At 49.6% G+C, this 139,124-nt stretch overlaps 6 protein-coding genes, 1 non-coding gene and 1 pseudogene across 13 annotated transcripts; 6 read left to right on the top strand and 2 right to left on the bottom strand.

Moving 5' to 3' along the window:
• Positions 1–9,936: 9,936 nt before the first annotated feature.
• Positions 9,937–10,422, bottom strand: LOC118642679 (annotated as a pseudogene).
• A 22,357-nt stretch (positions 10,423–32,779) lies between these two features.
• Positions 32,780–54,669, top strand: FBXL19 (F-box and leucine rich repeat protein 19). Of its 2 annotated transcripts, none has more exons than XM_036280679.1 (11): positions 32,780–33,668; positions 34,939–35,139; positions 36,466–36,609; positions 36,731–36,817; positions 36,909–37,127; positions 37,630–37,662; positions 38,908–39,419; positions 47,637–47,800; positions 47,891–48,052; positions 52,662–52,880; positions 52,989–54,669. In XM_036280679.1, the coding sequence occupies exons 2-11, from the start codon at positions 34,963–34,965 to the stop codon at positions 53,165–53,167; spliced, it is 1,896 nt and encodes a 631-aa protein (XP_036136572.1). In that variant the 5' UTR covers positions 32,780–33,668; positions 34,939–34,962; the 3' UTR covers positions 53,168–54,669. The 2 variants fall into 2 exon arrangements, with proteins under 2 accessions (XP_036136572.1, XP_036136571.1); XM_036280678.1 differs by having other exon boundaries at positions 37,630–37,791; positions 52,989–54,663.
• Positions 54,670–54,740: 71 nt separating this feature from the next.
• ORAI3 (ORAI calcium release-activated calcium modulator 3) lies at positions 54,741–61,069 on the top strand. Of its 2 annotated transcripts, XM_036280680.1 has the most exons (3): positions 54,741–55,556; positions 57,850–57,906; positions 59,029–61,069. In XM_036280680.1, exons 1-3 carry the CDS (start codon positions 54,990–54,992, stop codon positions 59,686–59,688), a joined length of 1,284 nt encoding a protein of 427 aa, XP_036136573.1. In that variant the 5' UTR covers positions 54,741–54,989; the 3' UTR covers positions 59,689–61,069. The 2 variants fall into 2 exon arrangements, with proteins under 2 accessions (XP_036136573.1, XP_036136574.1); XM_036280681.1 differs by lacking the exon at positions 57,850–57,906.
• Positions 61,070–63,021: 1,952 nt separating this feature from the next.
• On the top strand, positions 63,022–83,174 carry SETD1A (SET domain containing 1A, histone lysine methyltransferase). 2 transcript variants are annotated; one of them, XM_036280683.1, is made up of 19 exons: positions 63,022–63,037; positions 63,612–63,776; positions 63,999–64,094; positions 65,820–66,090; positions 67,152–67,273; positions 67,500–67,729; positions 68,016–68,856; positions 69,013–69,798; positions 70,281–70,457; positions 70,584–70,671; positions 71,394–71,551; positions 71,679–71,766; positions 73,696–74,028; positions 78,156–79,187; positions 79,618–79,790; positions 79,881–79,991; positions 80,172–80,291; positions 82,133–82,270; positions 82,350–83,174. In XM_036280683.1, exons 2-19 carry the CDS (start codon positions 63,627–63,629, stop codon positions 82,521–82,523), a joined length of 5,088 nt encoding a protein of 1,695 aa, XP_036136576.1. In that variant the 5' UTR covers positions 63,022–63,037; positions 63,612–63,626; the 3' UTR covers positions 82,524–83,174. The 2 variants fall into 2 exon arrangements, with proteins under 2 accessions (XP_036136576.1, XP_036136575.1); XM_036280682.1 differs by lacking the exon at positions 63,022–63,037 and having other exon boundaries at positions 63,472–63,776.
• Positions 83,175–83,695: 521 nt separating this feature from the next.
• On the top strand, positions 83,696–86,783 carry HSD3B7 (hydroxy-delta-5-steroid dehydrogenase, 3 beta- and steroid delta-isomerase 7). 4 transcript variants are annotated; one of them, XM_036280684.1, is made up of 7 exons: positions 83,696–83,764; positions 84,110–84,281; positions 84,481–84,636; positions 84,931–85,039; positions 85,117–85,216; positions 85,307–85,469; positions 85,802–86,783. In XM_036280684.1, the coding sequence occupies exons 2-7, from the start codon at positions 84,116–84,118 to the stop codon at positions 86,215–86,217; spliced, it is 1,110 nt and encodes a 369-aa protein (XP_036136577.1). In that variant the 5' UTR covers positions 83,696–83,764; positions 84,110–84,115; the 3' UTR covers positions 86,218–86,783. The 4 variants fall into 4 exon arrangements, with proteins under 4 accessions (XP_036136577.1, XP_036136581.1, XP_036136579.1 ...); XM_036280688.1 differs by having other exon boundaries at positions 85,171–85,216; XM_036280686.1 differs by having other exon boundaries at positions 83,697–83,764; positions 84,113–84,281.
• Positions 86,784–89,677: 2,894 nt separating this feature from the next.
• STX1B (syntaxin 1B) lies at positions 89,678–108,052 on the bottom strand. The gene is made up of 10 exons (XM_036280689.1): positions 107,794–108,052; positions 96,806–96,880; positions 96,507–96,606; positions 96,353–96,427; positions 93,563–93,636; positions 93,115–93,223; positions 92,857–92,930; positions 90,745–90,882; positions 90,530–90,640; positions 89,678–90,276 (listed from the first exon to the last, which is right to left on the bottom strand). Exons 1-10 carry the CDS (start codon positions 107,821–107,823, stop codon positions 90,196–90,198), a joined length of 867 nt encoding a protein of 288 aa, XP_036136582.1. The 5' UTR covers positions 107,824–108,052; the 3' UTR covers positions 89,678–90,195.
• Positions 108,053–123,445: 15,393 nt separating this feature from the next.
• STX4 (syntaxin 4) lies at positions 123,446–129,689 on the top strand. The gene is made up of 11 exons (XM_036279551.1): positions 123,446–123,745; positions 123,932–124,033; positions 124,145–124,244; positions 124,361–124,435; positions 124,894–124,964; positions 126,886–126,994; positions 127,067–127,143; positions 127,377–127,514; positions 128,445–128,555; positions 128,637–128,735; positions 128,828–129,689. The coding sequence occupies exons 1-10, from the start codon at positions 123,716–123,718 to the stop codon at positions 128,715–128,717; spliced, it is 894 nt and encodes a 297-aa protein (XP_036135444.1). The 5' UTR covers positions 123,446–123,715; the 3' UTR covers positions 128,718–128,735; positions 128,828–129,689.
• A 7,258-nt stretch (positions 129,690–136,947) lies between these two features.
• On the top strand, positions 136,948–137,054 carry LOC118642967. The gene has a single exon (XR_004961875.1). It is a non-coding gene; the product is annotated as a U6 spliceosomal RNA (small nuclear RNA).
• Positions 137,055–139,124: the final 2,070 nt, after the last annotated feature.

Here is a 139,124-nt window from a genome sequence, read left to right on the forward strand (position 1 = left end):
GCCTTCCCTCTTAGGTCTGCCAGGATCACCCCAAAACTTTCCCAAGGCTGGCTTCTTTGTTGTTGTTAATCCTCACCCAAGGATATTTTTCCATTAATTTTTAGAGAGAGTGGAAGGGAAGGAGGGGAGGAGAGAAAGAAACATCAATGTGAGAGAGGCACATCGATTGATTACCTCCTGCACCCTGACTGGGGCTGGGATCGAACCTGCAACCCAGGTACTTGCCCTTGACTAGGAATCAAACTCAAGACCCTTTGGTCTCGAGCCGATGCTCTAATCTGCAAGTCAATGCTCTAACCTAAGCCAAACTGGCCAAGGCAAGGCTAGCTCCTTCTTGTACTTCAGGCCTCAACTCATATATGAAAAACCTCTCTCTCTCTCTTGGATTTATAGTCTTTACAGACTAATGCTATTTGCAACTACCTCACTTATTTCTTTGTCTATGTGCTTGTTGCTTTCCCTTCCCCTAGAATGTTGGCTCCAGGAAAGAGGAAACCTCACCTGGTTCATTCACTGCTGGTTCCCCAGCACTGAGCATAGAGGTTAATATGTGCTGAATGGTCCTGGCCGGTTTGGCTCAGCGGTTAAAGCGTTGGCCTGTGGTCCAGAGAGACCCAGGTTCGGTTCCCATTAAGGGCATGTACCTCGGTTGCAGTTTGTCCCCGGCCCTAGTTGGTCGTGTGGGTGGCAGCCACTCCATGTGTCCCTTTCACGTTGATGTTTCTCTCTTTCTCTCTTCCTCTCTCTCCCTCCCACTCTATCTGAACAAAAAATGGAGGAGTGTCCTCGGGTGAGGATAAAATATATATATATATATGCTGAATGAATGAAAGCTGCCATAGACATCCTTATCCCAGCCTCTTTGGGCTTTGTTGAAAGTGTGAATGTCTGAATTAGAGGCTCATTTTAAATTTGAGTAAATGCTGCCAAATTGTCCTGTCAAAGATCAGGCCCAGTTTATGTTCCCACCGACAGAGTGAGACTCACAGGTGGGGAGTTACCTAAGGTTGTCCGCACAAAGTAATGGAGATGAGAGGATGGCCCCTTTGTTCTCCTTTCTGCATTCCTGAGTTCCCAGTAGTTCAGGACTTAAGGGAAGGTGGAAAGTGAAGGCTCATTCATTCATTCATTCATTCATTCAACAAACTTGGATCACTGCACTCACCTTCTATCACACTGGCATTCTAATTTACTTATTCATTAAATGTACTGTCTATGTGCAGAATGAAATTTCCATGAGACCATAGCTTTTTATCTGTTCACTGCTCGAACTCCAAATGCTTAGAGTATTACCTAGCATAAAATAGTCACTCAGTAACTATTTCTTGAATGAATGAATGAATGAATGAATGCTTCTCTGTATAAGGATCGGTGATTCTCAGTAGATGCAAAGACAGCCAGGCACAGCTGGGCCAGAGGGCCTGTGGCACTACCCCCTCTCCTGGTCTCTGAGGCCCTGGGGCTCCATCCCCCTCACACACCCAGAGTACAGCTCATGATCTCTCTTTGGCCTCTTCCTCTCTGCAGTCTGGGTTGTTCTAGGACACCTGTCCTCCTGTCCCTCCAAAGACTTTATACCTGGGGCTGAGTCCTAGGGCAGCCCAAGAGGGAAGGAAGGAGACACTAGGGACAGGGAGGAGGAGCAGAAGCTCCAGCGGCAGGGAACAGGCTGAGATGACATCCTAGTTCCCTACAGTCCCCAAACTCAACCTTAAAACCTGGTTGCACCCAGCCAGTGTGGCTCAGTGGTTGAGCATCAACCCCTGCACCAAGAGGCCACTGGTTCGATTCCTGGTCAGGGCGCATGCCCAGGTTGTGGGCCAAATCCCCAGTGGGGGGCATGCAGGAGGCAGCCAATCAATGTTTGCTCTCATCGATGTTTGTCTCTCTCTCTCTCCCTCTCCCTTCCTCTCTCTCTAAAAATCAATAAAGAAAAAAATAATAATAAAAAATAAAACCTGCCCTGGCCGGTTTGGCTCAGTGGTTGGAGCGTCGGCCTGCGGTACAGAGAGACCCGGGTTCGGTTCCCGCTAAGGGCACGTACCTCGGTTGCAGTTTGTCCCCGGCCCTGGTTGGTTGTGCGGGTGGCAGCCACTCGATGTGTCCCTTCACATCGATGTTTCTCTCTCTCTCTCTTCCTCTCTCTCCCTCCCGCTCTATCTGAACAAAAAATGGAAAAATGTCCTCGGTTGAGGATTAAAAAATAAAAATTAAAAAAATTAAAAAATAAAACCTGCTTGCTGGGGGAGGGGGGCAAGAGTGGGGAAGGGTTATAGAGGACAAAGGAGCCACCTAGTTTCCTGCAGCTTCGAATGTCCTGGGATCCAGTTTTCCGTGAGGAGGCCACCCCCTGCTCTGCCCCACAGGTACCCAGGCATTGGGCCCTGGCTCCTGAGGAGTTTGGAGAAGGGACAGGAGGGGTGGCCTGTGAGCAACATCACCTACACCCAGGTGCACCCACAGACATAGGAGCGTACATACATCTATACACACATTGGTACACACCAGACATGTACTCACACTTCCATCTGTTCATTCATTCAAGTTTGTACTGACACCTACCGTGTGCTAGTCCCTGTTCAGGGTGCTGAATAGAGCAGAGAATAAATCGGACAAAAATCCTTGTCCTTGTGGAGTTGATCCTTCATGCCTACACACATGTTGTATCACGTACACCCAGAAAGGCCTGTACACATTATACAGGGAGAGCCTGTGTACAGACAAGTACACACGTGTCCACATAGATGCACAGATATGTGAATGCAAAGCCACAACTGGAGACCTCGCCAGAGGTGCATTCACAGAACAGACATGTACATACATGGGTATATACACACCATGGCCACATGTGTGCACACAGACACATGTGCAGCTTGGGATCAGGAGTCCTGAGATCTAGCCACATGTCAGTCTTTGCTATCCTGGGAGATCTTGGGCCAGTGGCTAGCCTCTGCCCAGGCATAGCACACTCAGACAAGCATCTGAGGCCCTCCTCGCTCCAAGCCTTGGGGCAGAGGAGTAGGTAGAGTGACAGGTGCTGGGTCTGGTCCCTCTTTAGAGCTTTCCCATTCTCTTCATAAGGGATCATTGTTCAGTTCTCAGCCTCTGCCCACCTGCTGAGTCAGAGAGTGGCTAGTCAGACCCCTACCCTGCTTCCATCCACTTGGGGGCTGAAATACTGCTCTACCCTTCCCCAGTGTTTGGGGCTTGTGTGGAGGGAGAAGGCCCATACCCTTCCTGCTTAGGCAGGAGATACATCTGTTTATTCATTCAGCCATGTATACATGCCATCAGCAAATATCAATGGAGCCCCTACCGTGTGCTGGCTCCAGGGTGAATAATTAGGCAGGCCAAGTTCCTTGCTCACCAGGCACACAGTCCACTGCGGGAGACCAACAACAGACATGTGAACTGATAAAAAAAAAATTCCTAAAGCAACAAGGTGCGGAGGAGAAGCCAAAATAGGTTGATGGGATTAGCTGGAGGTCAAGGAGATATAAATAAGGAGCCTGAGACACAGAAAGGGGTGGCTACTTACCTGGAGTCACAAAGCAAAGCCAGGACAGATCCTAGACTCCTGCCCCTTACCTTGGGCCTGGACCTAGGGTGTCCCCAACCTGCACTGTGAGCTGAAGGAGGAAGGAGACTGAAGGAAAATGGGTTCTGAGGTGAGGGACCCTACACCGAGTCTGCAAGGTGTGTGTGTTGGGGGTGCGGTCAGGGCTGCCTGGCAGAACCTGTACTGGGCAGGTAGTGATGTTGGGGATTAGACTAGGCCCATTAGCTGGGTGCACTGAGGCGTGGGCCAGGTCAGATAGAGGTAGAGAAGGAGGAGGAGGAGAGCAGGAGTGGAGAAGAGGAGGAGGGAGGCAGATACCAAATCTGGTGCTATTCACAGGTGGACAGTGTACATGGGGCTGGGAAGACTCACCCTCATTCAACCACACCCTCTCCCACTTCTTTCCCAGGTGCCTCTCTCTCTCTGCCCAGGTGCACCTTCAGAGCTGGGGGAATTGGCCCTCATCCCAGGCCCAACTCCATTTGTCCACGGTGCCCGGTTTAGCAGAGGTCATTGACTCTACTGCCCTGTCCAGCCCACCTATCTCCATCTCTGTTTTTTTTTTTTTGTTTGTTTGTTTGTTTATCCTCACCTGAGGACATTTTTCCATTTTTTGTTCAGATAGAGTGGGAGGGAGAGAGAGGGGGAGAGAGAGAAAGAGAGAAAAACATCAACGTGAAAGGGACACATCCAGTCGTTGCTACCCACATGACCAACCAGGGCCAGGGACAAACTGCAACCGAGGTACATGCCCTTAGTGGGAACCGAACCCGGGTCTCTCTGGACTGCAGGCCAATGCTCTAACCGCTGAGCCAAACCGGCCAGGGCACCCATTTCTGTTTTGTTCTCATCAAAAGCTGATGCCTGAGAAATCCTAGCAACTTAGGAGTCGGCAGACGAACCCCGTCTTTGTTCGTCACTAGCCTAGGCAAGTTGCTCTACCTCTCTGAGCCTGTTTGTTTCCTCATCTGGAAACCAGGAAAAAGACATCCACCTCCCAGGTTTTCGCTGACTCCATCCACCAGTGGTACATAATGCTTTCTCAATGTCTCACCACTCTGCTTGGAGGCCAATGCCCATCAGCCACACATATGCTCTCAAGAGATCTGTCCCATCCATCTCCCAAGACATTCAAGCATGATCCCAGTGTCATCTGGCAGGCCACAGAATGAAGCCTATTTAGAACAAATAAACATGAACTATAAACCAGATCCTCACTCTAGTCCCAGTATTAAGTCCAACTCCATCCCCACCCATGACTGCAAATCTTCACCATTCCTTCAGGCAAAGAACAGCACGTGCAAAGGCCCTGAGGTGGGAGCATGCCCAGCAGGTTTTAGAACACTAGAGAGCAGAGATTGATGCTTGGTGAGATAAAACAGGATAGGGAAGAACAAGGGTTGCTTGCCCCCTCCTGCCACCTTCATACCTTTCCTTGACTCCCCAGCGCCCACAGGAGAAAGTTCCTACTCTGTAGCCTGGCCTTCCATGTGCATCCTCATGCCTTACGCCTTGCTTTTCCCTACCTTCTACCTCAGCTACACAACTGCTTTTTTTTTATTCTTCACCTGAGGATATGTTTCCACCTATTATCAGAGAGAGTGGGAGAGAGGGAGGGAGAGAGAAGAGACACAGAGAAAAACATCAGTGTGATAGAACCACATTTACTGGCTGCCTCCTGCATGACCCAACCAGGGCCGGGGATGAACCACAACCGAGGTATGTGCCCTTGACCAGAATTGAATCTGTGACTCATTGGTCTGCGGGCTGACTCTCTAACTACTGTGCCAAAGCTGCCAGGGCACACAACCTGCTTTTTAAAAAATCCTCACTTGAGGATATGTTTTTTATGGATTTTAGAGAAAGAGGAAGGAAGAAAGAAACATCGATGTGAGAGAGAAACATTGATCGGTTGCCTCCTGTACGCACCCTGACCAGGGATCAAACCCCCAACTATTTTTTTTATCCTCACCCGAGGACATTTTTACGTTTATCTTCAGATAGAACAGGAGGGAGAGAGGGGTGAAAAGAGAGAGAAACATTGATGTGAGAGAGACACATCGACTGGTTGCCACCCACAGGGCCCCAACCAGGGCCGGGGACAAACTGCAACCGAGGTACATGCCCTTAGCGGGAACTGAACCCGAGTCTCTCTGGTTCGCAGGCTGGCTCTGTAACTGCTGAGCCAAACTGGCCAGGGCAAACCCCCAACTTTTTGATGTACTACTGGTTGAAGCTCCAACCAATTGAGCCACTCGGCCAGGGCTACACAACCTGCTTATAATGCCTGCTCAACACCAGGCCTTCTCATGGAATTCTCCCTGCGTAGAAAGTTCTCCTGCCCCTCCTTTGCCTGACAAAATCCTTGTAATATTTTAAACTTCAACTTGGGTTTTACCTCCTCTGAGAAGTTTTCCCTCCCTCCTCTGCCCACTCTGGGCTCCCACAGTCCCCCGATGCTCCCTCTGTCCATTTACCGATCACCCTGCATTGCAATTTTCAGTTTCCTAATCTCTCTCCCTCACATGACAAGAGGCAGAGACCTGTCACCTCCACACCCCCAGCACACGGCCATGCACCAAGGACACGTGTTGAAGGAAGGAAAGCAGGAGCGTGATGGTTCTGCCTGGGGTCTGGTCTGCTGAGAAGAGCTCCTGGCCTCAGGGAACGCCTGCGTCGGTGCCTCTTCTTGCTGGGGTGGCGGCCGGAGAGGCGCCCAGTGCAGGGGTCATGGGGTGGGCAGCACAGCCCGCTGCGTTCCTCTAGTCCATGAGCCTCTACAGCAGCGTTGCAGAGGCTGGGCTGAGAGAGGGCTCCTGGCCTCCTGGAGCTCACAGCCTCCTTCATCATCATCACCAGCATGTCTTGAGTGCGCACTAGGGGCCCGATACTGTTCTAAGCTGTTTGTACATAATAACTCATGTTTCCTTTACAAAACCCCACAGAATGGACAGAACTGTTTTTCCATTGTACATATGAGGAAATTGAGGCACAGCGAGGTGAAGTGATTACTTCAGGGTCACACAGCTCGTAGGGAGCAGAGCTAGCATTTGAATGCAGGCTCCAGAGCTGGGACTGGTCACCGTTATCACCATCTCTAGTCTCTAGGACTTGGTACTCTCTAGTCTGGAAGCCTTTCCACCGTCCTTCTCGCCCTGGATTCCCCTAGGGTTATCTGTCGAGGGGCTGTCACCCCCATTTCACAGGTGAGATGCAGAGGAAAAGAATCATGTTTGTTTGTTTCATTTCATTTCATTTTATTTTATTTATTGATATTAGAGACAGAGAGGAAGGGAGAGGGAAAGAGAGAGAGAAACATCGATGAGAGAGACCATTGATTGGCCACCTCCTGCATGCCCCCCACTGAGAATCGGGCCTACCACCTGGGCATGTGCCCTGACTGGGAATCAAACCTGCGACCTCTTGGTGCATGGGTCAACACTCAACCACTGAGCCACACTGGCCGGGCAAGAATCATGTTTTTTTAGCCTCTATAAGTTACTTCTCATTTTATACATAAGACATTATCTCACTCAATCCTTATAACAACCCTGGAAAGTAGGTTTATAGTTATTATCTCCTTTTACAAATGGGGTTCAGAGAGGTTCAGTGACTTGCCAAACATCACACAGAGAATGAATTGTAGAGGCTTTGAACTCAGGATTGGCTCCAGTGTCCAAGATGTCCCTGGCCATCCCCAGATGTAGCTCCTTGGCTGTCCCAATATCTGCCCCACCATCAGTCCCCATGCTGGGGACACATAGTTGGACACCACAAGGACCAAGTAGGAGACACAGATCAGCCAGTGTGCTGCCTGTATGTCCTAACCTAGTTCCAGCCTGGCCCTTGGCAATCTCTGAAGCCCCCAAGCTTTGCCTCTGCTTCCCGAGCAGCCCTAGCCTTGATGAGGAAGGCAGAGGAAAAGGGGTAATGAGCCCTGAACCAGGAGCAGTCTACGGGAAGGAGATTATGGGGTTGGTTTTCAAATGGGGAGAAAATGAAGTCAGAACCAGCAGGGCTGTCCTCCACATGCTGAATCCCCACTGTGTAACCTGAACTTCCCAAAGAAGTGACACTTGAAGAGTCTAATCTTAAGAGTAGACATGACCAAATAACAGAAACTCTCCTAAAACTGCACTGAACTAAACCCATGTGACAGAGAGGCAGAACTGGGCAAATTGGTCAATGGCAAAGAATAAAAAGACCAGGAATAGACCCATGTATACATAGGAATTTAGGATGTGCTAAAAGGGACATTTAAGATGAAGGAGCATGAGGATCAACGAAAGGTGTGGAGAGCTGGGAAGTTCCGTGGAACATTAAAGTGAGATCCTGCAATGTATGCAGCTGGTGTCCCACCAGAGCCCCTCTGCTCGCGGTGCACTCTTCTCACTGGTGTGAGTGTTGGCCGCTGCCTCACAGCTGCTTCCTTCTCCCTCAGACGAAGGGACCACTTTATGGCAAAGTGTGGTGCTGGACATACTACCATTTGCTGCACCATCAAGAAGCTACTGGCCTCTTAGGGTGATGAATCAGCCTTTGGAAGCCCAGTAAAAAAAAAACAAAACAGCATGGAGAGAACGCAACACCATCCTTCAGGATGAGGCACACACCTTACATCAATGGCTATTTACAGCGTGGTGCCCCAGACATCAGTGCATGAGTCTGGGAACCAAGAAGTAGAAGCAGGAGCAGCCCTGCTTACTAACACTCCCAGTGACCTCTTTGGGGAACCTGTGCTTCCAGCCGCCCAACTTCAGACTCTGTGGGTCTAGAGATCCTAATTCCCAGAGTGGGGAGGGACATTTCCACTAGGGACATGGCTAGAGTCCCAATGACTTTTGAGCTACACCTGCCACCTGGTCCCTTTGGACCAGCAGGCAAAGAAAGGACTTGCCATCCTGCTAGGGGTAAGAAACCCTGGTCATCACTAGGAGGTAGACCTGCTGCTAGGTAATGGGGCAGGCAGGAGCATGTTTGGCACTCGGGTGATCCATTGGGACATCTCCAGACACCCATGCTGATTTTTATTTGCAAGTGGGCAAGCACTACAACCATGGCCTGGAAGGGCTTGGTAACTAGGGACTACACCCTTAAAGGATGAGAGCCAGGGCCAACCCACCATGTAAGCTATCGACCAGCAGAGAAAAGCCAGTTGTAGAAGAGAAGGGGGAGGGCTAGGTGAATGAATGGCAGAGGAAGAAAATGATGAGTATCAGTTAAGGCTCTAGAACTAATTCTCTTCTAAGTTTAGCCAGAAATTGGAACCAATCAGAATGCTGCAGAAGCTGTACATGGATGGAGTGAACTTCATGGGAAAAGCAGGTGGATCTGAGCAGTGCAAAGGTGAGCTGTAGTGTGCCTTGTTGGTGTTCCTCAGATCCCTTGCCAATAGTATACCCACCAGCAGCTGCCCCCAGTCTGGAAAGCTGCCCAGCACCCTCTCGTGGCAGACCTTACCCAGTGACAGAATGGTATAGATATATAAAGGGCCGATTCCTTGCCTCTGGATGGAACTAAGTTGGTAGTACAATGGGGGCTCCAGAACTTTCTCTAGACCAAAGCTAGTCACCAGCCCAGACCACCTTGTTGCTCAGCTTTTCCTCACTGCCATACCCTGATGATCTCACTCTCCTTCTGAGAACATGTCCACGTCACTCGGTCAAGAATTCCTATTTGGGCTCTATTTCTCAGGAATCTGACTTAAGGCAGATCCCCCCCCCCTTTTTTTTTTAGAATAACAAAAAATATTTTACTAAAACATAAGATTTAGAGAAGTTTCCAGACAAGCCATACAAAATGGTCACATGCTTTTTCTTGAAGGAAGGCTTGATTCTACATTTGACAGCAAAGTCACAATGTTATTAGTGAGGGCTGTGATGTTTGTTTAATGTTCCCATTTTGTTTCAAACAATCAAGCTTGTCCATCTACAGCGTCTAAATAAAGTTAGACTTGGCTAGAGAGCATATTCTAAAGAACTGGTTAGCTGCTTTTAACCAATGCAGTTAGATCACCATAAAAGGGGGCAAAGGAGCCCATAAAATTAAAATTAAACTACTTCCCCCCTCAAAAAAATAAAATAAAAACACCCACACCCCTGCAGCTAACCCTGACTACCTTCATTCACAGTGCTTTATATTTAAACCATGATGGGGGGAAATGAATACAAGCAGAGATGGGTCACTGCTTTTAAACGTTTCATAACAATCCAGATGGTACTTCTAGCCTCTGCTCACGCTCTGTAACAGTGAATCAGGATAAGACATAGATTTGCTAATGTGCATTTAATCACCAAAGAACTGAAGATGTCTGGGCTTTTATTCTGTAATGTTTCTAAGACGGTGTCCATTAAATGCAAACAAAAAAGGAGTAAGTCTTGGCAGAACAGGAGAAGTGATGCACACTTGATGATCAGATCGATTTAAATATTATTCATGGCATATAGCCTAGTCCATGCTCTAGCTGTTTCTATGGCTTGGGCTTCGTTGGTCTTCCACTGCTCCGCTACGTCACGTGCTAATGGATTGTCTGGATTGGGAGCACTTAACAAAGCCTGGATGGATAGCAGAACTGTGCGAATCTGTAGTGCTGGGGACCACTTATCTTTCAAAATATCTAAACATATTCTTCCCAACTTGTCTACATTAGGATGATAAATTTTGGTCATGAAACATACTTTAGGTGCTGCCATCTAGTATAAAAGTTTAAAAGTCCCTCCCACAAAGGGGGAATCCTGGGGGTCAGCAATGACCACATGAAAATATCGGGCATTGCTCTCGTCTGGTTTGGCTTTAATGCCAGGAACTGGTTCTGCCAGCAAACACTGGGTTTCTTTGATAGTCCTGCGGGGCAGCCCAGCCATCTTGTCAGATCCCCAAGGCAGATCCCTTTCTAACACCATTTAAAAAATGTGTTAAATGTCTTGTCCAGTTTGGCTCAGCAGTTGGAGTGTTGGCCTGCGGACCAGAGAGTCCGGGGTTCAGTTCCTGCTAGGAACACGTATTCCCTCCCACGCCCCCGCAAAAGTGTTAAATATGAAAGAGATCTCTAAAATTACTAAGCAGAAACATAGACAATACTTTAAAAGGTTAGGGTAAGAGCCCTGGCCAGTTCTGTTCAGTGATTAGAGCACTGGCCCACGGACTGAAGGGTTGTGGGTTTGTTTTGTTTTATCCTCACCCGAGGACATTTTTTCATTTTTTGTTCAGATAGAGCGGGAGGGAAAGAGGAAGAGAGAGAGAAACATCAACGTGAAAGGGATACATCGAGCGGCTGCCACCCGCACGACCAACTAGGGCTGGGGACAAACTGCAACCGAGGTACGTGCCCTTAGCGGGAACCAAACCCTGGTCTCTCTGGACCGTAGGCTGAAGCTCCAACCGCTGAGCCAAACCGGCCAGGGCGAGGCAGCTCCTCTTAAAGGGCCTGCGCATGGACTTACATGGAGGGGAGGCAGCTTGAAAGGCACCAGAGACATATGGGGAAGAACTGAGGTGTTTGGTATCTGGGAGAGGGCTGGAGAGGGGGCTTTCTCCCGGACAGACCTGCTGGCGGAGGCTGCTGTTCCTTTGGTGAGCCCTTCCCTGGGGCGGCAGACAGCCACCATATCTGGGACTCCAGCAACCTGGCTTACAATGTTTGCCCTGCCCTGGTGATTCCCTGAGGCCCCCGCCCCCCCAACTTTCAGGCCCACCCAAGCTGTTTCCAAAGGCTTCACCTTAGGATTGGCCTGCTTTGGCTCCTGCTTCAGATTTTCCTAAATTCTCTCAAATAAGCAGCATCTGGCCACAGCTAGCCTCATACCTCTCACTAAGTGGCCCCCGGCCCAGCACTAGAAGCAGCCAGCCTTGGTTCACAGCTTGGCTTTACCTGGGCACCTCCAAGCCCAGCACAAGAAGCAGACATCAACCCTGGCCGGTTTTGCTCAGCGGTTAGAGTGTCAGCCTGCGTTCCAGAGAGACCCGGGTTTGGTTCCCGCTAAGGGCACGTACCTCGGTTGCAGTTTGTCCCTGGCCCTGGTTGGGTTGTGTGGGTGGCAGCCACTCGATGTGTCCCTCTCACGTCGATGTTTCTCTCTCTTCCTTCCTCTCTCTCCCTCCCGCTCTATCTAAACAAAAAATAGAAAAATGTCCTCAGGTGAGGATATAAAAAAAAGAAGCAGCCATCAGCAGTTCGCTTTGTAGCTTATGCTGCGTGGCCCCAGTGAGAACACAGGCAGAGGCTGACCTTGCCCCAGAGCCAGCACACCCAGTGGACAGCTTCAGACCACATCGAAACACCACCACCCAACCCACTCCACAAATGACACATTCAAGAAATGGACTCAGGGGTACCAGAGCACTACTGAAGTAAGTCTTGCTCTGTGTGGTGGGCCCCTGCACAGTTGATTATTCAAGGTAGTCAGAGGTCGGTGATTATGGGCACAGCCAGTCCTTGCAGCTGATCAGCCTGAGTAAAACCCTCCCATTGACGTGCCAACAGCAATCAAGACTCAATTACAACTGAAGGGTGTAAAGCCCACACCAGTGGTGCACCTCAAGAGCCCAACTGGGGTGACCAGGGAGGCTGTGCCACTGGACCCTACAGGACACCTACTACAACAGGCCACCCTAGAAAGCCCAGGAGACATAGCAACTCTACCTAATACATAGAAACAAGCACAGGGAGGCAGCCAAAATGAGAAGACAAAGAAACATGTCCCAAATGAAAGAACAAAACAATACTCCAGGAAAAGAACTAAATGAAATGGAGATAAGCAATCTAACAGATGCATAATTCAAAACATTGCTTATAAGGATGCTCAATGAATTTAGTGAGGGCCTCAAGAGCATAATAAAAGACCAGTCAGAAATAAAGGATGCACTAACTGAAATAAAAAATAATTTAGGGAATCAACAGTAGAGTAGGTGAAGCCAAGGAACAAACCATCAATTTGGAATATAAGGAAGCAAAAAACACCCAATCAGAACAGCAAAAAGAGAGAAGAATCCCCCCAAAATGAGAATAGTATAAGGAACCTGTAGGACAACTTCAAGTGTACCAACATTCACATCATGGGAGTGCCAGAAGGAGAAGAGTGAGGGCAAGAAATTGAAAACCTATTTGAAAAAATAATGACAGAAAACTTCCCTGACTTGGTGAAAGAGACATACAAGTCCAGGTAACACAGAGAGTCCCAAACAAGATGAACCCCAAGAGGCCCATACCAAGACACATCATCATCAAAATGCAAAAGGTTCAAGACAAAGAGAATCTTAAAAGCAGCAAGAGAAAAGCAGTTAGTTACCTACAAGGGAGTTCCCATAAGGCTGTCAGCCGTTTTCTCAAAAGAAACTTTGCAGGCCAGAAGGGAGTGGCAAGAAATATTTAAAGTTATGAAAAGCAAGGACCTACAACCAAGATTACTCTATCCTGCAAAGCTATAATTTAGAATCGATGGCCATATAAAGAATTTCCCAGACAAGAAAAAGCTAAAGGAGTTCATCACCACCAAACCAGCATTATATGAAATGTTTATGGGTCTTCTTGAAGAAAAAGATAAAAAAATATGAACAATAAAATGGCAATAAATACGTATCTATCAACAGTTGAATGTGCAAACAAAATGAGCAAGCAGAACAGAAACAGACTCATAGATACAGAGAACTTTTTGTTGGTTGCCAGATGGGAAGGGAGTTGGGTGAAAAATATGAAGGAATTAAAAAGTACAAATTGGTTATTATACTGATAAACCTCAAAGGGAAAGGGGGGTGGGAGTGGGGGGGAAGAAATAAACCAAAAGACTTATATGCATGTATGCATAACAAATGGACACAGATAATAGTGTGGGGAAGACAGGAGGGGGGTGGGATTGGGGAGGAGGGGGTCAAGGAGGGGAAAAAGAGGGACATCCATAGTATATTCAACAATAAAGATACATTTTTAAAAAAAGATATAATAAAAAATCAATGGAAAAATATCCTCAGGTGACAATTAACAAAAAAAGGTTAGGCTAAGAGAAAGTCTTCAAAAGTTAGTCACAAGACACAACACCTATAAAAATAAAAAGTTAAAGGTTGATAAATTTTTCCATTTTTTCACTATAAGTGCTGCTTGTGATTGCTGACACGCCCTCTCTTGCAATACAGAACACAAATGGGTTACGTTTCCATTGATATTGTCGTCAGTGTCATGTTGATTTTTAAATATGTCCACATATCCTTTGACATGCCTCCCTTTGAAAGTAGTCCGATTCTCCTGCCCTTGATTGTGGGCTGGTTTTAGTGACTCAATAGTAACAACACTCAATAGGATGTGGGAGAAGTGATGTGTGACTTCTGAGGCCAGGTCATAAGAAGTGTCTCCCCAGACACTTTCTCTTGGAACCCAGGTCCCATGTTACAAGGAAGCCTAGGCCACATAAAAGGCCACGTGCAGGTGTTTTGGTTGACAGCCACGGACTACGCCCTCAGCCAACAGCCAGTATTAATAGTCACTCCTGTGAGTGAATGAAGCTTTGGATGATTCCAGCCCCCCAGCTTTCAAGACTTCTAGCTGAGACCCAAACATGGTGGACCAGAGACAAGCCATCCCCACTGTGGCCTGACTGAATTCCTAACCCATAGAAACTATGAAGGATCATAAATGATTGTTGTTTCCTAAAGTTAGGAAACGAGGTAAGTAAAACAAAGACAGCGTGAAGTGTGTGGTGTAAAAGTGAAGAGCAATGAAACTGCATAGGCTCAGTAGCAATTTGCAGAAAGAATCCGGACAGTTCGAACACACAGTGAAGCAAAGGAGGTTTCACATTTCAGATTGCCTAGCATTTCTTGAATCTTCAACATTTCATACACAATTGAACTGATTTTTTCATATAGTTTGTCTTAGATATATGAAAATTAATATGCAGAAGAAACTTCTGTTTGGCAAACAGAAAAATCAAGTTGGCTCTGCTGTGCAAGGACTTGAGTTTGTACATGCTTACCAGTAACATTTAGTGTGCAAGAATATATGTGAAACCATCCCTAGGGCCCAATTCCCCCTCACTCTACCTATAATGCAAACTCTTTCTCACAAAAGAGAGAGCAAATAAAGAGACAGAAAGGGAGCAGCTAGGCACAATATCCTATGAAGCAACTACTATGAAAATCATACCTTACAGAGGAGAAAAGTGAGGAGCAAAAAGGCGAGGCCACACAATGCCCCACTGCTAGTGGTACAGCCAGGTCTCTAAGTCTATCTGATTCCAGATTTCAGTGGACAAAAGAATCCTTGGGATGCTCTTAGAAATACACATGCCTGGTCCCTACTCAGAGATTCAATGGGTCCCCAGGAGCCCAGGCATCTGAGTTTTCAATAGGGGTCATCTCCCAGGGGATTCTGGGTCCCACTTTGAGGGCCACTGAACAATACACACAACTCTATCTTCCATACAGAACCAGGCCTAGCCAAAAAAAAAAAAAGTTGGGGAACTGTTGTGTATTAACGAGACATGACAACAGGATTAGTTATCTACTGCTATGTAATAAGTTACCTCGAAACCTAGTGGTTTAAAATAACATTTATTAGCCCTGGCTGGGCAGCTCAGTTGGTTAGAGTGTCATCCCAAAATGCCAAGGTTGCCGATTTGATCCCCAGTAAGGGCACACACAAAAAGAAACAACCGCCCTGGCCGGTTTGGCTCAGCGGTTAGAGCGTCAGCCTGCGGTCCCGAGAGACCCGGGTTCGGTTGCCGCTATGGGCATGTACCTCAGTTGCAGTGTGTCCCCAGCCCTGGTTGGGTTGTGCGGGTGGCAACTACTCGATGTGTGCCTTTCACGTCAATGTTTCTCTCTCTCTCTCTCCCTCCCACTCTATCTGAACAAAATATCAAAAAATGTCCTTGGGTGAGGATAAAAAACAAAACAAAAAGAAACAACCAATAAATACATATAAAGTGGAACAACAGCCTGACTGGTGTGGCTCAGTGGATTGAGCATCATCCCGTGGACTGAGAGGTCCCGGTTTGATTACTGGTCAAGACATATGCCTAGGTTTGGGGCTTGATCTCCCGTCGGGGGGCGTGCAGGAGGCAGCCGATCAATGTTTCTCTCTCACATCGATGTTTCTCTCTCTCTCTCTAAAAATGAAAAAACATATTTTTAAAAAGTGGAACAGCAAATCTCTCCTTTCCTCTCTCTCTCTCAAAAAAAAATCAATAAAAAAATAAAATAACATTTTTTTTTTCCATTTCTGTGGGTCAGGAATCTGGGCTGAGAGGCTCTCAAAAGGCTTCAATCAAGGTCAGGACTGCAGTCACTTCAAGTGGCTGAAGAATCTGTGTCTAAGTGCATTCACGTGGCATTGGCAGGATTCAGTTCCCTAGGGGTTTTGGTCTGAGGGCCTTAGTCCTTGCCTGACTGTTAGTTGGAAGCTGTCCGCAGTTTCTTGCCATGTGGGCCTCTCACAACATGACATCAGAGAGGCCAAGAACAGCCAGAGAGAATGCTAAGATGGAGTCACAGTCTTCTATAGCCCTATCCTAGCAGTGACATCTCATCCCTTTTGCCGACTCTGTTCACTATAAAAACAAGCTACTATGTCCAGCCTACGCTGAAGGGAAGGGAACCCCAAGAGGCAAGGAACATTTGGAGCCAGGTCAGAAGCTGCCCACTCAACCACCGAATGCAGTGTGTGGACCTGGTTTCAATAAACCAGTTGTAAAGAGACATTTATGAGATAATCCAGGAAATTTGAACATGGACTATGTATTAGATTATAGTAAGGAATTACCATTATTTATTTAGATATGACAAATGTCTGTGCTTATGTTAAAATAAGGTTCCTCATATCTTAGAGATATATCTGAAGAATATTACAAATGAAATATTCTAATGTGTGGGATTTGCTTTATTTATTTATTTATTTTAAAATATACTGTTATTTCATGCAATTTATTTATTTATTTTTTTTATCCTCACCCGAGGACATTTTTTCATTTTTGTTCAGATAGAGTGGGAGGAAGAGGGAGAGAGAGAGAGAGAGAAACATCAATGTGAAAGGGACACATCGAGTGGTTGCCACCCACACAACCCAACCAGGGTGGGGGACAAACTGCAACCGAGGTACGTGCCCTTATCCGGAACTGAACCCGGGTCTCTCTGGACCACAGGCCGACACTCTAACCGCTGAGCCAAACCGGCCAGGGCTGGAATTTGCTTTAAAATCATACAATGGGGGTAGGGGAGGGGGACGATTGGGTGTATACTTGAAACTGGGTTAGTCATGTTGATGTGTTGAAGTGTGGATAATGGGGTTCATTATACTGTTCTACTTTTATGTTTTCAAAATTTTCCATGATAAAGAGTCAAAAATCAAAACGAACTGAAACTAAAAATTGTACACTGAAGTTGAAATTATATGCAAATTATAAAGTTGTTGCATATTGACTGTATTTTATTTATTTTTCTTTTTTTTTATCCTCACCGGAGGACATTTTTGCATTATCCTCAGAGCAGGAGGGAGAGAGGAGGGAAGAGAGAGAGAGAAACATCAATGTGAGAGAGACACATCGAGTGGTTGCCACCCACACGACCCCAACGAGGGCCGGGGACAAACTACAACCGTACGTATACTTAGTGGGAACTGAACCCGGGACTCCCCAGTCCGCGGGCTGACGCTCTAATTGCTGAGCCAAACTGGCCAGGGCCGAACAGGCAACCTCTTGGTGCATGGGTCCACTCTCTACCACTGAGACACACTGGCTGGGTGGGCTTTGCCTTTTTAAAACAAACAGTAGCAAACCACACACACTGTTCTGCACCTTGCTTTTTCATTTACCAGTGTTGCTCAAAATCTTTCCCTACCAGTTGTTTGTTTTTACACAATTAACTTAAATCTAGGTATCCACTTTTACAAGCAAATGAAAAGTGATTGAAATACAAGTTTGAAAAGTTTTCGGGTAATATTCTAAGTTCATTCCATAATTACTTGTATCTTCTATATCCATTCAACCCATATATATGCTGTCTACAAGAGACCCACCTCACAACAAAAGACTCACACAGGATGAAAGTGAAGGGATAGAAAAAAATTTTCCAAGCAAATGGAAATGAAAAAAAGCTGGCATAGCAATACTCATATATGACAAAATAGACTTCAAAACAAGGGCCATAATAAGAGACAGAGAAGACCACTACATAATATTAAAAGGAGCAATCCCACAGAGGATATAACCCTGATAAACATATATGCACCAAAAATGGGAGCACCAAAATATATTAAAAAACTTCTGGTGGACTTCAAGGGGGAGATCAATAGCAACATGATCATAGTGAGTGACTTTAACACGCCACTGACACCACTGGATAGATCTTCTAGACAAAAAAGTAACAAGGACATAGAGTTCTTACAAGACAAACTAGATCAGTTGGACTTAATTGATATTTACAGAACATTTCACCCCAAAGCTGCAGAATATACATTCTTCTCAAGTGCACATGGGTCATTCTCAAAGATAGACCACATGATAGGACACAAAGCAAGTCTCTACAAATTCAAGAAAACTGAAATGATATCAAGCATCTTCTCAGATCACAGTGGCATGAAACTAGAACTCAATTACAATAAAAAAAAAACACAAAAACATTCAAACACTTGGAGGCTAAATAGCATGTTATTAAACAACAAATGGGTTATTCAGGAGATCAAGGAAGAAATTAACAACTTCCAGGAAACCAATGAAAATGAACACACAACAACACAAAATCTATGGGATATGGTGAAAGCAGTTATGAGAGGGAAGTTCATAGCACTACAGGCCTACCTCAAGAAACAAGAAAAATTCCAAATTGACTTTCTAATACTACAACTCAAGAACTAGAAAGTAAACAAAAAGAAAAACCCAGAGCAAGTAGAATGAAAAAAATTGTGAAGGTCAGAGCAGAAATAAAAGACACAGAAACTAAAACAAAAAACAAACAAAAAAACAATTCAAAAGATCAATGAAACAAAGAGCTGGTTCTTTGAAAAGGTAAACAAGATTGATGGACCCTCAGCCAGACTCACCAAGAAACAAAATGAGAAGACCTAAATAAACAAAATCAGAAATGAAAGAGGAGCAGTAACAACTGACACCACAGAAATACAAAGGATTATTAAAATAGACTATGAACAATTATACGCCAACAAATTGGACAATCTAGGCGAAATAGACAAATTTCTAGAAACACACCGTTTCCCAAAACTGAACTGGGAAGAGACAGAAAACTTGAATAGACCAGTAACAACTAAGGAAATTGAAAATGTAATCAAGAAACTCCTGGTAAACATAAGCCCAGGCCTGGATGGCTTCATGGGGGAGTTTTACCAAATATTCAAAGAAGATCTAACACCTATTCTTCTCAAACTATTCCAAAAAATCCAAGAAGACAAAGACTTCCAAACTCATTTTATGAGGCCAACATAATTCTAATTCACAAACCAAATAAAGACACAACAAAGAAAGAAAACTACAGGCCAATATGTCTGATGAACAAAGATGCCAAAATCCTTAACAAAATATTAGCAAATTGGATCCAGCAATACATCAAAAAAAGTATTTATCATGACCAAGTGGGATTCATCCCAGGGATACAAGGATTCAAGGATGGTACAATATCTCCAAATCAATAAATGTGATACACCACATAAACAAAATGAAGGATAAAAACCATATGATCGCCCTGGCCGGTTTTGCTCAGTGGTTAGAGCATCAGCCCACGAACCAATGAGTCTTGGGTTCTATTCCAGTTAAGGGCAATTCGTCCCCGGCCCTAGTTGGGGTGAGGGAGGCAGCAACTCGATATATCCCTTTCATGTCGATGTTTCTTTCTCTCTCTCTCTCTCCCTCTCTCTCCCTCCCACTCTATCTGAACAAAAATGGAAAAATGTCCTCCGGTGAGGATTAAAAAAAAAACCATATGATCATATGAATAGTTGCTGGAAAAGCATTCGACAAAATCCAGCATCCATTTTTATAAAAACGCTCAGCAATGAGGGAATAAAAGGATCATATCTTGACATAAAAAAGGCAATATATGAGCCCTGGCTGGTTTGGCTCAGTGGTTAGAGCGTCGGCCTGCGGTCCGGAGAGACCCGGGTTCGGTTCCCGCTAAGGGCACGTACCTTGGTTGCAGTTTGTCCCCAGCCCTGGTTGGGTCGTGTGGGTGGCAACCACTCGATGTGTCGCTTTCACGTCGATGTTTCTCTCTCTCTCTCTCCCTCTCACTCTATCTGAACAAAATATCGAAAAATGTCCTCGGGTGAGGATAAAAAAAAAAAAAAAAGGGCAATATATGAAAAACTGCCCTGGCTGGTTTGACTCAGCAGTTATAGCTTCAGCCTGTGGACCAGAGAGCCCCAGGTTCGGTTCCCACTAAGGGCATGTACCTCCGTTACAGTTTATACCTGGCCCCGGCTGGGGTCATGTGGGTGGCAACCACTCGATGTGTCTCTCTCACATCGGTGTTTCTCTCTCTTCCTCCCTTTCTCCCTCTTGCTCTATCTGAAGATGAATGCAAAAATGTCCTTGGGTGAGGATAAAAGAAAAAAATCTACTAGATTTACTAAATGAATTTGGCAAAGTAGCAGGATACAAAATTAACGTCAGGAAATCGACGGCATTCTTGTACACCAACAACTAACTCAATGAAAGAGAAACTAAAAAAGCAGCAAGAGAAAAGCAGTTAGTTACCTACAAGGGAGCCCCCATAAGAGTGTCAGCTGATTTCTCAAAAGTAACTTTGCAGGCCAGAAGAGAGTGGCAAGAAATATTCAGAATGATGAAAAGCAAGAACCTACAACCAAGATTGTTCTATCCTGCAAAGCTGTCATTTAGAATCAATGGCCATATAGTTTCCCAGTCAAGGAAAAGCTAAAGGAGTTCATCACCACCAAACCATTATTATATGAAATGTTGAAGGGTCTTCTTGAAGAAAAAGATAAAAAATATGAACAAACAAAATGGCAATGAATACATATCTATCAACAATTGAATCTACAAACAAAATCAACAAGCAGAACGGAAGCATTCACATAGATACAGAGAACTTTTTGTTAGTTGCCAGATGGGAGGGGGGTTGGGAAATGGGTGAAAAAGTTGAAGGGATTAAGAAGCACAAATTGGCCCTGGCCAGTTTTGCTCAGCGGTTAGAGCATCAGCCTGGGGTCCAGAGAGACCTGGGTTCGATTCCTGCTAAGGGTGTATACCTCGGTTGCAGTTTGTTCCCGGCCCTGGTTGGTCGTGCGGGTGGCAGCCACTGGACGTGTCCCTTTCATGTCAATGTTTCTCTCTCTCTCTCTCTTCCTCCCACTCTATCTGAACAAAAAAATGGAAAAATGTCCTCGGGTGAGGATTTAAAAACAAGTAAAGAATTACAAATTGGTTCCTAGACTAACAAACCTCAAAGGGAAGGGGGATTGTGGGGTGGGAAGAAATAAACCAAAGAACTTATATGCATAACCAATGGACATAGATAACAGTGTGGGGAAAGGCAGGAGGGGGGCGGAAGTGGGGAGGAGGAGGTCAATGGGGGAAAAATGAGAAACATCTGTAATACATTCAACAATAAAAATAAGTTTAAAAAAAAAAAAAGAAAGAGAAACTAAAAAAGCAACCCCATTTACCATTGCGGCAAAAAAATTAAAATACTTAGGAATAAACTTAACCAAAGTAAAGAACCTATTCTCAGAAAACTACAGGTCACTGAAAAAAGAAATAGAGGAAGATATAAAAAAGTGGAAGCATATACCTTGTTCATGGATCAGAAGAATTACCATCATTAAAATGTCCATACTACCCAAAGCAATCTATAGATTCAATGCAATCCACATCAAAATACCAACGACATATTTCACAGAACAAGAACAAATACTCCAAAAGTTTATATGGAACAAAAAAAGACCCCAAATAGCTACAGCAATCTTGAAAAAGAAGAACAAAGTAGGAGGGATCACAATACCAGATATCAGGTTAGACTACAAAGCCATTGTAATCAAAACAGCCTGGTGGTACTGGCACAAGAACAGGCATATAGATCAATAGAACAGAACAGAGAACCCAGAAATTGACCCAAGTCTTTATGCTCAATTAATATTTGAAAAAAATGGCAAAAACATACAGTGGAGTAAAGACAGTCTCTTCAATTAATAGTGTAGCGAGGAACTAAATAGACACCTCTCCAAACAGGACATACAAATGGCTAGGAGACATATGAAGAAATGCTCAACATCACTATTCATCAGAGAGATGCAAATTAAAACAACAATGAGATATCACCTCACACCTGTCAGAATGGCCGCCATCAACAAATCATCAAACAAGTGTTGGTGAGGGTGTGGAGAAAAGGGGACTCTAGCATACTGCTAGTGGGAATGCAGACTGGTGCAGCCACTATGGAAAACAATATGGTGTTACCTCAAAAAATTAAAAATTGAACTGTCATTTGACCCAGTGATCCCACTTCTAGGAATATACCCTAAGAAGCCTGAAACACCAATCAGAAAGAATATATGTACCCTCATGTTCATAGCAGCAGTATTTACAACCGCTAAGATCTGGAAACAGCCCAAGTGTCCATTAGTAGACGAATGGATAAAAAAGCAGTGGTACATATACACAATGGAGTATTATGCAGCTGTAAGAAAGAAAGATCTCTTATCCTTTGAGATGACATGGAGGGACCTGGAAAGTATTATCCTAAGCAAAACAAGCCAAATAGAGAAAAACAAGTATCATATGATCTCACTTATTTGTGGAATATAATGAACATAACAGTCTGAGGAATGGGGTAGTCCCAGAGATGTGGAAGTGGGGTACAGACTGACAATCCCCAAAAGAGGAGGTGGTGGGGGAGAGATAAACCACAGAACTTATATGCATGTATGCATGAACAATGGACATGGACAACAAAGCTAGGGATAGGACGGGGAGGAGGGAATCAGTGGGGGTAAAAGGAGAAACATCCATAACAAAAATAAATTAATTATTTAAAAAAATAAATAAATAGTGTTGGGAAAATTGGACAGCTACATGAAAAAATTAAGCTGGAACACCAACTTACACCATTCACAAGAATAAATTCAAAATGAATAAAAGATGTAAATGTGACCAATGAATCCATAAAATTCTAGAAGAAAATGTAGGCAACAAAATTTCAGACATCACACGCAGCAGAATTTTCACTGACAAGAGAAACAAGCAAAAAATTAATACATGGGACTACATCAAACTAAAAAGCTTCTGCACAGCAAAAGAAACAACCATCAAAATGGAAAGGGAGAGACTTCCAGTCAAGATGGCGGCGTAGGTAAATGCGGTATCGAGTCCTCCCACAACCACATCAAACTTACAACTAAACTACAGAACAACCATCATTCAAAACTGCCTGAAATCAAGTTGAATGGAAGTCCTACAACTACGGAAATAAAGCAGCAGCCACATCCACACTGGTAGGAGGGCTGGTCCCACACCCAAGTGTGGCGGATAAAAATAAGGAGGACACCTCGGCTTGGAAGATCCTTCCTGAGGACTGAGGGGTCCCTGTCCCACACCAGGTGCCCCGCTCAGGGTTCCAGTGCCAGGAAGAGAAGTCCCATAACTTCTGGCTGGAAAAACCAGCGGGAACTGAGGCTCAGGGAAGCTGACATGGCTGGAGTCCCAGGCAGCTCCTTAAAGGGCCCACGCATAGACTTATCAGACTCTCTCCCTCTAAGCTTGGGAGGGGAGGCAGCTCGAGGGGCACCAGAGACATACAGGGAAGAACTGAGTTGTTTGGCACTGGAGCGAGGGCTGGAGAGGGGGCTTTCTCCGGGACAAACGTGCTGTCAGAGGCCTTTGTTCCTTTGGTGAGCCCTTCCCTGGGGCGGCAGACAGCTGCCATATCTGGGACTCCAGCAACCTGGCTCACACTGGTAGCCCTGCCCTGGTGATTCCCTGAGGCCCCGCCCCACCCCACTTTCAGCCCCACCCAAGCTGTTGCCAGTTGCTTAACCATAGGATTGGCCTGTCTTGGATCCTGCTTCAGGTTTTTCCTAAATTCTTTCAAACAAGCAGCATCTGGTCTCAGCTAGCCCCATACCGCTCGTTACGTAATACACAGAAACAAACACAGGGAGGCAGCCAAAATGAGGAGACCAAGAAACAGGTCCCAAATGAAAGAACAGAACAAAACCCCCAAAAAGAACTAAGAGAAATGGAGATAAGCAACCTAACAGATGCTGAGTTCAAAATACTGCTTCTAAGGATGCTCAATGAACTTAGTGAGAACCTCAGTGAACTTAGTGAGGGCCTCAAGAGCATAAAAAAGGACCAGTCAGAAATGATGGATGCACAGTCAGAAATGAAGGAGGCATTAACTGAAATAAAGAATAATTTACACAGCTTCAATAATAGAGTATGTAAATCCAAGGAGCAAACCATCGATTTGGAATATAAGGAAGCAAAAAATGCCCAATCAGAACAGCAAAAAGAAAAAAGAATCCAAAACATGAGGATAGTGTAAGGAGCCTCTGGGACAACTTCAAGCGTGCCAACATTCGCATCTTGGGGGTGCCAGAAGGAGGAGAGAGGGAACAAGAAACTGAAAACATGTTTGAAACAATAATGGCAGAAAACTCTCCTAACTTGGTGAAGGAAACAGACATACAAGTCCTGGAAGCACAGAGAGTCCCAAATAAGATGAACCCCAAGAGGCCCACACCAAGACACATCATCATCAAAATGCAAAAGGTTCAAGACAAAGAAAGAATCTTAAAAGCAGCAAGAGAAAGGCAGCTAGTTACCTACAAGGGAGTTCCCATAAGGCTGTCAGCTGATTTCTCAAAAGAAACTTTGCAGGCCAGAAGGGAGTGGCAAGAAATATTCAGAATGATGAAAAGCAAGAACCTACAACCAAGATTACTCTATCCTGCAAAGCTGTCATTTAGAATCAATGGCCATATAGAGAGTTTCCCAGACAAGAAAAAATTAAATGAGTTCATCACCACCAAACCGTTATTATATGAAAAGTTGAAGGGTCTTTTTGAATAAAAAGATAAAATATATGAACAAACAAAATGGCAATGAATATATATCTATCAACAATGGAATCTACAAACAAAATGAACAGGCAGAACAGAAACATTCTCATAGATACAGAGAACATTTTGTTAGTTGCCAGATGGGAGGGGTTTGGGGGAATGGGTGAAAAAGGTGACAGGATTAAGAAGTACAAATTCATTGCTAGACTGACAAACCTCAAAGGGAAAGGGGTTGGATAGTGGGAAGAAATAAACCAAAGAACTTATATGCATAACCAATGGACACAGACAATAGTGTGGGAAAAGGCGGGAGGGGGGCGGGAGTGGGGAGAGGGTCAATGGGGGAAAAATGAGGAACATCTGTAATACATTCTACAATAAAAATTTTTTTAAAAAAAATGGAAAGGGAACCCACTGTATGGGAGAGCATCATTCAATGATACGTGAAATAAGGGGTTAATTTCCAAAATATATAGAGTGCTCATACAGCTCAACAAAAGGAAGACAAAGATCCCAATTAAAAAATGGGCAGAGGCCCTGGCCGGTTTGGCTCAGCGGTTGGAGCGTTGGCCTGTGGTCCAGAGAAACCCGGGTTCGGTTCCCACTAAGGGCATGTACCTCGGTTGCAGTTTTTCCCCGGCCCTGGTTGGGTTGTGCAGTTGACAACCACTCGACGTGTCCCTTTCATGTCGATGTTTCTCTCTCTCTCTCTCTCCCCCTCCCACTCTATCTGAACAAAAAATGGATAAATGTCTTCGGGTGAGGATAAAAATAAAAAAAAATGGGCAGAGGACCTCAATAGACATCTCTCCAAACAGGACATACAAATGGCCAAGAGACATATGAAAAAATGCTAAACATCTGAACATCACTAATCATCAGAGATGCAAATTAAAACAAGTATGAGGTATCGCCTCACACCTGTCAGAATGGCTGCCATCAACAAAACCTCAAACAACAAGCGCTGGTGAGGGTGTGGAGAAAAGGGGACTCTAGTACACTGCTGGTGGGAATGCAGACTGGTGCAGTCACTACAGAAAACAATATGGTGTTACCTCAGAAAATTAAAAATTGAACTGCCACTTGATCTAGTGATCCCACTTCTAGGAATATATTCTAAAAAGCCTGAAACACCAATCAGAAAGGATATATGTACTCCTATGTTCATAGCAGCAGTATTTACAACCGCTAAGATCTGGAAACAGCCCAAGTGTCCATCAATAGATGTGTGGATAAAAAAGCCGTGGTACATTTATACAATGGAATACTATGCAGCTGAAAGAAAGGAAGATTTCTAAGCCTTTGAGACGACAGGGAAGGACCTGGAGAGTATTACCCTAAGTGAAACAAGCCAATCAGAGAAAGACAAATATCACGTGATCTCACTTATTTGTAGAATATAATGAACAAAACAAGCTGAGAAACAAAATAGACCCAGAGACATGGAAGTGGGGTGCAGACTGACAAACCTCAGAAGAGGTAGATGTGGGAGGAGGGAAGAGATAAACCACAGAACTTATACGCATGTATTCATAAACAAGGACATAGACAATAATGCTGGAGTGGGGGCAGGATTGGGAGGCTGGTGTCAATGGGGGGAAAAAAGAGAAACGTCTGTAACAAAAATAAATAAATAAAATAATAAATAGAAGAAAAAATCGACAGCCATATTTCACCACCCAGAAATAGCCATTACTGTATTAGGATTTGGTGAACATCATTCTAGTAATCTCATAGGTAAATAAAGAAAAAGAAAAAAAGTTTAATAATCAGTATATACTATGTATCCTATTTTAAAACAAAGACACAGACTTCCAGTCAAGATGGCGGCGTAGGTAAACGTGGTATCGCGTCCTCCCACAACCACATCAAAGTTACAACTAAACTACAGAACAACCATCATTCAAAATCGCCTGACATCAAGCTGAATGGAAGTCCTACAACTACAGAATTAAAGCAGCAGCCACATCCAGACTGGTAGGAGGGCGGAGGCGCGAGGGGCGGTGGCAGTGGCGGTCCGACGGGCTGGTCCCACACCAAGTGTGGCGGATAAAAATAAGGAGGATACCTCAGCTGGGAAGGTTCTTCCTGAGGACTGAGGGGTCCCCGTCCTACACCAGGTGCCCCGCTCAGGGTTCCAGTGCCAGGAAGAGAAGTCCCCATAACTTCTGGCTGGAAAAACCAGCGGGAACTGAGGCTCAGGGAAGCTGACATGGCTGGAGCCCCAGGCAGCTCCTTAAAGGGCCCGCGCACAGACTTATCAGACTCCCTCCCTCTAAGCTTGGGAGGGGAGGCAGCTCGAGGGGCACCAGAAACAAACAGGGAAGAACTGAGTTGTTTGGCACTGGAGCGAGGGCTGGAGAGGGGGCTTTCTCCGGGACAAACGTGCTGTCAGAGGCCTTTGTTCCTTTGGTGAGCCCTTCCCTGGGGCAGCAGACAGCTGCCATATCTGGGACTCCAGCAACCTGGCTCACACTGGTAGCCCTGCCCTGGTGATTCCCTGAGGCCCCGCCCCACCCCACTTTCAGCCCCACCCAAGCTGTTGCCAGTTGCTTAACCATAGGATTGGCCTGTCTTGGATCCTGCTTCAGGTTTTTCCTAAATTCTTTCAAACAAGCAGCATCTGGTCTCAGCTAGCCCCATACCGCTCGTTACGTAATACACAGAAACAAACACAGGGAGGCAGCCAAAATGAGGAGACCAAGAAACAGGTCCCAAATGAAAGAACAGAACAAAACCCCCAAAAAAGAACTAAGAGAAATGGAGATAAGCAACCTAACAGATGCTGAGTTCAAAATACTGCTTCTAAGGATGCTCAATGAACTTAGTGAGAACCTCAGTGAACTTAGTGAGGGCCTCAAGAGCATAAAAAAGGACCAGTCAGAAATGATGGATGCACAGTCAGAAATGAAGGAGGCATTAACTGAAATAAAGAATAATTTACACAGCTTCAATAATAGAGTATGTAAATCCAAGGAGCAAACCATCGATTTGGAATATAAGGAAGCAAAAAATGCCCAATCAGAACAGCAAAAAGAAAAAAGAATCCAAAAACATGAGGATAGTGTAAGGAGCCTCTGGGACAACTTCAAGCGTGCCAACATTCGCATCTTGGGGGTGCCAGAAGGAGAAGAGCGAGAACAAGAAATCGAAAACCTGTTTGAAACAATAATGGCAGAAAACTTTCCTAACTTGGTGAAGGAAACAGATATGCAAGTCCTGGAAGCACACAGAGTCCCAGATAAGATGAACCCCAAGAGGCCCACACCAAGACACATCATCATCAAAATGCAAAAGGTTCAAGACAAAGAGAGAATCTTAAAAGCAGCAAGAGAAAGGCAGCTAGTTACCTACAAGGGAGTTCCCATAAGGCTGTCAGCTGATTTCTCAAAAGAAACTTTGCAGGCCAGAAGGGAGTGGCAAGAAATATTCAGAGTGATGAAAAGCAAGAACCTACAACCAAGATTACTCTATCCTGCAAAGCTGTCATTTAGAATCAATGGCCATATAGAGAGTTTCCCAGACAAGAAAAAATTAAATGAGTTCATCACCACCAAACCATTATTATATGAAATGATGAAGGGTCTTTTTGAATAAAAAGATAAAATATATGAACAAACAAAATGGCAATGAATACATATCTATCAACATGGAATACAAACAAAATGAACAGGTAGAACAGAAACATTCTCATAGATACAGAGAACATTTTGTTGGTTGCCAGTTGGGAGGGGGCTTGGGGAAATGGGTGAAAAAGGTGATAGGATTAAGAAGTACAAATTCATTGCTAGACTGACAAACCTTGAAGGGAAAGGGGTTGGGGGGGTGGGAAGAGATAAACCAATGAATTTATATGCATAATCAATGGACACAACAGTGTGGGAAAAGGCGGGAGGGGGGCGGGAGTGGGGAGGAGGGGGTCAATGGGGGAAAACTGTGGAACATCTGTAATACATTTTACATTCAACAAAGATTTAAAAAAAAAACAGACCCCCCCCCAAAAAAAAATAATAAAATAAAACAAAGACATTACATTAACCTTTATTTAAATTTAACAGGAGAAAAAGGAATGGAAGTGAAAGTAAGAGAACAGTGGAACTTCAGATAAAACTTTTTTGTTGTTAGTCCTCACCCAAAGATATTTTTCCATTGATTTTTAGAGAGTGGAAGGGAGGGAGAGAGAGAGAGAGAAACATCCATGGGAGAGAGAGACATCAATTGGTTGCCTCCTGCATGACCCCGACCAGGGCTGGAGATCAAACCTGCAACCTAGGTATGTGCCCTTAACTAGGAATCAAACCTGTGACCCTTCGGCCCTCAGGCTGGTGCTCAAAACACTGAACAAACCAGCCAGGGCCATTGGTTGATTCTTTTATGTGCCCTGACCTGGGATCAAATCCAAAACCTTGGTATATCCAGACAATGCTCTAACCAACTGAGCTACCCAGCCTGAGCTAAGTTTTCCTATGTTTTTATATGCAATCTCACTCTGCCTTTCCCTTTACCAACCCAGCTGTGGATGCAGGCACAGCACCTGGCACTGTGGTACTCAATACACAGTGTAAGAAATGGTCTTAACCCTCAATAGGCTTATTCTGGTTGTCTCAGTTAATGGAATGGAGTCAATAATGTTTACATCAGAACTTAAGCAAGCTATGAAGGGAATGTGTTGAACTGGTGAGTACATTTTGTTGTTAATCCTCACCTGAGGGTATTTTTCCAGTGATTTTTATTTATTTATTTTATTAATTTTTTAAAATTTTTTTTTATTGATTAATTTTTGTTACAGATGATTCTCCTTTTTTCCCCCACTGATTCCCCCCTCCCTCTCCCCTTCCTGCCCCTTCCCCAGATTGTTGTCCATGTCCACTGTTCATGCATACATGCGTATAAGTTCTGTGGTTCATCCCTCCCCCACCTCCCCACTCCTTAGGGGATTGTCAGTCTGTACCCCGCTTCCGCGTCTCTGGGACTACCCCATTCCTCAGACTGTTATGTTCATTATATTCCACAAATAAGTGAGATCATATGAAATTTGTCTTTCTCTGTTTGGATTGTTTCACTTAGGATGATACTTTCCAGGTCCCTCCATGTAGTCTCAAAGGATAAGAGATCTTTCTTTCTTACCGCTGCGTAGTACTCCATTGTGTATATGTACCACAGCTTTTTGATCCATTTGTCTACTGATGGGCACTTGGGCTGTTTCCAGATCTTAGCGATTGTAAATAGTGCTGCTACAAAGATGGGGGTACTTTCCAGTGATTTTTAGAGAGACTGGAAAGGAGGGAGAGGAAGAGAGAAATCTTGATGTGAGAGAGACACATAGATTGGTTGACTCCCACACAACCCTGAACGGGGCAGGGATCAAACCTGCAACCCAGGTATGTGCCCTTGACTGGGAATCAAATCTGTGACCCTTCAGTTCTTGGGCCAACACTCTAACTGCTGAGCCAAACAGGCTGGGGCTGGTGAGTACATCTTATCCAAAAGGAGCAACCACTGCTCAGCTCCAGCTGTTTCTCGTTAAGGAAAGCCGACTCAGTGTTGCTAGATTTCAGAATTTCAAATGAAAGTGAAAATCCATTTTTGCATGAGAAATTTGTTGCTGCTATGCCAAACTAAACACACATATGGGCTGGATTTGATAGTTTGTGGATGCTCCAATCATTAGTAGGGGTTCTGGAGTTTCAGTTTGTATCCTAACTCAACCACTCATCTGTTCTAAGCCCCTGTTTCCTCATTTATAAAATGGGATTCTACCTCACAGAAGGATTGTTATGAGGATCAAATGAGATGCTGAAAGCACTTAACATGTGAGATGGATTCCTCATAAAACTTACAATCTAGTGGAAGAGTCAATAAATGAATCTCATCTGGGAATTACAGGGAGGCTTCATTGGGACAGTGGAATTTTAACAGAGACCTGAAGGATGAATAATTAATTGGGTGGAGAAGTGGAACAGGAGGAGGGGAAGGGCATAACAGTCAGAGGGAAGGAGTTCTCAAGCTTACTTGAAGTAATCATGCAAGCCAAAGCTAAAACAGTGAGGAGAGGAGACAATCCTTTGGCAGCCAAGGATTTCCTGACTGATAAGTGTGAGCTAGAAGGAGACTCTCAGTTCAGTCCCTGCAAATTAAGAATTTCACACCATACTGGCCAGCAGTTAACTTCCTCTGACAGAAACACCAGACCCACCAAGTCTTTCACAGGACCCTCTAACTCCTCTACACACAGAAGAGAGGGAAGCCTTGGGGTTAAAAGTCAATAGTTTTCCAGGAAGAGCAAGAAGGCAGGTAAGAAGGCACGGAGGTGGGAAGCAGTTCCATTTGCTTTGCCACCTGAAGTGTGTAGGGGGATGCCTCCAAGGCAGACTGGAGACAAGGCTGGGCAGTATGCAGCGCCTACTACAGACTGAAGTAGGACCTCAGTCAACTGGAGACTGGGCGACCCCTAGGAGCAGTGCTCGGTAGTGGTTGCTGGAGGACCAAGCTGAGCAGGGGCAGGGGGAGGAGAGAGTGCGGCTCAAATGGGGATAGCCTGCCCACCAGTTTTTTTTCTCGAAGGAGGTAACTTCTTCCGGCATGATGGATTCCTGGGATCCCAGGACTGGGCTAGAAGGGACCTCGAAAAAGGGACTACCAATTCGTTTCCCATGTCAGGCCCTGAGCTGGGCACTTTCGTGACCATTGTTTTAATACTCCTAACTCTGCTTCGAGGTAGGTATCATTATCCCCATTTTTCAGATGTGAAAACCGAGGTTTGGTGACTTCCCAAGGAAGGGCCGGGATTTTGCATAACTTCAGAGCCCTTTCTCGGGAGCCCTCACAACTTGAGAAATACTGATTCCCTGAGGTTTGGGGGAACAAGCATCGGGTGTGAGGTGTACAAGCCTTCCTAGGGACAACAGAGTGCCGGTGCTTTGGGTCAGAACCACACCTCCCTTGTCGCGACCATTCCAGAAATATGAAGACCTCGCCGCACGGGAGGCGGGCATTATATATATTAGTGGATCGCCCAGACTTCTTTCTCCCTTGCCCACACTGATCCCCACTAATGACATAAAGTCTCCGCGTCCACTAGCGAGTGAAAGCGTGGGACTACATTTCCCGATAGATCATTGAGAAGAGTTAGCAGGGAAAGGACGACTCTAGGTTTCCGTCAGCTCGCAGTTTGGCGTGTTCGCGCGATGGTGCACATTCCTACAGCCTACGTCCTTTCTCTATAGAAGCTAAAAGGACTGCGTCCCCCAGGAGGCCTTGCGCAGAGGGAGAATGGTAGGCCGCCATCTTTACTGTAGTCCTTTACCCAATTTTCACAGAGATTAGCCTTAGGGCGTGGACTACAAAACCCAGGTTGTCATCTCCCCTTTCCTTAATCCGCCATCTTTGCTGGTAGTCCCCGCCCCTTTTTATTTCCATTGTCTCGACCGAAGAGAATAGAGAGGAGACTAGAAGACTGCAACTCCCGTCAGGCTCTGCGCCACCGGGAGGGGGATTTCGGTATTACAGACGGGCGAGGTGTCCAAGGTGGCGGAATGAAGCGCCGGGGAAAGGCTAGGTAGCCTGCCATCTTTATGGTAGTCTCCTTAACCTTCCGGGTTCGTCATTCTTAAGGAACACTAGCAAACTAGAAAAACTACTATTCCCATCGCACCTCATAAGATCGACTACTAGTCAGGTTGTACGCCCCTTTTCAGCCATCTTGTTTGTAGTCCTCGTTTCTTTTCACCTTTCCATTGTTCCTGACGAGTAGAAATGGCAGCGGGAAGGCAGCAGATGGACTGCGACTCCCGTCAGGTACCACACACGCGGAGGGTTGTGGACAGGAGGGTGTGTGAGTGCCTGGGAAGGAGGTAGGGTCGGGGGAGAAGGCCATCTTGTTTGTAGTCATCGTTCCCGCTCCTTCTGTATGTTCTGCAACGGGGAGCCTTGGGGCAACTGGACTATAACTCCCGGCATCCTCGGCTCCCGATTTGGTACGCCCTCCGCCATCTTCTTTGTAGTCCCCTTAACCCCAGCGCTCTGTTGTTCCCAAGGTAGCACCGGTCCGCAGGACTACGACTCCCGTGGTTCCCTGCGTGCGTTCGTCCTAGCAAGTGCAGTGGTGAGGGAAGGAGGAGGCAGGGGGCGGGGTTCCTCTGGGAGTAGGAGGGAGTAAAGAGAAGGAGGAGGAGGAGGAGGGAAGGAGGAGGGACGGGAGGGGGAAGAGAGGAGGAAGGAGGAAGGAGCTCAGGAGGGATGAGAGAGGCAGCCAGGGCCCCGGGCCGAAGCAGCGCGGGGCCAGGGGACCAGGGGGGCTGAGGCACCCTGATTGTCCCCTCCCCCTTTCCTTACCTCCTTCCATCCTTTTCCTTCCACCCTTCTGCTTGAGGAAGGGGATTTATTCAAATTTTATTTAAATCCCTATCTCTAGAGGGTCGCGTGCTGGGGGGGAAGGGGGAGAGGGCGGGGGCGTACGCAGGCTGGGGGGGCGGGGCCGGAGCAGCTTCCTTCACCCCCCTCGGTTCGCTAGATAGTGGTAGGGCAGGGGGCAGCAGTCTAGGGGAGGGCCCAGGGGAGGGGGGCAGGTTACAGGGACCCCCCCCTCCCCGGGAACCGGCGGTGGGCGGGGCTTGAACCCCGGAAACGGTGTGAGGGGGCCAGGCTTGGCCCTAGACCCCTGGGCAGTGGGGGCCGGGAAGGGGCCAGTTAAAGGGTCGGGGGCGCTGGGGAGAGGCGGGGCGAGGTAGGGGGAGGGGAGCTGGGACTCGGACCCCGGACTGAGTGGGGCCCGGAAAGAAACTGAGCATCCTGCGCCCGAGGAGCCCCCGTTGGCCTGGGGGGGCTGAGGGACTGAGCCCCCCAGAACAGGACCTCCCCCTGGAAGGGCCGCGCCGCAGCCCGTGGGAGGGCCTCGCCCCCGGCGTCCCCCATCTCCACTCGCCGCCGTCCCGGCCTCCGCCGGAGGGAGGGGCCGAGCGCCCTCGGGGGGCCGTGGACCCCGGCGTTCTGAGCGTTCCGCGCCCCGCGCCGCCCGGCCCCCCCGCCGCCGATGGCCGCCGACCCGCCGGGAGCTGCCGAGAAGGGAGAGATGGCTCCCGGGACACGTGTGAGGTGGGTTCATGCGGCTCCTTCTCACCCCCAGACCTGGGCAGCTCCCACTCCCATTCATCCTTAGCCCAGCCTCTCTCTACCTTCCCCGCCCCCAGCCTCACCCTCTCTTTGCTCCAAACTCCTCATCTCCAGTCCTTCATCCTGTTACCTCTCAACCCTGGGGAACTGGCCTTCCTTCCTAGATCCTGCTTCCCCTTGCAGACCCCCATCCCTGCCTGCAGTCACCGCCCTCCAGGCCCCTCCCCTGGAGCGCTGGAGGGCCCCTTCCCCACCCCCATAGATGGGTCTGGAAGTCTCAGGAAAGGGGGAAGCTGGGGTAAGACTCGTGCTATGAAGAGACCCTCCAGGCCTGCTGGGATCCTGGAGGATTTGGTTTCCATGGGAAGGGTAGCCCAAGGGATTCTAGACAATTAGGGATGGAAAGCACCCTGGGAATCTGGGGTTGGGGGATACATGTAGGAGCCCATCCTGTGTTTTGTAAAGATGTCAGGCTGGGTTCTAGAATCCCAGGGAATCTAGGAGGTTGTCCAGATTGACCTGAGAGATACAAAAGGAGGGAGCATGTCTTAGAGCAGAGAGAGCTCTGTGGGGAACAGAGGAATTGAGATGGGGGGGGCTCTGAAGCAGCATTTCAGGGAGGGTCTTAGAGCTCTGGAAATTGCGCAGCAGAGTGAATCTTTAGGGATGGGGTTGGGGCAAGGATCCCATTGGATCTGGTGAAGATAGATCTAGGTTTGGGGTAGAGAGAAATTGGGTGGTAATTGTATGTGAGAGAAAGGAAGGAGAAAGAAAAGTCTGGAGCTTCCGTCCAGGAATTTGTGGGTGTGTTGGAGGTAAATCTGGGGAATTTTAGCTTGGAGAGAGCATGGGTTGTAGTACATTTGAATAATTGGAAGAGTTGGAACTAACACAACTCCGCAGGCAAGGATCCCTTGGCTTTCCAAGGAACTTTGATGTGGGGATGTCAGTGGAGAGTCCCATGTCCCTTCGTCCCCCGTGGGCTAGTCAAGGAGGCGTTTGAAGAGGTGTTAGAAGTGTGAGGTCAGGAAGCCAGTTCTCAGGCTCCTAGAGGAGCCAGGTGAGCTGCTTGGGAGAGATAGGCCTTGAGGGAGTGGTTCCCCCCACCCCCTGCAGGAGGGGTGACCTCCATGTTACTTGTGTCTTTGGGTAGGAGGGGGAGCTCTGGCTGCCTAGAACGGAGGGAGCTGTCAGGAGTTCCCCAGGTCAGGGCCCCAGGGGCCCACCTGACCCTGTCACCATTCACCCACAGCCCTCGGCGTTGCTGACGCCCCCAATGTCGTCGAGCAGCCGGGGGCCGGGGGCCGGAGCGCGCCGACGCCGAACCCGCTGCCGCCGCTGCCGGGCCTGTGTGCGAACTGAGTGCGGGGACTGCCACTTCTGCCGAGACATGAAGAAGTTCGGGGGGCCCGGGCGCATGAAGCAGTCGTGCCTGCTCCGGCAGTGCACTGCCGTGAGTTCTGTCCTGGCTTTGGGGCTCTGGGCGCCCTTCTCTAGCTGGCCTCAGTGCTTTCCTGGGGTGGCTGGTGGCTGCTTCCTAGGGTATACTGTAGAGTTGCTGTTTGTTGAAATGTCCATCGGGCCCATTTTTTTCCCTCAGCTCCAAGCTGAGGGCTATCTTAGGACACACAGAAGAATCCAACCCAGTCTTCCGTCACACTTTTCCCAACTTTCAGAGGCACAGACCAATAGAAAACCTGGCCCTTCTCATCCCACTCCCTAGAGGTATCTATGCACAGGGGCCCAGCCCCAGAGCTAGCCCCTGTGAATAGGTCTTAGCCTTTTTTGGCCTCTTCCTTACCTGCCAGAGTGATCTTAGATTTGAGACTGAGTTTAGCTTTTATGTGACCTTGAGCAAATCACTTTGAATCTCAAGGTACTGTGTCTGCAAAATGTTTATTTTGCCAAGTTGTAAGCAATAGCTTGAATATATGAAAGTGCCTGCTACAAGGCCCAGCCCACAGTAGGTATCTGAGGAACATAGGTTTCTTCTCAGCCATCCTCACTCATCCTTTGAGTTTCCCAGGGTTCCAGAGGGCGGCCCTTCTCCGGCAGCCAAGAGCTGCCAGCAGCGTCCCCACACCACCACCTCCTTTTTTCCCTTCAGCTACTCTTTACTGCTTGGTCTCTTCACTCTACAACCCCGCTCTTCTCAGCCCCTGGCCACTGCCACTTTCCTGTTCCTTCTTCCCCCACCTGCTTCTTCCTCGAGCCTGTCTCACAACGTTCAGCATCCCTAATATGACTCAGTATTACCACTGTTCTCCCCAAAGCCACATTATTTGAAGGTTGCTCCCCTTTCCCTAGGACCAGCTTTCAGTGTTCCATTGTGAGGTCCAGAGCAACCCTTAGGCTGCCCATTGAGCAAACTCAGAATCATTCCAGGCTGCTGTGGCATCCCCCCCAGCCCTCCCTGAGTATTATTATATTTGCCTATGGTCTCTCTTCTCACAAAGCCAGCTACAATTCCAGGGTCACACAGGCCCTGGATCCAGCTGAACGTTCACAACAGTGAGAACAAACAATGTATCAAATACCTTTCTTGAATTATGTCTTTCTTAAAGAGACCTGCACAGGAAAATTACATATGGAAAAGGGGGGGGATTAAATCAGTTGCTTAAGGTCGTACTTAAAAAGAAGAAATAGGAAAGTCAAGATTTGACCCAGCTTGTCCCATAGGTTCTGAACCTCATCCAATAGCTGACCAAGGTTCCCAGAAAGAGGGTCTTTTCCCTGTTGGTTGCTTTCGGGGTCCCTTATGCCCCCTCTCCCCCAACAGCCCGTGCTCCCACACACAGCTGTGTGCCTCTTGTGTGGGGAGGCAGGGAAGGAGGACACAGTGGAGGGAGAGGAAGAGAAATTTGGTTTGAGCCTCATGGAGTGTACAATCTGCAACGAGATCGTCCACCCTGGCTGCCTGAAGGTGATGGCCCTGGGGAACCTGGAGTCTGGGATGGGACAGATTGTCAGGGAGCAAGGAGGTGGGGAACACTGCCTCTGGGTTTACTGATACCCTATATCCATTCCCTGCCCTCTGCCCACAGATGGGGAAGGCTGAGGGTGTCATCAATGCGGAAATTCCTAACTGCTGGGAGTGCCCTCGCTGCACCCAGGAAGGCCGGACCAGCAAGGTAGGGGCAGGACTGGGCTAGGTGCTGGGCTCTCAGTAGGCAGTGGATTGGAGAGCTGTGCAGAATCTCACCCCACCATCCGTCTCCTCAGGATTCAGGTGAGGGACCAGGCCGCCGCAGGGCTGACAACGGCGAGGAGGGTGCCAGCTTGGGGAGTGGATGGAAATTGACGGAGGAGCCGCCGCTCCCACCCCCCCTACCTAGGCGCAAGGGCCCCCTACCTGCCGGGCCCCCCCCAGAGGACGTGCCTGGGCCCCCCAAAAGAAAGGAGAGGGAGGCAGGGAATGAGCCCCCCACCCCAAGGAAAAAGGTGAGCCAGGGAGCATGCTCAGTAGGTTCAACCCAAGGGAATCTGGGAGTGGTAGTACTGTTCCTTTTTGGGAAGGGTGGGCCTGGGAGGCAGTGCTCCATGGGTTCCCTCAGGGGTTGTTGGGAGATGTAGTTCAGGAGGTGTTGGTGGGGAGGGAGGATGGAGCTCTCCCAACTTGGAGAAGAGGTATAGGTAAGAGAGCAGCTGGCACTGGGTAGGGAAGCTTTGGGAGCCTTGGGTACTTAGGGATTAGGGAAAGAGCATAGTCAAAGTTGCTACAGAGGAAGAAGGAGGGGCTGGAAAGGGACTGAGGGGGAAGAAAGGAGATGAGAGCATGCTCACTGAGCCAAGATACTGGTTAGAAGGTGAGCATGCTCAGAGTTTTTGAGGTGGGGGCTTCTGGGAAATGTAGTCCAAGAGGAAGGCATTGCTCTTAATTTTGTGGACAATGAGGGGCTAAAGGGTCTTTCCCTTTCCCTATGTCTTCCTCTTTCCCTGGTAGGTGAAAGGAGGCCGTGAGAGGCACCTGAAGAAGGTGGGTGGAGACGCCTGCCTCCTCCGAGGATCGGACCCAGGCGGCCCAGGCCTTCTGCCCCCCAGGGTTCTGAATCCAAGCCAGGCTTTCTCGTCTTGCCACCCTGGGCTCCCTCCCGAGAACTGGGAGGTGTGCCGGGGACCTCCTCCCTCCCTCTCCCATTTTTCCTTGCCCCACCCTTCTCCCTGGAGACAGATCTGTCCTTTTCTGCTCACCTTGTGCTGCCCCTGTCCCACTTGGCCACAGTGGGCATCTGGACCCCTGGGAAGAGTAGAGGGGCAGAGTGAGTTGGGGCCAGGCCACAGAAGCCCCTGATTTTCCAAGAACCCTCAGGGTATTATCTGACCCTTTTGCGTCATCTTTCCAAACCTTAAATGGGAAAGAACTGAGTCCAGATCCCTGCCTGCTGACTCCCTGTGTGGTCTTGGCAACCTGTCAGCTGCTCTGAGCCTCAGTCTTCTCATCTGGGATGATACTGCTTTCCTTATACACATCCCATAGAACTGTTTAAATTTACTGAAAGTAAATGGGCTTTGTAAATTATAAAACTTAGACCTAGATTCAAGGAAAATGAGGCCCAGAGAGGTTAAAAGACTTGCTTAAGGTCATACAACAAAGCAAGTAATCAGATGTCACTTTGCACAGACACGCTAAATCCAAGGATCTGCCTAATTGCATTCAAATCCTGCCTCTGCCATTTGTCACTTTGGGGCTTAATCCCTCTGAGCGTATTTTCCTCATGTCTAAAAAGAGTGACCAAGGTTGCCACTCTATTCAAGCACTGTGAGGATGTGATGAGTCAGCGAGTATGGGATGCTCTGCCTGGGGCCAGGTGATCTTTGTTATTCTCATATCATTGACTAGACACTTGGAGTTGTCTAGTCCAACATCCCATGTTGTAGATGAAGCAGGGGCTTCCCCAGGTCACACAGAGTTGATAGCCAAGGCAATACTCAAACCTAGATCTTTGTTTTCCGTGGCATGTTGCTAATGGAAATTCATGAGCTACTGGAATCTATAAGGCTTTTAATTTTTGAATCAGTGTTTTCATGTGATAGATAAGGAAGGGGAAGTTCAGAGAGGGTCATGGCTTGGCTGATGCCTCACACAGCTCAGAGCCAGGGCTAGAACTCAGGACTGTTCAGGACTGTCCCTTGGGCTGTTCATCCCTTGGTAACTCCTCAAGGGCAGAGGGGTGGGAACATATGTCGGACCCTAGAACAATTTCCTTCTATCTCCCTGCAGAAACCAAAGCCACCTTTGGCCTCTGCTGAGGGCCCAGCCGTGCCATCCCCATCACCACAGAGGGAGAAGCTAGAGCGTTTCAAGCGGATGTGCCAGCTGCTAGAGCGGGTGCCTGACACTTCCTCGTCCTCCTCGGACTCAGACTCAGACTCCGACTCATCAGGCACATCCCTGAGTGAGGATGAGGCCCCTGGCGAAGCCCGGAATGGGCGACGGCCAGCCCGGGGCAGCTCAGGCGAGAAGGAGAACCGTGGGGGGCGACGGGCTGTACGCCCTGGCAGTGGGGGTCCCCTCCTCAGTTGGCCCTTGGGCCCTGCCCCACCACCCCGGCCCCCACAGCTGGAGCGCCATGTGGTACGGCCCCCACCTCGAAGTCCTGAGCCCGACACTCTGCCTTTGGCTGCTGGATCCGACCACCCTCTGCCCCGTGCCGCCTGGCTTCGTGTCTTCCAGCACCTTGGGCCCCGAGAGCTGTGCATTTGCATGCGAGTCTGCCGGACTTGGAGCCGCTGGTGAGTGGCCCGCACAGGCCAAGGTTCTATTGCTGACACCCTCCTCATTGTCAGTGTAATTTGCAGCCTGTTCCTTATCCTTTCTCCCTGGTCACTGTCCTTATATTGACGATACTTCTATAGTGTGTACATACTATAGCACGGTACTTCTGTATTTACTATGCACAGGCTGCTTTCCATTTTGTGGCTCATTTAACTCTTGTTACAACTTTGTGAGGTAGATACTATTACCTTTACAGATGAAGCTGAGGTCAAGGTCATGTGGAGAGGAAGCAGTAGAACCAGGAATTTGAACTCAGGCCCTCTTTTTCCGGAATCTTTTCTCTTAACAGTATAATTTATGAGTGTTTAGTATGTGCCAAGTATAGTGCTGATTGCTGTACATGCATCATCTCATTTGCTTTTTACACTTCCTCTTCTGAGGACAATCTGACCTGTTCCATTTACACATGAGAAAGCTCTTTGCTGAGGTGGCCCCTGACTTCTCAAAGGCAGTCATTCTTGGGCCTCCTGACTCCAAGTAACTTCTCCATGCCCCAGAGCCACCACCAACTACCTCTGCCTATCCTCCCCGTCTCCCACCTGCTTCCTGAACCTTGTTTATTCAGAAATCTTCCTCATCCTCCCAAATCCCTGGTCTTCCTTTCCCCGATCAAACTCTCGTGGCATTCTGTTCCTCTCACTGCACAGAGAGGCCTTCTGCACGTTGATGAGCCTTAACTCTTACTCATTTTCATGTTCCTTTCAGTTTCTGGGGTGCTGGAGACACTGTGTCTGTTTTATCTTCATGTTCCTAACACAGAACAAAGAGCAGTGTAGACGCTCATTTTATGAAATGGGTAAATTCAGGCTCTTTCTCAGGTACTTACTGTGGACCAAGCATCCTGTTGGCCACTTTGCAAAAATTAGCTGATTTGTTCTTCATAATAGTAGCCCTGTGGGGGAATGAGGACACCTGAAGTCACAGTGCAAGTTTAGTGGCTGAACTCAAACTCCAACCCTTTTCCTTTGGATTCTGGGTGCTAGTTCCTGCCTGCTGGTCTCTGTGGCGGCTCTAGAGCTAAAGAGGATGGGAGTGCAGGCACTGGAGGGAAATGCCTGTGGTTCAGTCTTATTCTTCCTCTCATGAGCTGTATGCCGCTGGGCTAGTTTCTTAACTTTTGGCCTCATTTTCTTCATCTGGTAAACTAGGAGAACCAAAGTATTTAATTCAGTTTTTTTAAATTGAATTTATTGGGGCGACATTGGTTTCTAAAATTATATATGTTTCAAGGGTACAGTTCTATACTACATCATCTGTATACTTCAAAGTGTTTTTGTAAGCTAATATACCTAAAGAACTGAAGACAGTAGCTGGGAAATGGAAACTGTCAATGCCTTAACTGTAATCTTTATTATCTATTCAGTTATATGTAATTACTGAAAGTACAGACTTTCATGTTCTCAGAACATTGATCTGTGTCCTGAAAGAGTTCCCAGTCAACCTGCAACATAGAAGCAAAAGTTATAGCAGTTGCTGGGGATTACCACTCCTGCCTCATGTAATAGTTGAGGAAATGTTTGCTGAGGCCTCTTCATCAAGGCCAGCCTTATGCTTGGTACATGGGATCCAGAACTGAAGAGGACTTCTCTGTCTCAAGGAGACACGTGTGATCAGAAGCAGAGAGTCTGGGACTGTAGTTTCTAGCTTGGACCCTGGAGTCTGATCCTTATGCGTTTCCTCTACTGTAACTGGCGCTTCTTGGATATAAGGCCATAGTTGGACAGCTATACCTTTCTCAGACTTGTACATCTAGTTGTTTTCCTGCTAGCTCCCAAATGGTCCACACCTCAGTGTGCTCATCTGTTATCTGGAATTCATAGTAATACCTTGGGATTAAATGAGATGGTTCTTGCAAAGTACTTAGTGTAGTTTCTGAAGGGTACTAACCACTTAATAAAATGGTGGTTTTCAATAAGAAGAATGAGGGTAGGGCAGAGCAGGGGCTTGTGGGATGGGGTACAGTAAGAACAGTCAGAAAACTGTTAGGCCTGGGGGCAGAAGCAGGGGCAGTGGAGATGGAGAGAGGGGACTCAGATTGAAAACTTTTTAAGAAGCAGAAGAGCTTAGATTTGGTGACTAAGTGGCTATGGGGCAGCAGGGTGACTCTCAACTGAGTTTCTGACCCACAAGCCTGGGTGGGCAACAGTGCCACTCCTCACGCTTGGGAATATCAAAGGGAGAGAAGCAAGTTCTAGGGGAAAGTGAAGTGCACAGATTTGACGTATTGGGTCTGAAAGGTGTGGACCATTTGGGAGCTAGCAGGAAAACAACTAGATGTACAAGTCTGAGGCTCAAGAGAAGGATCTGAGTTTTAAAACTAGGGATACCACATGCCCAGCTGGTGTGGCTCAGTAGTTGGGTGTCAACCCATGCACCAAGAGGTCACCAGTTCAATTCCCAGTCAGGGCACATGCCCAGGTTGTGAGCCAAATCCCCAGTGAGGAACATGCAGGAGGCGGCGAGTTGATGTTCTCTCTCATCGATGTTTCTATCTCTCTCTCCCTCTCCTTTTTTCTCTCTCTAAAATCAATAAAGAAAAAAAAATTTTTTAGATAAATAAATAAAACTAGGGACACCACAGTGGGAGAGCGGGAAGTTGCAGGCTTTCCTCTCTGTGGCTTCTGTTTTCTCTTGGAACCAGAAGAAAACAGAAGGTGAAGTGATCTACCAAGAGAAAGATCCAAGTTTGGGAGTTTTTAAACTATAGGTATCAGCTTCAAGGAGGGGAACAGAAGGACGAATGTCAGTGTTTGTGAGTTAGAGATAGAGCAGCCACAGACTTGGAGGAGATCAAGGGTGGAGGTGTGTTCCAAGGGAGGAAGACTGAGGAAGGAGTGAATGGTGAACAATGTTGGATGTTGGCAAAAGGTCACGGGAGGTCAAGGACCAGTGTAACAGTTGGATTTTGCTACAAGGAGGCGTTGATAACTTTGGCTGTGTTACACGGGGGTGGGGGAACCAAAGCCAGGTCACGTGGGATCAAGGACATCAGCTTCAAGGCAGAGACTTGAGCTGTTTGTTTGCTGCTATACCCTCATTTCTAAGATGGCACCTGGCATACAGGAGGTGCTAAAAACATTTGTTGAATGAATGAATTACAGAGAAGAAGGAAATCAGGGTGGAGTGTAGAAAGAGGTAGTGAGAGAGAAATTTGTAGATGGGAGAGCAGGAAGTTGTAGGCTTTCCTCTCTGGTGGCTTCTGTCTTTTCTTGGAACTGGGAGACAAAGTGATCTACCAGGAGTGAGGAGAAACCCTGGCTGGGTGGCTTAGTTAATTAGAGCATTATCCCTATAATGCCAAGGTTTCAGGTTCGATCTCTGGTCAGGACACATATAAGAAGCAACCAGTGAATGCATAAATAAGTGGGAGCAACAAACTGATTTTTTTCTCTCTCAAATCAATTTTTTAAAAAAGAGGGGAGAGAGGCAGTGAGAAGAATGGAGGGGTTGTTGAGTTGCAGGGAAGAGGGTTGGGACTTTGGTGTACATGGGCAGAGAGGGTAGCAAGGAAGGGACTGGAACACAGGGTCAAGGTCAGTTGGGGTTGGGAGTAAAGGCTTAAAGATGGACAAATTGGAGGATAGCAGTGGCATCAGAGAGCTAAGAGGGAAAAACTGGCTTTGGCTAGAGTCCAGGAAGCTGTTGAGCTCCTTTCAGGTAGCAGTTTGGGGTGCTCCGCCTCTGTGTCCCCAGAGTGCCTCTGCAAGAGGGAGGTTTAGGACTAGAATTTAGGATTTTGCAGGTGGGCTTAGTAAGGGGATGACTCAGTCAGGGGGTGACTGGAGTTAAGGGTAAAGTGAATGGGTTATGGAACTTGAACATCAAGCCCTGACCTCCTGGATGATGGCATGCTGTGGCCTCTTAAGAGTTCTTCCTGCTTTTTGCTTTAGTGTTATTCCCCAGCATAGAAAGAACCTATTTGTGGCTCCCTGTTGTCCTCACAATAAGCTCCCACAGTCTAGTTGGACATTTGGACAAGAATGATGCCCCAGTGACTGCACTAAACACTTCTCCTGTACTGTCTCCCTTCATCTTTGCACTGAACCTTTGAATAAAGTGCTGCATTTAATCCCTTTTATGGTTTGGAGAATGGCCCAGAGAGGGCAGGTGACTTGTCTAAGGTCATTCAAAGCACAGCAATGGGAGAACTGGGATTTAGATACCCACACTCTTCACTTCTGGGCTCTGTGGCCACAGTAGTCTACCCTGACATTCTAGCCCTTCTTTTTTTCTTTTAATTTTAAAATTATATTTATTTATTTATTTTAATCCTCAACCTTTTTTTGACTTAGAGAAGAAGGGATAACGGGAGAGAGAGAAACATCAATCAGTTGCCTCCTGCATTCACTCTAACGGGATCGAACCCGCAACCTGGGTATGTGCCCTGAGCAGGAATCGAAAGCATGACCCTTTGATGCACGGGATGCATGGAACAATGCTCCAACCAACCGAGCCACAACAGCCAGGGACATTCTAACCCTTCTTGACATGTCACCCCTATCCTGGGTCTCCTCTCCAGCCTCACCGCTGCCTCTTCCCCACTCACCAGAGTTCAGGCTCTTGATCCATATCAGCTTGGTTTAAGCCCTGACTCTACTACCATTTAGTAACTCTGGTACCTTGAACAAGTTTTTTAACCTCTCTGAGCCTCAATTTTCTTCACTCTAAAAAGATGACAACAATATTTACTTGCTATGGCTGTTGTGAGGTTAAATGCTTAATGCACAGGATAGTATCTGACACATATAAACTCTTGATACACACTAGTTATTAGTGCTGTAGTCATCATTATCATTGTTCTCATTTGTATGAGATGATGAGTTGCTCTTTGTTCATGCTGCCTTAGCTTCTCTGAGCTCTGTTTTCTCTGTGTCCTGGACCTGAATACTAGTTCTTCCTCATCTGGAATGTACACCCTCTTCCTCCCCTCCACTCTCTGGAATAATGACTGCTGTCTTTTTTTTTTAAATCCTCACCCAAGGATATTTTCCTGTTTATCTTCAGATAGAGTGGGAGGGAGAGGGAGAGAGAAACATTGACGTGAGAGAGACACATTGACTGGTTGCCTCCCGCACAACCCCGACCAGGGCTGAGGGCATACTTGCAACCGAGGTACGAGTTCTTAACTGGAATTGAACCTGAGACTCATTGGTCCATGGGCCAATGCTCTAACTGCTGAGCCAAACCAGCCAGGGCTTGACTGCTGTCCTTAAAGTCTTATTAGGCCTTGTCTCCTTGGGGGGCTCCCCTGTCCCAGTCCTCTCACTGACTTTTATTTTTTTACATATATATTTTTTTAATTGACTTTTTAGAGAGAGAGGAAGGGAGAGAGGGATAGAAACATTGGCGTGAGATACAGGATTGGCTGCCTCCTGCACACACCCCATCAGGGATTGAGCCCGAAACCCAGGCATGTGCTCTGAAAGGGAATTGAACTAGGACCTCTCAGTCCGTGGGGCAACATTCAATCCACTGAGCCACACCAGCCAGGCGTCTCATTCATTCACTCTTACCATGTTTTGTCGCATCAGTTTCTGTGGCCTGGCTGTGCCTCCTCCATTTTCTGTGCCCAGTGAAGACTGGACACTTAGTATCAGTAAGGGCCTCAGTGACTGTTGGCTGACATGGTTTAAACTCCGTGTCCTGGTGCCTGATCGGTGTGGTTCAGTGGGTGAACATCGACCCTTGTACCAAGAGGTTGCTGGTTCGATTCCTGGTCAGGGCACATTCCTAGTTTGTGGGCCTGGTCCCCAGTGGGGGGCATACAGGAAGTGGCCAATTGATGTTCTCTCTCATCGATTTTTCTGTCTCTCTCCCTCTCCCTTCCTCTCTCTCTAAAATCAATAAAAAAAAAAAGAAATAAATAAACTCAGTGTCCTGGTCATGCAAGGGCAAAGGAACCAGATTAGCTTCGGCCAAGAAAAGTCTGGGGAGACGTCCTGGAAGAGGAGGCACTGAAGCTGAGCCTTGAAGGATCTGGGTTGGTTGGCATTTCCAGCACAACATGTACCAAAATGTGTTGGCATCAGATGCCTTGTGTGTCTATAGGCAGGCCGATGGTTTTGTCTGGCTCTTGTGGAATATGATACAGAAACAATTGGGGGCCTGTGTGTACCTCAAGGGGGAAGGGTTCCCTCTACTCACAGAAGATCGAGGAGAAGCTTCAAGGTGGTGGTTGAAGTTGAGCTGGGACTCAGGATTGCATCAGAGTAGGCAAAGAGAAGTTTGGGATAGAGTGGGATTTTACTGAGTTGAAAGAGAAAAGGGGCAGGACCTAGGGATCAGAAGCTGGGTTGAGGGTGGAGTTTTTTTGTTTTTGTTTTGTTTTGTTTTTCCCTTTTAGAATTGGAGAGATTTGCATATGTTAGTGGTTGAGTGGATGGAACCAGGAGAGGGAGAGTCTACAATGCCAGAAGAGGGGGGAAATGGTAGGAGCTGATAGGTGGGACAGAGAGGTGGAGTTGTTGGGATTGAAGCCTTACTGTCTGCCTCCAGCATCTCCTAACATGTCACCCAGGGGCTCTGGAGTATGGCTGACATTGTTAATTCTTTTATTAATTTTGAAAAGGAGGTCTCTCCATTGTGTGCTATTGTATCTTTAACATGTTTCTTATACCTATCTCCCTGTTTAACAAAAATAGTTTTGAGGTGGTAGCCTAAAACCACAGCAACACCTGGCTAGAATTTAATAACTCTGGTCTATTTTATTGTATTTATTTCTATGGTTAACACATTTATATGAGTAAAACAACACTGGTTTTAAGTGCACAGAGGGGATCAATTTAAAGAAAAATTTATGTTCTGCAGATAAGTAGATAGCAAATGATGAGTTGAAGAAAGAACCCTTCAGAATTGGGGGCAGGGGGAGATACAGCTTCCTGGGCCCTCCCCACCTCTGCTGCTTCTGACAGTTCATCTAGCCCAGTGGGGAATTTCTGATATGCCTTCAAGAACTACTGCATTAAGAGTTTTCGCCCTGGCTGGTTTGGCTCAGTGGTTAGAGCGTCGGCCTGCGGTCCAGAGAGACCCAGGTTCGGTTTCTGCTAAGGGCATGTATCTCGGTTGCAGTTTGTCCCTGGCCCTGGTTGGGTCGTGTGGGTGGCAATCACTCGATGTGTCCCTTTCATGTCAATGTTTCTCTCTCTCTCTCCCCCTCCCACTCTATCTGAACCAAAAATGGAAAAATGTCCTCGGGTGAGGATATTAAAAAAAAAAAAGATAAACTTGGGAGAAGTGGGGAAGGGTTCCCTGGTAAAATAAGTTTGGGAAGCCCTTCTCCAGTTCACTTCATGTTGGACTAGTCAACGCTCTCAGAAATTAGGGATCAGGAAACCTGTTTTACTTTTGTTCAGACCTCATTCTTCTTTGTAGTTTCACTACCTTGGAACTGCCAGGCCTTCCATAAACATTGACTAGGTGAATAAATGAAAAGCTGTAAATGAAGTATTTTGGGGGGGGTGCTCAGTGGAAGTGTGGCCCCATTCATTCCAACAGATGTGCAACAGATAACCTACTGTGCACCTGGCACAGTGCTGGGCACTGGGGAAACAAAAGGGAAAAGCCAGATGTGCCCTTGTGGAGTCTACATTGTAGTTCGTAGGACACAATAATCAAATAAAGAGAGCAGATAGGGCTATAAGTCAAGCCTTGGGCAGCTGGCCATCAGGATGGGGAAGATGTGGATCAAGGGCAGAACTTGGTAGAGGAGATGAGAAGTGCCCACAAGCCAACAACATAACTTAGTGAGCAGTCCGAGGTGGGGGTTGGGAGTGCTGATAGATCCTTTTGGTGTTACAGCACACACAGCATATAGTGTTTTTGTGTGTCTTTGGCAGAATGCATTATAAGATGTAAGGTATGAAAACCAGAATGACCTCATCTGATCTTATAGCAGCCCTGTAGGGCAGGCTAGTAAGGATCATTATCTTCATTTTCTAAACCAGGCCTCTGAGGCTCAAGGAGAAGAATGGATTTTTCCAGCATCTTGCTTCTCATGTAGTGATGGGCTTGAGCCCCAAATTCAGTGCTCTTGTTCTGGGTCAAGGAACTTCCTGCAATGCTTCCCTCCCACCTTCTGTATGGATCAGGAGAAAACTGGAATGAACCATTGAATGTGGGGGAGGGTTGTGGGCTCCCTGAGAGCTGAGGGCTGCCTACCCTCTTGTGGCCTACAGGTGCTATGACAAGCGTCTGTGGCCTCGAATGGACCTGAGCCGGCGGAAGTCACTCACTCCACCTATGCTTAGTGGTGTGGTTCGTCGCCAACCTCGAGCCCTGGACCTCAGCTGGACAGGTGTCTCCAAGAAGCAGCTCATGTGGCTTCTGAACCGACTGCAAGGTATGGCAAGGTGGTGAGGTCGGATAGAGTGACTTGTGGGATAGACCTGGCACAGAGCCCTCCTAGTACCAGCTTCCTAACTTCCCCCAGGCCTGCAGGAACTGGTGCTGTCTGGCTGCTCCTGGCTCTCTGTCTCTGCCCTGGGCTCAGCCCCACTGCCTGCCCTGCGGCTCCTGGACCTGCGCTGGATAGAGGATGTTAAAGACTCCCAGCTCCGAGAGCTGCTGCTGCCTCCGCCAGACACCAAACCAGGTGCAGCCTCTGTTGGTTCATTTGTAGAATGGGTTGTGGAAGGTGGGGCTATGAGGCCTCCAGGGTCTCTTCTGACTCATGCTAGGTGTTCAGGATTTGAAGAAAGGATAGAACACTTGAATTTAAATAGGAAGGCCCTGCTTGGCCATTGTTCATTCATTCATTCATCTACTGTGTGCTGCCCTGTGATAGGAGTGGAAGGAACAAACAGTATGAAGAGGACGCAATCCCTGCCCTCCAGGGGGAGAGAATTATGGGATGAAGCATAGTATAGGACAGAAGGATGACACTGAATTCTGGGAGAAACCAGGGGACATGAGTGAAGTTGCTGGGTATGGTGGTCTCTACTGGAGAGCTTCTTCCAAAGGGAGCAGTAGTTATTGCAATGGAAGAATGTGGACTCTCTGTGGCCAGTCAGTTCTGTTTGTCAAGAAGACCCAGAAATAAGTATTTTTCTGTGATGTATCCTGGTTTTTAAATGATGGAAATTAATTCAAATTATTTTAAAATTTATGTGTGGACCCTAGACTCCCTTGTCCTATAGTAAAAAGACAGGATTTTCCTGAGGGAAAAGAGCAGAAAGAGGGAGCCAGTTGACTTGAAAGGTTCTGTGGAGGTGGTGGTATCTCCCCAGTCAGACGAGCCACCTCTCCACTCTAAGTCAGGCCCAGGTACCCTACCGAGTAAAGTCAGCTTTTATTGTTGAACACATTCTGGGCCTGGGCCTATGTAGGACCCTGGAGACCTCAAACAATCAGCTCCCACCCTGGGGGAACCCCAGTCATGCAGGAGAGACTTAGAAATAGATTATATAGCATGATGTATGTTAAGGGCTATGGTGGGGGTGGAGGAGCAGTGCATGGAGCCCTCCTTGAAAGGAGCTATTTGAACTGAAAGGGCTTTCTTAGAGAAGATGAAGCAGAATATGTAGTTTTGTGGGATAGGAGGCCCATATTGACTGAAGGGGATGCTGGGAGCTGAGGCTGGTCAGGTGAGCAGAGGCCTGGTCACATTGGGGGTCATACAGAGGTGTGGGGTGAGGGCACTGAGGCCTCGGGGCTTCAAGAGTTAGGATGCTTATAGTAGCATCCTCTCTGGTCCATACCAGTCTGTTCTCCACACTGAAGTTAGGGGAACCATCCAGAAAGACAAATCTAGCCGTGTCACTCCTGTGCTGTAAAATCTTTTTGTTGCTTCTTGGTGTTCTTCGGATAAAGACCAGTATTTTAATATAGTCACTAAGACCTAGCATGGTCTGTTTCCTGCTCACCTATGCAATTCCTGCATTTTGGCCACCTCAACCTTCTTGCCAAGTTCCCTCCAGCCCCAGTGCCTTTGCCCATTCTTCTTTGCCTAGAATGCTGTATCTTCCTTCATCTGATTAACACCTAATCACCCTTCAGGCTGCAGTGTAAATGCCACTTCCTCCTAGAAGCCCTCCATGATTCTCTCTCTCATTGAGATTAGAATCCCTCTTCAACTCTGAGAGCAGTCCCCTCCCAATATGTCAGTGTACTGTTGTGAAATGATTTGATTAAAATCTGTTTCCTCTCACTAGTTCTCTGTTTATGAAGCTCTGTGAGGGCAAAGACTGTCTGCTTGCCCCAGCACCTTGCTTTCACAGCCCTTCCATGGCTCCTTCCTTCCCACTCTCTCCCATCACACCCTTTCACAGCAGCCTTGGAAAAGGAGTAGAGAAGCACCTAGGATTCTTTGCATTTTCTGGATGAGGTATCAGAAACCCAGAGGGGTTGAGGGCTGCAAGTCACACAGGCAAAGCCAAACCAGAGCACTCGCCCACTGCCCACTCTTACTGGAACTGGACTGAGCCGGGAAGATTTAGGCATGTATAAGGGTGGGCATTGGGAATGGTGCACTCCCTGAGGTGAGAAAGTGCTGGTTGACTGGCAGACTGATCCCATCTCCTTCTGCCTGAATTCACTTCAGTTTAAGCCCCTTTATCAAGAACTTGCAAAGAGGAGCCTTGGGGCCCTCGAGGTCTATTGTGCATGTTGGAACTCTGCAGCTACCTTTCTGATCTTGGTTCCCTAGTTTGTACAGCGTTCCTGGAGCAAGACTTGAAGTTCTATTTCTTGCTTTTGCCCCTGCTGTTTTCTTCCTGGCATATTCTTTTCCCACCTCTCTACAGGGTTAGTCCTTGAAGGCCCAGCTTAAATGCTGCCACCTCAGTGAAACCCTTGCTGATGCCCCCTTTTCCCTGTCCAAGCCAGGGTGCCCTATCTCCTCTACTTTCCTCTAGTGGCTTTTCTTCCCAAAATTGAGATGTATTCCCTCTCCAGGTTCTCAGCTCCTCAAATTTAAAAAAGGGAAGGGGGGAATCAGGTCAGTTTGGCTCAGTGGTTAGAGTATTGGCCCATGGACCAATAAATTGCGGGTTCGATTCCAGTCAGGGGCATGTACCTTGGTTACGGTTTGTCCCCAGCCCTGGTTGGGGTCATGTGGGAGGCAACCAATCAATGTAACATTGACGTTTCTCTCTCTCCCTTCGTTCCTTCTACACTATCTGAAAATCAAAAAATAAATAAATTTTTTTAAAAAGGAGGGGGTACCCTGGCTGGTTTGGCTTAGCAGTTAAAGCATTGGCTCATGGACCATAAGGTTACAGGTTCAACTTCCAGTCAAAGGAGCATACCTGGGTTGCAGGTTCAGTCCCCAACCTGGTTACGCAGGAGGCAACCAATCGATGTGTCTCTCACATCTTTGTTTGTCTTTCTCTCTCCCCCTCCCTCCCTTCCATTCTATCTAAAAATCAATGGAAAAATATCTCCAAGTAAGAATTAACCAAAAATAAAAAAATGAAGGGGGTGGGATTCAGGGCTTGCGAAGTCAGGTATCCACAGAGGCAGGCTGGTAGGTAACAAGTGATGGGTTTATGTAGGACATTAGGAAGTAGCCTCTAGCAACCCAGCTCCAGCCAGTTATCAGGTAAAAGGGGTAGCCCAGTCATACCAGATCTTATGATTTTCAAGGAAAAGTTCAACATCTAAATATTTTTATAAAAATGTCCTTTTGGTAGGCTTAGTAACTAAGAAAATTTTTAGCATTATGCAGTCTCCATAAAACACTTTGTGTGAACTAGGTTCATGAGTTTGTGGCATCTGATTTGGTTTATCTAGGGGCTAGGCTGGTGCCTAGGAGGCATATAGCTTTGTGGTGTTTGGACTTGGAGTCACCAGGCCTGCGGTCCTAGCTTTGTTACTTCATAGTCATGTGACTCTGGACAGATTGCTTAATGATTTGAGCCTCCATTTTCTCATCTGTAAACAGGAATGATAGAGAGCTTGTTTCCCAAGGCTGTGGTTCTTAAAGCATGGTCTCCAGATCAGCAGCTTCATCACTGGAGAACTTGCTAGAAAAATAAACTCTGAGGCCCCAACTTAGAGTGCCTAAATTCTGGGGGCAGGGCCAGCAATCCATTTTAACCAGCCTTCCAGGGGACATAGTTTGAGAGCCATTGGCCTAGGGGCAGATGGCCACTTAGCCTGTGTCTGGCCTATAGTGAGAGCTCAGTTAGTGGCTGCTGGGGTACCATAGGCATTTAGTTCTAAAAAACAGACAGACAGAAACTATAATGCCAGGAATGTGGTAGATTCAATAAAAGGGAAGCAGACTGTGTACTTTGGGTGCAGAGATGAGCAGTGTAAATTCATCTACCCTGGAGATAGGGGAAGAGGAGTCCTCTGAGCTCAGACCTAAAAGCCAGGGATGCTGACCAGGCAGAGGGCTGAGCACAGATGGCCACAGGGAGAGTCTTTCAAGGCAGAGTCACCTGTGTAGTTTGGTCCAAATGTTCGGGGGTGAGGGAGAGGAGTTAAGAGCTGAGAAAGGGATAAGATCTTACAGAAACTAGAATGTTCCACCAAAGAGGTTTAAGTTATTTGATGTGCTGTCAGAGAGTTTTTAGTAGACAAGGGATGTTGTTCCACTTGTATTTGAGAATGGCTGTCTCTGGATTCCAGAAGAGGAGAGACTAGAATGAGTGAAGAGGCTGGGGCAGGAGTTGGGACAAGAGTGGTATTGACTCAGAGTGGTGATGAGGGGGTGGGGGGTGGAGGAAAAGGGATCCAGTTGGTGACTTTACTAAATTAATCATGCTAGGAGAGAGAAGTAGAGCAACCTGGAATGGTAGTCCCGTTAGGATGTCATTTGTTGGATGCGTGACTATGTACTGAGCACCTGTGTTGCAGTTGTTGGGGATACAACAAAAATAAGACAGACAAAAATTCTTACCTCCATGGAACTGACATTCTATTGGAAAGAGAGAGAAATATATCTTAGATGGTGGGAAAGGGGGGAAAAATAATGCAGGGAAGGGTATGACTTTGTGAAATATTGTAGTTTCAAGTGGAGTAATCTTGGCAGGCTTCACTGAGGAGGCTGAGCAATGAACAGAGGAGATGAGGTCAGATGTGTGGGTGTTTAGGAGAAGAGCAGGCCACGCAGAGAGAGAAGGCTGAGCTTCACATATAGTGGGAGCAGATTTAGGTGGTGGTAAGGGATATGAGTATGGAAACAGCTGGTCTGGATGCCTAGATGCAGGGACAGAAGCAGAGGGGTGGGAGTGCTGACTTCTTATCTGCCTACCCAGGGCAAACGGAGAGCCGTGGGCGGCTGCAGGGGGTAGCAGAGCTGCGCTTGGCAGGCCTGGAGCTGACAGATGCCTCCCTGCGGCTCCTTCTGCGACATGCGCCCCAACTGAGCGCACTGGACCTGAGCCACTGCGCCCATGTCGGGGATCCCAGCGTCCATCTCCTCACGGCCCCCACCTCGCCACTCCGAGAGACCCTGGTACACCTCAATCTTGCTGGTAAGCATGGTCCCCTGTCTGTCCATCCTGCCAGCCTGTTGGTTTCCATGACCAGTGCCTACCCCCTACTCACTTTCCTGGTGTTGGCTACCATTGCCCCATCCCCAGGTTGCCACCGCCTCACTGACCATTGCCTTCCGCTGTTCCGCCGCTGCCCTCGCCTACGCCGTCTAGACCTGCGCTCCTGCCGCCAGCTCTCACCTGAAGCTTGTGCCCGGCTAGCAGCTGCCGGGCCTCCTGGCCCCTTCCGCTGCCCAGAGGAGAAGCTGCTTCTCAAAGACAGCTAGTTGGGTGCCCCCCACCCTCCTCCAGGACTCATCAGGAGCCTGAACCTCGGGCCTTCATTTTACCCCTGCCAGGAGGCCAGGTTACCCACCTCATGACTTGGGATTCCTGAGTTTTTTGACTTGGGATTCCTGCCCAGGGACTTGAGCCAGCCTCCCCACTCTCTACCCCCTGCACTGATATTTCTGGGGGTTTCTCCTTCCCATCCCCTCCCCCTTCCACCTGCTTCATTGTCCATCCCCTGGGGGGAGTGGGTCAGAGGTACTGGGGGTTGCTGAGCCAAAGGGATGGTGGGAGGGGGGTAAGGTGCAAGTTTGAGGGAGGGATACTGGGAGCCAGGGGCTGGGGGAGGTGGAGAATGGGCTGGGGGAGGGGGGCAGAAAGCAGACCACCAAGGGTGCAGGGAACAGACCAGATACTTGGAGTTGGGGGGCGGGGCAAAAAGGGAAACCAGAGAAGCAATTGGGAGTCCAGGTGTCAGAGGTGGGGGTACTCGGGGAACCAGGGAAAGCCAGGGCTGAGTGAGGGGTGGGAGGGCAAGAGCAGGTATGGGGGCAGTAGCACTCCCTCAGGGGGTCACTCCTCTCCTTACTCCCTAGTTTCAGTTACTCCCCCCAACCCTGACTCCTTGAAAAGTCACTGACAATGGCAGCTATTGCGAGGAGTGGGGGCCAGCTGGCCTATCTGCTGTTCAGCATGGCCCAGGGGAGTGGTGAGGGGTACCCCAGCCCCCTACCTGCCTCCCCGCTCAATACTTGAACATTCATCTGTACTGAAGTGTTACTTGAACCTGGGGAATCTCGGACCTGGGGGAGCTGGAGTGTGAGGGGCTGGACTGCTTGGACTGAGACTGGACCAGTGGGCGCCCAATTTGGACTGCACCACCACCAGGCTCTTGCTTGCTTTACTGTATTGAGCAGTTGCACCCCTTCTGGCCTGAAGGGGGGTGGGGTGGGGTGCCAGCCCAACGATGGGGAAGATGGGACTCTTCCAGTTTGGCTCTTCCCACTTACCGTCATGGAAACTTGTATCCCATTTGTCCAGGGAACTGCCACTCCTGGTTGCCATGGAAATAGCAGCCAATGGACACGTCCCAAAGCTGGGGCTAAGGCTGGTAATGGCCCCTCTTGGTTGCCATGGGAACTTAGTAACACTCTTGGCCCGGCCCCTGCCCCTTTCTCCTGTGCGGGGGCGGGGTTTGGGGAGCCAGGGCCCGCCCCTCAACCCAGGCCTCCGGGGGTAGCTGGGTTGTACCATTGTAGGGGAGGGGGGAATTTATCCACATACCTCAGGTAACGGGGAGGTGCGCGGGTTGGGGGGAGGGACTGGGCGGACCAAAGGTCGGTGGGAGGGGGTCCTGGGGATCGCGAAAGGCTAGAGGTTGGGGCCGCTTGGGGGAAGGGGAAGAAGCAGCCCGGCGGGTGACAAGTTGGGGGCCCAGCCGGGCTGGGCCCCGGGTCTGTACAATGCAGTTTGCTATAAATCTCAAACTCTTCCAGCTGGGGCCACCGAGTTCCTCTATCTGTCTGCGGCGTTGGAAGCGTGGGGGTGGTCGGGGAGGACCTGAGTGCTTACCCTTTGTGGCTCTCGGAGTCGGGGCTGTTTGGATGTATCTGGGAGCTTAGGACTTTCTCGGCTTCTAGGAACTGAGTTCGCAAAGCCCCTACAACAGATGGGCTCACCTTTCCTGAGTTCACAATTTATATAGGGGGTTGGAGCTCTGGATGTGTGGGTGTGTCTGCGTGCACTTGGAGTGATCCAGGGCCCAGGAACTCCCAGTCACTGGCTGGGACTGGTTAACATCAGTGGAGTTGGGGTTCCTGCATGACATTCCAGGTGGACTGCTATCGCAGGGGTCCTTGGAGATCTCTGAGGACGCCCCCAGGCTCCACCCCATCATGTGGTCGCCCGGGCTCCGCCTCTGTCCCAGTTCCTGTTTCGGCCTCTGCTGTCCCGCTTCGGCCCCTAGTGCTTCCCGCAGACGCCTGTTCTTCCTGCTCAGTCCCGGCTGCCTCTTCCTGGGCGTCTGCTGCCCGCATCTTTGCTCACCCCGCAGGGGGATGGGGCCTCCCCACGGCCTGGACCGACCACCCTCTTGGACACCCCGAGGCTACTCGGCCCCGCCCTGACTACCAGCCCCTCTGGTGCTGCGGCCCCCCCAGGATGAAGGGCGGCCAGGGGGACGCGGGCGAACAGGCCCCGCTGAACCCGGAGGCCGAGTGCCCCACGGGCTCGGCTACGTACCGAGAGTTCGTGCACCGCGGCTACTTGGACCTCATGGGGGCCAGTCAGCACTCGCTGCGGGCGCTCAGCTGGCGCCGCCTCTACCTCAGCCGGGCCAAGCTCAAAGCCTCCAGCCGCACGTCTGCCCTGCTCTCGGGCTTCGCCATGGTGAGGGGAGGGGCGGGGTGCTCAGGCCGGGGGGTGGGGGGGATGGTGGGGGTGTGGAGGCACGGGGGCATGGGCAAAGTAAACGGGTACCCAGGGAAGCAGGGTAAAGAAAAGGGAAAGACGGGTTTTAAGAGGTAAAGGGGGGAAACAAGTTCCCAAGGGATGACACAGATCCCTTTTTAATAGGTATGTGTGTATGTAAACAGACCCCTGGCATAAACGGCCATAGGGAGGATAAACAAGTGCCAAAAATGTCATGGACACAAATCATGTCATGGGGGTGACAAATCCCCAAGGGGGATACATACGCAAGGGTAGGGCAAAGAGGTCCAAAAGCATAGTCCAGGCAGGAGTGATGACTAGACCGCCATGAGAGGTTCAAAGGCAAATCAGAGTTGGGGAGGGGCTGTATCAACTGTGGGGAGGGTCAGAGAAAATAAAACAGATGGGGTGGTCACCCAATTGAAGGCCCATCCCAAGAAGGGCAACTAGTCTCCAGCAGGTACAAAGGGTGCTTGGTGTAGCCCAGGAAGCTTTGAGAAGACAGGATGCCTGTGAGGAAGGCTGTGGGGAAAGAAGTTGACTAGGAAGCTGATACATGATTCCTTAGCTGATAAACTGTGGTGGGGGTGGGGTGGGAAGATGATATCAGCTAACGGTCCCAGCGGAAGCCTCATAGGAAGTGGGAATGAGTGAGGTCCCAGGGTGAGGAGTCAGCATACACAAGTCCTGGCTCTTTCCTGCTTGTAGTCAGCTGTGTGACCCTGGGCAGGCCTCTGTCCCTTTGCAGGTTGGTCAGTGGGAAATAGATGGGGAGGGTGTGCCCTCTGTAGCTTGCCAAGTACCTGCCCTAGGATGAGCTGATTCTTGTCATCAAACTCTATCTAGATCCACGCATGTTTGAACAAGACACACATCAAAGATGGTTCAGGCTGTCAATTGGACGGGCATGGAAACCAAGGCCCAGAATGGGGCAGTGGCTCTGCCAAGAGCATTTAGCAAATGAAGGAAATAGAAAAAACCAGGACCCAGAGTCACAGGCCTGTTAGTCCAGGGTTTCCCCAGCACCATGACAGGAAGAAGGAGAAAGTGACTGGCAGGAGGGGATGAGTCCTTAGAGAATCCCATTCTTGTTTGGGGCAAATTGAGATGGGGATAGAAGGGTCAGAACATTAGGTAATTTGGGTTATTCCCTGCCCCTCTCAGTGCCACAGCCTCTGTATTTGAATGATCAGAGGGAAAATCTATCCCTAAGGGTCATCATAGGTCTATGGTTTTTTATGTGGGGGCCCAGGATCCACAGACCAGCCCACCCTTCCTGATGTGGAGTCATCGAGGAACAGGGAGTTGGCTCTCCTTCACTTATACAGACTAGAGAGAAAAAGGAGCAGTTCCATGGACCTATCTAAGGGGTCCCCTACCTCCATCCACCCCATGATTCAATCTGTCCTGCTGCTGGACTTGGATGTTTCTGGAGTGACAAGTTAAAGGTTCTTCTCTGCAAGATCAAGAGGCCAGCCCTGGCCAGTTTGGCTCAGCGGTAGAGCATTGGCCTGCGTACGAATGAGTCCCAGGTTCAATTCCAGCCAAGGGCACATACCTCAGTTGTGGTTTGTCCCTGGTCGAGGTTGAGGTCGTGCAGGAGGCAACCGGTCGATGTGTCCCTCTCACGTCGATGTTTCTCTCTCCCTTTCTCTCTCTCCCTTTCTCTCCCTCTCTCTCTACTTGAAGATAAATAGAAAAATTCTTGGGTGAGGATTTAAAAAAAAAAAAAAGATGAAGCCAAATGAGTAGGTTCTGGGGGCAGGACTGGCTCCGGTTGTGCCATGGGAAAACAAGGCTGGGTCAAACTATGGGAGAAAGCAGGGGTAGGCCTGGCCCAGATACCTGTCTGGATAATAGCTGCTAACACCCTTCATGGCCCAGTTTCCCAAAATACTCATCTTTGTCCTTCTACTACCACTCTTCAGGTTCTGCACCTTCTTCCTTTCCTCAGCCCCAAAGCAATCTAATGGGTCCTTCAGGAACTATTGGGGGAAGATACAGATTTTAGAATTCAGGTGGCCTGGGTTAAAATAACATACAACAGCCCTGGCCGGTTTGGCTCGGCGGTTGGAGCATCGGCCTGCAGACCAGAGAGTCCCAGGTTCAGTTCCCGCTAAGGGCATATACCAAAAAAAAACAAACAAAACATATTGAACTGTCATTATGTACCAGGCACTGTGCTTACGGCTTTTATGTGAAACATCTATTATCCTATGAATTAGGTACCACTACTATGACCATTTTACAGATGAGAAAACTGAGGATCAGAGATGTTAAAAGACACCTGCCCAGAGTCCCACAGCAAGTAAGTAGCAGGACTTGAACTTTGGCTGTCTGGTTCTAGAGTCCAAATGTAAACAAACCTAAAACAGGGTTATCAACTCAAATGTTTGCAAAGGCCAGACAGGTAATACAGAAGCCAAGTTGGTTTTGTGGGGACTGGCTATAAAGAGACCCCATGACCTGTTCAAAGGCAGCACGCATGAATCAACTATAGCTGATAGTTGTCATGCAAGAATGTATAACAGATCTTCCAAATTTTCAAGAGGATCTGGAAATTGGGGTATTTATATGAATTCTCTTGAGTTTTAAAAGTTGGAAACGTAATTCTTTAAGAAACACTGTTTAAGCCAAGCAAAACATGTCTGCAATCTGACCTTGGGTTTGTGGAATGCCAATTTGCAAACTCTGGCCTTGGACTACAGTGTTAACTCTAACAATAACAGCAAACACTTACTTAGTGCTTACTATGTGCTTTGCACTATTCTTATCACTTGATGTATATTGTCTCATTCAGTTTTCACAACAACTTTATAAAGTAGGTAGGTGCTATTATCAATTCCCATTTTTCTGGTGAGGATATTGAGGCACAGATTAAGTCACTTGCTCAAGACTACACAGTTTATAGACCTGAGAATGAACCCAGGCAACCCAGCTCCAGAATCTTTGTTTTTTAAACCCTATGTTATAACAAGGTAAGATTGTCAGAAACATGTCATCCAGCCATTTTGATAGCTAGGTAGAGAAACTGAATCCCAGAAGAGGCCAGAGCCTTCCCAAAGCTGTCCATTCATGTACTCAACAAAGAGTCTTTTTTTTTTAACCCTTACCCAAGGATATGTTTTTATTGATTTTTAGAGAGAGAGGGATAGAAACATTGATGTGGGAGAAAAACAGCTATTGGTTGTACTCCAACCAGAGATTGAACCTAGGTATGTACCCTGACAGGAATCGAACCCACAACCTTTTGGTGCATGGGGTGATGCTCCAACCAACTGAGCCACCTGGCCAGGGCTAGACTGAGAGTTTTTTTCTGCCAGGCACTGTTTTAGGTCCTAAGGATACATGAGTGATGTATGCCAACATACATCACTGCTACTGTTCAGGAGGTTATGGGCACTCAATCCATCTCCTCTTGTCCCCACAGGTGGCTATGGTGGAAGTACAACTGGAGAATAACCACGAATATCCGCCAGGCCTGCTGGTGGCCTTCAGTGCCTGCACCACCATACTAGTGGCTGTGCATCTCTTTGCACTCATGGTCTCCACGTGTTTGCTGCCCCACATTGAAGCTGTTAGCAACATCCACAACCTCAACTCTGTCCACCAGTCTCCACACCAGCGACTCCACCGCTATGTGGAGCTGGCCTGGGGCTTCTCCACTGCCTTAGGCACCTTCCTTTTCCTTGCTGAAGTTGTCCTGGTTGGCTGGGTCAAGTTTGTGCCCATTGGGGCTCCCTTGGGCACGCCAGCCCCTGTGGTACCTGCCTCCCAGGTGGCTGGAACTCTGCCACCAGTGGCTACCTCCGTGAATCCAGCTTCTAAGCCACCCTTTATTTCTGTGGTCCAGCCACAGGCTGAGCCATCTGAGCCCTGCCCACCCCAGCAAACATGTGGTGGTGGTGGGGCCCATGGACCAGGATGGCAAGCAGCCATGGCCTCCACAGCAATCATGGTACCTGTGGGGCTTGTGTTTGTGGCTTTTGCCCTGCATTTCTACCGCTCCTTGGTGGCACACAAGACAGACCGCCACAAGCAGGAGCTAGAGGAGCTGAGTCGCCTGCAGGGGGAGCTGCAGGCTGTGTGAGGCTGGTGTTACCCACCGTTATAGGTCCTGCCTTCTTCAGTGTTCAGCCAAAGGCCGATGGTCTACAGACCACTGTTTCCTGACCCTGCCTGGAGGCACTTCCTATGGCCACTCTTAAATAGAGACCAGGTTCCTGGCCTCAGGGTTCTTTGGGCTGGGCCTTTGGGCAGCTCCCACATTCCCAGGGATTCTCCCTGTCAGCCTGTACCATGGTTTTTGTAAGTTCTGTTCTTCATCAGGGCTGGGAGGAGCAAAGGAGGAATTAGAAGGTCCTCAGTCCAGGGTTCATACAGTAGGTGGAATGGAGGCAGGGAGACCTTTGGTGCTGACTCTTACAGCCACTTGCCCCTATATAGGATGTGGAGGTCAGGTTACACGCCCGCCCAACTGCCCCAGAAGGCAGCCAACCCTTGCTTTATTTTTGTAGAATCTATTTTATGGTTGGCATATGTTGGGAAGCTTTTCACCATCCCCACATTTCTATCTGTTTCTCACACTTGCTTTAGTTGCTATATAGAGGGATTTGGATGTTTCTGCCCCAGGCATAGGTCCAGACTTTCCTAGAAGGAGCCTCCCTATTTTTGGAGGTTCAAGTGCCTGTCCAACTTCCCTAGACCCACACTTAATGCTTCTGTATCTGATTCCCACTCTTCGGTGCCAGTCTTGGGGGTCTTTGGAGGCTGTGGAGTTGTGCACCCAGTTTGACTCCCTAGCAAGGGGTGGGGTGAGGTTTTAAAGGAGAAGGTCCAGTCCCTAACCCTTGGAGTACAGAGCTATTCTGACACTGAATTTTTGATGCACCTTGTTTGTATAATAAATTGTTTCACAGATGTGCCTGTGACTGTGAATGGGGTGAAGGGGAGGCTTCCTTGGGATCAGGTGACTTGGTCCTAAGAGATCAGTAGAGGCAAGTGTACCTGGGTGCTGGACAAGGGTGTGGGAGAGTAGGTTCCAAGTATGACCTCCTGATGCTAACAGGGCCAGTAGCTTCTGAATGTAGAGACTGAGTTATTCCAAGGCAAAAGGCTTTTGCACTCTTGTTCCTGAGCCTAGGGTCTCTCTCTTTTCCATTGAGTAGCATAACTTTCTTTTACTCTTTAGTTGTTTTTTAATTTTTGAGTGACTATTACATATTAGGGTCTTTCATAGGTTATCTCATTTAATCCTCACAACCACCCAAAGACACAAATCTTTCTCATTTCCATTTCAGAGGTAAGGGACCTGAGGCCCAAGGCTGAAGATTTTGCTCAGAGCCACACAGCTAGTCAGTGAAAGCTTGGATTACCTTTACTATCACATAGGGAATCTCTTAATGTTTGACTTGAGAAAATGTAAGGATCCCAATCCTCTCTCTTTTTCTTATAGTGTGAGATCTTGAACAAGTACCCTTTTTCTCTTTTCCTATTACTTAAAATGGTAAAATTATATGAACCAGGCTTCAAGGGCCTTTCCTGTGTGTGTTTTTTTTAAATCCTCACCCAAGGATATTTTTCCATTTATCTTCAGATAGAGTGAGTGAGAAAGAGAAACATCGATGTGAGAGACACATCGAATGGCTGGCTCCTGCATGACCCGACTAGGTTCGGGGACTGAAATGCAATCAAGGTACATACCCTGGACCAGAATGGAACCCACAACTCTTTGGTCTGCCCGCCAACGCTCTAATTGCCGAGCCAAACCAGCCAGGGCATTTCCTGTGCTTTTCTGATGCCTACAATAATCCTGTGTGACAGGAATTAATAGCCATTACAGTGTAAGAATCTGAAGCTTTGAGAGGTCAATGACTTGCCCAAGGTCATACAGAGAGAGCTGTAGAGGTCCGGAACTTAAGATATCCTCAGCTCAGGCAAAAGGGCCTCTTGGGAATGCCATTACCTGTACACCAGAATACCCCGCGTCCAAGACACAGAAAAAGGGTGCCCAGTCAGGCGGCTTTAATCCCAGGGTTCCAGGTATAAACCTGGGCTGGTGCTGCCCTCCAGCGGTGGGACCGCGTAAGTATAGCATTCCTACCCCCACCCCTGCTAAAAACGGCGGGCACTGGGACCATGATGCGTAGAGAATCGACCAGTCCACCCTAGTTCCTGTGAAACCTAGTTTATTTTCTACATGACCCACTCAGGGGTCTTTTAAGACCCACCAGGTTTATCACAAAACTTTAAGGAAGCCTTTGGATTTAATCATTAAAGATGGCCGAGTACGGGCAAAATGCGAAACCTTCTGGGGGGGTCTCAGTTTCCCTATCTGTCAAGTGGGCATCTTAAGCAGCTAGGGGCCAACGAGGATAACGGGAGGGAAACGCTCCCTGCATTATGTGCAGCGCCAGGCAAACGGCCTGAGTCACCATGGTTGGCTGTAGTTTCCCATCTCATGGGCACCCCTCCCTGTCCGCCGGGGTTTCGATGGGTCCTACAGGAAGCGCCCCAGCGACGCCAGGGTCCGCACGCTCTGACCACGCCCTCTGCGCACGGCGCCTTGGCTCCGCCCACAGGAGAATTCGCAGATTCGCTAGGCCGGCTCCTCAGAATTACTCAGGCCTCGATGTTCAGCCGAGAATTCTCGTCGGACTCTGAGAGGAGCTTTGGGCCATAGCCATTTTCCTCGGGTCGGAACTGGGCCGTTCCCTGAATTGTACTAGTAAGAAAATCCAGAAAAGTGGCTGACTCTGCCAGCAGGGCTTGGCTAACCAGGCATTTTTTTCCTTGACTCCACCAAAGCGGGTGAAGGGAGGCAACAGCTGGGGCCGGGACCTGTGGCGAATCTGCAACCTCTTAGACGTTTGGCCGCGCAAGAAAGGGGAAGGCAAGAGGAGCAAAGGAGCGCGCGTCTCATCCACCCATTCGCCCCGCCCGCCTGACGAATCTGCGCCCGTTCAACGCGTCACTCAAATCTCCCCAGCTCTGGCTGGCCTCCTCCCGTCCGCCCCGCCCCCTTTTCCTCGGGGATTAGTCGCTGCTTTCGTCGCCGCCGATTCGTCAACGGCCCCAGGCCAGAGCAGCTGGATAGTCGTGGTGAAGCCCACTCTCCGGGGGATGCGGCCAATCTCCAGGTTCCCTAGGCCGCAACTCTCGAGCCTCATCGGGCGCTGGCCGAGGCGAAACTGCTATCCTCGGCCCCTTTGGTCCCCCGGTGGCGCCCGTGGCGAAAGTGCGAATGTCGACGCTGTGCCTGCTGGGCCTCGCGCAGGTGGCGGTGGTGTTTGGTGCGCGCGCCGGGGAGGTGGTGGTGGGGGGGCGCCGCCGCCGCCACCGCTGCGGGGCCGGGTCTCGCGCTGCCGCCGCCGCCGCCGCCTCGCGCCACTGAGGTGCCGCGCGGGGTGGGGGGAGGGGGAGCCGCTCGACACGAGCGGGTGAGTGGGGCCGCGCCGCGCGTGCGCGGAGATGGGGGGGGCAGAACGCACCGGGGCGGGAGGAGAGGGCAGCGGCGCGCGTTTCCCCTATCCCCCCGCCCAGATTCAGGGCCGAAGCCGGGTCTCGGGCTCGGTCTCGCGGTGTTTCCAACGCCCCGAATAGGTGCCACCTCTTGGCCGGAGGATCGGGGCGCGGGGACGCGAGCGGGTGTGTGGGAGCGGGAGCCGGGCTTGGCCCGGGCCGCTGGCCGGTGAGGAGGCGGGAGGGGGCGGGGCCTGCAAGGGGGCGGGGGAGGGGTCTTGCTCCGAGGGCTAGTGGGGCGCGCGCTAGGTGTGTGTGTGTGTTGGGGGGGCACGAGATGGGCCTGGTGGTCTGAGGGGAGAGTTGGGAGGTGGAGAGAGAATGTGTTGTTACGTGAAAGAGTGTACTTGGAAAATCTGGGGGAGCCACGGGTCATGGTGAGGTGTGGAAACGGGTGATGAGAGAACCTGGAGTCTGGGCTAGTTGATGAGGGGCAGCAAGGGAGTCAGGCCTAAGACATGAACCCCGTTGCGTATTCCTCTGTTGTAACAGTGTAAATGAGCAAAGATGGATCAGGAAGGTGGGGGAGATGGGCAGAAGGCCCCGAGCTTCCAGTGGCGAAACTACAAGCTCATCGTGGATCCTGCCTTGGACCCTGCCTTGCGCAGGCCTTCTCAAAAGGTGTACCGCTACGATGGAGTCCACTTCAGTGTCAACGTGAGTGTCCCGGGCCTTTCCTTGCCATGTAGGAAACTCCAGGCCCCATTCTCCTGTTGGTTCTGTTCAACACCTGGAATTTCCATATCTATAGTCTGCCTTCTTAAAAAGTGGCTAATCAGAACCCAACTCTTTTGCATATGGGTCTTCAGGTGGGCTTCTTAGAGCTCAACAATGTGGTTTCACCTTGAGCTATCTTTCTGTTCCTGCTTTCCTCCCTAGGACTCAAAGTACATACCAGTCGAAGACCTCCAAGACCCTCGTTGCCATGTCAGGTCCAAAAACAGAGACTTTTCCCTCCCAGTCCCTAAGTTTAAGGTATGTTTCTTCTAGTGTCCTGGTGTGGTGGCCCTTAGAGGGTGTGGAGGATCCATCCTGGCAATCTAGTCTTAATGTAGCTGAATAAAAGGGAGTTTTCTAATGAAAGGATCTTAGCTCTAACAGTGTCTGAGACTGTGAGACTGAGTTGTACTGGACAGAAGGCGTGTTTATTTTCTAGAAAGGTATAGGTGAGGTGTCACAGGCAGGGGTGTTGACTCCTTGAAGGATAACATAAAGACAGGTTTAGCTGCTGCGTTTATCACTATGTATTCCTAGACAGTGTATAGCTTGACAGTGCTCTGGTCTGATACCCCAGTTTCTCGACAGTTAAGGGGAGTGATAAGGCCAGGGGCTCCATTCCTGGAGTCTGTTTCTAACCTCTCATTTGGCCATTTGATCCTCCATCTTGTTCCCTCAGAGGATTCCCATTTTCCTGTCTAGGCAGGATACTCATCAGCCCTTAGGCTGGGCCCAGAAGGTTTTTAGTTTCCCTCACTGATTCTTTTTTCTTCATTTTTAAATAAATTATTCGTGGGGTTCCCTCATCCCTTTTTTCACTTTGTATATTTTCCCTGGACAATCTTTTTCACACCCATGATTTTGACTATTACCAAAATGTTCGTGACTTCCAAATCTCTATTTCTAGCCAAAATCAGTCTAGAACTTCAAAAGTGTATGCCTGGTAGTGGGACAGCCCCATCTGGAAGCCCCACAGACATCTCAGATTAAAGAGATATAAAACAAATTATTTTACCCCTTTAAATCCTGCTCTCCCCTTCATCCACTCAGCTATACAAGCTAGAAACCTGGGAGTCATCCTGTGATTCTCCTCTTCTTTATCACATAATCTGTTACAAAGTCTTGCTGACCCTTTTTCCTAAACACATCTTTATGTCTTAATTATCCTATTTTTATTGTCATATCTTTAGTGCAAACTCTTATAATTCATTTTTTCTGGTTTACTTGCTTCCATTCTTTTCTCCATTTCACGTTCCACCCTGCTGTCATTGTCTTTCTGATTTTACTGTTTTCTTATTGTACTTTTGTTGCCAAGTCCATTTTTATACATTGACATTTATAATTATTGACTTGGTCAAGCTTCATCTGCCTTGATTCTGCTCACCTATGTTCCATCCTGCTATACACTCTGCAATTTCTAGGAAACGCTATTATTCTATAATTTCATGCCCTTTTAAGTTGTTGTCATTTTGGGTAACTCCTGTTTATTCAAAAGGCCCAGTACAAATTATACCATCTGTATGAATACTTCCCTGCCTCTACTCTGAACAAAGGTTTCTTTTTCTGGGTTCCCAGACACCCTCTCTACACCTCTGCTGACACTTAATGTCATGTTATGATTGTATGTGTCTCTCTTTCTTGTCTACTTTTTTGGACAGGAATCTCCTTTTCCCCCCCATCTTTGTATTCCTAGTACCCAGTCCATAGTAATCACTATTAAAAGCTGAGTGAGTGAATTCTTTATAGCTGGTTTCTACCACGAGTGTTTATTTCTCAGTTTGCACTTTTCTTTTCTTGGTTCTTGCCATTATTCTGTGGTGAAAAGAATTCAGGAGAGAGGGGGATAAAGACTGTTGTATCCCTTGTTGGGGCTCCCTTCCTTTGCCTCTCAGTTTTCCAGTCCTATCTCTGTTGATTTCATGGGTCTCTGTAAAGTTTCCCGAAGGAAAAAGCATTAAGACCCCAGTCTTATCCTCTCCACAGCTGGATGAGTTCTATATTGGACAGATCCCACTGAAGGAAGTGACTTTTGCAAGACTGAATGACAACGTGCGGGAGACCTTCCTGAAGGATATGTGCCGAAAGTATGGTGAGGTGGAAGAGGTAGAGATCCTTCTTCACCCCCGAACTCGCAAGCACCTGGGTCTGGCCCGTGTGCTCTTCACCAGCACTCGAGGAGCCAAGGAAACGGTCAAAAACCTCCACCTTACCTCTGTGATGGGCAACATCATCCATGCCCAGCTTGACATCAAAGGTGAGGGTTCCCCTGCCTGCTGCCAAAGTTGGGCTCCAGCGGAGATTGTACATACAAATGCCGGTTGGAGCCAGGCATATGATCAGGTTTATGATTCCTCATCTGAAACTCTTGGGGCCAGATGGGTTTCTGAAATCAGAATTTTACAAAGGGATTATGGTACATAAGTGGTTTTTTGTATGTTATCTTTAGCAGGGTTGGGGCTGCACTAGCATGTGGCTATTTTTGTAAGAAAGTGTATGATGAATAAAAACTAGAGTAAATAACTTCAGCCCAGGATTCCCCAAAATACTGGGTTTTGAAATTTTGGATCGAGAATGAGAGACTTGCATAGGTGAGTGAAGGAAGCAGTCTGGGCTTCTGTGTTAGGAGTAATAGGGAGGGGTGGGGATTGTGGCATACTGTAGTGCAGTGCCATGTAAAGGAGGCAGCTGTTAGTTGGCATTAACCAATTTGCAAGTGGGAATGAGGACTAATATTGCCAAGTAATCTTTTTCTTTTTCTTTTTTTCATTTTTAAGCAAGAAATCCAGGTTTTTGTATCAAAACTCATGGTTTTAAAATGTTGCATCATCCTCCACCCCCCAAAAAAACCAAACAGGCATTTTTTAAGTGATTGTGTAAGGCAAGTAAAACATAACCTTGGGGTGGATTTAGCCCTTAGGCTGCCATTTTGCAACCCTAAGTTTATAGGATGAGGAGCATGATAGCATCTAGCATCAGATGACTTGGATTTGAATTCCAGTTCTACCACTAGCCAACTTAGTGACTTTGTGCAGGTCAATTTTCTTTAAGCCTACAAAGTAGGGGTACTGATACTTTTCCCTTCTGGTGGTCATTCAGTGTAGTAACACATGGAGAAGAAACTGAAGTGATACACTACATGCCATTTGTAGTAGTTGTTTGGTTGAGATGTGTCCCAGAGATAGATACGGAAAAAGAATTGAAATCCCCAAACCCAAGACTCAACTTGAGGCCTGAGGAATAAGTGGAAATACCACATTAGGAAGGAGTTGTCTTTTCTCCGTCTGACTCTGCTAGTTCCTATTTTTCTCTCTCCAGGACAACAACGAATGAAGTACTATGAACTGATTGTCAATGGCTCCTACACCCCTCAGACAGTGCCCACTGGGGGCAAGGCCCTGAGTGAGAAGTTCCAGGGCTCTGGTGTAGCCACTGAGACGGTGAGAAGCTTATGGTTGCCATAGCCCTAGCCTTGTGGTCGTAGTCCTTGAGTGCCAAAACCAGTCTTTGGGAGGTTCTGGACTTCATTATTAAGTATAGAAACAGCCAAGAAAAAGTCTTTAGGTACTTTCAAAAGATAGGGAACGGGGATTCTTGGTTTGGGGAAGGGCGAATTGTTAAACTTGATCTCTTTTCCTTTCTCCCTGTTCCACTCTCCCCCTCCAGACTGAATCCCGCCGCCGCCCCTCTTCTGACACAGCTGCCTACCCAGCAGGCACTGCTGTGGTGGGCACTCCTGGCAATGGTACCCCCTGCTCCCAGGACACAAGCTTCTCTAGCAGCCGACAAGACACCCCATCTTCCTTTGGCCAGTTCACCCCTCAGTCCTCCCAAGGAACCCCTTACACATCTCGGGGCAGCACCCCTTACTCTCAGGACTCTGCCTACTCCAGCAGGTACAGAGTAAACATCCTCTGGGACCCCCAGATTCTGGAGCTGCCACTGGGAAGAAGAAACCCAAAGTCTAAGGGAGAGTTGGGAATAATTTGTCCTAGTTTCTCTGTGGATTCAGCCAACAAATCCCTGTTCTCAGGGAGCTTATTCTGGCTAGGAACCCAGCAGCATTTAGATCTTCCTTTGGGGGCGTCATAGAGGGGCTTTGGGTACTGAGAACTGGGACCAGGATCCTAGGGTTCAGTCGTACAGAGTTGAAGCCAGCTAACTCCTGCATCTTTTCTCTAGCACCACTTCAACCTCCTTCAAGCCCCGGCGGTCAGAGAACAGCTACCAAGATTCCTTTTCCCGCCGCCATTTCTCTGCATCTTCAGCCCCAACAACCACCTCTGCAGCCATCTCTGCCACCACCGCAGCCACCGCCACATCCTCCACCTCTTCCTCCTCGTTGTCCTCGTCATCCTCTTCTTCCTCATCCTCTCATTTTCGTGGTTCTGACTCGAACTACCCAGCATATTACGAAAGCTGGAATCGCTACCAACGCCATCCTTCCTATCCACACCGCCGGGCAACTCGGGAGGAGCCCCCGGGGGCACCTTTTGCTGAAAATACAGCTGAGCGCTTCCCACCTTCCTACACCTCATACTTGCCCCCTGAGCCCAGCCGGCCCACTGACCAGGACTACCGGCCTCCTGCTTCAGAGGCTCCACCCCCAGAGCCTCCAGAACCTGGTGGAGGTGGTGGTGCTGGGGGGCCCAGCCCTGAGAGAGAAGAAGCTCGGACCTCCCCCCGCCCAGCCTCACCTGCTCGTTCTGGCTCCCCAGCCCCAGAGACCACCAATGAGAGTGTGCCCTTTGCTCAACACAGCAGCCTAGATTCCCGCATTGAGATGTTGCTGAAGGAGCAGCGCTCCAAGTTTTCTTTCCTGGCTTCTGACACAGAGGAAGAGGAAGAGAACAGCACCACAGGCCCTGGGGCTAGAGATGCAGGGATTGAGGTGCCTTCTGGTTCAGGTCACGGGCCCTGCACGCCCCCTCCAGCCCCGGCTAATTTTGAGGATGTGGCACCTACAGGGAGTGGGGAACCAGGGGCTACCCGGGAATCTCCTAAGGCCAACGGACAGAACCAGGTGAGGTTGGGGTCAACCAGTGGAGGTAACCTGGGATCAGGGAAGTGGTGTTGGGCCCAGGGGGGGAGGGAAGGGAGCTAGACAAGAGAATGGAATTAAGGAAGAGCTCAGGGAACAGGCAGAAGCTTTGTGTGACCCTCCTCTGCACCCCTACAGGCTTCTCCATGCTCTTCCGGAGAGGACATGGAGATCTCCGACGATGACAGGGGTGGCTCACCCCCTCCAGCCCCAACACCTCCCCAGCAGCCTCCACCCCCTCCTCCCCCACCCCCTCCTCCTCCTCCCTACCTGGCTTCCCTTCCCCTTGGTTATCCTCCTCACCAGCCTGCCTACCTCCTCCCGCCCCGACCTGATGGGCCACCGCCCCCTGAGTACCCCCCACCTCCTCCGCCACCCCCCCACATCTATGACTTTGTGAACTCCCTAGAGCTCATGGATCGACTTGGGGCTCAGTGGGGAGGAATGCCCATGTCCTTCCAGATGCAGACCCAGATGTTAACTCGGCTCCATCAGCTGCGGCAGGGCAAGGGATTGACTGCTGCCTCAGCTGGTCCCCATGGTGGGGCTTTTGGGGAGGCCTTCCTCCCATTCCCACACCCCCAAGAGGCAGCCTATGGCTTACCCTATGCTCTGTACACACAAGGGCAAGAAGGCCGAGGGGCATACTCCCGGGAGGCTTACCACCTGCCTTTGCCCGTGGCAGCCGAGCCCTTGCCCTCCTCTTCAGTGTCAGGAGAGGAGGCTCGGCTGCCTCCAAGGGAGGAAGTAGAGCTGGCAGAGGGCAAAGCCCTGCCATCAGCAGGCACTGTGGGCCGTGTGCTGGCCACCCTCGTCCAAGAGATGAAGAGTATCATGCAGCGAGACCTCAACCGCAAGATGGTGGAAAATGTGGCCTTTGGAGCCTTTGACCAGTGGTGGGAGAGCAAGGAAGAGAAGGCTAAGGTGAGGGTCAATGCCTGGAACTGGGGAAACCTGGGGCTCCTGGGAGGAAATAGACCTCTTGCTTCTCCAGGCTACACAGCTCAAAATAGAGAAGAGGGATGATCAAGGCAAGTGGAGCGAGACTGGGATACTGGTTGGGCAGGGAGTTGGAGCACACAGCACTAGAAAAGCATGAGCCTGAGAGCCCGAAGAGCTCTGCTTGCTCGCAGTGGACAAGGTCCTTCAGTGTCTAGGCTTCAGTCTTCAGTGTCTTCATTTGTAGAGCGGGGAGGATAGTAGCTGCTCTCTAAGGTTGATGGGACTGTAAGCGAGCAGACTTGGGGGAAGTGCCTCTAGAGGGGCTGGTGCAGCAAGATACAGCATAGATGTGCATCAGCTAGAGGAGTGTGTAGATGCGATTCTATGTTCCTGGGGCCTGTGAGTATTTCCCAGGGAGGAGGCAGTGCCTAGGTTCTGTGGCTCAATCCCTCTACTGCCTACAGCCATTCCAGAATGCAGCCAAACAGCAAGCCAAGGAGGAAGATAAAGAGAAGACAAAGCTCAAAGAGCCAGGCCTGCTATCCCTTGTAGACTGGGCAAAGAGTGGGGGTACCACAGGCATCGAGGCCTTCGCCTTTGGGTCAGGACTGCGAGGGGCCCTGCGGCTGCCTTCTTTCAAGGTACCTAGAACTGTGGTCTTGCCTAGTAGGGTGGGAGCAGGGCATCCTTTCTTCCTTGGGGTAACGGTGGTTGGAAACTTGGAGTATTTGGAGTCTAAATGGACTCTGTCTCTTCCCATTCCCCAGGTAAAACGAAAAGAGCCTTCAGAAATTTCAGAGGCCAGTGAGGAAAAGAGGCCCCGGCCTTCCACTCCAGCTGAGGAAGATGAAGATGGTGAGTGGGAAGGTCAGGTGGAAGGAGAAAGGGGAAAGGCTGCTTAGATTCTAATAGGAAAGCAAGAATCAGGGAGAAAAGGACACAGATGTCTTAAAGGCAAGGAGCCAAGTGGAGATTTTGGTACAGGGTTAAAATAAAGCAGTTCTGAGAGATGTGAGAAGCTTCAGATGGGGCAGCCCCTGGATTTTAGTTATGGTTCTTACTCTGATAATGCTGATTTAAGCTTTTTGTGTTTTAGTTTTCCTCTTGTAAAACAGAAGTAATAATTCCCACATGTAAAAATCACAGAATTTCAAGGTTAAATGGATTAAGCTCTCTTAGACTTTCTTACCAATTTGCTTAAGTCTAAGCTATTGGTTGACAGTTGTGTCTGGGAAACTTCCATATTGAGTCTAGTCTGCTCGCTTGGAAACCTATTGGTCTTAGTAGTATTTGGGCGGGGCAGGCATAACAAGTCAGCTGCCTCTTCCACCTAACTGAGAAAACGATGAAAGATAAAATGAATGTGGTATGTTTAAAATTGTAAAATGTTACGTATTGCCAAGTTTTTTTGTGTTTCTCTGCTGAGCTTCAACTTCTTAATCTATAAAACGAGGTCTGTCTTGTGGGACTGTGAGGAAGATCAGCGACAGTGTATGCACAGCTCCTTTCACAGGGTCGAGAAATGGTAACTTACTGCTGATGGTAAATTGTCCTAACTACCACTCACCCGGGCCTAGACCCTGAGCGAGAGAAGGAGGCTGGAGAGTCAGGACGTCCAGGGACCAAGCCCCCAAAGCGAGATGAAGAACGAAGCAAGACCCAGGGCAAGCACCGCAAGTCCTTTGCTCTGGACAGTGAGGGGGAGGAGGCATCACAGGAGTCCTCCTCGGAGAAGGTGAGGAGCCTACTTCCTGAGTACCTGTGCCCATAGCCACTTCCCTTTGGGCTGGAGCCTGGGTAGCTGTGACTTCTAGAGGACCAGTTGTCCTTTCCGTTAGTCCCTATTTGTCCCTTTCTTTAAGGATGAGGAGGATGATGAGGAAGATGAGGAAGATGAAGATCATGAGGAAGCCATGGATACTGCAAAGAAGGAGGCAGAAGCATCAGATGGTAAGCACAGACAAAACAGTAGAGTTCTGCTTAGGGAAGAAGGGGTCAGCCACCTGACTAGTCCTTTTCTGAACCCACATACCTTTCCTGCTGGATTTGTTGGCCACCATTGACCTCCCCAAAAGCAACTTTTTTAGCCCTATCCTTTGGAACCCTTGGCTCATTGTAAACAATAACCCTACTACCCAAATGTTTCTTCGTGCTTACCTCTGCCCCTGAAGACAACCCACTAGAGCCTATTTATTTTCCCAGACCCATGATATAAGGGGCTGTGTTCTCTTGCTACCCTTTGATGCTGTCAGAGCGTGCCTTCCCATCTCTGAGCACTGCTCTTCCTTCGAGGCTCAGCCACTGAGCCGTGCCTGCCTCTTCCCCTCCCTGCTCTGCCATTACCAGACACTTCTTCAGTTGAATACTTGTTCGTTGCTCCATATTCATTGAAGCTTGGTTATGTGGCTTAGTCTTTTTTTTTTTTCATACTTTTGTTTAGAAGTATATATATATATGTATATATATGGGGTAGGAGAAGGGTAGGTTTATAGTTGTTGGTGTGGAAAGTAATATAAAAAAAATAATACAGGAATAAACTGTGTTTCACATTACAACTCTAAACCTACTTTTGCTTCACCCTGTATATTGAGCCCCTGTTCTGTGGCAGGTACTGTTCTAGGTGTTGGGGACACATCAATGACCAGGACAGATGTGGTTCCTGCTTTTGCAGAGCTTGTGATCAGTTGGCAGGGAGGGGGAGACTTGACGAACAAGTGAACAAATAATAGCACTTAGGATACAGATGTATGTTTTACAGAAGATAAAATCGGTTAATGAGGTAGAGAGTAACAGGGTAGGAGAACTGGGGAAAGACTGACTGTTCATATCGAATAGTGAAGGAATGCCGCAGAGAGGTGCCATTTCTGCAGAGGCCAGAATGGGGAGACTGGTGATCTGAGAGTTTCTTTTCAGTAAAGCAAGGGGGAAATCATCTGCTAGGAATGAGTGTGTGTAGACCTCTACACATCCACTTGGTCACCTCCTTTCAGCTTTACCACCTCTGTATTTTCTTGAATTGTCGCCTTTGATCCTGCTAGCCTGCCTTTCTCACTTAGAGGCTGCAACCGTTTTTGACTGATTTTCCTGTCTGTTTTCATTCTTCTCCATTCCCAGCCTTTTTCCAGCCTGCTGATGGAATTATCTTTCCTAAAATGCACACTGGATCCTCTATAAAGTCTTTTCTTGGCTCCTTATTTTCCACAAGGTGACTTCTCAGCCTAACACTTTGGGCCATTTATAGGTCTAGCTCTTGCTTATCTGTTTGGGTCATCTTGTCATTCTCCAGACCCTCCCTGGCCACCACCACCTTCTATTCTAGTTTACATAGTTATGTTCCTCAAAGACTACAAAATTCTTAGTTTCTTAGAACCCTTACAGTGTATTATCATCTCCTAGAGGCACAGAGCATGTAACATTCCTAAGCTTACTTTACCCTGGAATCCATTTTCAGAGTCTGTTGTCCAGGCAGTGCCTACAAGACCCACTGTAGGAAAAGCTTTGGTAGTTAGAGAGGACTGCTTGCCAGTCTCTCATGCCCCATCTTCTCTTAACCTTTGACATCCCCGCTTAACCCCCATGTCTGCTTGGTGAACCCCTCTTTATCTCTCTTGACTTCAACATCTTCACAGGGATATCTTTCTTGACTTGATCCACCAGGCAGAATCCAGGGCTTTCCTTTGCCATGATCTCCCAGTCCTTCACACTAAGATTTACCACACTAGGAACAAATTGTGTGCTTATTCAACTCTTTGAGGCTGGGTCTTCCCAGCACCTAGCACAGAGCCCAACATATCCACAGTGGTGAGTCAGTGAATGAACCCATGCTTGACCAGTGAGGGATCTTCCCGCCTCGCCTGATTGCGCCTTCTGGATTTCCAGGCGAGGATGAGGGAAGCGATTCGTCCTCCAAATGTTCTCTGTATGCTGACTCAGATGGTGAAAATGATAGCACCTCGGACTCCGGAAGTGGTAGCTCGTCCAGCTCCTCATCTTCTTCATCTTCCTCCTCCTCCTCGTCGTCATCATCTGAGTCCTCTGAAGAAGAAGAGGAGGAAGAAGAGCGACCAGCAACCATCCCGTCGGTATCCCCACCCCTTAGAGACGTCCCCCTGCCCCTGCCAGCACCTGTGGAGGAGCCCAAGCCGGAGAGGATTGCAGGCTCACCAGTCACACCGCTCCCTGAACAGGAGAAGTCTCCAGCAAGACCTGTAGGTAGGTGGTGCGGAGCTGCTGCATTCAACAGGCTGTTGGATCAACAGATCTTAAGCTCTGGAAAGAGCATTAGGCTGAAAATGAGGTAGACATTTGAAAGTAATGAAAGTATGGATGTGAATATAGTTGTGTACATTAGAAGGATGTTTGGAATGAGAGAAGGGGGCCAGAGCCTTAAAGTCTTACAAGAAACAGATGAGCAAAGAGGAGCCAGACAAGGCTGAAAAGGAGTGATCAGGCAGGTGGGAAGGAAGGTGGGGAGCTTAGAGTTTCAAAAGGAGGGAGTGGTTTGTATCAGCAGGCCACAAGAGAGGTTGTAAGATAGGAAATGTATCTGTTGGATTTAACGGTTAGGTCACTGGTGACCTTATCAATTTCAGTAGAGTGGATAAGACTGGAGCCAGGTTATGGGGTTTTAGTAGTAAGGACAGGCAACAGAGATAACCAGTCTTTTGGAAGAGTAGGTTACTTTTGTGAAAAAAAGAGAGTTGAGAGTTTGTAATTAATAATAACAGCATTTATTGAGTACCTATGTGCCAGCCTGGCACATTGTAATTTCATTTTTTTAATCTTGACAACATTCCTATTCCCATTTTACAGATGAGGACTTTGAAGTTTAGTGAAATACTCAAGGTTACCCAGCTGGGATTGGAGAAATAGCAAGAAACAGGGTTGATGGAGGGCTAGGTTTTCAAAGTAGGTGAGATTTGAGCATGTTCATACATTGAAGGGAAGAGGGAGCAGGTAGGTGAACCAGGAGAGAGGAATACTTACTTGCTGGATTAGCATGGCGGGAAGGGGCATACTCTAGATCTGATGCAAATCTATCTGTAAATGGGGAGGTAGGGAGATAATGGGGTTTCGTGCCTGATGGCCCCTTTTTGCACTTGGCAGTGGGAAAGTAGGACAGTTTCTGAGCCTGAGAAGGATGGGTGGAGTAGGAGCCTTGGAAAGAGAAGCAAGTGGGAAGTGAGGATGAAAGCTGACTAGGTTTGCCAGCAACTCAGAAGCCCTGCTGAGGCTGTGAGTTGTGGGTCAAGGAGGAGAGAATGCAGGTAGTTGGGTAGATTCAGGGATGGGAGTCTATAGGGTAGAGGTGGTAGAAGGATGTTGAAAGTTCTGTGAAAGGAGGGGACAAAGTGAGGGCCCCTGCAGTCTGGGGATGAGAAAGAAAGAAGTTAATTTAGGAGGAGGGTGATGGACTGGAGAGAGATAGAAGGATGGGAAATCAAAAAGGTTCAGTGGGATGAACTGAAAGAACCTGGGGAATTGTGGTCAGAGGGTAGGGAATCAAAGTGTAAGGGTTCAAGGTGGAGCTATTCTAAAGGGTGACAAAGTCAGGTGTGTGACTGTGGAGGGTCGCTGAGGATGAAGGAGGTCACTGGAGATGTGAAATTGGGTAAACAGGTGGGCTATCAGAGTCCCTGAGATAGATAGCAGAGGTGGGAGAGGAGAGGGCGATTAAGGCAGGTTCCTTGGTTTTTACAGAATGATAGGGAAATGCAAGTTATCAAGGATGCAACTGGATAGAGGACTCTGTGGCCTGATGGCAGGAGCCTGGGACAGGGCTTGTCTGGTGGAACCCAAACACAGGGACCTGGACACTTTTAGGACTTGCTTTTCCTCTATCTTCTGATCTGATTCATTCTTCTCTCCTTCTTCAAATGGGGTTCCTCTGCTTCTCCATTCTAGCAGAGGATGATTGCCCCCACAGACAGACCCACTCCTGTCTTAGATCCTTACTCTCAGGGAAGTTTCTGGTTGGGCTAGCTTGGCTCAGGTTAGCCATCGGTTAACGAGGGTCGGTCATAAAGGAGCAATGGTGACTTCTGGGAGTTGTATAGACTGGGAAGGTACCCCAAAAGTCTCCCTAAATGAAAGGCATGGCCACGGAAATGTGTATGAAGAAGCTGAGCGAGGAGGGGAATTTCTTCTCTGCAAGACCCAGGCTTTCAGAGGGCAAAGTGGGCTAGGTTGGGAGGATGGGTCAGAGGGAGAGGCTGCCCCAAAATGTTGGAGAAAAGTGGTGAGAGGACTCAAACTGGAGAACCTAGGACCAGCACCCCAGAGCCTTGCTAGCTTCAAAGTGGACACCAGATGGTATCCAGATCCTTGAAAAATGCAGGCTGAGGGCCTTGCTCAGATTGTCAGATGAGGGAACATTCCTTTTTTTTGTTGTTAAAATTTAAGTTTCAAGATCGTTAGTGATACCAATTTTTTTTTTTCTTTATTGATTTTACAGAGAGGAAGGGGGAGAGAAAGAGAGAGAAACATTGATGAGAAAGAACATCAATTGGCCGCCTCCTGCATGCCCCCCACTAGGGATTTGGGCCACAACCTGAGCATGTGCGCTGACGGAATTGAACCAGCAACCCCTTGGTGCATGGGTCGATGCTCAGTCACTGAGCCACACCAGCTGGGCAGGGAACATCTCTTAAGGCATTGGACGCTTGTGATGATAACTGCCTGCTTGGGCCAAGCAAGGTGCTGGCTGCCTTTTAGCTCTGAGTAGTAGAGCTAGATATGAAACCACTAAGTCCTGTCAGGTTGTCCAGACCAGTATAGGGCAGTAGGGAAGAGTACGAGCTCAACTCAGACTTCCTGTGGTGCAGATCTTATTCTGTCATTTGCTAGGTGTGTGACCTTGAGCACATTACTAACCTCTCTCTGCCAGTCTTCTGGTTCTGAGAGGAAGATGTTACCAGTGTCTGAGGAAGTCAGAGAAGCCTTCACAAAGGAGGTGGCATTAAGCTGGGTCTGAAACCTCCATGTCAGCTTTCCCAATGGGTAAAGGGAGAGAGGCATTCCAAATGAAGGCAACCCTGTAAGCAAAGGGCCAGAGGCCTGAAAGGCCAGGCATGTTTGGGTGGCCGAAACCTAGGATGAGAGGGCAAAGCGTCGACTGGCCTCATGGGCGCGTTGTCTGATGGGTCAGATCTGTAGGACAGGGTCTGCCCCAGGGAAAGGGCTGTTCGTGTACTGAGCAATATTGAGACCCCTGCACTCAGCAGCAGACTTGGAGCAGGGGGTCCCAACAGAGGGAGGATGTGCTTCTTGTTTTGTGGGTGGTTAGCTGGGGAGAGATGGCATGATCTGCTCTAAGATAATTTTTTCATCTCTCTAATGTACGGGATCTCAGCTCAACCTTCAACTTCTTTAGGGGAGACTTCTTGACTCCCCCTCACTTGGGAAAATCCCCAGCTGTGTCTGGGAGAAGCGGGGAGGAAGGCAAATTTTATAAAATATATTACTACAAAGATTCAGCTTCTGCCTTGGGTAGTTTGGCTCAGCGATTCGAGTGTCGATTAGAGTGTCGGCCTGTGGACCCGAGAGGCCTGGGTTCGGTTCCCGCTAAGGGCACATATCTCTGTTGCAGTGTGTCCCCGGCCCTGGTTGGGGTCATGTCGGTGGCAACCAGTCGATGTGTCTCTCTCACATCAATGCCCCCGCCCCCCGCCCCATCTGAAGATAAATGCAAAAATGTCCTTGGATGAGGATGGAAAAAAAAAGATTCAGCTTAACATTGTATCTTTTTCACCTCCCTGGACAGAGAATATTGTTTGTGGTTGAAATGATGGATACTTTAATTCAGATCTGACTCATTGTATCTTCATAAATGCAGCTGGCAAAAATTGTCTTGGTCTATGTAGTTCTGGATGGATGCAGTTCTGTCACCATCAGTCGGTAAAAAGGCTAGAGTCCGAGTGTTTGTTTCCTTAAGAGCCCCACCTACCCCCACTCTTCACAGTTTGAGCTGTACATTCTTTCATATAATTATTTCCATTGGACTGTAAACTCAGGGTTTTGCAAGTGTCTGCTCCATGTGTTTTCCCATATCTGACACACAGTTGGTGCTCGGTGAATGTGGAATGTATGAATGAACAGGTGCAAAGTCCCATCCTATCAGGGGAACCCATAGTGCTTCGGTCATTGCAGGTGTGAGGCAGACAGTGGGTTCACTGAATGAGCAGGAGTGTCTGTTGGAAGCTGAGTGCAGCCTGTTGAAAGGCAGCTGGGGTCTGGACTCCCTGCCGAGGCTGGCCGGTCTCCTCATAATGAATCTCAGTCTGATGGTGTTGGGCCAAGAAGCTGACCCTCTCCCTTTCCCTGTGTGCTTCTTTCCCCAGGTTCCACTGAGGAGCCAGCTCCCAGCGTGCCCCAGCCTCCCCCAGAGCCACCAGCTGGGCCCCCAGTCCCTGCCCCCTGCCCTGACGAGCGCCCCTCCTCTCCTATCCCCCTCCTGCCCCCACCCAAGAAACGCCGGAAAACCGTCTCCTTCTCTGCTGTGGAGGAGGTACCAGCCCCAGAGCCTTCCTCAGCTGCCCCACAGCAGGTCAAGTCTCCTGGCCCCATCTCCCGCAAAGTCCCCCGGGGTGTGGAGCGGACCATTCGCAATTTGCCCCTGGACCACGCATCTCTGGTCAAGAGTTGGCCTGAGGAGGTGTCCCGAGGAGGTCGGAGCCGGGCTACAGGCCGAGGCCGCTCCACCGAAGAAGAAGAGGCTGAGCCAGGGACGGAAGTAGACCTGGCGGTGCTGGCCAACCTGGCCCTGACCCCAGCCCGGCGCGGGTTGGCTGCCTTGCCTACTGGCGATGACCTAGAGGCCACAGAGACACCGGATGAGGCAGACCGCCTGGGCCCCCTGCTCAGCCACATCCTACTGGAGCACAACTATGCCCTGGCCATCAAGCCCCAACCCTTCACACCATCCCCTCGGCCCCTGGAGCCAGTTCCTGCCCCTGCAGCCCTCTTCAGCTCCCCAGCGGATGAGGTCCTAGAGGCTCCTGAGGTGGTGGTGGCCGAGGCAGAGGAACCAAAGCAGCAGCAGCAGGAGGAGGCTGAGGAGGAGGAGGAAGAGGAGGAGTCCGAGTCATCTGAGAGCAGCAGCAGCAGCAGCAGTAATGGGGAGGGGGCTATCCGGCGGCGCAGCCTCCGTTCCCACACCCGGCGCCGGCGGCCACCGCCGCCACCCCTACCCCCACCGCCTCCCACCTTTGAACCCCGCAGTGAGTTTGAGCAGATGACCATTCTCTATGATATTTGGAACTCGGGCCTGGACTTGGAGGACATGGGCTACCTACGGCTCACATATGAGCAGCTGTTGCAGCAGACAAGCGGGGCTGACTGGCTTAACGACACCCACTGGGTCCATCACACCAATATCCTGAGTCCTAGAGGCTGGCCTTCTCAGGATAGGAAGACAGGCCCAGGGAGTGGGGCGGACTTCCCTGAGGTCACAGAGCCGGGCAGTGTTCTCCTCAGACAACTCCTAGTGTGTACGTTTCTCTCCCGCCCTGTCCAATTCTCTTTGCCACCCACGTTCAGCCTGGGTATTTCTCCTCTGGCTACCTGGGTATTTTTCTCTGCCTCCTGCCTCTTTTCTGCCTCCCAAAGCTTTCCTGGCAGAAAAGGTGGCCTAAGACTTACTTCTCTCCATCTTTCTGTACTCCTCACACCAAGTATGCTCAGGACCTCAAACAAAGGTCAGTCACCCTTTCCTTGGGCTGGGACTGGAGGGACATAGGGGAGTTGGGGCCCCAGGGATCTGGCCAGTGAGGAACCCTTTCTCTTCCTTAACACACCCTGCACTCACCAACCTGAGCACTCCAAAACGCAAGCGGCGGCCCCAGGATGGGCCCAGGGAGCACCAGACAGGCTCAGCGCGCAGCGAAGGCTATTACCCCATCAGCAAGAAGGAAAAGGACAGGTACCTGGATGTGTGCCCTGTTTCAGCCCGGCAGCTGGAAGGGACGGACACTCAGGTGAGGCTCTGCTCTGATATATGGCCCACTGGCATCCTCTTCCCGTTGTTTCTCCTGTCCCTTACCTCCTCTCTGTCCTGCTTCTCACAGGGGACTAACCGTGTACTTTCGGAGCGTCGATCTGAGCAGCGGCGGCTGCTGAGTGCCATTGGCACCTCAGCCATCATGGATAGTGATCTGCTCAAACTAAACCAGCTCAAGGTGAGGAGTGGGGACTTGAGGAGAGAGACTCAGTGGAAGGGCAGCACTGTGGAGGTCCCCTAGGGGTGTGGATGGGGGGTGAGTGGCCAGAGCACCTTCCTGCCTTGGAGATCTGCAGGTAAAGCCAGGAGACAGGTTGAGGGAGGCATCCAGCAGCATAGTCTACCTTCTGCCCTCTAGTTCCGGAAGAAGAAGCTCCGATTCGGCCGCAGCCGAATCCACGAGTGGGGTCTGTTTGCCATGGAACCCATCGCTGCTGATGAGATGGTCATTGAATATGTGGGTCAGAACATCCGCCAGGTGAGGGGGCCCCACACCAAACTCCCAATCTGATGGCACCATGGGGTGCTGACATAAGACCCTTCCAACCCTCTGGATGAGTCCCCACATACCCTCCTGGCTCCAAGGCTTAGTCAATGAAATCTCTTCCTCTCTCCTTCCCTCCTCTCCCTTCCTTCTTTCCTAGTAATGGGTACTAAGATTATCTCTCCCTTTAAGGACCTCAGTTTAGTGGGGAAGACAGACATTGAACAAGTAACTATGATCAAGAATGGTGTTTGGTTGTTACACAAGGGGAAGTTCAGGGAGGCAGGTGGTTCAAGCACAGTGATGTTTACACCAGGAGCTGAAAGAGGATGAGCTCCCCAGGCTCATCATCTGGTTGTGGGACAGCATATGCAGAGGCCTGGAGGCAGGACAGTGTCAAGAGGGCAAGGAGGGCACTGTGGCTAGTTGAAAAATCTTGGGCCAGCAGCAGCGACATACAGCTAGAGAGGCAGGTAGAAGTCAGACTCTCCAGAAGTTAGGAGCCACATTAGTGAGTTTGGACCGATGGGGAGAGAGGAACATTGCTGTGAAGTGTTACACAGGAGAGGACTTAGGAAGTTGTAAGTTCCCTCTGGCTGCAGTGTGAAGAGAGAACTAGAGACAGACCAGTGGAGTAGAGTGGGTTGTTGCAGAGACCCGGACCAAAGGTGGAGTGCCTGGACTGGGCAGTGGCAGCCAAGGTAACAGGAGCCTGTGGGTCCAAGGTAGCTGGCAAGACAGGCCATCACGTTGGCTCTGGAGAGTAAGGGCAAGGAGGGAGGTAAGGCCATTTTCGGGGTGCTACCGTTAGCGGGGAGGAGGAATAGGTAGGGCTGCCAGTGAGATGGGCAGTGAGGAGGAGGAGCACATGTGTGATAAAGATGGTTTCTAACTGGGACATGTGAAGTTGCAGTGCCCAGGGGACATCTAGAGGATGACACCCAGATGCTCCACTGAGGTAGATTTGGGCTGGAGATGGAAGTTTGGGAGGAGTCCCCACAACTTAGCTGCCGTCGAAGCCCTTGGGAAGAGAGATCACCCGAGGGAAGAGCACAGAGGTTTTGTGTTCTATTTTCTGGGAAGTAAGTTATTCCTTCTCATACAAGAATGTGGGTTCAAATGTGGTCAACCTGCAGCAGTCAGTGGGTGTCTTTTTTGGAGAGGGTCCTGGGAGAATAGATGAGTAGAGTTCAGTCTGAAATGGTCACTGTCATCTTGGGAACTGCCACAGCCCCATAGTGAACTGGGGGCTCCGCTGGGGGCCAGGCAGACACTTCAGGAGCAGCCAGTGTCTGCTTCTGCCCGGTAACCAGTGCACACTTCCCTAGGGTCCTCTTTGTTTGTTTTTGTTTTTGTGTTTTTGTTAATTCTCACCTGAGGATATTTTTTCATTGATTTTTAGAGAGTAGGAGGGAGAGAAATGTTAATGTGAGAGAGACACATCAATTGGTTGCTTCCTGCACGCGATTGAACATGCAATGCAGGTACATGCCCTTGACCGAGAATCAAACCCGCAACCCTCTGTGTACTGGCTGGCGCTCTAACCACTGAACATCACAGGCCAGGGCCCCTGGGTCCTCTTTGGGAGATTTGGAATGGCAGTGAAGGTGGAAGGGGCAGGCCATAAGAGGGAGGGCTCTTGGAAGCAAAGTCAGGAGTGTCCATGCATTGGGTAAGTGGGAGCCAGACAGAGCTACAGATCCAGGACAGGTTGTAGCCCCAGGATGGCAGCTGGGAGACTGTGTAGACCCCCAATCACAGAGGCTGGGGGATTGAGCCCGGTCTGGCTAGAAGCTGAGGAGTAGTTCCCTGACCATTGCACCTCATCCTGCCAGATGGTGGCCGACATGAGGGAGAAGCGCTATGTGCAAGAGGGCATTGGCAGCAGCTACCTGTTCCGGGTGGACCATGACACTATCATCGATGCTACCAAGTGTGGCAACCTGGCGAGGTTCATCAACCATTGCTGCACGGTGCGCTGTGGGGGCCTGGCCAGGGCAGTGGGGTCCGAGGGTGTGGCCACACAGCTCACTCTGCCCTCCCCTCCTGCAGCCCAACTGTTATGCCAAGGTGATCACTATCGAATCCCAGAAAAAGATCGTGATTTACTCCAAGCAGCCCATTGGCGTGGACGAGGAGATCACCTATGACTACAAGTTCCCGCTGGAGGACAACAAGATCCCATGTCTGTGCGGCACTGAAAGCTGCCGTGGCTCCCTCAACTGAGGTGGGCAGGACTGGTGCCCACACCCCTATTTATTCCCCTTGGTGCCCTGAGCTCCCAGCCCCCCAGCCTTAGTGGGCTCAGGAGGGCCCACGTGCCCCCCATCTCCAGATAGGGAGTTGGGCCCCTGAGCCCTGCAAGGGAGCCTCAGTCCCTTGAGGCAGCCTCTGCCTCCCGTCACCCCTGCCACCAATCCCGATTTTTTTCTTTGCGGAGAAGAAGCTGTAAATGTTTTGTAGCTGCCAGCAGCTGTTTCCTGTGGAAACCTGGGGTGCCAGCCTGTACAGATCCTGTTCTTGGGGGCTGCACAGCCCTCTTGCTTTGTGTTAATGGGGACTTCCCTTTTGTGCCCTGCGTGCACCCCTCCCCAGTTTAGGGGTCTCTAGGGGGCAGTGGCCATGTTCTCCCCCTGGGGAGGGGGGCCCTGCGCCTCCCAGTCCTGGGGACTCCGTGCCTGGAACCCTGCCTCATCTTCTGTTCCTGCCAGACCCTGTGGGTCACCCTCCTACCCTGGTGTCTGGAAGCTCCGGCTGGGCCAGGCCAGGATGGTGGGGGGGAGCGGGCCCTTCCTGTTGGGCTGGATTGTACATATGTTAATAGCGCAAACCCAATGCCACATTTTTATAATTGTGATTAAACTTTATTGTACAAAAGTGCTTGGTCAGTATCTTTGGGAAAGAGATGGGGGGGGGGGGGGCGTGTTGAGGACAGAGGGTGGGGGCAAATGAAGGGGGGGATATGGGTGGCCTGGAATTTTAGGTGGGCAGAGAGGCTTTGGGCAAGAGCCCAGACCCTCAGACTCAGCCACCATTGCTCTGGGCTACCTGATAGGCTGGAACAGCCATGCAGAAATCCCCCAGTGAGGCCAGGTCAGGCCTCCCTTCCCAGAACCATAGCTGCTGCTGGGCTCTGGCTTCCTGGGAAATCCAGCAAAAGGGAAGGGTTGACATCATGCAGTAGGAGTGAGGTCACCCTTCCTGCTCTATCCCTACCCCCAATCCCCTCAGTGCCCACCTAGCAGGTTTGGCTTCCCCAAGCTCTTTGCTGGAACCAGATGCCAGTGGATTGCAGTGGCCACCAGGGGGTGCCCTGTGGCAAGAGTGGGAGACTGGGTTGGGCTGTTCCTGGAATGGGTAGGAGGGAGGAACAAGCGGAAGGGGACACCAGTGTATTACTGGCCGGAAACTAAAGAAGACCAGCTCCTCCAGTGGCTAGTTTGGGCACCCTGGGACTGTGGCTGCAGGTAGGCAAAGGTGATGCCTGAGGACCCTTCCCCCAGCCCTAGCCCTACCCACCTTCCTCTCTTTCCTTCCCAACTCTGCCTCCCACCCTGTTTTTTATCCCCGAACTTCCCCTCCACCTCAAACACAGCCCTTCCTGCAAGCCCTCACCTGATTTCAGTAAATAGTTGGCAGGGTCACGGCAGGTAGCCTGGTTGCAGCACCCACCAGGCAGTTATAGCCACTGGGTCACTGCTTCAGTCCACCAGGCTACAGGCCCCTTGATGGAATAATGACAGGTGGGCTGCTGGTGCTGGGGCAGGTAGCGCACCTGGCAGGCAACTCAGGTGAGCCAGGTCTCTCTCTAGCAGGACATGGCAGACTCTGCACAGGCCCAGACGCTGGTATACCTGGTCACAGGTGGCTGTGGCTTCCTTGGGGAGCATGTGGTTCGAATGCTGCTGCAGCAGGAACCCCGGCTCCGTGAGCTGCGGATCTTTGACCTGCACCTGGGTCCCTGGCTGGAGGAGCTGAAGACAGGTGATTATGGTGGGGAGTGGGAGGGAGGGTGTGGACTCCACTGTGATGGAAAAGATGATGCCTGTTTATGTTCTCCAGTGCTCATGGATGAATTAGTCACACTGGAAACATGTGGCTCCCAAGGGTGTAGGCTGAACCAAGCAGCTGACTCGTGGTCCCAGCTGTGACATTGCCTCTGGCTGCCCCTACCCCCTTCCAGGGCCAGTGCAGGTGACTACCATCCAGGGGGATGTGACCCAGGCCCAGGAGGTGGCAGCAGCTATGACTGGAGCCCATGTGGTCATCCACACAGCTGGGCTGGTGGATGTGTTTGGGAGGGCCAGTCCTGAGACCATCCATGAAGTCAACGTGCAGGGTGAGATGCCCCCCAACTGCTCCAATAACGCACTTAACAGTTCCTGGCACATGGCCTGATCTTGACTGTTTGTGTCCCTCCCCTGGCTTTGACCCTGACCTCTGTGATTCTCTTGCGTCAATCTGTCCTGTGTGCACTCCTGCCCCTGTAATGGCAGGCTGACCCTCACCAATCTGTGTGGTTTTCCTTGAACACGGGAAAGAAAGCCATGTGCCTTCAACCAGATTTGGGATGGGAAGGGGAAAGATCCAGAGAGGGGGAAACTTCCGTTTGGACACATACCCACCTCCCCAGGCACGAAGAACGTGATTGAGGCTTGTGTGCAGACTGGAACACGGTTCCTGGTCTACACGAGCAGCATGGAAGTTGTGGGGCCCAACGTCAAAGGCCACCCCTTCTATAGGTGAGCTGAGGTTCCCCCCAATACTTTAAGAGCCCCATCTCCCCTCGGCATTAAGAGTCTTCCTTCTCCCCCACTAGGGGCAATGAGGACACCCCATATGAAGCAGTACACAGACACCCCTATCCTTGCAGCAAGGCCCTAGCTGAGCAGCTGGTCCTGGAAGCCAATGGGAGGAAGGTGAGACTGGAGATGCACAGCCACAGCCGGCTGGGCCGAGGGCAGGCCACTGGCTCCTAGGTCTTAGCAGTGCATCCTTTTTGTTGCCAGGTCCGTGGGGGGCTGCCCTTGGTGACATGTGCTCTGCGTCCCACTGGCATCTATGGTGAAGGCCACCAGATCATGAGGGACATCTACAACCAGGGCCTGCGCCTGGGAGGCCGGCTCTTCCGGGCCATCCCAGCCTCTGTGGAGCACGGACGGGTCTATGTAGGTGAGGCCGGGCTAGGCAGTGGGGAGGCTAAGAACCTGCATGGTTCTGGAAGGTGTGCATTGTGTGCCCTGGATAGAAAAGAACAGTCTGTACATGGGCCAGGGTAGACTAGGATATGTGAGCATTGTCTTCACAGGCCACAGAGAAAGCAGTATCCATGTAAGTTGGGAAGGCAGATAAAGAACCAGGTCATAGGCTGAGGCGAGAGGGGCAGCATTTACATGGGCCCAAAGAGAAGGTGGCTTGTATATGGGCTGGCCTGGGAGACAGAAGCTTCTACATGGTCACAAGGACACTCAGGGGCATGTCCAACCCACTTCCCTCACTGGCAGGCAACGTGGCCTGGATGCACGTGCTGGTGGCCCGGGAGCTGGAGCAGCGAGCGGCTGTAATGGGGGGCCAGGTATACTTCTGCTACGACAAATCACCCTATAAGAGCTATGAGGACTTCAACATGGAGTTCCTGGGCCCCTGTGGACTGCGGCTGGTGGGCACTCGCCCGCTGTTGCCCTACTGGCTGCTGATGCTTCTAGCTGCCCTCAATGCCCTGCTGCAGTGGCTGCTGCGGCCGTTGCTGCTCTATGCACCCCTGCTCAACCCATACACACTGGCCATGGCCAATACCACCTTCACCGTCAGCACCAACAAGGCTCAGCGCCATTTTGGCTACAAGCCTCTGTTCTCATGGGAGGAGAGCCGGACCCGCACCATTCGCTGGATGCAGGCCATGGATAGTTCAGCCCAGTGACAGTGGCGCTGAGGCCTAGAGCCCAGTGTAGCACATCCATCTAGGCCCAGAGCACTCAAACCCTGGATAGGGAGGGAAGGCTGCCTTCTAAGCTGGAGGGTCTGGTGCAGACTGGCTGCCCTAGACTCTCATGTTAAATCCACGAGCACTGAGTCTGTGTCCTGATGCCTCAAGGTCAATGGCAGGAGCATCTTCATTCTCAACCCAGGCCTGACCACTGGTTGGCTGGCTGGTTGGCGGGGGGCTCATTTTCTTGATATTCTCAACTGCCATCCCATCATTGGCTTTTCAAGCTGAAAGTGAGTACCACGCAGGGTCCTCAGGCCTGGATTCAGAGGGAAGAGGCTTTCTGGCTCTTCAGGCCTCCTTTGTCCCTCATTTGGGAGGGAGTGTCATATTCCCATTATTTTACATTTATCACCTTTAGATATTTATCTTTTAATTCTCCTCAATGAAAGCTGAAAATCCCTGTATTTTCACTTCTTCCCACTCATGTACCCAAATGTAGTTCCTGCAATACTGTGAGATCTGTACCCCAGGAGGCCCCAGTAATTCTGTACCTGCCCGAGCCCCGATTAAAACTTCTTATCTACACTTGTGTCCAGCCGCCTGCCTAGCTCCCCAGCCTGCCGACCCCCATGTGTTGCCCCTCCCCGCGGCGCCCGTCCCATGTGGGGACAGAAGGAAGTGAGCACGCAGCACGCCCGCTGTTGGATTGGTTGCTATTTCTCCCATTCCACGGGGGCCCAACCCGGCCCGGGGGGGGGGGGGGTCTGGGGACAGGACATGCAGGGCTGGGGCGAGAGGGCAGAATTTTTCTGTTTTATCCATTTGCAACTTGGTCACCAATAGAGAGAAATGGGTCTCTGAGGGCTAACAGGAGAGGGTGGCCTGGCTCTGGGCCCCTAGCCAGGCCCCAAGAGTCCTGTCCCTCTGGAGAGGAGAGGGAAAGAGCTCTAGAAACCAATGGAGAAACAGAAGGGGCAGGGGCTCATGTCAGCAAACACAGCTACATCACGTGACACGCCAGCGACACGGAAACACACGCCAACGCACACGGCTGCACAGCGGGCAAGGCCAGGTCGGGTAGAAGGGAGCCGAGGGCCACCATCTTGTCCTTTGCGGGGCGGGCTCGGGGGCAGGGTGAATGCATAGAACACATCATGTACACACGCTCAAGGCGTGGCAAGAGCGTGCATCAACCCACAGGCACATGGGATGGACACGCACAGTGTGCTTCATGAGGCAGAGCTAGGGTTGGGGGGGGGAAGCAGCGAGCCCTGGCCAGGCCCCGGACCGCCCACGGGGCACACGTGGTTGTAGGTACGGGAGAGTGGACAGCACACACTCTTCCAAGACCACGCAAAAGACACTAGCCCCCCAGACAACACTCCAGGACACACAGACACAGCAGCCAACCAGCAGACACATCATACGACGTGCGGGACTTGTGGAGGCTGGGGCACAGCAACCCTCGGGGACCCTCTGGCCTAACACGCCCAGAGGGGGCAGCTATGGGCCGAACACCACTCAAGGAGGCAGCAGCTTCACTCCAGCCTTGTGGTCCCAAGGCTGTGGGGACTCAGGAAACACCTGGGCTGAAAGGGTGTCCTGGCTGGGCAACAGGAAGGAAAAAGGGAGGGGTGGGGGGTGCTGGGACCTGCTCTGACATCCCTAAAGAAGTCTGAGAAGGGAGTAGGAGGGCTGCAGTCACACACAGGGGCACACTTCCTGTCTTGCAGAAGGGCATTCTGGGAATGGACAGGCAGGCGCCCCTCTTCAGGACAGTCCACCTTGGGGTTTACACATACTGGCCACACACAAAGAGAGCCCAAATGGCCAGGTTGGGAAGAGGTTGGCTATCTGAGCTGGGGTGGGGGTGGGGAGGGTATTGTGTTCCAGGTCACAACTACATTCTCTCTCTCTCTCTCACACACACACACACACACACACACACACACGCTTCACATGAAGTGGAACCCTGGGAAATGATCTGCACACAACCCTGAGTCCTTTACCCTGTGCACATGTATACCCACCCCCAAGGCAGGACATATCCCTGTACCCGTGTGTTCAGTCCTGTATATGTGGGTCAATGGTCCTCAGCCACAGAAGGTGGGGGGGCTTCTAACATTGTCCTTTGCTCATGTACCTCCCATCTGCCACCAAATGCACACACCCACTTGGGCATATGCTGCCTACACCAGGGAGGAGCTACACTTTCCTCAGTCAGAAACCCAGGCCTGGGTCCCACCCTCAACCTCACCCCAGTGGGGGAGCAGCTATTGCAGACATTTCAGCAAATGCGTCCAGGGGATGGATCCTGGGACTTAGCCCACCCTGAGTGGCTGCTGCCACACTGGCCACTCCAGTGCACCTGCAACAAACAGTTCCCCAAACCCAAGGTCCCTGAGACAGAGCCCAGAGCATCAAATGCAATGGGGACAAACACTGGCCTCTCCGGTCTGAGGTAAGTGTGTGAAAGGCAGGAATGCTCCCATTCTCTCGCTGTCTGGGCAGCCCTTGACGCTGGCTCGTCAGCAACGTTCTCGCACTAGCTCTTCCAGGATGCATTCCTGTGCAGATGGGAGCAGGCCTGTATGGGCGCCATGCCCGTGCTAGCATGCACCTGTGCTCCAGTGTGCAAGTGTGTGCCTGGGTGTGGCCTCCTATACAAGACCTCCTGAGCCTTGGCATGTGTGAGTACACGGGTGTCCCAGCTCTCATGGGTCCAGGCCTATCCTCTGGCAGGGACACAGGAGAAGATAAGCGTCTGGGGTGTGTACTCGGGGGCTCTGACACCTGACAGGGCAGGAAGTGCCAGTTGCACAATATTGATGTCTCAGTGTGTGTGTGGCCATACAAGATACTGGGCAGTAGCTCTGGGAAGAGGGGGAAGGGGTAAATCCATCTGCACAGACAAACCTGGATGGGGCATGAGTCCTTAAAGAGAAACGTGTGCGCATATAATAAATGGGGACAGACACACACTATGAAGAAAGCCTCTGTACATGTCCACACACATGCTCACACACACATATCTAGACAGCACAGACATACAGATTTCTCTGCCCACCCAAACAGGCATCCAGTGCACAACAGGGACGGCTCTGTCTGAGGAGACCTGCCAGCACTTCGGGCAAATCCTGAGACACACACCCATGTTTCTCACATCACCTGCTGGGGGAAATGTACATGTATATACAAGCCAAACTGGATTACTTATACGTGTACGCTTCCACTCACACTGGCTCAACTCCAAGGCTCTGAACCATACGCACACTCCCCCAGGACCCATGCCTGGGGTGACTAAGCCAGGAAGACTTGCTCCACACAACACTGGAGTGCCTGCCACGGCCTGTGTACTTGGGCCTACCTGGACCCTCTGGGAATGAGCATCTGCACACTCACACCCCGCCCATTTGTGGCAGACGGGGGTGGGGGGTGTCAGTGAACGAAGTGCTATTGATTTAGATTCAAACACTCAAACACAAAATTCCATGTACACAAGTTATCTGTGGACACACACACACACATACACCTATTCACAAAAGACAGCGGGGCTTGGTGGGCTGCTGTGTTATACCCGGCCACAGTCTACACAACAACCGAGAGGAGGGGGGAAGCTCGGAGAACACAGACTTGAGGTGGGGGCAAGAAGGTGATGTGGTGCTTCTACACACATCTATGAACGTACACACACACTGGGGTGCCCACTTGTCTCGAGCATGTGCCGGCGGCATGCATGTTGGTGTGCATGTGTAATCACGCCTGCTGCTATTTACGTGTGGCGGTGGGGGTGGTCCATGGCGCGAAGAGGTCCAGGGACTCCAGGGTCTTATGGGGGTGGTAAAGGGGAGGGCTGCCTGGGTCTGTCTTGGGGGTGAGCCTGGAGCAGGGGATGGAGTGAAAGGGGTAGTGGGGGTATTGCTCCCGATGTGATGGGGGAAGGGTCTGGGGGAGACAGGGGTGGAGGGCCTACAAGCCCAGCGTCCCCCCAATGGATGACGCCAAGACCACCCCCAGCACCACACAGCAAATGATGATCATGATTTTCTTCTGTAGGCAGAAAGGGCAATGGGACAGAAGGAGGAGAGAGAGACAGACAGAATAAGAAAGAGAAACAGACAGAAAGATGGGGGAGGTGGGTATGAGGAAAGAGAGGGGAGAGAAAACAGAAAAAGGAAGAGGTCAGAGCCAGAGATAAGGCCTTTCAGGGGATTTCATCACTTGCCTCAGCCCTGACCTGAGCCCCGCCCCGCCCACTGGCTCCAGCCCACCTGCCCTACGGCCCTCCTCCTGCCCAGCTCACCCTCCGGGCCTTGCTCTGATATCTCACGGCCTTCTTCGTGTCCGACACAGCTCGCTCCACATAGTCCACAGAATGTTCCACGTTGTACTCAATGCGGTCAATCATCTCACCCTGCAGAGGGGATGTGCATGGGGAGGGGTGGGGCTGGGCTGGAAGAGGAAATCCTAGGGAGCTGGGGGGCTCCCGGATGGGGTGGCAGAGGGCAGAGGCAGTACCTGGCTTTCCACGAGCATGGCCATGTCCACAAACATGTCATGCAGCTCACGGATGCTGGTTTCCAGTTTGATGATCTCGTTGTGCCTCGTCTCGATCTCATTCAGCGCCTGCTTCGTCATCTGCGAGTCCATTTTGATCTAGGGCGAAAGGGGAGGGAGACACCCTTCACTCCGTAAGAGCTCAGTCTGCAGCCAGAGCATCTGGGTTCAGATCTGACTGTCATTCACGAGCTGTAGCCATGGGCAAATTACTTAGCCTCTCTGGGCCTCAGTTTCCCCACCTAGAAAATGTGGATAATAATAGTGCCCAACTTATGGTTGCTGTGAAGATGAAATGAGTTAATATGTGTACATTGATCAGAATAGTACCCAGCATACAGGAAGCACTAAAGACAAGTTTGTTAAATTACAGGAAGTAACACTTGTCCCCACCCCAGCACCTTAGCCCAGGGATGACTCTACCACACACACCAGGAAAGCCCCAGGAAGCGGGGCAGAGGTCCAGGGCTCCCACTAGTATGTAGGCCCCCATCTGGTCTAAGGCAGATAGGGAGAGAGAAGAGGACACAGCAGGAGACGAGGAAAGAGAGAGAAGCAAGCAGAGGAGACCCAGATGACAAGGCAGGACGCCCACAAGTCCCCTGAAGCCCCCATGACATGAGATGGGGCAGAAATAATAAAGAAGTGCACTGCAGCCTCGGGAGTCAGTGGACGAGAGACTCTAGCCCACAATGAGATACACCTTCTCCCCACAAATGCCTGGCCTGAGTCAGGCCACTCACTTCCCAGAGCACTCACAGTTTAGACCACATCAAACCACTGCTCTGCTCTAAAACCCACGAGGGCTCCCCACTACCCACAGGCTACACACCTTTATCTTAGCAGTCAAGGCCAAGGCTCCTTTTCTGCCCTAATCTCTTGCATGTCTCTGTCCAGTCTGTTCCCTTTGTCTAGAGTGTCCTTTGCCTATCTCCCATGTCCAAATGCTTTCTTTCTTTCTATCTTTCTTTCTTTCTTTCTTTCTTTCTTTCTTTCTTTCTTTCTTTCTTTCTTTCTTTCTTTCTGGTATGTGCCCCTAGCAGGAGCCGAACCCGGGACTCTCTGGTCCGCAGGCCAATGCTCCAACCGCTGAGCCAAACCAGCCAGGGCAAATGCGCCTGTTTCTTAAGGCACAGCTCAATGCCACTCCCAGGAAGCCTTTCCTGACTGTAGAAGTTAACCACTGCCATAGGACCTGTTTGCATCTTGCATGGCCCTCCAGCAAGGTACCGACCACCCGCACTGTAGTGGTGGTTGACTGGCAGGATCCACTCTGCCTCCTTAGACCCTCACCAGGCTTCCCTCCATTCCGACAGACAAGCAGCCTAGGCAGAGCTGTTTTGGAGAGCTCCAGGCTAACTGCCCACAATCAATGTGCTCAAAGCTAATCTAACAAAGACCAATTATCTAACTAACAATATGCTAGATAGTCACTGACCATACTTTAATCCTGGTGTAGAAACCTTAACCAGAGCTATTCATTCCATCACCAGAAGCATAAATACAGACCTGGGCAGGCCAGGGTAAAATTTAACAAAGAGAAAGAAGAACTACAGCTGGGGGAAACCCATACATTCACATATAAAATGACAAGGGCAGAGCAGTGTGCAAAATTAAAATGGGTGTTTTTTTTTTTTTTAAATCTTCAAAAGGTAGGCAAATTAGTCACTGTCAGTAGGGAGTTGTGTATCTTAGTAGGGGAAGAGTCTGGCCTGAACTTGGACTGTGGACTCAAACAGCCCTTCAGCCTCCAGCTGCATGACCTCAGCAAGGTATTTAACCTCTTGGGGCAAGATTTCCTCATCCGTGAAAGTGGCTCCCTCAGAGGGAGGACTAAATGAGGTTAGTAGGTAAATGTATGTAAAGTGCTTAAAACAGTGCCTGGTACACTACTGTTTGCCATTTTTATTGGGGTGCCTTCCTGCTCTGCTCCCATGGAATTCCCCAGTTCCAGATCCAGGCTTTCCAATGCCATTTATTCCAGGGTGGACTGAGGACCTTGAGTCTAACCCAAGTTTGGGGTGGAGAGGCAACTGCTTTCTAAAACAGACCCCATGCCGATCCCCAGCTCACATCATCAGTGAATATGGCCAACTTTCCGCTCTCCAGCATGTCTTCCAGTTCTTCGTTGGTTGTGGTCCTTCCGGCTGCGGAGAGGAAAGACTACGCTCAGGGCTGGGCCAGCCTGGGGGCCTGAGGTGGTGGGATGGGGCGGGGACCCGGGAGACCACCCGTCCATCGGGCCTTAGGCCAGGCTCTCCCTCCACGAAAGGAAGGGCCTGGAACGAGGCTTGGGCAGGCCTGGGGAATTGGGAGGGGAGACACACGCACTGATCTCCAGCTGCCGCTGGATCCGGTCCTTGCAGCGGTCCCGGTACTTGGACTGGGTCGCGTTATATTCGGTCATTACTTCCACGAACTTCCGGGAGAGTGTGGAATGCTGGGGTGGGGGTACACACATCAGGAAGCAGGGAGCAAAGACCAAAGGGGGTGAGCCGTTAATGCAAGGGTGTAGTGGAGAGGAGGGGTGGTCGCGCCCCGATCCCAAACCCTCACAAATGCAGCCCCTTCCGCCTGTCTCCCAGTCCAACGCCCACGCCAGCAGCGGCCTGGGCCGGGACACTAAGATGCTGCCCGAGGCGCCCTTTGCTATAACCCCGCCCAAAGCCCGGCCCCGCCCCTGGACACGCCCCCACCGAGCTCTGGTCCGCCCACCCCCAAACAGCACTGCTGCTCCCCCGCTCCGGCCAGGTCCCGCCCGCCGGTCACCGCCTCCTACCTGGGTCTTGCGGATTCGCAGGTCCGCGGAGGAACGGTTCAGCCCCTCCTCCTGCTCAATGCTTTGCTCGATCGCTGCGGGAGAGAGGATGCAGTGACCGGCCGGAGCCCCAGGGCAGGGGGCGCGGGGGTCCGGGACGTACGAAGGGCCGACACCCCGAGGCAGGCCCCAGGCCTGTGAAGAGATGTCACACCCGTGGCGAGGGCAGGCAGTAAGGGATCCGGGGCGAGGGGCCGGAGGCCGGAAAGTAAAGGGACAGACGTTTGAGGGGATCAGGAAGGCAAGTAGGAGGGATATTGAGGCTTGGGGAGTAACCAGACAGAAGACTTCGTCGGAGGCGTGGGTCTTAAAGTCGCATAGCTGTAACCGAGGCCCAATCTCACGTGGGAGTGTGAGCCCACTGTGAAGGTCCACTGTACGCCGGGAACTCTACTCTCTACAGCCTCTGGAAAGGGGCAGGAACCCACCCTGGGATTTTTCTGGTGGAAGGAAGGCAGAACTTCCAGGTGGGTCCGGTTCCAGTGGCCGCCACTTACTTGGAAAATTCTGGGTGAGTGGATGGATGTTCCAACAGAGAAAATAGATCTCCCCCTGCTATGCAAGGGGATCCCTGTCCCAGGAATTCCCACTTCGAAAGGATGTTCTGGAAAAGTGCACAGATTAACTGGGTTTCTGCTTCCAGATCATGCACTCCTGACACTTGTTCAGATTTTCTAAAAAAGAGCTTGTGGTAGGTCTGCTGTGCTCAGAAAATGCAGCAGGAATGAATCTCCACCAGGTCCTCTCTGACCTGGAAGGGTCTCCAGGCCATTCCTGAGAACATCACTTCTCTGTTCTGGGGCAGCAGGGGCAGTATGGGGCTAGATGGCACCCCAATGCTCCCTGCCAGCCATGTGGGTCATGACTGAGGGACAGTTTTGGCCCAGCTGCTGCAGGAAAAGCAGAGGAACACACACCTGGGGATGTCAGAATCTCTGGCCCAGACTCATCCTACAGACTTGGGACTGGGGCCTAGACCTGGATGCAGGGGTCCTGTACTTCACAGTCTCACTGACTTCTTGCCACAGTCCTGGGAGTTCAGGGATATCCGTCCACGTTTCAGCCTGGAAACTGAGGTTCGAATGGGCAAAACAACTCACACAAAACCTGTGCTCGTGCCACCACGTAGCTGGAGGAAGATGGAGGAGAGAATCTTCTCTCCTTTTCTGGAAGGTCAGCTTCTCTAAGCCACTGCCACTTTCCCTAGTTTCTTGATCTATTCCTGAACCCCAAACCATGGAGCCCTCTCATGGTCTAACAGCGAGACTATTAAGTTCAGAGTTCAATGGGCCCAAAGAAATCACTGAGCCCAGGGATTTTTAAACTTTGTTCCATGGAACCCTGGTTCTGAGAAGGAATTTGACGGGAGTGAAGGGAGACCCTGGGCCTTCCAGCCCCAGTTCAGCCAAAACAGCCTTTTATGTTGTTGTTAATCCTCACCTGAGGATATTTTTTTTATTGATTTTTAGATAGAATGGAAGGGAGGGAGGGAGGGAGAGAGACAAACATTGATGTGAAAGAGACACATAAATTGGTTGCCTCCCACATGACCCCGACCCTGCCAGGGATTGAACCTGCAATCCAGGGACATGCCCTTGACCAGAAATCGAACCCAAGACCCTTTGGTCCTTCTGTTGATTCAATGCTCGAACCCAGCCAGGGTAGAACAGCCTGACTTTTATGTGCTGTATATATTGGCATTCTTTGTAAGATTTCATTTGGGAAAGAAAGGATTTTCCTACACACACACACACACACACACACACACACCTGCCAAGAAAAAGCCAGCTTTGAAATTGCTTCTGTTTTTCTTACTGTACCGATGAGGAAGCTGCAGGCAGGGTACGTGTCAGGAATGAGCTGATGATGTAAACTGGGCTCCCCCTGCCTGGATGTGTCCCTAATGTGCTCCCAGTTTAGGTCATTTTCCTTTCCAGCACACTCTCCTGAGTGCAAAAGGTTTCTTTTTACAGATCAGCACTGGAGGCTAACACATGGCCTCCTGTTGAGTCCAGGAGGGCATCAAGCTCTGTCCTCATCCCCTTGGACCAAGGTCAGAACACGCAGGCCCAGGCATCTGACATGATTCCTTTTCCCCAAAGCCCAGCAATGTGGCTTGGACAGAGTAGGTGCTCGGCAAATGGTTTCTGCTGCTGAATTACCATGAGCATACAGATTAGCATCACGGTAACATTGCTATTCCCCTAGCACCAGCAGACAAGGAGGTTCCCAACCCATAGTGCTTTGGGGGAAGGTGGCTATTACCAGCACCCAAGTCCTTAAATTAGAGTGAATACATAAGCATTTGGCAAGTCCCTCCTGAAAGCTTGCCAGCCCCTGATGTCAGCCACACAGTCCAATCTGTCCTGAGCCGAGGATACCAATTGAGAAGCATTTGCTGAACCCACCTACTGGGTGCTTAGCACTATGCCTGGCACCTGTTCTGGAGAAATGAGGCCTTCACGAAACTGAAGCCACTTGGGAGACTGTATTTTTCTGGGGGACCTTCATACTTATGGAACCAGCAGAGCCCATATGTAATTTGGACAGACAGCCTCCCCTCCCTCATTTCCCTGTCCTGTCTCTTTCTCCAAAGACTCTGGAGCAAGGAGGGAAACTGGGGCTCTATGCTTTGTCACTGCTTAAGAATCTGCCTCCTCGAAGTGTGTACACATTCCCGGCAGAAAGGCCTTTTCGTTCACTGGGAGGCAGAACTCTTTTTCTCCTTAGTCAGGGGACTGCAGTCCTCACCTTTCAATTTGGACCGAACCTTGTTGGCCGTCTTCTTGATGTCTGCAGTGAGGTCCTCCAGCTCCTGTTTGGTCTCTGAGGAGGGGCCAGGGTGAGTGAGAAGCCTGGGCGGACCCCAGCCCCCCGCGCACAGCCCCCCCGCAGCGGCACTCACTCTCATCGGGGTTGGGGGCGGCCAGGATGGCGCTATGCTGTTTTTTCACTTGCTCCACATCCTCCGACAGCTTCTCAATGCAGCCCCGGATCTCTTCCACCTAGGGCAGCAAACTGGCTACACCCAGCCGGGCCTTTGGGCCAGACAGGGGCATCCACGGGGCTCACTCAGGATTCAGGGAAATGGGCCAACCCAGAGGGACTGGTAAAAGGCCAAGGGGTGTAGGTGTAGAGAGCACGGGTGGGGGTTTGTTGGCTGGGGGTCAGGTTCTGGGTCTGGGGGAGTGGAGGCTCAGTTACCTGTTCAAAGAACTCATCCATGAAGTGATCCCGATCCACATGGACCACCTCCTCCTCATCATCGCTGTCTTTCGCCTGGGGAGCAAAGAGAGGTGGAGACCGTGAGCAGCCCCACCCCGGTCCTGCTGCTCCCAGCTCTAGGCTCCGAGCAGGGGTCTCGGGAGGGGTCATGGGCTGGGTGCAGGGCAAGGACCCCAGGCAGTCAGGATGAACACTGACTATTGTGTGAAATAGCGGGCACCCGGAGGCCAGGCCAGGTAGCTGACAGGGAATTAGCAACAGGTGCCTTTGGGGGGGTGGGGTGGCCCTGTGAATGCAGTCACCCTGGAGGCGGTTGGTGCTCAGGACAGCTGCTATTAACCAACCAGTATGGACGTTTTTCAACGTTGCAACAACCAACTAAATGCCGACCTTGCAATAATTGGCTCTGGGCTCCAAGAGGGGCTGCAATGGAGTCCCAGGAGCCTGACCCTCTCCACCATCCCCCAGCCACTCGGGCCCAGGCCTCACTTCGCTCCCCTCCTCTTCCCTTCCAGCCACGTCCCCTGTGCAAGGTCAGTTCACTGCCAGCTGCGGGGCGGCACCAGGTTGAGCAAGCAGGCAGGCCCAGTGAGGGCTGGGGGAGACACAAGCGGCACCCCGACCTCCCTCACTCCTCGTGTCTCCCTCCTCCTGCCCACCCACTCCCCCAGCTTGCTCTGCCCCTCACTGCCCCCGACTCTGACTCTGCTCAGTGTATTCACTTGCGTTCATCCAGCCTCTTCCAACTCCACATCCACCCACTCTCACTTGCTTGGATTTCCTAGTTGCAACCTGCAGCTGCTCAGCCCTCCACCCCCAGGGCTTAGAGACACAAAGGAATTTACCCACCCACACCTCCACCAAGAGACAGACCAGTGACATAGGCAGAAGGGCTGACACACAAGGCACACAGAAAGACAGACCCACACACAGAGATACAGACATGCTGACAGCCAGCCACACACAGATCCACAGCAGAGCTGCGTGCTGATACGTGTGGGCACAGCTGGTCACCTGCACCCCAGGGGCACTCGGGAGGGCCCTTTGAGCCTGTTCCCAGCCTCTCAGAGCCTCAGGTCTGCACACTCTTTTCGAGCTGGGAAAAAGGAGAGGGGGCAGGGAAGGCTCCCCAGTGCTCCAAACTCCTGACTCAAGACCTCTGCTTGGGACACAAGTCTGAGGACAAAAGCTGAGCCCTTCAAGCTTAATTACATCTGGAGCCCTAATCAGCCCCAGTTGAAATTTAAACAGAGTTCACCCTGATTTCCAGAAAGAACGTAACCAAACTCAGACAGAATTTAAGTACCACAGCCTGAATGAAATCAAGACAGGATCCAAAAAGTGTCTACCTGGGGTAGAGCCAGCTGGGATCTAAAGAGAAGGGCTCGCGTGGAGCCTCAATAGGGTCCAAGCAGATCACAGACGGGACCTGGCAGAAACCAGACAGGCTCAGACCGAGCCAGACTCGGCACAGACAGATCCCAGACAGCTCAGATCGAACCTAGACAAAGCCAGATGGGACCTAGATGCAATCTAGACAGCCAAGTGAACTCGGAATCAGCAGAGCCGCAACAGCACTGGAAAAGAACCCACAAGCCCAGAGGAGGCCAGTCCGACACTTTCAAAGCCACCCCAGCTTCATGCCCACGCCCTACCTCGAAACTCCAGGAATTTCCCCCACAGACGCTGGGTCCCACACCACGTCAGAAATGTAAGTGTTTTGCACTTACATTTAATTTCCAGACAATCCCAAATATCCACCGAGAAAGGAAGGCCCCTCCCTCTCTGCCCCAGAAGTAGGGTGGCACCTGGTAGGGCTTGGGTACTCTCATGGGACTTCTGGCTTCTCAAGCCTCCACCTGACCCGGGAGCACCCCGACAGACTTTGGCCAGGAGACTCTGGGATGCCTGGCTCATCTCTGAGGACCCACCAGCCCCCCTCCCCGGCACCAAAAGCTAGCCCTGTGCCCTCCCTGCTCTCGAGCGCTCAGCGCAGCCCGGGGCCCAGGTCGGAAGGCCTCTCACCCCCCTTCGTTGCCTCTTTCCCTTCCCCAGGCTGACTTTCCACTTCCCGAAGTCTAGTCTCTGTTTCTCCTGTTCCCAGAGCCAGTTCCTTAGATCCTCCCGAGGCACGCTCGCTGCCGGTCCCTGGCCTTGAGGCAGGAACAAAGGCAGAGAACCCAGGATGACCTGTGGGTGTAACTGCCGGGAGCGGGGCGCTGACCGTGCTCTACAGCTCACAGCACCGGGACACCGAGAATCCCTCTGGATCCTCACCTCAGCCCTGATGAGAAAGGTGAAGCGAATATCACTGTCCCCATTTCACAGACGGGGGACAGTCAGAGCGGAAAGAGGAAGTGACCTTCCGGAGGCGACCAGGCCGCCAGGAGCGGGGAAGCCCAGGCATCCAAGACCTGCCGCCCCCACAGCCCCTCCCAGGGCTGGAGACTAGGCCGCCCCTCCAGCAACTCTGCCACCAGCTGTTGTCCCTCTCGGGTCGCTCCTGCGAAGGCCCAATCTGGGTGAGGCTCTGTGCCCTGAAATCCTGACAAAATAGTATCATTTAATTGCACCTTTGTACAGACCTTCCTTCTTGTTATCTGATTTAATCTTCATTAAAACTCCGTGAGGACCATTGACCAACATCATTATAATTAAAGCAAACATCTACATAGCATGGTATGAATACCATTCTATGCACTCTGCATATATTTATCCATTTAATTATTTTTAAAAAATGTTTTATTGATTTTATTATTTATTTATTTTAAAATCCTCACCCCAGGACATTTTGCCATTTATTTTCAGATAGAGTGGGAGGGAGGAGTAGAGAGAGAGAGAGAGAGACATCGATTGGTTGCCTCCCTCACGACCCTGACCAGGGCCAGGTACCAAACCGCAACTGAGCTACGTGCCCTTGACCGGAATCAAGCCCAAGATTCTTTGGTCTGCAGGCTGATGCTCTAACCGCTAAGCCAAACTGGCCAGGGCTGTTTTATTGATTTTAGAAAGAGGAGGAGGGAGAGAGAGAAACACTGATGTGAGAGAGAAACATCAATTGGCTGCCTCCCATATGCACCCTGACTGGAAATAGAACCCGCGACCTAGGTATGTACCCTGACAGGAATCAAAACAGCAACCTCGGGGTGCATAGGACGACACTCCAACCAACCAAGTCACACTGGCCAGGGCTATCCATTTCATTATTTTTCTATTTTTATTGTTGTCGTTAATCCTCACCTGAGGATATTTTTCCTTTAACTTTTATTCAGAATGAAAGGGAGGGAGGGGGAGAGAGAGAGAGAGAGAAACATCAATGTGAGAGAGACACAACTACTGGCTGCCTCCTGCACGACCCTGACTGGGGCCAGGGATCGAACCTGCAACCCAGGTACATGCCCTTGATGGGGAATCAAACCTGTGACCCTTCAGTCCTCGGGCTGATGCTCTAACCGCTGAGCCAAACAGGCCAGGGCTCCATTTAATTCTTATACATAACCCTTACTGAGGTAGGTACCCCTTTTATACATGGGGAAACTGAGACACAGAGAGACTACGGGACTTGCCCAAGTCAGTAGCTAAAGGCTACATGACTTCTCCCCTCTGAGCTGAGTGGCAATATTGTCTACCCCAAGTAGTAGGCAAGAGGGCAATGAAACCAGGCAGGAAGAAGGCTTCATGCTGCCAGAGAGAGAATGAATACTCATTGGGGTTGGCTATTCCCCCCTTCCCCTCCCATGTTACAGATGACAAAACAGGCTCAGAGACGTTGCCTGACGTGTCTAAAGCTTCGCAGCAAATAAGGCCAGAGATGGAACCTGAACTGTCTGGTGCTAAATCCCAGGCTCTTTCCCCTCCATCCTTCTATTCCTACCTGGCCTTACCTTAAAGAGTCTGTTCTGCTGTGTCCTCACTACAGCCAAACTGCTGTGGCCAGGACAGAATAGCAGAAAGAGGTGCCTGGCTACAGGAAGAGCTCACACTAGGAAGCCAGACATTCGAGCCTCCACTTGACTTGCTTGTGACCCTCGAAGACTCTCAGCTCTTCTCTGGGCCCCAGTTCCGCTGTGAAATGGGTGGGCTGGTACATGCGCTCACCCCTCTCTGCTGTGAGGTGTACATGTTTAATAATGAGCACAGCTGCCCTGCCAGTGTGGCTCAGTGGATTGAGCATCATCCCATGGTCCAAGAGGTCCCAGGTTGATTCTCAGTCAGGGCACATGCCTGGGTTGCGGGCTCGATCCCCAGTGGGGGGTGTGCAGGAGGCAGCCAATCGATGTATCTCTCTCACATAGATGTTTCTATCTCTCTCTCCATCTCTTTATAAAAAGTAAATAAAAACATATTTTAAAAAAATAATAATGAGCCCTGGCCAGTTTGGCTCAGTGGATAGGGTGTCAGCCCACGGACCAACGAGTCTTGGGTTGCATTCCGGTCAAGGGCACGTACCTCGGTTGTGGTTCGTCCCTGGCCCTGGTCAGGGTCATGAGGGAGGCAACCAGTCAAATGTGTCTCTCTCACGTTGATATTTCTCCTTTTCTCCCTCCCTCCCACTCTAAAAATATTCTCGGGTGAGGATTACAAATAATAATAATAATAACAATGTAAAAAAAAACGAAAACACAGCCTCCGTTTCTGGAAGAAGCTGGCCGGCCTAAAAGAAAGCAGGCTGTGGGCAAATGAGACAACCTAGGAAAAGATGATCAAATGTGCCCAATCTACTTTTTGGACAATTCAAACCTCTGTTTCCTCATCTGCAAAATGAAGATAAGAATTATACACATCTAGTCCTGGCTAGTGTTGTCCTATACACTAAAAGGTCACGGTTTGATTCTCACTCAGGGCACATACCTAGGCTGTGGGTTTGATCCCCAGTCAGGTCATGTGCTGGAGGCAACCCATTGATGTTTCACTCCCACATTGATGTTTCTCTCTCACTCACTCCCTCTCCCTTCCCCCGTCTCTCTAAAATCAATGTATAGCCTTGGCCAGTTTGGCTCAGTGGTTGAGCATCAGCCTGCGGGCCAGAGAGTCCCGGGTTTGGTTACTGCTAGGGGCACGTACCACAAACACACACACACAAAGTAAATAAATTAAAAAAAAATAAAATTAAAAAATAAAATAAAATCAATGTATAAACCCAGCTGGTGTGGCTCAGTGGTTGAGCATCGACCCATGCACCAAGAGGTCGCCAGTTTGCTTCCCGGTCAGGGCACATGCCCAGGTTGTGGGCTCGATCCCCAGAGGGGGGCATGCAGGAGGCGGTCAATCAATGTTCTCTCTCATCGATGTTTCTAGTTCTCTCTCCCTCTCTCTTCCTCACTCTCTAAAATCAATAAAGAAAAAACATTTTTTTTAAATAAAATCAATTTATAAAAAGCATGTCCTCGGGTGAGGATTTTTATTTTTATCTTCACCTGAGGACATTTTTCCTTTTGTTGTTGTTGTTCAGATAGAGTAGGAGGGAGAGAAAGGAAGAGAGAGAGAGAGAAACATTGATGTGAAAGGGACACGTCGAGTGGCTGCCACCCACACAACCCAACCAGGGCCGGGGACAAACTGCAACCGAGGTACATGCCCTTAGCGGGAACCGAACCCGGGTCTCTCTGGACTGCAGGCCGACGCTCTAACCGCTGAGCCAAACCGGCCAGGGTGCGAGGATATTTTTACACGTATCTTCAGACAGAGTGGGAGGGGGAGAGAGAGAGAGAGAGAAACATCGATGTGAGGGAGACATCGACTGGTTGCCACACACACAAGTCCAGCGGGGGCTGGGGATGAACTGCAGCCGAGGTATGTGCCCTTGGCTGGAATCAAACTCGCAACTCGTTGGTCCACCGGCTGACGCTCTAACTGCTAAGCCAAACTGGCCAGGGCTCGGGTGAGGATTTTTAAAAATTATTTTAAAAAAAGAATTATAGCTCTGGCTGGTTTGGTTCAGCTGTTAGAGTGTCAGCCCACAGACCAAAGAGTCGCAGGTTTGATTCCAGCCAAGGGCACGTACCTCAGCTGTGGTTTGTCCCCAGCCCCTGTTGGGGTTGTGTGGGTGGCAACCAGTCAATGTGTCTCTCTCACATCGATGTCTCTCTCTCTCTCTCTCTTCCTCCCTCTCCCTCCCCCTCTATCTGAAGATAAATGTAGAAAAGTATCCTTGGGTGAGGATTAAAAAAAAAATTAAATACTTTATTTTTATCCTCACCCGAGGACATTTTTCCACTTTTTGTTCAGATAGAGTAGGAGGGAGATAGAGGAAGAGAGAGAGAGAAACATCGACGTGAAAGGGACACATTGAGTGGCTGCCACCCACACGACCCAACCAGGGCCGGGGACAAACAGCAACTGAGGTACGTGCCCTTAGCGGGAACTGAACCCGGGTCTCTCTGGACCTCAGGCCGATGCTCTAACCGCTGAGCCAAACCGGCCAGGGTGAATCATATACATCAACACAACACATATGTACTGATTACCACGAGTTGGGCCCTATTACAAGTGCTTTGAATTTCTTATTTAATCCTGACAGCTACTCCATGAAGTAGGATACTATCCTTATTCCTACTGGACAGATGAGAAAACTGAGCCATAGGGAGATTAAGTAACTTGCCCAAGATTATACAGCTGATGGGTGCGGACAGGGTGGTGCCTGGCTTTGAACCCAGGCATTCCGTGTTTTACTCCTCACCAGCCGCTCAAGGGCTTGAGAGGATAAATGAGAGAGCAGAGCTCCTGGGCACCTCCTGGAACTGCCCTGGGCACACGGGCGATCAGATCCAAGCCTGTAACTTCATTCAGTCCTTCCCCATCAGACACCAAGGACCCTGTGTGTGTCTCAGTCACAGGACACAACATGGACAGAGTGTAGATGGAGGGAGGAGAGGGACAATGTGAGCCAGCAAGTCAGTGACCAAAGAGACAGATGGTGAGAAGGTGACTAAAACAGAGTTGGAAAGAGACGGGAATTGGGTGATAGAAAATTCAGAGTGTGTGTGTTTGTGTGTTTGTGTGTTTGTGTGTGTGTGTGTGTGTGTGTGTGTGTGTGAGAACACACACACGGGCCCATGCAAACACACATGTGCTCACACGTGCTCCTCAGGGGAGCAAGCGTCGCTTGATCTAGAGGCAGCAGCCTGTCTCCACTGTCTCCCCCCTTCTGTCCATCTGTCCCCGGAGCTGAGCCTCTCCTCCCAGCGTCCAGCCGAGCCTTCCCACCCCAACCTGTCTCCTTTGCCTTCCCTGCCTTACCACTTACTCCCTTCTGCACCCTCCCTCTACCCCACTGAGTCATTCATTCATCTAAGAAGTATGTATGATCGTGCCAAGTTCTCTTCCAGGTACTGCTGGGAATGTGGTGAACAAGACAGGAAGACGGCCCTGCCTCCAAAGAGTTGACATTCTAATGGAGGGAGACAGACAATGAAAAATGAACCAGATAATTTCAGATTGTGCTAAATAGCAGGAGGGAGATAAACCAGGAGATGTGATAGGACAAGCAACAGGGGCGGCTTTATACAGGATGGTCAGGGGGGGCCCTTCCGGGGCTGACATTTGAGCTAAGTCCTGAAGTAGTCAACTGTGCCACAATCTGGGGACACAGAATCCAAGGCAGAGGGAAGAGTGTTCCAGGCAAAGGAGAGAGCATTCAAAGCAGGGACCAGCGCTCTGGGCAGAGGGAACAAGCGCAAAGGTCCTTAAAAGCTGGGTGAGCTTGCTGTGTCTGAAGAGCAGAAACAAGCCCAGTGCAGCTGGGGACCAACTCATCACTGAGGGTCCTCATGGTCTCTGTCCTCTCTCGCACAAACTGGCTACTCTTTCCTTGTTATCTCAGGTCTGCCTTTCAAAGCACTTACTGGCTGCCCATACTTGAGTGCCACACATGACTCAGTCCCTGCCCTCAGGGTGTAGGACTTGTCCTATAACAGCCCCCATTTCCCACCAGGCCGCTGAGTCAAGCCTCCCTCAGCAGACCTCCCCTTATTCCATTTCCCAGTCTCCCCATTTCCTCTGTCTCCTCCTTTCCCACTCCCCAGCCACCTCACAGCCTCTGGTCCACAACGGGTCTCTTTGTGCTTTCTCTCTCCCACCAACATTCTTATCTACCTCCCTTGCTCCCCCTCCTCTCCTCTTGAGCCCCCTCCCTGGGCCCAGTCCTTGGACCCTGGACACTAATCCAGCTGATTAACCCCAATTCCAGCCCAGCACCTCCCAGTTCCCAACCAAAGGTGTTTGGTGAACAGGAGACAGAAAACCCTGGTTCGATTCTGGCTCTGCCATGAACAGATGTGTGACCTTGAGCAAGTCAGGTTACCTGTGTGGCCCTCAATTTACTCTAAAATAAATTAGAGTCACATCCTGCCCATCTCAGGGGTTCCAGAGAAATAAACAAATCAGCTGTAACACACATTCACAGAGCACTGCGGGACACCAGGCCTTCTTCTAGGTACATTTTGTATAGTAACTAATTTCAACCCTTAGGATAACCCTGCAAAGTGTGAATTACTCTGAATCACACATGAAGAAACCGAAGATCAGAGAGGTTAAGCAACTTACCAAGGTCACACAGGAAGTAGCAAAGCTAGGGTTTGAACCCAGACAGCCTGACTCCCAAATCTGTGCCCTCAACTGCTATGTGATAAACATATCTGACAACCCCTCGGGAACTCTAAAGTACTGTTGGAAAGAGGACCAGGCCCCCGGGGCTGACATCCCCTCCCTCCACTGCCTCCCATCCCTTTCAACCCCTTAGAGAGCCCAGGCCTCCCACACCCTGCCGAGTTTCTCCTGCTTCCCAGCCTCCTTGCTTTTAACTCTGGCAGGGAGACCCTCAGCACTCCTTGCATCTGGCAGCTTCTTTCCTCTCCGCCCACCCCTCCCAAATCTCCAGTTTCCCAGAGCTATGACTAACACCAGAGCCATCAGCTCTCACCCAGCTCCCTTCGCCCCTCCACACCACTTCCCAACTCTCCCACCTGGCTGCCCCCAACAGCCCAGCAGACAGGATTCCTCACCTCTGGGCAGGGTCCCCTGACCCACTCAGATGAAACTTCCCACCCTCTGCCTCCTCCATCCCTTGTCCCTCCCTCCCTCTCTCTCGGAGTACACCACAATTCCAACACCTCACCCCAACCCACTTTCCATTTCTCTGGGTTCTGGAGTCAGGGACAGTCTTGGCATCAGGGGATCTGGTTCAAGTCCGGACTCCTCACTTGCTAGTTGTGTGACCTTGGGCGAGTTATTTAACCACTCTGGGCTTTAGTTTCCTCAACTATAAAATGAGGTAGTCTCTCAGTCTACCTGCCTCTCCAAGAGATGGGTGAAGGTCTGAAAGATTATGGATGGCAACCTGCTTTGGATGAAAACAGCATCTTAAGAGAAGGGCAGTTTACAGAATCAATGGAGTCAGCCTGCCTGGCTATCTTTTATTAGCTATGTGACATTAGCTAAGTGATTTAACCTCTCTGGGCCTCAGTTTCCTTATCTATAAAATGGGATAATACTAGTTCTAGCCTCCTAGGGTTGCTGTGACGATCAAAATAAGTTAATATGTATAAAACAGAACAGTGTCTGGCACATAAGTGTTGGTTATTTTTATTATTATTTTCCTGATGCCTATTTAGTAAGTTTAATAAAGAAATAAACCTTCAAAATTCCCTCCCTCAAGCACCAATTCCTCCTTCCTTCCCACTCGCCAATACATCCTTCCCCAGAAACAGCAATCACTTGCCTCCAAGCCCCTTCCTCTTGTCTTTCAGTAACCTGGTTCCCCACCCCAAATCCAGGGGGCTTGCCAAAGACAGAGTATTTTTACCCCCCTGTGTGGAGACTTCTGTTTCAAAGGCAAAAAAAAAAAAAAAGCAGAGACACATGTCAACTTGGAAACAGGAAACCTACATTCCAATCTGATCCTCCCACCCACCTGCTTGGTGACCTTGGGCATCTCTGAACCCCAGTTTCCTGATCTGTCTAATGGAGTTAATCAGCTGGGGTTGGTACTTTATCAACATAACACCACAAGACCCGACAAGACCCGAGTACACGCAGGTTGTCAGCTCTGCCTCCTGGAGCCCCAGGTCATTTCTCCAACCCCCCCACCCCCCGCTTCCTCCCCACCAAAGAAACCATTCTCTTCAAGCCCCTACTCCCCAGCCCCTCCAAATGGCAGCCTTCACCGCAGACACCAGTCACCCAAGCACAACTCACTGCCTCGCCAGACTCCTGGAGGGGGGCCTCTCCAGGCCTGCAGACCAGGGGCCCAGGTCGGCCTGCCCTGACTATTCAGGATGCTCCAGTCCCCCCCCTTCCCCCGCAGAGCACAGTCCATGTCATACAACCCAATTCTGTGGCCCTGTGCCTGGAACCTCCTCCCCTTCTCCTCTGCAACCCCACCTCCAACCTCTGGGGTCACCCCATCTCAGGCCCTGGCCCTCTGGCTGTCTCCGGAGGGAGCCCCTTCCCTCCTTGTGTTTGAGGTGCCCCCTTCCCATAGAGAGCAACACACACGTGTGCACACACACATACACACTTCATTCACTGCCAGATGTTGGCATCTCGGTCCCAACCTGTGTCCTTCCCCATAGCATTCCCCATTTCTGGGTCCCGCTAGACTCAGCCTGGCCCAATAACAGCCCCATCCTTCTAATTCCATAAATCTGCCGGGGGCTGACAGTAGCCTCCAATTCCTTCCTGATATCCACTCTTTCCCATCCCCAGGGCCCTCCTGGGAATGTGGGGTGTCCAAGGCCCCTGAGACCTCTCCGGCCCCTTGTGTCTTACCAGCTTCCAACCCCTTCCAGCCACTGTCCCCAAAATGCAGGTTCATTGGAGAACATCAGGTGCCCCCAGATATTGGGGTGCCCATGCCACCAACCTCGTCTCATATTTGCCCCCACATCCCAGCATCTGCCCCACTCCACCCCCACGCGCTCCCCAAATATTGGGGTCCCTCCCAGCATTTTTCCCACCCCCAAGCTCACACTCCGCAGCTCCTGAGTCCGATCCTTCATCCTGCGACGGCTCCTCCTCCTCGTCCTCCTGCCTCTGCTGCTGCTCCTACCTCCAGGCTCGGTGCTGGAGGCCGGGGTCTGGGGGCGCCGGGGGGCACCAGACCGCTGGGGAAAGCGCCGCTGGTGGGGGCGGGGCCGGGGGCAGCGGGCGGAGGGCCGAGCAGGGGCAAGGGCCTGGACCGGCTCGGCTCTGCCCGGGCTGCGGTGGCGATGCGGCTGCGGCACAGGCTTGGATGGAGGGATGCGGGAGCCGAGGCGCGGGGGAGGGGGGGTGGAGGGAGGTAAGGAGGAAGGGAGGGAGGGGGGAACCGGGAGGAGGCGGGGAGCAGGGGACATGCGCAGCACCCGGGTCTGGGGGCGCCTGGGGGTTGTAGTCCGGGGGAGGGGGACCCAGGAAGAAGAGAACTGGAGAGCCCTAGAGGGGGTGGGGAAGGGCAGAGCCAGGGAAGCAGGGAGAGATGCGGAGAGACAGAGGAGGTGCAGCGGAGAAGCATGGAGATGCTGGGGACCGGGGTGAGGGGTGGAACAGCAGCAAGAGGGTGTAAGAGAATGAATTTCCTGGGGAGAGGTGCTGTGAATCCCTTGACACCAGGAGATAATGACAGATTTTTGTTTTGTGTCTAGTAGTATCTGTGTGAACCTGTGCACGACCACCTCTGTGTGTGTGTGTGTGTGTGTGTGTGTGCGCGCGCGCGCGAGCACGCGCCCTACAGGAGGCTCTCTGGACACTAGAAATAGCAAGGCTGACCCTCTAGGTGGCTTTTATGATGTGAGGAATCAGCCAAACCTAGATGAGAAGGACAAGGGACATTTTTTTATTTTTTTTAAACAGCCTTCCCCACTCTTAGGTGTGAATCTCTGGACATTAGGGAGTCTCAGAGTTCTGCTTGTCTGCCTCCAGGGACAGGATGCTCACTACCTAACCAGACCTCCTGGTCTGTCTTTAGATAGCTCTGACTTTAAAAATGGAAATTAGTCCATATTGGGAGGGGAATTCTGATAGCCCTGATAATCCCAAGTACCCTGCATCCCTCTCCTTGATGCCCACCTCTGCTTTCCTTAGCTCCATGTCTTAGCATACCATCAACTCCGGCAATGGGGTTTTGGCCTCCAACAGGCCTTGAACCTGTTTTTGCCGAGTACCAGTGACTTCTTTGATACCAAGTCCATTGACCACTTATCAGGCCTCATCCTCCATTACCTTTCAGGGACATATGACCCTGATGACTTCTCTCTTCTTTAAACCCTCCCCTCCTTGGTTCCCAACATGCCTCCTGCCTCTACCGCCACCCCCCCCCCCCCAGAACACCTCTGGATGTTGTTTCTCAGCCTCCTTACAGACCCCTCCATTCTCCCACAACCCCTCAACAGCAGGGTTCCTGGGCCCCACCCCAGTTTCTCTTCTCTTCTTTTCTTTCTTTCAACCTCACCTGAGGATATTTTTCCATTGATTTTTTCTTTTTTTTAGATACAGTGAAAAGGAGGGAGGAAGAGAGAGAGAGAGAGAGAGAGAGAGCGAGCAGCAATGTGAGGGAAACACATGGATTGGTTGCCTCCCGAACAACCCCAACCAAGCCAAGGCCGGGGATTGAACCTGCAACCCAGATATGTGCTCTTGGCCAGAATTGAACCCGCGACTCTTCAGCCTGTGGCCAACACTCTAACCACTGAGTCAAACTGGCCAGGGCTCTTCTCCTCTTTCTTACTCTCCACCTCCCCAGTGTCGGCTATAGCTATGTGTTTACGACATCCACATCTACACCTGCAAGCCAGAACCTGCTCCTCAAAGGCAGCACCTAATATGTGCCTGAGCACCAAGCTGGGCACCAAGGACACAGAGACAAAAGGTGTGATCAGAGATATAAGTAGATCCATAACTCTAGTGAGTGAGGCCAAGGCTTTGATGTTGGAGCCACCACAACTGTGGTGGCCTCACCTTCCCCCATTGTGCTCCTTCCTGTATTCTCCATCAGAGATGGCACTGCCATCCACCCTGACACTCAAAGCAAATAGAAAGCTGTTCTTGGTGCCTTCCCTTATCCATTCTACTTTGTCCCAGGTGCAGTGCTGAGCAGTTCCCATAATCCTCCCAACTTCATAGCAGCTACTGCTATTGTCCGGAGTGTACAGATCAGGAAACTAAGGCTTAGAATGGTTAAATAATGAATCCAGGTTCACAAGGTTAGTAAAGGGCAGGGCTGGGACTCTCACTTGAATTTTGTTTTTTAACTTGACCCAAAATTTAAATTAAATAAACAATACAGATAAACAAAGGTAGGAAGGGACAAGGGCCCAACATGGCAAGAAGTCCATGGTCGGTCAGAAGGCTCAGCCTCTTCTCCGTTCAACATTGGTGCACTCTTGAGAAGGTATTGGTAAAAGTTCGTCTTCTGGGACTAAATTCATACCTGTTTTCACAGCGGCCCTGGCACCAGGCCTGATGGAGGGAGGGTGCAGGGCACTCAGCTGAGTCTCACTTGCATTTTGAAAAAATATGTTTATATTGATTTTTTTTTTTTTTCAAAGAGAAAGGGAGAGAGAGAGATGGAAACATCAATATGAGAGAGAAACATCCATCAGCTGCCTCCTGCACATTCCCTACCAGGGATTGACCCACAACCTGGCATGTGCCCTGACCGATAATCAAACCAGGACCCCTTAGTCCATGGGACAACGCTCAATTCACTGAGCCACACTAGCCAGGCTCACTTACATTTTTTAATTACAAAGTCCATTTTTGTAAAACCACAATGTTACAGCTTCTCCCTAAATGGCCAAATCCAGGGCTGCCTCTTGAGTCCTCTCCATTGCCACCACCTTGGTTCTGCGTTCACCTGGACCATCAGAACAGCCTCCTCTCAGGTCTTCCCACCTGCAGCCACTTTCCTTCACATCCATCTTTTGCCCCAGCTGTTAGTGTCATTGTCCCCAAAATCAATGCACCAGTAACTCCACACCCCATGGCTCCCTGATTACACCACCATCACCTCATCTCTCCTACCACTTCCTTTCCTGCACCATGAACACAAGGCCTTAACCACACCAAAGAGTCACGGGTCCCAAACACCTCAAAGTCTTTCACTGTGTCATTTCCTCTGCCTGGTACACTGTTTCACCTTTCTCTGGCGGTCACTTTCAAGGCCCAGTTCAGGCCTCACTCAGCAGTCTAGGCGACAATGTTATGAGGTGGGGGCTGAGTCTGTTTCCCCACCAGACCAGACTGGGCCTGACTCTCATCTACTTCTCCCCAGCAACAACACAAGGTCAGGCACAAAGTAGGTGTTCACTAAAAATCTAAATGACTGAGTGAGTGAATGCCATATTCCCTCATACCTTTACCCAGGCATAAAGACAATAAGAATAAGCTCCATGAAGGCAGGGATTTTTGTTTGTTTTGTTCACTGCTGGTTCTCCAGTGGCATTATGGCACCTGGCACATAGTAGATGCTCAATAAATACATATTTGTTAAATGAATGTATGAGTGGAAAGTGTGCAACTCAAATCTGGCTATGATTCTGACGATGGACACAGACACACACGCTACAACAACAATGGTAATTCCTCTCATTGTTCAGGGATTTTGAACTCGCCACATCTACGATCTCTTGAAGTCCATCCAATAACTCTATGAGGTGGGTTGCTGGACCACGCACTCACCTCCTGTGCAGTCTCCCTGCCTGAGTGGCCTTTATTTATTTATTTATTTTTCCTTTATTGATTTTAGAGAGAGAGGACTAGAGGAGAGAGAGATAGAAGCATCGATGAGAGAGAACATCGATTGGCTGCCTCCTGCATGCCCCCACTGGGGATCGAGCCCACAACCTGGGCATGTGCCCTGACCGGGAATCAAACTGGCGACCTCTTGGTGCATGAGTCGATGCTCAACCACTGAGCCACACTGGCCGGGCCTGAGTGGCCTTTTAAAAGCATCGGTATAACCAAGCCGGCCTCTGCTCAGAAACTCCCAGTTCCCCGAGGCTCAGATTTCCTAACTTGACTCCCCACTTTCACACACACCACCATTCCTCACATTCCCTGCATTTTCCTACCTCCACTTGCTGCCTTGTGTTGTTCCCGACCCTGGGACACCTATCCTCTATATCCTCAATTCCAACTCCTACTCTTCTTTCAGGATTTAGCTGTTGGAATCTTTCTTGAGCCTCCTGAAGCTGGAGGGAAAGCTTGTTAAATATACAGATTATCAGGTCTCTACCCTGGAAATTTTGATTCAGGAATCTGGGCTGGAGCCCAGAAATCTTGTTTTTAACAATCACCTCTGGCAATTCTTATTTTCAGTCAAGTCTGGGAACCACAGTTTATCAGGTAGGCAAGGCTAAGGCTAGGTTATGCTGTGTAAGAAACATCCCCCAGCCCTGGCCGGTTTGGCTCAGCGGTTAGAGCGTCGGCCTGCGGTCCTGAGAGACCCGGGTTTGGTTCCCGCTAAGGGCACGTACCTCGGTTGCAGTTTGTCCCCGGCCCTGGTCGGTTTTGCGGGTGGCAGCCACTCGATGTGTTCCTTTCACATCGATGTTTCTCTCTCTCTCTCTGTTCCTCTCTCTCCCTCCCACTCTACCTGAACAAAAAATGGAAAAATGTCCTCTGGTGAGGATAAAACAAACACACACACACACACACACACACACACACACACACACACACACACAAAAGAAACATCCCCCAAATCTCAGTACTCAATACAACAAAGCTCTATTTTTGCAGTAGTTTTGGGTTACTTTCCAGAGCATCAGTCCTTCAGAGAAGACTCAGTGCTTCAGGTAGAGAAATCTATACACAGCTTATCAATATGCTGGACTCTGAGTGCCTCTTATACAAGGATTCCATCTCATTAATCTCTGCCTCCCCATGGTCGGCACCTGGCATAGGATCTATCACACCTTCTGTGTTCAGGAACAAAAGAATGAATACCCATTTTACCTATTCCCCCACTAGCCAGTTTTTATTGAGACTCTACTCTTTGTACCAGGATTATGCTCTGGTGCTGAAGATACAGTGGTGAGCAAAACAAACATCAGCCTGGCCCATGGGGCCAGTTACCTAATTTTTCTAAGCCCTAATTTCCAAATCTGTAAAATGGGTGATATTACTCATCCGTCAGGCAAAATGTGAAAGGATTTACTGAGAAAACGAGCATGGAGGCCATTTGTAAATTGAAAATCCCAATCCCAGCAGACGAGAATGAGCACTGCTATTGTGGGGTGTGGCGGGTGCCCCTCGCGGCTCTTCCACCCCTCACATCTCATTTTCAGGTCATTCCTTAGGCCCCTGGAATTTGGTAGCATAACCCTTTGCTCACTATTTCCAATTCTCCTTCAAATAATCAGAAACCTGTAGTGTGAATATAATATTAATAATAATAGCTCATTCTTTTTTATTTTTGAGAGAGAGAGAGAAACAGTAATTTGTTGTTCCACTTATTTATGCATTCATTGGTTGATTCCTGTGTGTGCCCTGACTGGGGATCGAACCCACAACCTTGGTATATTGGGACCATGATGCTCTAACCAATTGAGCTGCCCAGCCAGGACAATGGCTAATTCTTTATAGTATCTATTGTGTGCCAAGCTCTGTTTTAAATCTTTTTTTTTTTTTTTTTTTATCCTCACCCGAGGATATTTTTCCATTTTTTGTACAGATAGAGTGGGAGGGAGAGAGAGGAAGGGAGAGAGAGAAACATCGACATGAAGGGACACATCGAGTGGCTACCACCCGCACGACCAACCAGGGCCGGGGACAAACTGCAACCGAAGTACGTGCCCTTAGCGGGAACCGAACCCGGGTCTCTCCGGACCGCAGGCCGACGCTCTAACCGCTGAGCCAAACTGGCCAAGGCTGTTTTAAATCTATTAATTCATATAATCTTTACAACAATCACCTGAGGTTACTGCTATTATCTCTGTTTACAAATAAGGAACCTTAAGTACAAAGAGTTTAAGTAGCTTACTCAAGGCAGGAGCTGGGATCCAACCCAGGCAGAATCCTGGGCTATTTAAACATTCTCCTGGTCAACTGGTTATCTGCCTCCCAGGAGGCTTGTTCCAGTCCTCTCTCCACCAAAAACAGAGTCAACATCAGGCAAGAGAGACTGGATCACGGTGCTGACTTTGCAGATACACTTTGGGAGAACTAAGTCATTACAATATTGTGTCTCCTATCCATTTACATGGTATATCTATCCATTAGTTAAGGACCTCTTTAAAAACTTTCAATAAAAATTTAAAATTTTCTCTCATAAAGGATATTAACATATTTTTAAAGATTTAATTAGGTACTATATATTGTAAATAGTATTTTTACAACCCTCGCCAGTTTGGCTCAGCAGTTAGAGCGTCGGCCCGTGGACCAGAGAGTACTGGGTTCAATTCCCACTAAGGGCACGTACTTCTGTTGCAGTTTGTCCCCGGCCCCAGTTGGGGTCATGTGGGTGGCAGCTACTCGATGTGTCTTTCTCACATCAATGTTTCTCTCTCTCTCTTCCTCCCTCTCTCCCTCCGGTTCTATCTGAAGATAAATGCAAAAATATCCTCAGGTGAGGATAATAATAATATTATTATTTTTGCATTTTCTAAAAGTCTGTTGCTGTGATTGATAGAGGCAATTTAAGATATTTCTTTTATTCCAGCAAACTTGCCTCCACATACAGCCAGAGCTAGGGACCCGGGAGTGATCTAGGACCCCCACTCCTTCACTACTACTTTCAATCTGCAACTGTGTCTGACAGACTGTCTCTTCAGTGGATATTCCATCCTACCTCCAGGCTCAGTGTAGGCCTCATTATTTTTGGCCTGGGGTGATTTCTAACTGATCTGCCAATCAGCCTTCACATGGCCAGGGCTATTGCCAACCCTTACTGTATGTCCTTGTACAACAGAAAAGGGTGTCCCTTCCTCATGACACTCTACCTCCCTCTGTCAGATCATTGTTGTAATAAATATTCAAATATATGAAGTCTACAATGTAATTTGGTACCCCTCTTGTGCCATGTCTTGCGTAGTGCACATAGGCGCAGCCATCTGTGGTGGCCTTGTACATGGCCACCAGAGGGATTTTATAAAATGAAATTTGATCATAGCATTCTATTATGGGCTGAATGTCCATCCCCCCACCCCCAATTCATATATCGAAGCCCTAAACCCCAAAGTAATAGTTTCAAGAGTTGGGGCTTTTGCCTGGCTGGTGTGGCTCAGTGGTTGAGCGTCAACCCATGCACCAAGAGGTCGCCGGTTCGATTCCCAGTCAGGGCATATGACCAGGTTGTGGGCCAAATCCCCAGTGAGGGACATGCAGGAGGCAGCCAGTTGATATTCTCTCTCATCAATGTTTCTATCTCTCTCTCCCTCTTCCTTCCTCTCTCTAAAATCAATAAAGACAAAAGAGAGAGAGAGAGAGAGAGAGAGAGAGAGAGATGGGCCTTTTGGAAGGTAATTAAGTTTAGATGAGGACACTAGGGTGGAACCCCTGATTGGATTAGTGCCTTATAAGAAAAGGAAGAGCCCAGCCTGTGTGGCTCAGTAGTTGAACATTGACCCATGCACTGAGTGGTCGCTGGTTCGATTCCCAGGCAGGGCACATGCCCGGGTTGCAGGCTTGATCCCCAGTGGGGGGCATGCAGGAGGTGGCCAGTCCATGTTCTCTCACATCGATGTTTCTCTTTCTCCTTCTTCCTTCCCCCCTCTCTCTCTCTAAAAATCAATAAAAATATATTTTAAAAAAGAAAAAGGAAGAGACACAAAACCTTTATTTCTGCCATGTGAAGAGACAGCAAGAAGATGGCCATTTTCAAACCAAGAAGAAAGCCCTTATTAATAACTGAATCTGGCCCAGCCGATGTGTCTCCGTGGATTGAGCGTGGTCCCATGCACTGGAGGTCATCAGCTCAATTCCAGGTTGGGGCCCAGGTTGCAGGCTTGATCCCCAGTAGGAGACATGTAGGGGGCAGCTGGTTGTTATGTCTCTCTCACATCGATGTCTCTCTCCCTCTCCCTTCCTCTCTCTCTCTAAAAATCAATAAAAACACATTTTTTTAAAAAAAGAACTGAATCTTCAGGCACCTTGATCTTGGACTTCTCAGCTTCCAGAACTATGAGAAATAAATGTTTGTTGTTTAAGTCTCCCAGACTATGGTATTTTGTTATTGCAGCCTGAACTGATTAAACATACTCCTTTGCTTAACATTATTCAAAGGTACCTCTCTAGCATTCTTTCTTTAATATAATTACTTAAAATAAGCAATTCTTTATTTTTATATTTTTATCCTCACCCGAGGACGTTTTGCATTTATCTTCAGATAGAGTGGGATGGAGAGAGAGAGGAAGAAAGAGAGAGAAACATTGATCGACTGGTTGCCACCCACATGACCCCAACTAGGGCCAGGGACAAACTGCAACCGAGGTACATACCCTTAGCAGGAACCAAACCCGGGTCTCTCTGGTCCGTGGGCCGACACTCTAACTGCTGAGCCAAACCAGCCAGGGCAAAATAGGCAATACTTTAACGTGGTTCAAAAATCTAAATAACATACAGTAAAAATTTTTACTCTCACAACTATATGCACCACTTTGTTCTCACAAACCACTCGTAGGGAAACACTTTTATTAGTTTCTTATGCACTTTCCAGGGTTCCTTTATTTCTTTATGACAATACAAGCAAACACACACGCGACTTTTATTTTATTTTATTTATTTATTTTATCCGAGGACATTTTTCTATTTTTTGTTCAGGTAGAGTGGGAGGGAGAGAGAGGAACAGAGAGAGAGAGAGAAACATCAATGTGAAAGGAACACATCGAGTGGCTGCCACCCGCACAACCGACCAGGGCCGGGGACAAACTGCAACCGAGGTACGTGCCCTTAGCGGGAACCGAACCCGGGTCTCTCAGGACCGCAGGCCGACGCTCTAACCGCTGAGCCAAACCGGCCAGGGCGACTTTTTTTTATTATATAACAGTAGCACTCATTCTACACCTTGATATTTAACTAACAATATATTTTGAAGCTTTCATATTTATACATAATGAGCATCCTCATTCTTTTTGACAGCTGCATACCTGCTCATGGACAACTTTCTGACCTATTGCAGATAATATTCAATAAAGAACATCGATATATCTGTTATTTCATGATGTGAATAAAAATTTTATTTCTCCACCCTTTGCAACTGGTGTGGACTTGTGACTTGCTTTGAGTAATAGAATATGGCAGAAGCACCCTGGCTGGTTAGCTCAGTTCATTAGAGCATCTTCCTAATACACCAAGGTTGCAGGTTTGATCCCTAGTCAGGGCACAAATAAGAATCAACCAATGAGCCCTGGCTGGTTTGGCTCAGCACTTAGAGTGTCAGCCCATTGACCAGAGAGGCCCAGGTTGTGTTCCTGCTAAGAGCACGTACCTCGGTTTCAATTTGTCCCCGGCCCTGGTTGAGGTCGGCTGGGGTCGTGTGGGTGGCAACCACCCGATGTATCTCTCTCACATCGATGTTTCTCTCTCTCTCTTCCTCCTTCTCTCCCTCCTGCTCTATTGAAGATAAATGCAAAAATGTCCTCAGGTGAGGATAAAAAAAAAATGAATCAACCAATGAGCCCTGACCGTTTTGGCTCAGCGGTTAGAGCATCAGCCTGCGGACCAAAATTGTTGCAGGTTCGATTCTGGTCAAGGGCATGTACCTCGGTTGCGGTTTGTCCCCGGCCCTGGTCAGCCAGTCAATGTGTCCCTCTCTAGTTGATGTTTCTCTCTCTCTCCCTCCTTCCCACTCTATCTGAAGATAAATAGAAAAAAAAATCCTCAGGTGAGGGTTAAAAAAAAAAGAATCAACCAATGAATGTATGGTTGGGTTGAACAAAAAATCGATATTTCTCTCTCTCTCCCTCCCCTCTCTCAAATCAATGGATAAAAAAGTTAGCAGAAGTAATGCTGTGTAACTTCTGAGCAGTGCCTCAAGAGACCTTGCAGCTTCTGCTCTCACCGTCTTGGAATCCTGAGGCCACTGTGCTATGAACAAACCCAGAATGGAACACCACACAGCATGGATCAGCCATTCCTTCCCACCTAGCCATCAGAGCTAAGGTCCCACACATGGGCGTGTGAGACCGTCATGGGCCATCCTGCTCTAGCAGAGGTGCCAGCTGACTGTCACTACTTGAGTAATCTAAGTTGAGACCAGCAGAAAAACCACCTAGCCATCCCTAGAATCTGGAGAAATAATAAATAAGTATTTTATGCCAGTGAGTATTGAGGTGGTTTCTTATGAAGCAGTAGCTAACTGAAGAAATACCTTTCAGATAGATTGAGAAATGGGACTGCTGATTCAAAATACATATGCATTTATAATTTTAATGACTATTATCTGGGTCATATCACTCTGCATTCCTACCAACAGTGGGTGAAAGTCCCTGTTTACAACACAGTCACCAAAAGAATGTTTTATCAAACATATGGATTTTTGCTAATGCAATAAAAAATATTATTTCAGTATTGCCTTAATTTTCATTTCTCTTATATGTGAACTTGAACATCTGCATGTGTTTAAATCCTTTTGACTTTCTTTTTTTTGTGATCTGTTATGTTTTTCACATTTTTTAATTGAACAATTGGTCTTTCTTATCAATATGTGGGAGCTCTTTAACTAGTACGGATATTAGCACTTTGTATATGATAAGAATTGCAAATATTTTTTCCAGTTTGTTTGTCTTTCGATCTTGCTTTGATATTTTTGCCATGCAGAATTTTTTCATGTACACAAATGTATTAATCTTTTATTTATAGCTTCTGAATTTTGAGTTGCAGTTGGTAAAGTCTTTCTCATTCCAAGAGTTATAAAGGATTTTGCTCATTTTTCTTCTAGCATTTCTTAGAGTTTATCTTGACAATTGTGTGATCCATCACCTTTAGAATGAAGTTTAAGGCAAAGGTTATGGCATGGGTGACCTGTGTCACCCATGTAGAGAGGAAACAGGAAAAGCAGAAGCTGGTTTAGGAAATCCTGGTGGTGGTGGGGATGATGCATCCTGTTTGGGACACACTGAATTTGAGATGCTTGTGGGACCCCCACACTGTCTAGGAGGCACGTAGATTCCATGGTCTGGAACTCAAGAGAGAATTCTGAGTTGGAGATATGGATTTGGGAGCTAGCATGTGGATGTCAATTAAAGCCGGATGAACATATGTAGAGTGTGAAGAGCGGTTCTCAGATGGAAGTCTAGGAAATGACCAAGGTGAGGCCAAAGCACATCGTGAGGAAAGAGTTGTGGGAGCTTCATCTCTGTGGTCCTTGAAGTTTGGCACAGAAACAGCCTCACAGACATTTGTGGGGTCAACAGAGGCCCTTCACTTGAGATATGCATGAATATCTTTGCCTCCTGGGGACACAGCTAACTATGAGAGAGAAGAGGACTAACAACTTCCCCGGCTGTCAGCCCCAGCTCAGAAGGTGTGGAAGAGAGACCCTATGACCGGAGAGGGGAGAAGTCTCAGTCTTACAGGCAGTCTGCACCCTTCTTCTCCAGATGGTCGAAAGCAGGGCATCAATAGGTGGCAGCAAGTCCCCAAAGGTGAATGGAATACTGGGAGCCACCTCGGATCAGTTTTCCTTGGGTCGTAGTGTGGTGGTTAAGAGCACAGACTCTGGAGCTCACTCTCCGGGTTTAAATCCTGTCTCTCATTTACTAGTGTGTAACTTTGGGCAAGTTAATATCTCTGTGCATCAGTTTCTATCTCTCTCACAGAACTGATACAAAGATTAAGTAAGTAAATATTTATGAAGTGCTTATATTGGTGCCTGGCACATAGTAAATGCTATATAAGATTTATATTAAAGCCCTGGCCGGTTTTGCTCAGTGGTTAAAACATCAGCCTGCAGCCCAGAGAGACCTGGGTTCGGTTCCCACTGAGGGCACGTACCTCGGTTGCAGTTTGTCCCTGGTTGGGTTGTGCGAGTAGGCAACCACTCGATGTGTCCCTTTCACATTGATGTTTCTCTCTCTCTCTCTCCCCCACTCTATCTGAACAAAAAATGAAAAAATGTCCTCGGGTGAGGATAAAAAAATAAAAAATATTTATATTAAAAAGAAATAATTTGGCCCTGGCCGGTTTGGCTCAGCGATTGGAGTGTCGGCCTGCAAACCAGAGAGTCCCGGGTTTGGTTCCTGCTAAGGGCACATACCAAAAAGAAAAAGAAAAAAAAGAAAAGAAGTAATTTGGCCCTGGCTGAGTAGCTAAGTTGGTTAGAGTATCATCCTGGTATGTCAAGGTTGTGGGTTTGATCCCCGGTCAGGGCACATACAAGAAATCAACCAATGAATACATAAATAAGCGAAACAACAAATTGATGTTTCTCTCTCTCTCTCTCTCTCTCTCTCAAATCAATAAATAAAAATGCAAACAAAATTTTTATTCATTTATGAATATTTACTGACCAGCATCTATGTGCCAGGCACGGTTGTAGGTGCTGGGGACATAGCATGAATACGCAGGTGAAAATCCCTGTCCTCGTGGAGCTTAGATTCTAGTAGGGTGGAGAGGAGAGGCGCAGGGAAACAATATGTAAATAAATAAGCTACATATATGGTGTGTCAGATCCAAGTGGAGGCATGGGAGATTTGTAGGAGTTAGCAAGGCCACTAGCCTAGGACCCTGGGCACAGTGGGGCTCAGGAGATGGAAAGGGGAGGAAACCCTGGACAAGCAGCAGAGCGGGACCCCTGGCAGAGACTCGGGCTGCTGATACCCTCAGAGTAACAACCATCATCACACTGTCATATAATAGCAGCAAACACTTACACCGCACTTATTCTGTACCAGGTACTGTTTTATTCACTTTACTTATATTGCCTTATTTAATCCTTACAGCAACCCTATGAGGTTGGTACTGTTATTGTTCCCATTTTTCAAATGAGTAAACTGAGGCACAGCGAGGTTAAGTAACTTGCCTTTTAGAGTTATACAGTAGATGAACGAGCTTGGATTTTTTTTTTTTTTTTTTTTTTGCGGTACATGCCCATAGCAGGAACTGAACCCGGGACTCTCTGGTCCACAGGCCAATGCTCAACTGCTGAGTCAAACTGGCCAGGGCACGAGCTTGGATTCTAAGCCAGGTCATCTAGCTCCAGTGTTGGTAGGATGGACCTACACGTGGAAGGGACAGGGCAGGCTGCCAAGCCTCAGGATCAGGTAGGGCCTGACCTTTATACAGACTGAAAGAAAAACACACACATCATCAATACCCACACATCCAAGACCCAACATACTTAATACATACATCAAGGTTGCTCAAAGGGCCTGAGTAACAAAGGACCATGAAACAAAGACCAGGGTTCAACTCTGGAAAGCCCCATGCCCAGAGCCATTCTCCCTAATGGCCCTTGCTCTCCATCCCCTCCGCACAGGACTTCACAAGCCTTTGAGTCAGCCTCTTGGGACCATCCCAAAGCTCCGCCCTCCTACTCAGAGACCACAAATAAAATGGTGAATGTCATAATTCTGGGCAATATAACAAAGGCAGCCACAACTCCAAATCACAGCTGGGGACCAAGAAAGCAAGTCATTGAAAGGCTGAGAAGCAGAGAGGCAGGTGGGACTGCTGGCCCAGAGAGTGCTGAACTCACAGCAGCAAAAGCCTGCAGATGGGGAACACTCAACCCGTCCCAAGACTCTTCCGAATACTTCCTAACTTCACTTGATGTTATTCAATTTTTACCTTAGGCAAGGCAGAAATACCCGACCAAGTTGTCCAATGAAAAAATTGACTCCCAGAGAGGAATAACTAATTATTCAAGATCATACCCTGGACCAGGAGTCAGATATCCAAAATTTCTTCCACTGTACCACACAGAGTGTGAGAGAGACAGAGAGATAGACAGAGACAGAGAGAGAAGGGGAGGGGGACAGGGAGGTAGAGGTTAATATGGAAGACCCAAGAGCAGAGAAATCCTTTCCCATGATCTCCAAAGGATGCCGTGGAACAGGGCTTGGCCTCCTGAAACCCATCCAACCTTTCATTTCCCCTGTGGGTTGATCAGAATGGCAGCATCTTCATTCCTGACCCCCACAGTGAGTTGGGTTTTAAAGGGAAGAGGAGAAGGATCAAAGCCCCTCATACAGGATAAGATAGCATTTGACAGTTTCCAAACTCATAATCATTGAACTGTAAAGCAGGGAATACCCATAAAGATGATCTCCCCATCCCCCTACTGCCACCTACTGTATAGATGGGAGATCAAGGTCCAGAGACAACTAGTGACTTCCCAAAAGGCCACAGCAACTCAGTCATAGGAATCTAGGTTTTCTTACCAGGGCATACTAGAGAGGGGCCATTCCTTCTCCTGCTTGAAACCTCATATAAGTTCCCTGCAAAAAACTGTGGGATCCACGAGACTCAATATTCATTCCAGGTTTGCTGAGACTCAGTGTCTTTGGGACTCCTGTTGAATGTAAGTTACACAAGTGCAAGGTATTTTTATCTGTTAGGCCCTGATGTATCTCCTGCCCCTAGAACAGTGTCTGGCCAATTGTAAATGACCAATAAATATATATTGAATGAATGAACGCCTAGAGGGCCAGGGTTAGAGAAGTGTCACTAGGAGAGACTGAAGCCTAAAAGAGAAAACCAAGGAACCATGACCTTTATGTTCAGACACATGAAAGGCTAAAATCCTGTCCACAAATATTTATTGAGGGCCCATTAAGTACGAAACGAGGTGCTGGGGACTCAGGTAAGAACAAGACAATCATGCCCTGACTTCAAAAGCTCACAGTCCACTATAATGTGGAAAGTGCCCAGATTTTTTTTTGGTGGGCTCGGGAGGGAAGACCTAACTGCAAGGCAAACTGCTCGATATAATACAGACACTTTTCTCAGCCTGAGCTGCCCTTAAATAGTCTCACTGCTCACAGGTGGTGAGTGCAGAGGGACTGCAGTGTTCAAGCAGGGCGCCAGCCGCCCCCTTGTCGTCAAAGGCTGCGACAGGAGTATGCAGGAGAGATTTCTGCCTTGGGTGAGGTCACTTCCCACCCGCAGATTCTCTGTCTTCAAAACCCTGCAGTTCTGACGCTGAATCTTATTTTCTGAATCTCAAAGTCCCATGATGCTGATAGCCCCAAATTCGAAGTCTTCAGTCTGTCCACCCCTCAGGACCCAAAAGAAATAGAGCCGGTTCATCAAGGGTCCTACTACCCACTGCCTCATAAGGTCTCGGGTTTAGTCAGCCCCTCCCCACCTCGTGGGAGCTGGAGGGGGGCAGGTCGGGCGCCCCGGGAAGTGGTGGGGATATGGGTGTTCCAGAGATGGAACTGACAGAAGCCAGGACACGTGACAGTCAAAGTGTCTTGTTCTATGGTTCGGGAGGCTGGGACCCGGCCAGTCACATGACGCGGGGGTGCACCGTGGGGTGATGTGAGATGCAGGGCCTCTCAGATTACGTACAAATGATGCATTCTCACCCCTTTTGGCAACAAGATTGCCGTTAGAAGATGCGACAGTTCCGGTAAAGGAGGTGGGCTCTCACATCCAGGCAATTTTGCTTCCGGTCGGGGCGCTGCAGCTTCCGACCTCCGCCTTTTCCTCCAGCAGGGAAGAGATGCCACCCCGTGCGCATGCCCCGCTCATCCAAAAGGGGGTGGGGCCTAGGCTGCGGGAACTGGAGGAGGGGAAGAAAAGGGAATTCCAACCTGTGGAACCCTGGGGTCCCGGTGGTTAGCTCCTTCCCATTGACTGCGGATTGTGTCAGGGACAGACACTGCTGGCGGCCCGTGGGGGGGGGGGGGGGTCCGCAGGGTGAAGGCGGAGGGGAGAGCCAGGGTGTGAGGAGGGGACGGGAGTTCCAAACTTAGAATCTTGAGGCCCTCGGGGCTCAGGGGCCGGGGAGAGGGAGCTCGAGTCGCCATGCGGGACAGGACCCAAGAGCTGAGGCAGGTGAGAAGTCGGGGAAGTAGGGTTGGGGCGGGAGGACGGGGTGGGTCTGACTGGAAGGCAGGATTCCTGGGCTTCGGGGCAGGGAGGGGTGGCTGAGGGCTAGGAAGGAAAGACCCGGAAGCCCGTGAGTCCTGCGGGGAAAGAACGACAGCAAGGAAATGATGCCAATGACCCCGGCCCTGGCAGGGGGATGACAGCTCGGACGATGAGGACAAGGAGCGGGTCGCGCTGGTGGTACACCCGGGCACGGCACGGCTGGGGAGCCCGGACGAGGAGTTCTTCCAGAAGGTATGGGGCTGGGGTCCCTGCCTGGATCACGAGAGGTCTGGAGGACCTGAGGAGCAACGCGGTCTGGAGTACCTATATATCTCCTTCGGCCCTCTCGGTTACCCTCCCCAGGTCCGGACGATTCGGCAGACTATTGTCAAGCTGGAGAATAAAGTCCGAGAGTTGGAGAAACAGCAGGTTACCATCCTGGCCACGCCCCTTCCCGAGGAGAGTGAGTGAAAACCTGGGTGCAGAACGCATGCTCAACCGGAGGGATTTTGGGTATTGTAGTTCCACGCAGGTGGTGGCAAGGGAGATTTGTTGATGATACTGCATTCTTTTGATCAGGCATGAAGCAGGACCTGCAGAACTTGCGGGACGAGATCAAACAGCTGGGGAGAGAGATCCGCGGGCAGCTAAAGGGTGAGCTCCGAGGACCTGAGACAGATCCTTCCCTGTGGTCCTGCCCAGCTCCTGATCTATCTGGGGAGTATGTGGCCCAGAGAGACCAGTGAATATCCAGGTTTTACAGCAGTCTAGAATCTCCCTCTCTGGGCTTCCAGCCCACAGCAATTTCCACAGCACATGCCTGCCTCTCAGGTTCCTTTATTTACAAAACCATTTACTCCTAAAATTCTTGCTGCCCAGTGTGCATTCTTTGTGCAGGTATTTGGAGGTTTTGTTAGGAGGCCTCTGCATACTTCTGGGAATTTTCTGATGTATTGCAAAGAAAAATATATTTACCCTTGTCAGAGGTTTAGAATTAGTCAGGAAATGATAAACTGCATTTCCTGAAAAAATTGTATGGAGATAAGCTCCTCTGTTTTCAGAAGCTACAGGTCAACCCCTCTCTCTCATAATACCCTTGTGTCTTCCCACAGCTATAGAGCCCCAGAAGGAGGAAGCTGATGAGAATTATAATTCGGTCAACACGAGAATGAGAAAAACCCAGGTGGGTTTGTTATTCGCAGAACCAGGACATTTCAGCACCTGTTTTATAGAAGGAAGGGACTTGGAGATCATCAAGTACAATCTAATGATTTTCCAAATGGGGAAACTGAGGCTCAGAGAGAGCATTCCCAATCCATTATAGCACCCTGCCTTTTTCTCCATTCAATGAGAAGTCATCGAATGAGTCCCCAGATATGACCTGGGCTCAGCTGTGGGAGACATGCTTTCTAGAAGCCAAGATGGGAAGTTGAGCTTGAATAGGTGACAAAGACTTTACTGATGTAGGACTTGTTAGCTAACAACTCTGCCCAAGGAAGAAGAGGGAGCAGTCATAAATGCCTGGCAGGTTTCCTGCCCAGATGACAGGGACAGACTCCGCCCCATGGGCAGAATTCAAGAAGTCTGAAAGTGGAACTTCCCTGCGGGGAAAGTCACTGAATCAACATCTTAGAAAAGAGAGTTAAGGTGATCTGATTGGCCCCTTCTGGGTTCCCAGTTTAGAGTTCTTAGAGGTCAGAGTTGGAGTGGGTGAGCCAAGAGCTCAAGAAAGAGCCCAGATTGAAGGCGGAGCAGTCTGGGCATCTTGAAAGGGTTCACTGAAGCCAGGAGAGCAGTGATGTCTCTGAGGAAGGAACTCCAAGGAATAAGACATCAGGGAAATGGACAAGGTGAGAGGGCATTTCACGAGAGTTTGGCCGGTGTGGTGGAGTGTTGACCCCTGCACCAAGAGGTCACCAGTTCAATTCTCAGTCCGGGCACATCCCCAGGTTGTGGGCCTGATTCCCAGTGGGGGTCATTCAGGAGGTGGCCAGCCAGTGTTCTCTCTCATCAATGTTTCTATCTCTCCTTCTCTCTCTCTGAAAGTCAATAAAGGAAAAAAAAATTATTTTTTTTAAAAGGGGGAGCCTGTGGTGGTCATCAGTGTAAGAGGCTGAGGGCCCAGCTGGACCTGTGAAATCAGCAACAGGCTGAACTCCAGGCATACTAGTCCAACCCTAGTCTAAGCAATGAGGCTGGTGTTCAGCAAGCATTCAACAAGTATGTATTGAGTGCTAGCTGTTTGGGCTACAGCAGAACCAAAGATCCCTATCCTCATGGAGCTTACATTCTGGTGGGGAGAGACTGTCACCATAATAAATAAATCAATTATTTTAGAACATCATTAGGTATTAAGGAAAAAGGTGCAAGAGAAGAGGGATTGAGAGTGCTGGGGGGCCCTGGCCAGTTTGGCCCAGCGGTTAGAGCGTCAACCTGCAGTCCACAGAGACCCGGGTTCGGTTCCCACTCAGGGCACGTACCTCAGTTGCAGTTTGTCCCCGGCCCTGGTTGGGTCGTGCGGGTGGCGGCCACTCGATGTGTCTCTTTCACGTCGATGTTTCTCTCTCTCTCTTCCTCTCTCTCCCTCCCGCTCTATCTGAATAAAAAATGGAAAAATGTCCTCGGGTGAGGATAAAAAAAAAGAGAGAGAGAGAGAGAGTGTTGAGAGAAGACAGGTTGCAATTTCAATAAAGCGGCGAACACTGCATTCAGAAGGTAACAGTGGAACAAAGACTTGAAGGCCTTTGTGGGGCATAAGCATTCTAGGTGGAAGGAGCAGTGAGTGCAAAGGCCTGAGGTAGGGGGTGTCCTTTGTTCAGGAAGAAGGAAAGAGTCCACTGTGGTTGGAGGAAATAAGGGAGGGACAGTGGGTGGAGGTAAGGTCAGAGGGGAAACTGGGGAGGGGCAGGTCATGTAGGGCCTTGTAGGCCCTGGTAAGGGCTTTGGCTTTTACTTGGAGAGAATGGGGGAATCTTTCAAGCGGGCAAAGCAGCAGGCACACATAACAGCTCGTGCTGTCTGCTCACTGTACCAGTGGGGATGCTGAGGCCCAGACGGGGCAAAGATTGTCTCAGGGTTGACCAGCCTATATTCTCCATCTGTAGCACGGGGTCCTGTCCCAGCAATTTGTGGAGCTCATCAACAAGTGCAACTCGATGCAGTCTGAATACCGGGAGAAGAATGTGGAGCGGATTCGGAGGCAGCTGAAGATCAGTGAGTTGTGGTGCCTGGTCCACAGGGTGGGCCAACCCTACCGAGCTCTAAGCCTGGCCTTTCCCTTCACAGCAAATGCTGGAATGGTGTCTGATGAGGAGCTAGAACAGATGCTGGACAGCGGGCAGAGCGAGGTGTTTGTGTCCAATGTGAGTGGCCACAGCCAGCCTCCCTCTGCTGGGTCCCCATCCTCTCCAAGCTCTGGCCCTTATTGATTGAGGGGATACTGAGGCCCAGAAGGGAATGAATTTGCATGCCTGGAGTCACTCAGCAGGGCCCTGGCCCAGTTCTAGCGCAAGGGCTGCCACAAAGATCTACAGGAACTTCTGACCTGCTGCTGGTTTCCCTATTACCTGTCCCTCCACTCCTGTCCACTCTCCAGATATTGAAGGACACACAGGTGACTCGACAGGCCCTAAATGAGATCTCGGCCCGGCACAGTGAGATCCAGCAGCTTGAACGCAGTATTCGTGAACTTCATGAGATCTTCACTTTTCTAGCTACTGAGGTGGAGATGCAGGTGGGCACCCCAGGGAGCCAGCTGAGCTTGACCCTGACCCCGGGTGTGAGATCATGTTCAGTCAGAACTGCAGCCACACTGTCAGCTCACCTCTACTCTTAGCCTCTCTCCCCCAGGCTTTTGTTCCCCTCCCTCTGGGCCATGCCCTCCAGGCTGGCCCTTACTTCCCTCCTTAGCTGTGCCCCAGAATACACCTCTGCAGCTACCCAGATGGCCACTCTTCTATACATAGTATTCCCCCCACACACTTGACCCCGCCCCAGGTATGGCCCCATCCCTGACTTCTCCTCCACCAATGGAATATACCCGTATACCTCTAAGAGCTCTAGTCAGAGTTGCCCCCTAAAATCTGTACAAGGTTGGGGTGGGAAGTGTTATTCTTGCCATGGCCCTGGTTGCGGGGTGAAGTGAGCCTCCAGCCCTGTCCTGGAGGAGCTGAGCCACTGGCGCCGCGGCCAGCACCCTTTCACAGCTGGGAGTGGTGGGGAAGGGATTTCACTGAGGAGCACCAGAACCCGGAGGCTGGGGATGCCACGAGGGGCAGGGACAGGAAGCGCTTCTCAGCTGCTGGGAGACAGATCCAGAAGAATGGGCAAATTCAGTCAGTGTTGTGAGGGGACAAAGTTCATGCTCTGTGAAAAGCTGAGCTATTTAAGCACTTGGCTCCAAGACACCAGTGCCAGTAAAGGTTGCATGGATCAAAGGAGCAGGGCAGAAGGCACCACACGATACAAGGGGGCCTGGAGGCCACCCTCAGGAGTGTGAACTGCGTTAGATGTGGTCCTGCCTCCACGTCCTTGTTAGTGCCGTGTTTTCTGCCAGGAGTGTCCTTTAGTCATTTGGGGCAGGGGTATGGTGGGCAGAGTGGACTACTGGGTCTTCCTCCCCAACTCATCCTTACCTGCCTAAACTGCCACCTCCTTCGAACAGGGGGAGATGATCAACCGGATTGAGAAGAACATCCTGAGCTCAGCAGACTACGTGGAACGTGGGCAGGAACAGATCAAGATTGCCCTAGAGAACCAGAAGAAGGCTCGGAAGGTGAGCCTCACCTCGCTCCCCTCCCCTGGGTGGCTCTCCCTCCTCTCCTGTGAGTTTCCCTGACCCCCTCCTCTTCCGCAGAAGAAAGTGTTGATTGCCATCTGTGTGTCCATCGTTGTCCTCATTCTGGCAGTCATCATTTGCGTCTCCATATGGACTTGATAGCATCGTGCATTTTCGGTGAGATATTGTGGGCCTGCCCCCTGGCTTGCCCCATCCCTGGTCCCAGCCTCTCCTCCCCTCAGACCCTCTTCTCTCTCCTTCCCTTGCAGGCACTAAGAGCATCAGGGACCCAGGGTCTGCCTTCTCTGCCAGCAGCTGAGCCAGGGGCAGCACAGAACCTCCAGCTGGACCCCCTTCTCATACTGGCCCTGTGCAGAAGGGAAGACAGTTCTTCTGGGGTTGATAGCCACTCGATCATGGGGGCCTCTGCCCTTGGGCCACAGTGCCTGGCTTCCGCCTGCAGTGTCCTATTTGGATGGCACACATGGTTTTGTAAGAAATTAAAAACGAAAAAAGGTTGGAGACTCCCCTGTGCATGTGTGTTCCTGAGGGCTGGCTCAGGGCCTCCAGGTGTCCAGCCTTCGCACCTCCTGGCCATCCTGCCAGGCCCAGATTAGGCAGGCCTAAATCAGACTGTTCTAGGCACTGTGACTACAGCTGGCACTGCCCTTCTGCCTCCCACAGGAACAGGTGGGACTGGGAGGGGTAACACCCACATCTGGCTCAGTACTGTCCCTGGGGAAAGACCACTGGGTACCTAACCCTGAAGCAGTGAGGCTGGGCCAGCAAGGACACGGGGAAGCGGGGCATTAGTGGGCATTCCTGAGGCCAAAAAGAAGAGGCATTGTGAGTAACTGAGGCTATTACTTTGGATACAGTGGACAGGGAAGGGCCTGTCTCAGAGGGGTGACATTTGAGTGGAATGTTAAATGAGGAGCCAGTTATGGAAGAGGTTGCCAGGCAGTGTCCCAATAGGCCCTGTGCCCAGAAAGAGCCATGGCCTAGCCTTTTTCCTGACTTCAGCCGAGAGCCAGCACTAGGGATCAGCACACACCGTTCCTAAGGGACTGTACGGCTGAAGAAGGCTGAGGAGGCAGAGGAACCTGGTTTCTATGAGGCACTTGAGCTCCAGACCCCAACTCTAAATTTCTAAGACTTTCCAGTGCAGGCACCTCGTTTTTGGAGCCGGGTGTGGCGCCTGTCCAAACACCCGGTTTCAGGGCTAAGGCAGCTTCTGGTTGGAGTGGGGGTTAGCGCCTAACCTTGTCCAAGGTCTTAGGGGCGGGTTGTGGTCACCCTGTCCCATCCCACTTTTGATCCCACAGGCCCCTGCCGCTGCTGTCTCCGCTGCTGCTCCTGGCTGCCCAACCTGTCCGGCTGCAGTACTGCTTGCTTTGGCCACTGAGTGAGGGGCACACATGTGGGTGCCGGTGACACGAGTTGTGGAAGGGCTGGATGTGATGTCCCTGGTGTGGTCTCGGGCCGCTCCCAGACCTGGGCCTGGGAAGGGGCCAGAGGGTGGTATTGGGCCCCAGATACCCGACTCCCGCATTCTCTGCTCCACCCGTGGCTGGGCATCCCATGTGGCTGGCGCCTTGCTTGCGGTGGCCCAGGGGCAGCCCTTAAGCCTGTGCCAGCCGCTAGTGTGTATACTTGGCCCTGAGTGTATGGGCCATGGTTGAGATGGTGGCTGCGACTGGCTAGTTGTTCCTGAAAAGCATTGGGATTGGTCTGTTGGGTATCCTGAGGGACTGAGCACACCAGTATTAAACAGCATTAGTGCCCTGGCTGGTTTGGCTCAGTGGTTAGGGCGACGGACAGCGGACCAGTCCCGGTTCGGTTCCCGCTAAGGGCTCGTACCTCAGTTGCAGTTTGTCCCCGGCCCCGGTTGGGGTCGTGTGGGTGGCAACCATCTGATGTGTCTCTCTCACATCAATGTTTCTCTGTCTCTCTCTCTTCCTCCCTCTCCCCCCCCCAATAAAATAAAACAGCATTTAGACGTGGGACACTAATGTGGGCGGGGCCTTAGAGCGAGTCCGAAGTCGTGCCCCAAAGTGATTGGTTCACAGAGCTAGCGGCCTGATCAAACCTGCAAAAGAGGCGCAAGGTAATGGGCTTGTGAGAGACTGGCAGGGTTGGGGATTCAGGGCCTTGCTGAGGAATGGCTGGGTTCTGCTCCCTAGCCACAGAACTTTGACCTGTGAAAGTCTGGGAGGATGCCTTTGTCTTGCTTGAGGTCATGTGCCCTGTGTACAGATGAAATTCTAGACACCTACAGGAAAGAGCTCATTCTCAACAGTGTGCAAACCATCTGATGTTCACCCGATGGAGAAACTGCGGGGCCGCCAGATTCTGCCCCAGTAGAAGACTGATTTGGACACAGGGCCTCTGGGTGCCCCTCATTCTCCATCTCTTCCCCTGCGGCCTGCATTTTTAGTAGAGTCCTGTCCTATTGGTCTCCTTCTTCGACTTACTCACCTTTCTGCATTCAGAATAAAACTGCACCACCTGTGACACCTACTGGGATCCAATAGAGACTGCCAGACCTATGCAGAGACTGTGCCACATCTGTGCAGCAGTGGCCATGTGTGGTATGTGACTTCTGCGTGGCCATGCTGGAAAGTGCCACTCTGGAAAGGCTGCTTACCTGTTTCACTCAGGAAACTGTCTAGAACCTCCTAGAAGACATGGCTAGATGGCCAAGTTGAGGCCTTGGATGCCAGGCTCAGCAGTTTGAACTTTTTCTGTGGGCTGGGGGGCCCATGGAGGGTTTTTGAACAGTTGAGTGGCAAGTCTGGAGCAGACTAGCAGACAAGCAGACACATGCACTGGAGATTTCATAGGCTCCCTTGTGCGTATTCCTTCCCTGTGGGAAACTGACCTGAGTGAGGAGCTAAGGGCAGGTTTTGCACTGAAATTCCGGCTTGGCTGCTGTCAGCTCAACTTTCAAAAATCAGGGTGTTGGTTAGTTGTGGCTTCTCCGAATCCATCCAGCATCCCAAGCTTTCAGCTGCACCTCTCTCTACTTACTGCCTCAGTAACTCAATGTTTCATGGTTCAAACGCCTAAGCAAAGGAACCTGATTGGTCTAGGTCAGGCTACACTGACCTGCCTATAATTTGTCTATCTTGAGTCAAGACTTTATCCTTGACTAAGTTATATATGAGGTTATATGATACAAAATGCTGTAACAGAGTGTATATGAAGGAGTAGATGAGCTCAGTGATTGACATTTCTGGTACAGCCCTGTGGTAGGGTGGATTGTTCCAAATATATACTGTCATTCCTGCTGGGCCCCTCACTACAGGAGGACTATGCATTCATGCCCTTGCAACAGCCTTGGCTGTATAATTTGGTCAATGGAATGTGAGTAGCAATGTAAATGGAAGCTTTAAGCACCAATGAGTAGTCTGGCAGCTTCCCTTCTCTTTCCCTCTGCCATGAGCCTGGCCGTTGTCAGATGAAGACTTCTTCAGCCTGCGACCCAGAATTAAGATGAGCTGTAGCCCACCTGTAAAATGATGTATAATGTAAATGAGAAATAAACTTCTTTTGCTTTGAGCCACTGATACTTGGAGGGTGGTTGTTACCACATCATAACAAATCTAAACCAACTGTTACTAGTAGCAGTAACTGTTACTAGTAGAACTAGTAGCCAGAAGTAAGGTGCCGCTACAATTGGCTCAGAGGTTAGAGCATCCACCTGTGGTGCAGAGAGACCTGGGCTTGGTTCCCGCTAAGGGCGCGTACCTCGGTTGCAGTTTGTCCCCGGCCCTGGTTGGTTGTGTGGGTGGCAGCCACTCGATGTGTCCCTTTCACATGGATGTTTCTCTCTCTCTTCCTCTCTCTCCCTCTCACTCTATCTGAACAAAAAATGGAAAAAAATGTCCTCGGGTGAGAATAAAAAAAAGAGTTTAACTCTCCCAAAGGAGTTTGTAGGCTCTCTCTGCCTACATTTTGTCTAAAAGGAGGCATGTCTGAAAAGAAATGTGGGTTTAGCTGCTGGCCCAGGGGGATGATAGGAATCAAATAGGTAAGAAGCCTCTTCCCCTCAACAAAAGCATTTAGCTTGATTTTTTAAAAAAATGTTTAATCCTCACCCGAGGATATTTTTCCATTTATCTTCAATTGAGTGGGAGGAGGGAAGAGAGAGACAGAGAGAAACATCGATGTGAGACATTAACTGGTTGCCTCCTGCATGATCCAGACCAGGGCCAGGGATGAACTGCAACTGAGATACGTGACCTTGACTGGAATCGAACCAATGACTCTTTGGTCTGAGCACCGACGCTCTAACCACTGAGCCAAGCTGGCCAGGGCCATTAGCTTGGATTTTTAAAAGACCATGAGTGCACCCTGGCCGGTTTGGCTCAGCGTTTAGAGCATCGGCCTGCGGTCCAGAGAGACCCGGGTTCGGTTCCCGCTAAGGGCATGTACCTCAGTTGCAGTTTGTCCCCGGCCCTGGTTGGGTCATGTGGGTGGCAACCACTGGATGTGTCCCTTTTACGTCAATGTTTCTCTCTCTCTCCCTCCCTCCCTCCCACTCTATCCGAACAAAATATCAACAAAAAAAAATGTCCTCCGGTGTGGATTTAAAAAAAAAAAAGACCATGAGTGGGTCCAGCCGGTGTGGCTCAGTGGTTGAGCATCGACCCATGCACCAAGAGGTCGCCGGTTCAATTCCTGGTCAGGGCACATGCCCAGGTTGTGGGCCCGATCCCCAGTGAAGGGCGTGCAGAAGGTGGCCAGTCGATGTTCTCTCTCATTGATGTTTCTATCTCTCTTTCCCTCTCTCTTCCTCTCTCTCTAAAATCAATAAATCAATAAAGGGGGGAAAGAAGGACCATGAGTGTGACTTCCGGTCAAGATGGTGGCATAGGTAAACGTGGTATCGCCTCCTCTCACAAACAAATCTAACTACAACTAAACTACAGAACAACCATCACTTAGAACTGCCTGACATCAAGCTGAATGGAAGTCCTACAAATACAAAATTAAAGAAGAAGCCACATGGAGACTGATAGGAGGGGCAGAGGCGCAGACAGGCTAGTCCCACACCCACATTTGGCAGGTAAAAATCAGGAGGAAGGTCCTCCCTGAGGTCTGAGGGGTCCCCGTTCCACACCAGGCCCCCAGCTCAGGGTTCCAGGGCCAGGAAGAGAATCCTCATAACTTCTGGCTGTAAAAACCAGCAGGAACTGAGGTTGAGGGAGGCTGAGGCTGAGGGAGCCCCAAGCAGCTCCTTAAAGGACCCGCGCATGGACTTACTCAGACTCGCTCCTTTTGGGCTCCAGCATTGGGGAGGCAGCATGAAAGGCACCAGACACATATGGAAAAGAACTGAGTTTTTTGGCATGGGCCAAGAGCTGGATAAGCAGCTTTCTCTTGGACAGAATGCTGTGGGAGGACGTTGTTCCTTTGGTGAGACCTTCCCCGGGGCAGCAGATGGCTGCCATATCTGGGACTCCAGAAACCTGGCTCACACTGTTTGCCCAGCCCTGGTGATTCCCTGAGTCCCTGCCCCACCCAACCTTCGGGCCCACCCAAGCTGTTTCTAATGGCTTTACCATAGGATTGGCCTGTCTTGGATCCTCCTTAAGATTTTCCTAAATTCTCTCAAACAAGCAGCATCTGGTCTCAGCGAGCCCCATACCTCTCATTAAGTGGCCCCAGGCCTGGCATTAGGAGCAGCCAGCCTTGGTTCACAATTTGGCTTTGCCTGGGCACCTCCAAGCCCAGCACAAGAAGCAGCCATCTGCAGATCACTTTGTAGCTTATGCCTGGTGGCCCCAGGTAGAACACAGGCAGTGGCCGACCTTGCCCCAGAGCCAGCACAACCAGTGAACAGGTTCAGACCACATCAGAGCACCATCACCCAACCACCTCCACAAGTGACACACTCAATAAGTGGACTCAGTGGGTAGCAGAGCCCTGCTGAAGTAAGTCAGTCTGTGTTGGGCCTCTACACAGCTGATCCTCCAAGGTAGTCAGAGGCCAGTGGGCAGTGGGCACAGCCAGTCCTTGCAGCTGATCAGCCTGATTAAATCCCTCCCATTGACATGCCAACAGCAATCAAGACTCAATTACAACAGAAGGGTGTACAGTCCACAGTAGAGGTGCACTCGAGGGCCCAGCTGGGCTGATCAAGGAGGCTGTGCCACTGGATCCTACAGGATACCTACAATAATATGCTACCCTATGAAGCCTAGGAGACATAGCAACTCTACCTAATACATAGAAACAAACACAGGGAGCCCTGGCCAGTTTGGCTCAGCGGTTAGAGCGTCGGCCTGCGGTCTGGAGAGACCCGGGTTCAGTTCCCGCTAAGGGCACGTACCTCGGTTGCAGTTTGTCCCCGGCCCTGGTTGGTCGTGCTGGTGGCAGCCACTTGATGTGTCCCTTCACATCGATGTTTCTCTCCTCTCTCTCTGTTCCTCTCTCTCCCTCCCACTCTACTTGAACAAAAAATGGAAAAATGTCCTCAGGTGAGGATAAAAAAAAAAAAAGAAAGAAACAAACACAGGGAAAAGGCCAAAATGAAGAGACAAAGAAACATGTCCCAAATAAACAGACAGAACAAAACTCTAGGAAAAGAACTAAACAAAATGAAGATAAGCAATCAATCAGATGCAGAGTTCAAAACACTGGTTATAAGGATGCTCAAGGAGTTTAGTGAGAACTTTAAGAAACCTAAGGAGACCTCCAAGAAACTTAGTGAGAACATCAACAACATGAAAAAGCACCAGTCAGAAATGAAGGATGCAGTGACTAAAATAAAGAATAATTTATGCCCGGCCAGTGCAGCTCAGTGGTTGAGTGTCCACCCAGGCACCAAGAGGTCGCTGGTTTGATTCCTGCTCAGGGCACTTGCCCAGGTTGTGGGCCAAATCCCCAGTTGGGGGGCATGCAGGAAGTAGCCAATTGATATATCCATCTCTCTCTCCCTCTCTCTCTCTCTCTCTCTCTCTCTCTCAAATCAATAAAGGAAAAACAAATTTTTAAGAATAATTTACAGGGAATCAACAGTAGAGTAGGTGAAGCCAACAAGCAAACTATTGAATGTAGGTTGGAATATAAGGAAGCAAAAAACACCCAATCAGATCATCAAAAAGAAAAACAGCAAGAGAAAAGAATCCAAAAAATGAGGACAGTGTAAGGAGCCTCTGGGACAACTTCAAGCGTTTCAACATTCACTTCATGGGGGTGCCAGAAGGAGTAAAGAGAGCAAGAAATTGAAAACCGATTTGAAAACATAATGACAGAAAACTTCCCTAACTTGGTGAAGGAAACAGACATACAAGTCTAGGAAGTACAGGGAGTCCCAAACAAGATGAACCCCAAGAGGTCCACACCAAGACACATCATCATCAAAATGCAAAAGGTTAAAGACTAAGAGAGAATCTTAAAAACAGCAAGAGAAAAGCAGTTTGTTACATAAAAAGGAGCTCCCATAAGACTGTCAACTGATTTCTCAAAAGAAATTTTGCAGGCCAGAAAGGAGTGGCAAGAGCTATTCAAAGTGATGAAAAGCAACGACCTACAACCAGGATCACTCTATCCTGCAAAGCTATCATTTAGAATTGATAGCCATACAAAGAGTTTCCCAGACAAGAAAAAGCTAAAGGAGTTCATCACCACCAAACCAGTATTATATGAAATATTGAAGGGCCTTCTCGAAGGAGATGAACAAACATATGAACAATAAAATGGCAATAAATACATGTCTATCAACAGTTGAATCTAAAAACAAAATGAGCAAGCAGAACAGAAACAGATTCATAGATAACAGATAACTTTTTGTTAGTTGCCAGATGGGAGGGAACTGGTGGGATAGGTGAAAAAGATGAAGGAATTAAGAAGAACAAATTGGTTGTTAGACTGACAGACCTCAAAGGGAAGAGTGGAGGGAGGTTGGGAAGAAATAAACCAAAGTACTTTTATGCATATATGCATAACCAATGGACAAAGACAATAGTGTGGTGAAGGCAAGAGGGCGGTGGGATTGGGAAGAAGGGGGTCAATGGAGGAAAAAAGGGCAGACATCTGTAATACATTCAACAATAAAGATGAGTTTTTTTTAAAAAAGACCATGAGTGGCTCTTTCTACCATGTTTCCATGCCACTATAATGGTGCACATGAATGTACTGGCTGATGCTCTCAAGAGTATCGTGCCCAATCCACGACGACGGGTGTCCTTCTAAGAAGAGAAAAACTGGACACATCAAGAGAAACCAGAGGAGCACACCAACAGAGGGAACTATCTGCAAAACAAAGAAATAGACCTCAAGGAAACTAACCCTTCCAGCACCTTGATCTTGTACTTTCAGCCTCCAGAAGTGTAAGAAAATAAATGTCTGTTTCTTTAGTTAAAAAAAAAAGAAGAGTATTGTGCTCGCTTCCACAGCACATATACTAAAATTAGGACAATACAGAGAAGATTAGCATGGCCCCTGTGCAAAGATGACATGCAAATTTGTGAAGTGGTAAAAAAAAAAAAAAAAAAAAAAAGTACAGTATCAACAATGCCCAAAATAGGCCGATGCCAAGGTTCTTATTAGGCCATGCTCTAAGGCCATCGTCCAGTTTCTAACTGTGATAATGACGCATGGTTACATTGGTGAATTTGAAATGAGTGATGACCATAGAGTGGGCCAATTGTTGTGAATCTCACAGGCAGGTTAAACAAGTGTAGAGTAATCAGCCCCGGATTTTTTTTTTTTAAACCTCACCTGAAGATATTTTTCTATTTATCTTCAGATAGAGTGGGAGGGAGAGAGAGACACACACACACACATCAACTGGTTGCTTCCTGCACGATCCTGACCAGGGCCGGGGACAAACCTCAACTGAGGTATGTGCCCTTGACCAGAATTAAACCCATGACTCTATTGTCCATGGGCCGACGCTCTAACCACTTAGCGAACCAGCCAGAGCAGCCCCAGATTTGATGTGTAACTCAAAGATCTAGAAAAATGCAGAACAACCTGTTTGCATCCCATCAGTTTGGTTTCATTGCACTGACAACCTCAGCAGGCATCACGGACCATGAAGAAACAAAAGAAAACACACAGGAGAGAAAATCCTAGGATTCTTTTTCTAGGGATGTAATACATACATTCAAGTAAAATGCCTCAATGGGGAGAATAAAAGGCCATGAGTGTTCAAGACTTAAAATGACCTTGAGGGCTCCCTAATTTATAGAAGCAAGGAGACTGAGAAAGCTGCTCTACCTCAGAAAGGCATAACCTCCAATATCTTCTCAAATGTGGCCAAGGAGAATAATTGGAAAAGGATGAGCCACTCTAAGAGAAGAACTAATGACATGGAGAAGAATGAACTAGAGAACTAGTTGCAGGAAACAGTCTCACTCCCACGGAAAGGTAGAGGCGGCGGGGAGGCTTCTCCGCATCTGCCTGGAAAGATTTTAGAATTATTATGGACCGGTGACTGTGTGGGTCTCCCATTTTTCCTTCTGAATGGGAATGTTTACTGCTTTTATTCTCTCCCTGTTCCAGTTCATATTTTGCATGGGGGAAGCAGAGAGCGTATTTATTTATTTATTCAAAGGGGGTGGTGTTCACAGGTATCTGGGTCAAGAGGAGCTACATCTGGACTTGGCATAGAGACTATTAGAGGTCCTGGACTTGAGCTTGATGCCATGATCTGATGGGTCTTTTGAGTGGTATCTCTTGGGAAGGAGATGCCTTTATTTTGCATGTAGAGAAAACACAAAGGCAGTATTTGTGACAAAAAGGACAGACTGGGGAAGATTTTACAATTCTTCAAAAACATTCATTGGCCCTCCCTATGGGGTCCCACCATACAAAATATCTATATCTATATCTATATCTATATCTATATCTATATCTATATCTACTTCCCCCACGCAAAATATGAACTGGTGTATGTGTATGTATGTGTGTGTGTGTGTGTGTGTGTGTGTGTGTGTATGTATGTGTGTGTGTATATATATATATATATAATATATCTCCCACTTCACTGACATCAGCTTTGGGCATGTAGCTTGCTTTAAGCAATGGAACTTGAGTAGGAGTAACATGTAACACTGACAAAAAGTTGTTTTGTTTTGTTTTTTAACCCTCACCTGAGGACATTTTTCCATTTTTTTGTTCAGATAGAGTAGGAGGGAAAGAGAAAAAGAGAGAGAGAAACATCGACGTGAAAAGGGCACATTGAGTGGCTGCCACCTGCATGACCCAACCAGGGCCAGAGACAAACTGCAACTGAGGTACATGCCCTTAGTGGGAACTGAACCCGGGTCTCTCAGAACCACAGGCCGACGCTCTAACCGCTGAGCCAAACCAGCCAGGGCACAAGAAGTTTTAAGAGGCATCGTGGGGCCCTGGCCGGTTTGGCTCAGCGGTTAGAGCATCAGCCTGTGGTCCAGAGAGACCCAGGTTCGGTTCCTGCTAAGGGCATGTACCTCGGTTGCAGTTTGTCCCTGGCCCTGGTTGGTTATGTGGGTGGCAGCCACTCGATGTGTCCCTTTCACGTCGATGTTTCTCTCTCTCTCTCTCTCTTCCTCTCTTTTTCCTCCCACTCTA

Source organism: Molossus molossus, unplaced genomic scaffold (assembly GCF_014108415.1).
Source record: "Molossus molossus isolate mMolMol1 unplaced genomic scaffold, mMolMol1.p scaffold_m16_p_3, whole genome shotgun sequence".
In the NCBI taxonomy this organism is placed as follows: domain Eukaryota; kingdom Metazoa; phylum Chordata; class Mammalia; order Chiroptera; family Molossidae; genus Molossus; species Molossus molossus.

What these genes read in the sequence shown, in the direction of transcription:
- FBXL19 (XM_036280678.1), top strand. Translation starts at nt 34,963, where the DNA reads ATGTCGTCGAGCAGCCGGGGGCCGGGGGCCGGAGCGCGCCGACGCCGA. An exon ending in AGGAAGGCCGGACCAGCAAG is followed by an intron (nt 36,818 to 36,908) that starts GTAGGGGCAGGA and finishes CCGTCTCCTCAG; the next exon opens with GATTCAGGTGAGGGACCAGG. An exon ending in TGCCGGACTTGGAGCCGCTG is followed by an intron (nt 39,420 to 47,636) that starts GTGAGTGGCCCG and finishes TGTGGCCTACAG; the next exon opens with GTGCTATGACAAGCGTCTGT.
- ORAI3 (XM_036280680.1), top strand. Translation starts at nt 54,990, where the DNA reads ATGACATTCCAGGTGGACTGCTATCGCAGGGGTCCTTGGAGATCTCTG. An exon ending in TGCTCTCGGGCTTCGCCATG is followed by an intron (nt 55,557 to 57,849) that starts GTGAGGGGAGGG and finishes ACCATTTTACAG; the next exon opens with ATGAGAAAACTGAGGATCAG. An exon ending in TGCCCAGAGTCCCACAGCAA is followed by an intron (nt 57,907 to 59,028) that starts GTAAGTAGCAGG and finishes TTGTCCCCACAG; the next exon opens with GTGGCTATGGTGGAAGTACA.
- SETD1A (XM_036280683.1), top strand. Translation starts at nt 63,627, where the DNA reads ATGGATCAGGAAGGTGGGGGAGATGGGCAGAAGGCCCCGAGCTTCCAG. An exon ending in AGCTGAGGAAGATGAAGATG is followed by an intron (nt 70,672 to 71,393) that starts GTGAGTGGGAAG and finishes ACCCGGGCCTAG; the next exon opens with ACCCTGAGCGAGAGAAGGAG. An exon ending in TGGAAGGGACGGACACTCAG is followed by an intron (nt 79,791 to 79,880) that starts GTGAGGCTCTGC and finishes TGCTTCTCACAG; the next exon opens with GGGACTAACCGTGTACTTTC.
- HSD3B7 (XM_036280684.1), top strand. Translation starts at nt 84,116, where the DNA reads ATGGCAGACTCTGCACAGGCCCAGACGCTGGTATACCTGGTCACAGGT. An exon ending in GCTGGAGGAGCTGAAGACAG is followed by an intron (nt 84,282 to 84,480) that starts GTGATTATGGTG and finishes ACCCCCTTCCAG; the next exon opens with GGCCAGTGCAGGTGACTACC. An exon ending in GCACGGACGGGTCTATGTAG is followed by an intron (nt 85,470 to 85,801) that starts GTGAGGCCGGGC and finishes CCTCACTGGCAG; the next exon opens with GCAACGTGGCCTGGATGCAC.
- STX1B (XM_036280689.1), bottom strand. Translation starts at nt 107,823, where the DNA reads ATGAAGGATCGGACTCAGGAGCTGCGGAGT. An exon ending in GGACTCAGGAGCTGCGGAGT is followed by an intron (nt 96,881 to 107,793) that starts GTGAGCTTGGGG and finishes TTTGCTCCCCAG; the next exon opens with GCGAAAGACAGCGATGATGA. An exon ending in TGCGAATCCGCAAGACCCAG is followed by an intron (nt 93,224 to 93,562) that starts GTAGGAGGCGGT and finishes CCCCCACCCCAG; the next exon opens with CATTCCACACTCTCCCGGAA.
- STX4 (XM_036279551.1), top strand. Translation starts at nt 123,716, where the DNA reads ATGCGGGACAGGACCCAAGAGCTGAGGCAG. An exon ending in CGAGAATGAGAAAAACCCAG is followed by an intron (nt 124,965 to 126,885) that starts GTGGGTTTGTTA and finishes CTCCATCTGTAG; the next exon opens with CACGGGGTCCTGTCCCAGCA. An exon ending in CTACTGAGGTGGAGATGCAG is followed by an intron (nt 127,515 to 128,444) that starts GTGGGCACCCCA and finishes TCCTTCGAACAG; the next exon opens with GGGGAGATGATCAACCGGAT.